Raw genomic sequence first — 144,179 nt, 5'->3', positions numbered from 1 at the left:
CTGACAAGATTTCTGATACTCTTTTAGAGGACTGACATTTGAGTCAAATAGAGAAACCTAGAAAACATTTCTAGGAAAAAAGGGAGTAAAAGACATTAGTTAATTAGAATGTGTACAGCTGAAGACACTCTTAACTACCTAACCTTTTAACCAGTGCTTTTTAAATGATGATTTGGGAAAAATATACTTAAGCAGATGCTGTGACTGAAATCTTCACAAAACTCTTAACAAAACCTGACACTTTCCTACAAGGTTAAAACAAAGTTACATTGCTTGTTGTCCAATGATCTGAAGGAAAATACATTTAATGAAAATTTACTGAACACTAGAAGGCACATAATTGAGATTACCCAGAGAATGTCTTACCATTTTGATTACCGAGCTCGTCAGGTCTGCAGTCAAATAGCAGCAGCAGCAATGTTTTCTCTAGATCAACGGAGCTGTAAAAACTCTACAGTTACTATTTAGGTGCTTTTTGCTCCCTTTCAGCACTTTGCAGCTTTGCAAGAGTTAACTTGGAGCACTTGTGAACATCAGATTTTGGAAATGTTTCAGAAGTAACGCAGCAAGAGTTTTAGTCTGCGGGAACTCTAAAGCAGTGAAGCTCATTGGAAAAGATAGCATTTTTACCATTTATAAGGAACATTTGCCACATTTTTAGGATTGATATTACATCTTGACTTCAACCGGCAATTTAGCGGCTTTTGCAGTAAAAGTCTTCTTTAAGAGTAGATGACAGCATTTTTATTTTTCTAGGTAACAGTAGGGAAATAGTATGTAAGGTGATTGGGCAAGATCTCTTTCCATTATTTTAGTGTTCCATACCTTTCTCCAGGTTCTAGTCATATGGCATAAAGCACATCTGACCATGACTGCAGATAATACTCTTGATTTTATCTTTATCTGTGACCTGTATATTGCAGGTTAACTAAAGTTTACTTTTATTTTCCCGTATTTTTTTTCACAGTTTTCTGGACCTTTAAGGCAGTGCTCATCTAGTTAATATATTCCAAAGGTGTCACTCTGTGCCACTGTCTGTGACATTTCTTTTTCCTGCAGTAGCCTTTTTTTTTTATATTAGTGAGTAAAATGGGATATTTTGACACAGCAACATTGACTGTGAATTATTTTTCTGAGTTCAAATATTGTAATTTGCTGGCAACTTATGTGCAATAAAAGTGATCAGTAAAAAAAGGCAATTCGGTAGAAAATACCTCAACAATAAATTGAAATATGCTTCACAGTCACTGCTATTTAAATTCTCAATATTTTACAAGGTTCAGCAATTTTGTCTTGGCAGAAATTTAATTCTCTAGAATAAAATCATTGTGCACCCAGAAAATTAAAAATATTTAGTCTAAACTCTAAATCAGTTACAATGGACACAAAATCACAATTCCATGTAATGTTACAGTGGGGAAGTTTCAGTGTTACTCAAGCTTCTGACTTTTTAGACGTAGACTAACATTAATATCTAAGTCCATTTAATCTGTGATGTGAAGGAAAATATTTCTCTCTTTTTACTGCCTGTCTTGTCTTTAGAATATCTCCTATTTTCAATGTCTTCTGAAATGTTATATGGTTTATTACTAATTTTCTTCCTGTAGAAATTTTTTATCTCATATTCACATTAAGTTTTTGTTTGTTAGCCTGGAAAATATCCCTTTCAATGAATAGTGGTCCAGCTTATTTTAGCCGGAGTTTATCTGTTTTCTATCAAACCTAATATCCATCATGTGAAACAATTAAAACCACAGAATTTGGACATGGTACTATACCATCTTCATTTAAAATTACCGTAGCTTGTTTTGTTTCTCTCTAGATGTAACCTTCCCATTTGTAACTAACTTGATGTAGTTTTCTAATATTATCTGTCCCACATTATTTGTTAGTACCAATGCCCATTTCTTCTTCTGGTGTCAGAGTATAATTGAGTTAATTGTCTCTGCTGGTGCTGAAAAATTCTTCGGTATTCTATTTGCATTATCTTCTATATTCAAGTTATTCTAAGAGTTAAAAATATCTTATCACTAATACTGTGGAAAGAAATGCGCCACTGCCCACATGCTGTCCGCCTTGTCTTGACAATTTATTCTTGATTTCTTTTCTGGAGCCTGTCTTGCGAGTCCTGGGATTTTTGTAGAGATCTGCCCTACAACAACAGATCAGTAAACAGGACACTACATTTTTTTCCCCAACAATATCTTGAACAGCTTGATTCACTTATTCCTTTTCTGTGACTCCGTGTCTAGGGCTTCATTCCTTCTACATCATTCCTCATGTCTTCACAATCTGAATAATTAGTTGGTTGAAACGTAAAATATTAAAGGAACTTGGGCCTCACCACCACCAATTTGCTGGGCTTCAGTTGTCCTTGAAGGTATCATTGAGCTGGAACCAACCTCTTTGAAATATTCCAATGTGAATGTTTTAAGTTTATATCACTAATCTCAGTGTTCAGAATGTGTTCTTCTTAGCAATATAGATGATTTGCTGACAATCTTGTTCTTGGAGGGATTTTTCAGGTGGTTTATCTTGTGAATGTTGTTGAATTTCTGCAGTATTAAACTTCAGAATTTAGTTTTGCATTTTGAGCTACAGTATTTAAACAATATAATAACAAGCAAGCAGACTGTCCCTATACTTGAAGTTTGAGATTATCTCTCTGGCATTTGTGTGGCATTTCAAAAATGTTTGTTGGTGGTTTGGTTTTTGTCAGTAGCGGGGAAAAATGGGAAAGCATATTTGTTTATTTCTGTTCTTGTTGAAAAATGCTTTTAACAGACTTGAGAGATTTGTCTTGTATGCTACTGAGTTTCATAGGACACTTTGTTACTGATTATATATGTTTCATATTTTGATCGATACCACAATTTTTATTAACTTCAGTTTCTATGATTTTTACTTCCATGGGAAGTGAAAGGAAGAACAAAGGAGAAACACAATAAGATGACTGTTTAAACATCAAAGATTTTTTCAGACCACATGGAAAATTATTCCACTGTCTGAGTTTGCTGCTTAATGTTGCCAAAAATTAAGCTATTTAGTTTTATCTCATAGTATATCAAACACACACCTAGCTTTCAACAGCTCTTTATTCCTATATGCACAACCCTTTTCTTGCACAGCTATTGTATGCTACAAAATGTGTGTATGATATTTTGTGTTTTTCTAATACAGGGGTTGTTTATGTTTTTGTGCATCCTCTTCCACGTGAAAGTGATAGTATCAGACAATTGGAGTTTGGTATGCTCTTGTGACTTTCTTCCCAAAGGAAGTTAATGCATTCCTTTTCCTGGGTAAACTGCAGACACTCACTTAGATATATAACATAGCAAAGCATAAAACCAAGGTTTTGTCTCAACTCATCTTTATTTTTCTCAAATAATTTGTTGTGATAGTAGGGTTTAAAAATTATCTTAATTTTGGCAATGAATAATGGATGGTGTAATTACATAGAAATAGCATTTAATTCAGCTTTTTTTCATTGCACAATATGACCTATCAGCTAGAGTTATTGAGGCTCATTAAACTGCAATAGACAATAGCACTCACAAAGTGTGCCTTGGTCATTCCAGAAACCTTTTTGTATCAGTCTGTACTGGTTGGCCTCGCTTTATTGCGTTTGAGTGACTGCAATGGAATGTGAACTCTATTGTAGCTAAAATTAAATATTCAAAACTAATTAATATTTGAAATAAATCTTACTTCATAATCCTAGTATTTTTCCTGAATGATAGCACTTCATGTACTTTCAATATAACTTTCTAGCATATTGAACAGAAAGGAATAATTATTAATGGAAATTCACATAGAATGTTAAACACATTTAGCTAATTCTATTCATAAGCCTTAAACCACCCTTTGTCTCAAATTCACACAGTAGAAATTGCAAATAGTTACAGAAATCCAAAAATTTGTATATGGAAATGAAGAACTGTACATTCAGAGTGACAGGTAACAAATCTGGAAAATATAAAGAATTTTGGTCTAGAGAGAACCATCATATGAAGTAGAAGAATGGGTAGGGAACCATCTTGTATTGGTAAATAAGAATTCCTTCACTCAGATCAGTTAAAGTGCTGAAGGACTAATAAAAAACCCCAAACCTTCCAGTGAACTGAGGAACTGAAATATAATAAATGGCAAAACTATAGAAAGTCAATGCCAATGAAGTGCTATGAGGAATATTCTTCACTGCTTACCTGAGAAAATCTGTTTTGATTTCTGGATTTGTTCGTTTTCCTTATCAGGCCACCAAGTGACTTCAGGATTCTAGCCAAAACCCCCTTTCACTAAAATAATCCATGTTTTTGGATGTTATCCAGTCTTTGCTGAAAGCATAATGATTGCTTTATTTTTCCATGCAGTTGGTACCCCTTCAGCATTTAAGTCATACTTTGTAAAATACACCTGAGCACTATAAATGTGAAAAGAGCTGTTTAGGAATTAAACTATCCCCATTCAGTTATGGGAAAGGATACTGCAAAAAGTTGTATAATTCCAGGGTATGACTACACAATAAAATTCGCTCCAGGAAATCACAATCTGACTTTAATGAGAGCAGGAAAAGTCAAATAGAGACTCCATAATGAAGATTAATATAGAAAGCAGTGAGGTTCCTTTCAAAAAATTGTGTTTGTACCCTACAGTTGAGCTAGTCTGCCAAGCTTTGCAAGTTTTTATTTACTTGGTACAAAGTAGCTAATCCACAACTACAAGACAAATAAAACTATTCTGGCTATAGCACCTCATCTCTCTGGACCTCTTTAAGGGCCTGATGTTGCAATCCCAGTTCAGACAAACAGCCTTTGTAATTGTGGCAGCAGATGCCAAAGGGGTGAGGAACAATTATTTCCCTAAATAGAGTGCACAAAGGCTTAAACGTCTCATTGAGAAGCAGCTGCTCAAACTGAGCTGAAAAAGCATAGAAATATTTAAATGTGATCATTTAAATATGTAAAACACACACAGAGGTAGAGGAGTCAGTTTAGAGGAAATCTTTGCAAGGTCTTGGAGCCTTATTGAGTAGCTTAACCTACTTTGGGGTGATCTATATACTTGAAGTTAAATTAAACAGTGACTACAAATACACAGGAGTTTTGAGTGTTTCTGTTACAGTGTTCCAGTCCTGTTTTACATATACCAGGCTCTATCTGTTGTGTAGTAACCAAGAATCATCACATTGAACTGTGATTTCATTAGAATATCAGTGAAGTTTTTATCTGATTTCTATTCTAAAGTGTAAAAAAATGTGTAAATATCTTGCAATCTAACTTCAAATTAAACAATGGTAGAATAACGTCTTTCATTTGCCACTTGAATTTGTGTAAAAAAAATTGTTTGGGTAAACCAGACTATTTAGTACAAAATGCTGTTTATGCTACTATGAAACAGTGGCTTAGGGTTGCTGCTTCTTGCACTGCATGCAGATGTCTGGAGAACTACTGCTCCCCTAAGTAATTCTGAGGATATGAAGGCTGAACAATGATAAAAATGTCCTCCATTTCCACAAATTTACAGCCATTGAATCAGATTTTTTTTTATGACTTCAATATGTAATAATGGTTTAAAAGAGTCAGATAGTTGTACTTGCTAGTCAATTTTAGGAAAAAGCACTTTTAAAAGCCTAGGAAAATCTCTCATCTGATTATCTTTTCATTTGAAGAGCAACAAACCAAAGTCACTTGTACAAATATTTGGCAGTGATATCAGTTAAGATCATTAGAAGCTTTAAAGCCCCAATGAATTCTTGAGAACTGGCAAGCTGCCAATGTGACTTTCTGAACTCGCAGGCCTAATGTAGGTTATGTAAGACAAGATACAGACAGAAGTCTAGATAATTCCAGCTGTTTGACACAATTTACCTATTCAGTACTCAGCTATACTGTACAAGACACAGTTACTGTTAGGGTTGCATTTAGTATGCTGCAGGTGCTTTAGTCCTAAACCACAGCCTTCAAGTAATGACAAATATGATGCAATCTGGGACGCAGCAGCTGCTAATGAGTATTAATACTGCATAGGAAAAGCAATTGTTTCTCTTGGCCCATCAGGCTGACTTGGACTACAGAAAAGCAGCAGAAATACTGAATTAAACAGTTCTTTTAGAAAAATGGCCTGTGCCCCTTATTCTTTGAGTATTTTCAGTGTGCAACTGGACCTGTATAATATCCTGTCAGACTTGCCAACTCCTGTTAAGTTTCAGCTTTTCTCCAGCTTGCTTCAAATATTTCTCCTTTTCAGGCTTTTTAACAAACTGAATTAATGTGTCATCGCAATCATTGCTGAGTGAATAGCAGAGCCACGCCACAAGGACCACAGCAGACAGTAAGGAGACTGCACTAGTAGGTACTGCAGGGATCTATGTATTTTCAGTCAAATTAGTTTTGTCTATTTAGTGTGTACTTGTCTGTCAGTTTTGTGTATATTTATGAACAGTGGATTAAATGCCTTGTTTTATTTAAGCTAGGGCAATCATGACATACAAAACTCCAATTCTCTCTTCAAATCTCCACTATATAACCGGATTGCATGTCCTATAAAGTGAGAAGCTCTTTTCTAAGGGTCTGAGACATGACTGACCTTAGGAGCCCAGACTCCTGGTCCAGACACAGCAGCTGCTATCAGGTATGATAAGCAGTCCTTTGCCAGTCCCTGTTTGCCAGCTTATTTGGGAAAATGTTTGAAAGTGTGCGTCCAGAGCAACAACGCTTCATCAATTTCTGTTATTGGGGTTGTGGAACTACTGGGGCTATGAGGAACCTGTCATTTCCTTGGGTTTTTTTCCCACACGTTTAACTTACAGCTCAGTGTTTTGGTTACAGGAATGCTTTGAGTCAGAGACAGAACAAAACTTAGATCCTTCCTCCATTTCCATATAGGTCACACTTAGAAGATTTCTCTTCAAACGTTAATGAGAGATAAAGACAAGGAGTAGCAACCTGAGCTGCATGATCCCTCACTGCAGTTTGGCCCTCCTTTGAAAATGCCCTTATCAGGAGAAACACAGCAAGTAAGCAAAGAACACAGCTGTTCCTCCTTCACCTTGGGGTGAAACCTCTCTAGGCTAGAACTGCATTCATTGACAGGCTGGGACTGAACTTGCCTGCCTGACTTGTAAACCAAAAACATGAGTTTGTAGCACTGCACGCTTGAAATAAGTTGTACAGATAATTGACAGTTTTCTTCCCACTTCTCATCCCTGGAACGATTAACTGGTGTTTGCTCGGGTCAGAGGAAGGAGCACAAGTGTGAGAGTCCATCACTGTGTATTTGCAATGGTTACCACATGTATTTCTTCAACTATTTAATTTCTTTTGTTAGTCTCTGATTTGTTTTTTCCTTAGTATTTACTTTCTCATATCTGTCCTACTTTTAACTGCAATAGTATTTATTTGCAATAATGGAGAAATATGACTTTTATAAGATAATAGATAGAAGCTGTCAAAACGGAAATAGCTTCCATTTTGGTGGCAGTCTGAAAAAACTCCTGTGCCAGTTAGCATGCCTATTCTATCCTGTTTGGAGTCTGAATTTTGTATGATAAGTGTATATATCTTGTTTAAGTCTTAAAATAATATTTTTATCACAATCAGGCAAATTGTGTGGTCATTTAGAAATATTTTGTTCAGCTCTGCTGAGCATTATGGGGTGAAGGATGTTAATTTTAGCAGAGATCAGCTGATGTACACTGTTTGTTATTCCTGGAGAAATTTGGTCACGTGCTTAAGTATTTTGAAAGTGCAAGGCATGATAAGTGACAGTAAAAACTCTTGTTTCCTGTGATACTATGGCAGTAGATCAACTCTTTTGTATCAGCCTGCGCACTCCTGCAAAATATTTTTCTCCTTCCTTTATTTACCCAGTCTTCTCAGTTAATTAAAAAAAAAAATGAACAGTGTTCATATTTGCATTGTGTAAGTCCCCCCATATTCAACTTATATAGAGCACACCTTTGTTCAAAACACTACAGTACATATATTATATACTATTGTGCATATGGGATAGGCAGAACTAACAATTTTCTCATTTGTACTTCTCTTGTAATTCAAGAGTGACAAATAGAACTTAGATTTTTGGAGATAAATTGTTCCTACCCTATTCTAGCCAGTATCAAATAAAAATTGAATAATACTCTTCTTCATTTTTAATTAATGGAAAATTCATCTACCTGTAGGAGAGGAAAGTACTAACTTAGGGTGAATCCCTTAGACAGGAGTGTATCCTAAAGGGCCAAGAAATTTGGAGATTTGATATCTTGCTGTGAAAAGGTGCCAGCATATTTTTGCTGAAAACTTTGTTCAGTACGAATTCCAAATCCTTATATTCAAAAAGAAAAGCTGTCCTTCTTTAAACCTTCTAAATACAGCTGCCTGTCATGAGATTCATTTGCTACTAAAACCAGAATCACTTTGAGCCTGAACAGATAGGATGTTCTGGCAAACGGTCTCTATAGAATCCTTAACTACAGATCAATGTTTCTGAATTTTTATGCGGGTTTTAAAGGAAGTATTGAAAGGAAATACGCTCTTTCCTAGAGCTAGTCATCAGCTGTTACAATTGAAGGGATTTTATAAAGCAATTTCCTTACTGGTTTGTCAGTTTTATTACCTGAAGGACTTGTTGGGCTTAAGTTAATGGACCTCATTCCTTCCCATCTGTCCACACAACTAGACAGGGATAATATCCCTAAATTCTTTGTAAATATGAAGAGAACTTCCAGTGCTAGAAAGAATGCTGGAGAGAGCAAGTGGAGCAGATATAGGTCACCAAAAATGAAGGATTCCATGATAATAAATGAGGAGTGTTATGGAATAGGAGGGAGTATTCTTCATACTCTTTAAGACCATCTTTGAAGGGCTTTCTGGCATCAAGGTTGGTAGGTATTAAAGAGCAGATTTTGATTTAAAGTGTCATCCTCATTTTGCTTCCCTAATAATTTCAGGGAATCAACCTGAACAAAGAGATCTGGACAAAATACTTCTTTCAGATTTTTCGAGAATTCCAAAAGTCTTTGCGCTCCTAATTCTTAGTTCATTCACTATCTCATCAGCCTGAATACTAAGAGATTTATTTTAGCTTCCAATCCCAAGAAATAAACCCTCATTCCTCTCGTTTTCTTTGATGTTCTTTGAATGCTACCATTCCAAAATGCTAATCTAGTAGTACCTTACATCTTTTCTTGTCGGTTCATATAATCGATTCCTGTAAAATATTCATGTAGAAAATCCATAGGGTGTGTACTGGCAGCTTCTGAAATCACACATCTGCCTACAAGCTTCAGTTAGCAGCAGAAAATCACTGAGGAAGTTATATAGAAATACAAGCAAAAGTCTATGCTAACGCAAACTGGAAAGAGGACTCTGGTTCTACACAAGCTAATTCAAAGATTCGTGCTCTCCAACAGCACTATGTAGACCTCTACTACTGCACTCCCTGACTATTAATATTAAATTTTATAAATGAACCTGAATGAAATAGCTACTACAATATCTTGTCTATCATCGATGGTAGCAGGGGTTTTTCATGGTTTTGGAGGGTTTTTTTGGTGGCATTTTTTAATTGATTTTGGTTGAGGTTTTGGGATTGGTTTTTGTGGGTTTTATTTTTTTTTTGTTTCTGTGTTGCTTGGTTTTTGGTTTTTTTTTTTGCCTAAAATACAAGTGCATAGACAGCTTTCTATTTACAGTGTGCTGAACTAGAATTCTATATCTAGAGCCTTCTAAATGTCAATATTTTGCATACTTACAGCTCTGGGTATGATTGCAACTGATCACACTGATTTCCATTTCATGGGAATTTGTGAACAAGCATAAGTATTTGATATATTTTTCTCTTGCATTTTCTTCACACTCCATCTTTTTTTTCGTCCACCTCTCCCAGTGGAAATGGAAAGAAGAAAATGAGGAAAAATAAGAAAATACACTTGTCAGTATGTGGTTTTGATGGGATTTTGTAGGGCTTGGACTTCCAGATGAGGATTGTTCAGAATCCAAAAGAGACATCTATGTAAAAAGGGAATTGCACTGAAATATTACATTACAAAAGGAAGAAATAGGGTAAAATTATTTTCATTTTCATAAGCATGTAGTCTACTTTGTAATGTGATATTCACTACTGATCTCCAGTGAGTTCCATAGGAAAAAATTACTGTATTTCCTCACAACACTCATTATTAACAGAGCAATACGCTAATAATGAAATGGTACTTGATGCTTATTAAGAGAGCAAAACTGGTGTGTCCTGCTATATCATCACAACTGAAATCTTTGTAAAGAATTAAATTTGATCATTAAGAGACATTACCTTTGGGATAAGATCAGAGAAGTACAAGTATTCGAATAGTGCTTTGAACACAAGCAGAAATCAGTCAGTTGCTGTCTACTCATGGGAAGCTTGGTGCTGACAGCTCTGTTCCGCATGACAAACACAACCTTGATTTCCAGAGTTTAACTTCAGTGCTTTTCAGCAAACTAAAATGCAATTAAAGAAAAACAAAATGGAGAAGCATGCATCACAGCTCTCTGTTGAGTTATAGTGACAGATCTGAATAATCACAAGCACTGTTTCATCTTCACTGATTCAGTAAGGTTTCTGGAAGTGCAACACATGTACAAAAATGCACACAAAGAAGAACACATCTATTTGTCTGATTGTTTAAGCCATTAGTTACCTGATAAACTATAGCAAAGACAGAAATCTTATTACTTAAGACAGAAATACAGGTCACATGGGGACAACTAAGAGGGAAATAATTTTTTCTGAGATTTCTGACAATTCTTTTTTTAAAAAAAAATATTTATTTTTCTTCAAAGACAGATACAGAATTTCACTGTGATGTTCCCAAGCTCAAATTTCCACTTTACCTGAGCTGCACACAGAACTTTGTATCTATTCTCCCACATTCCAAATGCTCTAATTTCTACATTTTCATGCTGTTCTGCTTCAATATGTATGAATAATTAGTTGTAACAAATGAGATAGACTCATGTCTCTCAGTCAAAAGTATTCAGTTTAGTGAATCAGCAGTATGCCATTTCCTTGTCAGCTTCCCTTAACTCTGTCCTAGAAATACAATTTATTTTCCTGTTAGCTACCTTGTTGACCTTTGCTAAGTGAGCTCACAAGTTACTCAATATCAACCATGAGAATATTTTTTTTCAGGCTCGATTTACCCTCTAGGTAGATCAGTGATACATTCACATTGGTGAATGCATTTTCACTGAACAATTTCTATTTATAATGTCTGGATAAACGTTGAACCAGGCTCTTGAGAAAGATAATAAACAGTTGTTACTTCATGAACCGTACAGTCTCTTCACAAAGGATATCCAGATATGTTCCAAAGTTACTGTGGATTATCCTTTCAAGTGGATTAATTAAATTACTTTAAAGTTCTATGTGATGATGCTTAATCAGAATTACAGGATTTCTGTTCAGTTCAGTTTACTTTAATGTGTTTTAAAGTAAATTGCACCAAATCAATTATTCCATTTAAATTTTGAATGAGCATGTTCATATGAGCAGTAGATGGGGTTAAGTAATTTACTTTAAACTCACAACTTTAGTTAACTCAATTTACTTTTCTACCATGCCCATGTAACCTCAGTCAATTTCAGCATTTATACAGGCACAACAAAATTGAGTCACCATTCTTTTTCCTTTTCTCTTGACAACATTTTAGAATAACTGGAAAGAATGCAGAATTACCTTTTTTCTGAAAATACTTTTTTTCTCCAACTGTTTCATTAAATGAGATCAAATAGTTACAGTAATCATGTCTTAGGTGCTTGATCTTAGAAAAACTAAAGAAATATGCTTCTTAGGTATGCAACTAGCATACCTAACCAAACCAAAGTTGGTTTACCTAACCATAAGGTATATAAGGTATGCTAGGTTGGTTTACCTAGCATACCTAACCATAACCAAAGTTGATACTCAAGAAAGAAACCACCTTCTTAATACTTACTACTCTCTTTGCAGAAAAATTAAGCAAAACATCTTCTCGTTTAACAGTTCCTTCTTAGCCAAAACCAGTTTTAAATCAAGGATTTTAAATGAATTTTATTCATTCATAATTAGAAAACTTTTCATTATTGGTTCTTGTTTTTAAAACTAAACACAATCAAACAAACACATAGGGAAAACATCTCAACTTCCATTTAGACACATCTCTTCCCCTCTTCCCAGCCTCCAATCCTCTTGATGCAGGTTGCACTCATTCCCTTCAGGGAGGTGAGGGGTGTTTCAGGTGATGAGGGTTAGTGCATTCCTACTCAGCTGCTCCAATGTGTATTCCTCCACCAACTGGAGTGCCTTTGCAGTCATGCCTCCTCCTGGGTCTCATGTCTGTCCCTACTCAGCTGTCTCTTTGCTCCTGTCCTGCCAGAGTGATTAGCTTTGCTTTGATGTGTCTTCTGCCCTATTGCACCTCCTGCTCTGGCATATTTCTTGCTCCTCTCTTGCCCCTGCCTCGGCGTTGTCTCTCGTGTCTCCTTCATTGTCCAGCGTCCCTCCTTCAGTGTTGCTTTCCAAATGTTTACATCGTTACTTAAATGTGTTCACAGAGGCATCATAAACACAACGCATTTCTTCAGTTTTGGCATATAATGCATCTGTGCCATCTGTAGCAGATCTGGCTGAAAGTGGCTGTGCCTGGCACAGGGCAGCCCCTGGACCCCTCCTACACAGATTCCCCTGTGCCGCTCCACTACCAAAAGGGTGAAAGTTGTGTCTAATATAGTAATGGTCTCCTGAACTTCTTGTTTGGTTAGACTCAAACAGTAAACCTGTCAAGATTTCGCCTATGAAAGACCTTTAGAAAGCCAAAAGGTGTACACTGTAAATAACAGCTTTCCTGTTATTATTCTGCACCCTTGCATGCCTGATGCATTCCGCTTCTGTCAGTGACCAGTTTAATAACCCATTGACCATTTTTGTTAGTCTCCATCCAGACAAAACTTTGTTGGCTTCTAGCAGATCCATGTTTCCCAAGTGATACAGAAATGCCTCCTTCACTAAGTTTGAGACATTTCCTTACAAAAATAGTATCTGCTAGGAGAACTCAATCTATTAGGAGTGAGACATTCATTATTTTCAATACAGAAGCCAATTCAATTTTCCAATTTTCAGTTTCACTTAAACCTTGGAAGTCCCTCCCTGAACAAAACAAAAAATTTTTTCCTGAGAGGATTGGAATTGCCCACATCAAACTTTCACCATAAGTTGATAGTCAGCTGATGAACTAAATCAAGAAGAAAGACAAACATTAAAAAATAAAGCCAGGGCAGTTTCTATGGCTGGTTGAGTGTCACACAAAGGCAGAATCAGTTGCTTGGCTGAGGAAAGACAAGGCTTCTTTTCATGGAGAAAGTGATTCTCTATGCTGTCTAAAATTTCCATGAAATTTTGGGCTAAATCTTCCTGTTGCTCCTCTCTGGCAGGTTTAAGTAGGAAATGTATGCCTGCCCTGCCTAGTCATCTGCAAAGCCTGGAATGTTTTCTCATGGGCTAAGAAGTTGGAAACAATCACTTTGCTAATAAAATCTGATCATTAATATAAAGCAAGCTATATGTAAATTAAAGGGAGAGAAAAGATGCATTGGAAAGAAGGAAACCCAGAGGGTTTCAGTGTAGTTCAAGACCTCAGAAGTAGAAATCAGACTGTGCAACCAGAGATGAACCACTTAGTTTTGCACTTCATCCTTAAGTTAAATCATGTGAAATTATATTTTCATATTAAAAAGCATAGGATTACAAAAATAAATTTTGACCCACCAGCCACAGAATATGAGTGAAATTCCAGGGAAAAATGCCTCAGTCATTGCATGTCACTACATAACAAATCTTCTAAAATACGATAGGTCAGTAATTTACTGGGGCTGTTGGTTGATAAAAAACATGCAGGACATCCTAGGTTATTTTTTTCAACTTAAACAATTCCAGTTTATGCAATATTTTTTTCTACACTTATATAACCTAGATATAAACATCTTTCTGACGTTTACTATAATAGTTCACATAACTGTGTAATCATTAATATTTTATTTCAAATGAAGGAAGATACATTCTTAATTAATAATGCAATTTTTACTTCACTGCATGTAAATGAAGAGCTAGATGGATTACACTATGTATTCAGGTTTTTCAAGCTTTTAAAGATTTTTAAAAAATCAGTTTTAAAAAGTTTTCCTGCATTTCTTGGTGAGTGAGTTTGTAGGGCAGCAATCAAAGATGTTTTTGTAATGAAAGCCTTCTACGTGGGAAGGAATCTTGAAGTGTGATTATGCCAATAACCATTTTGCAGCCATTCATACCTGAACAGATGGTGAAATAAATCTGAATGAATATGGAAACATATTTTCAAAACTCACAGAAACCTCTTGAATAATTCTTATAGTCTTAAATAGGACAGAGAAGACTACTGTGATAAAGGTTTTCACTTATAATTGTAATTTTAGACGTCTAAATCCAAAGTTTAGATCCTTAAAATCCTGCCATATCTGCAGAGGTGCCTGAATTTCTGAAGTGCCAAATTTTAATGCCAAAAGGACCCTTATTATCCAATGTTACTGAAATGGCACATCTGACTAAATCTGACCGCTGTTTGAAACTCAGTTTAAACTGAGGGTCCAGTTACATTCACAGCTGAACAATTTAGAAGTTTCCTGTTTCAAAAGGCATGACCTCTCTGCTTTCCCAACCAAAATGCAAAAGGATGCATACTTTTCTTACAAATTACAATCCACCTACAATCGTCCTGGAGAGCTCACCTGGAACATGTGACCCAAGACTTGTCTTGCCCTCTCCTGCACTTCTCTTTCTTGCCTACCTTTTCTCCCCTTCTATGGTGTTCTGAGTTCTGATTTTAAAATCAGTTACGGGCCTTTTATGACTGACTGAAATCATAAAACTGCATTTTTCTTATGATGATAGACTTTAACTGTTGCACTTTCTCATTCTGGAGCACAGCAAGGCCTTGGCCCTGTTAAGAAAATTCACTCACCTTAATCTACCCTTTCCCTGCACCGCTAAATATTTTACTAGGGAAAAGTAATAAAACTTTATTTGCTCATCAGTAGCCCATTCAAATTTCCATATCTCATCTGGCCCCTGAACTATCTAAACACAACCAGCTACTGCTACTTTTCGTAGTTCAGAACAGGAATAGTCTGTGACCTGTAGGATAAGAAATCTGATCAGAACAAAACTGTTGTTTGATACCACTACAGAATACTAACAAAATAAGATGTATGGAATAGATCATCAGTGTGGTAAAGGCCACCACCCTATGCTCATTTCATTTCCAACAGAAATTGGCCACAAAGCAGATGATACTTTTTAGTGAAGGAGGTACATTAGCAATAGAATCTTAGTTTTTTCTCCTTAAAATACTTCTCATCTTGTGCTTCTTTGAGAAAACGGCCATCAATCACAGTCTTTTGAGGCTCTCATCCCATTTTTAAAGAACTGCTCATAATTTTTGCTAGTGCTTCCAACCACCTCATGATTCTTTTTGGTGCAGGCTTTAATATTTTCATGTGCCTTCACACAGCATAAACTAAAACCAAGAACTGGCTTTCTGTCCCACAATTCCACCACATGGTTACTATGAATAAAAAGAGATGGGACACATTTTAGTACTGAATTAAAACAAATTAGTTCTAGTGCCATGATTTTCTTATATACAAATACCATAGGATCAGCTTGACATAAGGTACACTAAAAATCACATTTATTATTGCCAAATACAGCCAGGCTGGAGTTTGATTTAAGGCAGTATGTAATTCCTTTAAGCACTGAATTACCTTCTGTTGTTAGCAGAAAACACAAATCTATGTCTTGTTTTAGACTTGCACCTACCCTGCTTCACTACTATGAAACCACAACTACTACATCACATTAAGAGCTCTGAAGATTCAAACTAATGTTTACAAAGAGAGGTGAAAAGCTTATAGCTTTGATGAAATCTAGTATACAGGTAATGAGACACTGCATTTAGGATATTAATTCCTACAGAATGAGTAACATCCTACAGAATTTTTAATGTCTTCGTATTTTCATTGAGCTTGAATGGCCATTAACTATTTTAAGGAATGGGACAGTTGCTCATATTTAACTAACTCTCTGCATAATGAAAAAAGTTGTGGATCATAGTATTTTTGCTGAGGTCACTTATTATTCTTGAACAGTAAAGCAACAATACGTATTGCAGGTAGTTATCTTGTTACTTGCTGTTGATGAGTTATAACTCTTTTTTTTTTTTTTTTTAACTAATACACCAAGATGTTTGAATTAGAAATTATACCACTTATGGTGTGAATATGAGCTCTTACAGTCTTTAAAGCTTCAAGGCCATTATATGTATATTTTGCCCAGCAAATAAGGAGCCCATTCTCCTTCCCCCTCCCCACTACCTAATCCCAAGCTCCTACTAGAGTGTCTCTGAAAAGAAAGCAAGAACTGATTTTTATATGTATTTCATAAAAGTTACATTAAATCACGCACAATCCTTATGTGTGACATTAACGGTCAGAACAGACAATTTAAGTATCATGAAAATCTTTTTAACTGACTAACTTGTCTTTTCATGTTCTCTACAATTTCAGTCACACCTGAAACATGTCTGCTTAACAGGAGTAAAAAATATCCTCAAACTCATCCTGTCATACTCAACTCCCACTGAACAAAGAGTTGCCATGTCAATTCAGAGAACTGTTTTTCTATTCCATCTGCTTCTTTTTCTTTCTATCCTATAGCTGCAAGTACAGCAATTCAGAAGTTGGCCGTAGAGTTTGCATACGGAAAGACAGTTAAAGACAAAGAAAATCACTTGCAGTTTAGTAATTTTTCCTCTTGGCAGTTGTCTGTGTCTAAAAGCAATTTCCCTTGCAAAAGGAAACCAAACTTTCTGATGTCATTGATAAAATGTGTATTTGCGAAGACACACACACATGAACGCACGTAAATGGACAGTAAGCATAAATCGTAGACTGAAAGAATAATTAAGAATTAATCGTTAACTCTAAATGAGCATTATTTTTGTGGCAAGTTAAACAATTTACTTTAAAAATATATTGTAGAATAGTTGGCTGGAAAGAAAGGTAAAGAGTGAAATCATGTTTTCCCTATTGCTCCAGTATTATTACGATTTTAATTAAGCTATGTAGGTATTTTAATTTTGTTTGCCAAAGTACATATCTACTGAAGTCCTCGCTGTAGACAGAGGAACTTCCGGGGACCTGCTATGTACCACAACAGTAATTATCTGAGGTTAAGAAATCTCTTGATGACATGATCAAGATGATAGAAAAGATTGCAAGGGCTGAAGAATTTTAGGATACTAGAAAAAGAGTAAGTAGTAATAGCGACTTGAGAGAATAAATCAAGATGAACCCATTAATTGTTACTATCTTAGCAATCTTAAAAGATAAACTGAATATACTTTAAAGTACACTTTTCAACTCACCTTTCATGTGATTACACTACCAAAAAATCTGTCTTTGGCATGTGCAACATTCTGACAAGATCATTAACAACATATTATTGTAAAACTAAAGTATAAGCAAATATTTTTTTGTAAATACAAACAAGAGCTATTTAAATTTGGGGTTTATTTGCCTGTAATTATCAAAACACAAAAATGCCACTATAAATTTATATTCATTGTCAAAAGCCTAAATAGAAATATGATCAGCAATAGCTGTGACATTGTCTGCCAGTAAGTTTCTTTGTTAGATTTTTATTTGATTGTTTTAATAAATTCTTTTCCTGAAACCAGGTCACAGCAAGATGTAGTGACGTCTTTGCAGCAAAACGCTAATATTTCACACAGAAATAAGCCTTATAATTTAAAACCCAAAAGATATGGAATCCTTCAAACAGACCCCTCACTTACGGTCAGTATGAACTGAGACACTATGAGACACTGGAAAGATGAATATATTTAGATGGCAAAAGCACGATATAGCAGCTTATGAGCAACAATAATTAAAGGACTTCTGGTGTATTTCATCTTGCCCTTTGCAACATAATGAAATGATTTTTGCAATTACTGCAATGCAGCTGGAAATAAGGTACTGAATTTTTACTGAGTGAAAATCTGCTGAAACCAAATGCGTTGAAAATGCAGTGAAACTAGGCAATAAATTCAATATATATTTGGGTAATTGAACTTAGAATGTGCATGGCAGATGATTTCTCTAAATATTAAAAATGTGTATCACACAGCACTGAGATGCATTTTCACATTCCTCTTTCCAGTAAAGAAGTTTCTGTCTGTCTACAATTTAAGGAATTGACTCATCTGATTTGTCTGCTTAAAAATATTCTTTGGAAAGCCTTAGATTATGATTTTTTCTTTCTAAAATATTTGATGGTTTGTGATTCATTTTTCAGGTGGCCAATCTACAGGGATTTGTTAATGGGAATATACTACTTCTGCTTTTCTAAAGCCATTCAGGGATAAAAGTTGTAAAAATTAGGTTGATGAGATGAAGAAAAGACTTCTTTGTTGGCACATTTTTGTATATTTTTTTGTTTGTGTAAGCACTTCATTCATCTTTCCAGTTGCGCTGTAAAGACTCATTGGTAAGTTCAGAAATCTGCTTTAATCTTCACCTAAAACATTACTGGGCATTGTCTTGACCATAATACACATTCATTCTCCTGGACAGTCATTGGACAGAGAAAGTAAGATGGCTTAATAATTTCTATTAGTGCACTAAGACAAGTACACACAAACTTTCTGCAACTAGCAAAACTGGTATGAAATTTTAACCAATTTCTATGGATGTGTTTCTATAACAGGATAAAAAACATCATTTGCCTTGATTAAATGCTGGGTTTTTCCCCATTAAGACTGCAATCATCCAGCTGCAAACACAGAATGGTCTCCTTAGTTATTCCTTATCTTAAATTTACTGAGATTTATCCAGACTGAGTCTAGAAACTGAAACATGAATGTACTTTGGAAGATTGGAGAGAAGACATCTCTTAATATTTCCACAAGTCATTTCTTAAGAGTGTCTCAAAAAAGAACTGCATCCACGGGTAACAATTCACACATGAGAATAAAATGCAAGTTATGACACATGGAGTAAAGCAAGCGTTGATATTGCTTGGTGACTTGAGTCCCTGAGAAAAACTTTTGAGATCAAATTTTCTTTGCCATCATCTGCATATGCAGGGTATTTTCCAAGTCGTACGCACATATGATCATAAATGTTTCAGAAAGTATTTTGAGTACAAAAAGAAGAGCAGTTCATGTAGCTGTTTCTTAGATCCTAACAAATTTCATTTATGTACTTTGCAATTCAATGTCCTGATTAAATAAAATGGAAATGAATGGAAATATAACCCAGTACTAACAGTAAATATGATCAGTCTTGTTTCTCTCTGGACTATTAAACCGTATGACAGAGAACTTTTTCTTTACTGCATTTGAAAGAAAAAAAGTTCTTGCCAGGAAACACTGCCTGTAACTTTTAGAGGTCTTCTGAAAATGTTCTGATAAAAATAGATCAGAGTGGAGACTCTGAGACAAAACATGTGCTCAGACAGAAGTAATTGTGACCTCATATTGTGTAAGAACATTTTTTTGTTGTATTGCATTGTTTTCCTGTGTTGGTGAAAATATTATCTCACACTGATTGCTCAAGGTCTTGACCTGCAGTTAGGATATTTTCAGTGAGATTTTTCATAAAATGTTTTGAATCTTAACATCCAAGTGAATGCCTTAACCTTTACACTTAAAAGACACACACCTCAAGTATTCAAATATTTCTATTTCATTTTGAATCAAAGAAATGAAAATAAGTCCTAAGAAACATGCAATCATCATCTGCTGTGTTAGATTCAAAGATCTTGCAGCTTAAGGCAATGATCTATATCAGCTTTACAGAGGATTACATCAGTCACTTGGTAGTTCATAAGACACTGGAAATTCAAGTGGTCACTTATTTTCAACTTGTAATAAAAAAAGGCCCAAGGACCTCCTATTAATATTACTTTATCAGTCATGTCACCATTATTAGACTGACATTCTAAGTGGTAGTTACTCACAAACTGGTACTTGAACAGCTTGTATAATACGTGCTTCACTCTAAAATAAATCACTATCAAAATTTCATATCACCAAACATGTGACTATATGCCATTAGCAACGTCTGTTTTCCTGCATGAGATTTTTCAATATATTCAGAACTGTCTTATTAGTTTTGACAACACCAGCATATGACACCATGTGAAAGATTACACAAGCGTCTGCAGGTGTAATTGCTAAATGAAATCTTGTCTGACTTTCCATTATCTCCTGGAAGAGCAACATTCTCTTTTTGCAATGGCTATCCTGTAGAAATAGTAGAATATATTGCTCAAGGGTATTTTGCAGATAGAAAGGCATTTTTGCACGGAATGTTTCTACATTATGGAATACTGTCATGATTTTGAAATTCTAACATTATGTTAATATATCTGACAATGTAAGACAGACTTGCAACCACATAAACATTAGTTGCAAACCTAGATTTGTCTTATCATCTAATTTTTAAAATTAATAAAGAATGCAGAGATAAATTGCCACACATTGCTTGCCCAAAGGACAGTGAACTGTAGGTTTCAAAGCAGAGAAGACTAATTAGCCATCTTTCACTACCTCAAGGTCAGAGGAACAGGTTTTCTGTAGCTTGCATAAAATGATCATCTGCACTCTTTTATGGTCAAAATGTCCCTCTCCTTTTCTCCCCTCAGTACCATCAGTATCGTATCAGCAGCCACGAGGCAAAGACTGTGATATCGAAGTCCTATTTTTGCAAAGTGCATCAAATCTTTGCATAAGAGTTTATTTTCTTCATGGAGTCAATTGATCTAGCAATCATCCTGGCTGTACTTTGGTATGTGGGTGGTCAGCCGTTGAAGTCTGTTTAACTTCACAGGCATTGTCATGTGTTTTGTCTCTTTTTGACGCATGCCAGTATTCTGCAACTTTGAAGGCTAAAGTTTTGAACGTTTAGTGGGCATGTGTGGTAAATGACTGTCCATCCCCATTCAAGGTTTCCTCTTACAATGCCTTTGAAATAGCTCAATGCTACACTAATGCTGAAAATAAGTTTTTCATCATTTGTAATGCACTGTGTGATGTCTGTTCATTCACACCTGTTTAAAATTTCAGTCAGTGTAAGCTTTTTCCCAGTCAAAATTTTCTTTAAAGCATCCTCTAACTGTCACATTTTGCACCATTCAGTAGTTATCTAGCCACAACTATTGCTCAAGTAAAAATGTCACAGTTTAAGAATTTAAAAAAGCCCTCACTGTACTCCTGCAGTTGATGATGCACAACTAAAATGCAGAGGCACATATTCTTTCTTAAATTAGTTTATTTTAAGTCTGAAAGTATAACAGATCTTCAAGTTCGGTCATGTGATTCAAATCAGATGGTCCACAACCATATTACACTTAAGAAGGGTAAGTAGGATGGGTATGTTAGATTTTCAAAAAAGAAGGAACTGCTTCTTGTACTGAAGGAGAATGAAAAGCAAAGTTGTGACAAATGCTCCAAAGAGAGATCTACTTATTCTGGTATATGGCCAAACCTTATTAAAGCAGTTCTCAGAAATGTCAGACTCACCATAAAGCAAACACTCCCTTTCATCTATGACATCTGTAAGTCACATAAAAAAAAATAAACCTACTAGCTGTCCTCTTCATCAATCTTTTATTTTTGTTTCTATTCTATTTTCTCTTCATTTAGTCAGTCATACAAAGAGCAAATTTGCTCCTATCCAAACTGCAGCGTCCAAAGCTAAAGTAGTTTAAAAGAAAAATCCAGTAAGTCTGTAATTTAGCACAGAGGATAATGGTAATATCAGTTATTGGTCCATGTTAAATAAAGAAATCAAAGGAAATTCACATTGTAAATAAGGATGAGAGACTGCTTTTCATGCCAAGAATATTTTTTTCTAATATAAGACTATTACACCACATATTGTGGTTGTAGCAAGATTTTTGGAATATAATTGATTCAGTGCATTCAAAGCACCCATAAATGCAGAGTTCATCGTGGACTAAGTAACAGCAAAATTTCTGAATGGATTGCATTTCTTTCCTTTTGCATCTTGAATCAAACAATGCAAGTGAATTACACTCTTTGAGATATGGTCTTTTAATGTGGCATTATGAAAACAGACAAAAATTAAACAAGCTCTAATTCTTTCAGGACTGTGAAACAGAGAAAAGACTCAAAATGCAGCTTTTTTATCGCCAAACTTCTAACTTTTCTGTAAAGTTCTGTAAAAAGTGAATATTCATGTGTTATTTTGAGGGGATTTTGTTTAGTTGGGTAAGGTTTCTCTGCACTCTTCACAGTAGTCTGTAACAGACCTGAGTTACAGAATTAACAGTTTGATCCCTATATAGATTAAATTAAAGTTGTGATTTTGTCTCCGGGAATGTAAATGAATCAGACCTGGCCTTGTTAAAGCTTATGATTTACTTTGGCCCATCAACCCAGCCTATCCAAATCCTACTGCAGAGCCTTCCTACCTTCAAGCAAATCAGAGCTCCTGCACAATTTGGTGTCATATGCAAACTTAGGGAGGAAACACTCCATCCCCTCATCCAGATCATCAATAAATATATTAAACAAGACCGGCCCCAACACTGAGCCCTGGGGAACACCACTTGTGACTAATTACCAACTGGATTTAGCTCTGTTTACAGCTGTCTGGGCTCAGTCATCCAGCCACTTTTTTACCCAGCGAAAAGTACACCTGACTATGTCACGAGCTGCCAGCTGCTCTAGAAGCATGCTGCGGGAGGCAGTGTAAAAGGCATTACTAAAGCTGAAGTAAATAACACCCACAGCCTTTCCCTCATCCACTAGACAGGTCACCTGGTCATAGAAGATCAGGTTGGTCAAATAGGACCTGCCTTTCATGAACCCACACTGGCTAAGCCTGATCTCCTGGCTGTTCTGCACATGCCTGGTTAGCACACTCAAGATGAACCGCTCCGTAATTTTCCCTGGTACCAAGGTCAGGCTGACATATCTGTAGCTCCTCAGATCCTCCTACTGACCCTTGTTTTAGATGGGTGTCGCATTGTCAAACCTCCAGTCATCTGGGACCTCAGCTGTTAACCAGGACTGCTGATAAATGATGGAGAATGGCTTGGCAATCTTTGCTAGCTCCCTCAGTACTCCTGGGTGGATCCCATCCTGTCCCATAGAGTTGTGAGTGTCGAGGTGGCATAGCAATTCATTAACTGCTTCCTCCTGGATTATGAGTGGTTTATTCTGCTCTCCATCCCTGTCTTCCAGCTGAATAGGCTGAATATCCTTGGGATAACTGGACTGACTATTGAAGACTGAAGCAAAGAAAGCATTAAGCACCACAGCCTTTTCCTTGCTCTTGCTGGCAAAATTCCTTCTCCTCCTCCCCACAGCATCCAATAAAAGACGGAGATTCTCCTTGACTCTCTTTTTATTGTTAATATATTTGTAAAAACATTTTTTTTTCTCTTACAGCAGTGGCCAGATTGAGTTCTAGATGGGGTTTTGCCTTTCTAATTTTTTCTCAAGTTTTTTTAATCCAGTTTCCTTTCACAAAGTGGCATTGCTACTGTCACCCTTTATTCCTCTAGCACCAATTCCATTTTAAGCAGTACTTTAAACTCACTGATAAAGAGCAGTTCCATATAGGGAACATCCTTACCTCCTCTGTGATGAAAAAAAAATACGTAGATCTATTTCTTTTTCTGATAAAACTTTGGTTTTCTTGCATATTCTCTAGACGTCATCTATATCTGCATTACATATCTTTCCTGTCAGGTTTTCATTACACTATGAAGCAATGGAAACCAAAGGAACACATTACCTTTTCCACTACATCATGCATTTCAGATTCTGAAAGTAGTATGTAATCTAATGCTAATCCTATTAAAATTTTCATCTTATAACTCAGAATGTGAATGTGTCTTGAGGTGGACTTTTTGGCAAATACAGCATTTCATTAAATAGATTCACGGAATCAAAGAAATTAAACGATTGATGTTTATTTGGTTCAGATCTACTCTGGAAGTTAAACATGATCAATAGGATTGCTTTTTATTGACATTTGCAAGGGTACAGATAACTTAGTGATTCATTTTCTTCGACTTTTTAAAATACATTTCAAAGAAAAGTTAAGGACAGTGTAGATTTTGTAACACTAGTCATACTACTACAGGATGAACAGACATTCTGAAATTTACTTTTGAATGATCTCAGAAATGTTACTGCCTGTAATTTCTCCCTTTCTGTACAGTGAGTGAGTTTCTGAATATTTTGAAAGTGAACTCGTATGATTTATGAGGATTATTGCTTTATTATTTTGACAAATGCCATTCTCTGATGATTCCTGAGATTTATTAGAAAATTTAGGCATTATCTGGAAATTATTTAGATTCCAGCAAGCATGCTTTGATCACAAGTCCTTGTGCTGACTATACCTTAATATAATATGCTGTGGATAAAGCACAAAGAACTTTGTGTTTACTTTGTAATTTACCTTTTTTTCTTGCATATTAAAGCTTTATGCAGAAGAGAGCTATGAGAACCAAACTGTGATTAGAAGCAGCAACCAAAATGGGCAAATTGGGGAATACTGAGGGGCTTTGTCTCATCTGCTTCACTACACAGCCATGAAGGAAATAAGGAAGGAATATTTAGCACCCCAAATATCTCAGTTATGTAATGTCATATTATAACCTATACCACAAGCAGCATAACCGGTGTAACAACTAAAATTGCAATACTTTTCTAAACCAGTGAGAAAACACTTAAAGTATCCCATATATAAGCTTGTAGAGGCAGTAGTTCAGCAAAGAGTTCCGCTGCAGTTATTATGGAGGGACGAACTAGGAGTGCTAAACCCACAGTTTGTGTTTTGGGATACCTCTTTTATGTACTCTTCTTTTGTGGTCTCTCTTTTGAGCCAAAGACTAGATTGATACTATTAAACTAAGTTCAAAATCTAGTTCCCTTAATGGGGGAGAAATCTTCAACTGAGCAGCATCACTGCATCCAGAGCAGCATAAGTCCAGAATCTCGTGATGCTCAGCTGGCCTGTGGCATTTTGGAGGTACATAGCGCATTTGCATCCAGAAAGATTCAGGTAGGGTATTAACATAAATGTTTATAACAATAGGGTTACTGAAGCATGGAAAGAAATCTCCCATTTATTTCCTTCATTAGAGATATTTAAGGACTGGCTACACAAACATATATGAAGATATAGTTTGTCCTGCCTTGTACCAGAGAACCCAGTGACATCTTAAGTCCTTCTCAGCTTTATTTTCCTGTGATTTTATGAAAATTTGAAAATACATACAATAAAAGCATTGCAATGCTCACAGACTGCAGTAATGGAGCCATACAGTCTTTTGAATAGATGACACCAATGTTGTCTTCCTGGGACTTTAGCCAGGTCTGTGATTTTGAACTACTGCTTTTCTGTACACTTATGCTGCTGAATTCATCAATTTATTTCCAGTGAGGTCCTTATTCTTACATCAACATAAATAAATTAGGCATCTGAATACAAGGGAATATATTCTGATTGTTAGGAATTTATTAGTATGCTATAGATGCTAACAAACATATAAAGAATATTTCTCTGACCTAGACCATTTTCTTTTTAACCTTCAGAGACCTCTTTCAATTCTGACCACTGTGCAGGTGCAGATATCAGAAGGTGGTATGAGTCTTTTCTAGCTTTGAAGCCTTTTAATATGGTCAATGGAAAAAGGTGAGTTTTCTGCGGTCAAAGGCTCATTTTGGTATAAATTTTAAAGATGAAATTAAATCAATAGTGTTAATTACTGCAATGTAATTTAGTTACAGCAATACATATAAAAATTAAAATTACCTTAAAAGTACCTGAAAACACAAATATATTGTACACTTGGAATTTAAGTTATGTATATACATATGTTATATGTGAGATCAGTTGATAACCTAATAACAACCCTTCTTTGTGTAACAATAATATAGAACCTAATTAATATATCACAATCTATTTTTCTATAAAAAGATCTTTTTTTCCACAAGAGCGAAGCAATAGCACCATCTAGAAGAAGTATACTTTCAGTTATGTATTAGCCTTTTCATAACTAGCTCCCTCTTTCCTTCCTACAGGGTGGAAGATGGCCCTAATGTACTTCTCAGTAGCTTAATTTGGTCAAATTTGAGTAGACTTTTTTAAATTTTATTAGTAGTATAAGGCATTAGAAATGAAACTTAAAATTCACCTTCCTCTAGTTAAAATAAGGTCTCAATAAAAATTTTCAGCAAAATTATCACAAGGAAGAAATAATTAATTAGCAGGTCTTTTTTTCCTTTACATCAGAGTGAGAAATGTCTGAACCATTCTTGCCATTTTTCCGAAGTATGAAAATAGGCTCAGATACTTGGCAGAAAAAGTCTATGCAAACAGACACAGCTTAGAAAAGTATAAGAAACTGAGAATGGACCTTGAATTTGAAAATGCTCAAAAAATTGAGTCAAGCCTAGATACATCATCCAGGATGTGTAATCATACCAGTAATGCTGGGCCAATGCTAACCTTTCACATGACACCAGGACAACTTCCAAAAAAATTGTGTCTTATATAATGCCATGGTAATCCTGATAAAATTTTCTCCCATAAAAAAAAGATGATGACGTAAAATTTATCTACAGGCAAAGAACATTTATTCAAGCATGCAGTACATCAAAAGCAAGTTTCACTGATCCTGGATCAGTGAATGGCCAACTCATTTAATGGTTAAACTCATTCTCTGAGTAGAGAATGAATGCTTGCACATCCCTCTCTGGTTATCTCTGATGGTAACATAAATTCATGAGCCAAATTCAATAGTGTTCTTGGCATGGATATTTATGCTTTAAATTTGGAGCTTCAGTCTCTAATTCTGCAGCTGATACTGCCTGGCACCTGACCTAAGGAAGCCTCATGGACTGTTCAACGCAGTTTTTTGTGTTGCACTGATCAGTGTGATTGGCCTCATTTGAGTATTTGATATCTCATTGTCTTGAGTATGCAGTGGAATATTTAGTTTTGTTTTTTCTAGCGTGTGAACATATCTTATATTTTGGAAGGTCTAGGATATTTTCAGTCCAGCAGTTTGACAAAAGAGGGTTGTTTGGTCTTTTTGTTATTATTAAATCATGGCTTACTAAAGTGAAAATTATTGTGGACATGAGTTAGTTTCAAGAAAACATCTTTTGGGAAAAGTTTTTTTTGTCCAGCATTGGGTTTTTCAGGGAAAGCAAATAAGTGAAAAATAAAACAGGCCACAGTCAATGCCTTGGTAATTACTTAGGACGCAGTACCTCAGATTAAATATGTAGCCTGAATCAGGAGAAAAAAAATATTTTAACCAAGATTTCTCAGATTCCAGGTGCAGGTTTCCTGTCCAGCTTTTTAAAGGTGCATTAAGACATGACAAGGTCGAAGAGACAAACCTAGCAGGGAAGGAAGGGAAGTGTTTTTCTGTCTTTTGTTTCACAGTGATGATAAAACCTTACATCAGTTTCTTAAACTTTGTCTAATATTCTTATAGGCTAGACTTGTAATCTACAACAAGCTTTTGATTATTTTTTTTTTTTTTTTTACTAGAAGTGTAAGCCTGTTGTCTGTGTCCAAAATTTGAATTGATCTTTTAGCTACCCTGGCTCCTGGCCATAAAGTAGCAATTGAATTAGAAATTATGGGGAAAGACGAGTAGGGAGAAGAGAGGACAAACCTAGTCTGTTGCTCTTTTAAAAAATACGTGCCTTTTAAATCTTCTTGTACAAGCTGGAATTTTCTCTATATAAGCATTTTTGTGGTGATACTTATGTTATTACTGCAGTTCAACTACAAGGGAGATACGCATGACAGACATAAGGCAGATCTACGCGGTGCAGAGAAGCTTCATACATAGATACCTGAGCTCACCCGAAGCAGTGCTGACACAATCATGTGGCACACAGCTTCCTGTTCTAGAAAACAAACCATGTTTCCCATGGGTGCCTTACAAGCTTCTTCAGGCAATGGTGATTATCCTGTTGGAGTTTCCTGTTTGGTAGCAAGTCAGATCAGTGCTGGCTTGGGAGTAGTTATGCTATGCTCCATGGCACACTATAGGCATATCTTCTGAGACTTTCACTGCTCCACAAAGAGACACAATTGCCAAATGGGAGACTGCAAAATTGCAGTAGAAACCAAACTGCCTGAAACTCGTGTTTCTTCGCATGTAGAGTGCCTTCCTTGTGTATAGTATAACCTCGGTTTTGGAAAACATGGGGAAGCTGTAAACTTACAAAGCAAAGAAAGCACTATTCCACAGCTTCAAGTGAGAGTGCTTTGGACCTTTCATCTTCTATAGACCTACAGGTGGCAATTGTCATAACTACACAACTGAGGTCTGGCATTTCTGCAATGTGAATATAACGAAAAGACCTATTATATAGCAGTTGATTTTCCTACTCGATACAAGTTGTAAGAGAATCAGTAAGGAAAATAATATGGCATAACCAGTAAATATGGTTTATGATCTCATTTGAGCAACTTTTGAGTCAGTTTATAAATAACTGGAGCAGAGCATGTGCCTTTAATATATTTCAATTTACATTTAAAATGTATTAAATGTAACTGATTTAGACTTTTTTTATTTCACGTTCTAAGTACAAAGAAGCAGGACATTAGTATTTAGTGTTCTTTTAATTAAAATAGCAGTTTACTCTAAGCCCTGGAATTAATTACTTTTTGAACTGCTTCTCTGCTTTACTAATAATGTTTGGCAGGTTTAAAATAGAATAGCTAAACTTGAGGCTATTCATTTCAGAAAGCCATTGCAGAATACACTGAGGTAGTGGAACTGAAATTTAAAAAACTGTCATGTGCAAGTGTAAACAATTCGTTTAACCATGAAGACCTCTGAAAATTTGCATGTATGCACTGTGAATGAAAGGTCATTAAAAGATGGAAATCAAAGGTAATTTTAACACTGTTGACCTAATGATACTAAATTTTGCCCTTGCTAGGACATTAAAGACAGCTGATTATTTTTCCATGAGTCTTGCCCTTGGAAAGAAATAGTTTGCAATTTATAGGAACTGTGCACTAAAAATGCTGGGGCTTAACATATTTGTCTTAACTATTAAAAAGTGTTATAGGACTTACATGACAGGACATGCATTTTAAACTAGAAATCAAGAAAATTTTTCACCTAGCACCATCTTACTGATGTAAATAACAGTCAAGGAAGGATTCCATATTTATAGTTATCTTCTTTGAGAAACTACAACCTAATATCTACTAACACTTTGTTCCAAAGTGCAATATAATCATCTTGCCTCATTTAGAATATTTTCATGCCAGTCTCCTAAAACTCCTAAAATCCCCATCTGTGCAGAACAAGAAAAACAACACAGTTGACTTCAGGTGTTAATAAAGGGGCAGCTGACTTCTGGAAGAAATAAAAAGACCCAAGTAAGGACAGACACATCATCAGTGCATTACAGGCAAGGACTGGCTGTGTGAACCAATACTGTTGTAGTGGTCTGACCTCAGCAGGCAGCTCAGCCCCACACGGCTGCTTGCTCTTCCCCCACAGCAGAACAGGGCAGAGTATCAGAAGAGTAAAAGTGAGAAAACCCATGGGCAGAAAAAAAAGGTGCTGTAATAGGTAAAGCAAAAGCTGCTCATGAAAGCAAAGCACAACAAAGAATTTGTTCACTATTACCCACTGGCAGGCAGGTGTTCATCTCCAGGAAAACACGGCTATTATCACTTCCAATAGTTATGTGGGAAGACAAACCGAGTAACTCTGAACATCCCTCCCTTCCTCTTTCTTCTCACCAACAGCTTTATTACAAAGCAGGATGTCATACGATACAGAATATCCCTTTGGTTAGTTGGGGTCAGCTATGTCCTCTCCCAATATCTTGTACAATCCTGGCCGGCCCACTGACAGGATGGTGGGAGGAGCAGAAAAGGCTGTGATGTTGTGTAACCACTGCACAGCAGTAACAAAAACATCCCTGTGTTATCAACACTGTTTTAGTCACAAATCCAAAACACAGTCTCATACCAGCTAATTATGAAGCTAATAACTCTATTTTACCAGAGTCCTGTACAAATACACAGGCAACAGTCTCTTCCGGACATCTGGGGTGCTAATGAACACTTCCTGCGGCAGCAGTTTCCATCCCCACTTGTGTAAGTGCTGCTAGGATAGTCACCGTTTGGAGTACTGTTTGTGTTCTGCCCAGGTTAACTGCCCCATTTTGGGGATGCTGCTACTTGAATTTGCTTGGATTGCTGAAAACCTCAGTGTGATTCTCTGTTCACTTGTGGTCACTGTGTTTAAAACTATAAACATCTCTTGGAGGGTGTAAGATGGTTAGTATGGTCCCGAATGATTCCTATCCAGGTGGAGGGTGTCTTGTGTCATGGGGATTCAGGTCCTCAGAAGTATTTAGAATTCCACTGCCAGCTGCTGATCTGATACTAAACAGTGGAGCTTCGTGGATTTTTAAGTATTTGTAATGAACCAGCTTTACCCTAGAAGAGTTAAGTCTGTAATATTATCCATTAATATCCAAGTATCTCCATTAGGAGCCACACTTGCCTTCATATATATCTACTCTTTCTGTCCCCTGCAAACCCTCCCTTTTCTTCCCACGTCAAGATAAAGAACAGAACAATATAATGGAATTCTAAACTATGTGCTAATCTAGAAGCTAGTAATTAAAATAGGACTTCATTTGGACTTATAAATGAGCATCCAGCAACTTCAACGAAATGTTGTTGATTTATACCTGCTGACCAAGCTAAGCTTCTGCTTCTAATTCAGTGTTCCCATATTACTCTTCCTTTTTTACTGTCATCTCAATCTAGTTTTCAGTACATCATTTATTTGCTTGTAGCTTTAATGTATATGCTACATATATAACTCCTGTGCTTGATATAGCAAAGATGCTGACTTGGCAGTTAGTAAATTGCATGCGGCATTCAAATTCCTTTTCTCTAAGAGATTATAAATAAGTGCCCTTTTTGAACCAGGTCTACAGTAATGGATATTTTCATGGTATCTAACAATAACTAATTTGAGTCCAAAATGCGTGACCTGCCACTATTGCTCTTACTTGTTCACAAGGATGTAAAGTTTGATGAGACAACATGATTCATGCTCTTCTTTCCAAGGCATGAGAGGGACTGTCCCACGGGGAGGGACAATTTACTAAGGCTTATAGTAATAGGACATGGGGCAATGGGCATAAACTGGAGAGGGGCAGATTTAGACTAGACATAAGGAGGAACTTCTTCACCATGAGAGTGGTGAGGCACAAGCACAGGTTGCCCAGGGAGGCTGTGGCTGCCCCATCCCTGGAGGTGTTCAAGGCCAGTTAGGATGGGGCCTTGGGCAGCCCGATCTAGTGGGAGGTGTCCCTCCCCATGGCAGGGGGGGTTGGAACTAGGTGATCTTTAAGGTCCCTTCCAACCCAAACTATTCTATGATTCTATGATTACAAACATTACATTTAAATAATGAAGACAACATACCCTGCCTCCCTAGTGTATAAAAGAATATTTGTCTTAAAATGTAAATTGAGTACTATTAACAATCCCCTGGAAAAATGTGTTTGATCATAGTGTTCCACAGGAACACTAAAAAAATAAAAATTAGTTGAAATTTCCAACTACTTCTTTTAAGATTCCACACTATTAGGTAAGAGAAACGATGTTATTTTGTCTTAATAAGGAAGTAATTTCTTTTGTCAGTGCCAAAGAGAATATTTAATGAGTTTCAGGAAAACATGCAAGTATCTTTATAACTAAATCCAACCTTGCCCTAAGATGCAATGAAGAACAAATTCATATGGTCTCTACATATAACGCATTAAATACAGTTTTCATGTGGGACCCTCACTTGGTATTTGGATATATCTACCCTAAATACAGTGATAAGAAAAAGAAGCTAATAGTTCATGTCACCAGAACGTGTCTATTGAGTCTATTTCATATGCATATTGTAGTGAGGTCCCAATGGTATCCATCATTAGGCTACAATTTATTACTATAATAGTTATCTGTCTTACTTCCAGACTTTTTCTATTCACACATAGCAGACTAATAGGCAAATGAATACTCTGTTATTGTATTTTCACGTAACTAGTTAACAATGGTACAGGAGAAATTTTCTATAGCACTGTGACTCAAAAGGGGAAGTTCTACTTCAGAAGAGCAACGGGAGTGAAGCCCAGAACTGACATACTTGCATAAACATAAAGTTCCGGCAGTTCATCAGCAGTTTCTGTTGGCTATCTATGGGCACTGGAGTTGTCCTACGGAGTATGCAGCCATTTGATTTTATTGAGAAATCCTTCCTACAACTTACATTTCATTCCCCCATTTTGGACTCTTTCAGTTTTGTCAGATACTTTCATTTTGGATTAACATTTTATACAGCTAGCATCATATAGGAAGGATTCAGTTTCCCCTTCCCACCCCCCCCCATTTTTTTAGGATCAAGAAAAATCTCATCAAGGACTCATTTTAATTCCAGTAAATGTGGAAAGGAATGTTGTCACTCAAGTATGAGTATTCATACTTAACTTGGCATACTTAAAAAAATAAGACAAAGTAAGAAAGCTCCAAGTTGGCTTATTTCTAGTCTTCATTACACAAAATAACACAGTACTACTATGAATACTTAGTTCCAAAATTCTGTATATGCACTTTTATGCATATATGCAGCATTTGAATTTAGGAAGTTTTAAACGTGTGAAATACGTTTTGGGATATAAAACTGAAAGATGGCCTACATATTTTAGAGGTTTGAAAAACTCACAAGACTTTTATGTGTATACATATAAGTCACAGAGGAGCATATTTTCCCATCCAAGAGATTACTTTCAGGGTTTAAAAGCAGATAGGTATATCAGCATTTAGATTGATTCTTAATAATTTTTTTACTCTTTTTATATCATATTGTTCTTGAATCTAACATAGTCTTTCTTAGTATCAAACAGCAGGCTTCATAATAAGGTAATTACGGAAGGACTGTTAAAGTATTTACCATTAATATATAGTGATATACTTATAATTTATTACATCATCATAAAAATCAGATAGTTTTAATTGTTTAATGCATTTTACGAACATAACATTCTACTGAAAAAGTGTTGCATCTGATTTTGTAAGAGATCTTAATTCATTTTATCAATTACTCACTACACGGCGATTATCATGTTTAAAGTGTCACTGGATATAAAGATTCGACTCTTCCGTCTTAAACATGGGCCAGTCAATGTAATGCTGTATCCAAATTTAGTGGAACCTTCCTACTGTAATATTAGTGATATATATTACTAGGCTGATCTATGTAGAAGAGATTTTGACTTTTACACAACACGCCCATTTTGTGGAAACTAGCTGGAAGTTATTCATGTACTCTTATACCTTTCTTTGAAAACTGTTTTATTTTCTTCCTGTTCCTTTTTTTTTTTTTTCAGCATTAGTTATTTTGGCCAGAGAGTAGTAATCACAAAATTCCTGTTGAATGAGTTGGAAAGGAAAAAATATTTTCAAATATTTCTGTTAAACAGCTTTCTTCCAGATTTTGCAAATAAGAAACTCAAGAGTTTCTTGAGCTCTTTCAGGTTGCAACAAGTCTATGTTTAATTCAAAAACCAACTCACCAAAAATGTGAATTACAAAAAAAATGAAATTCCATTAGGGATGACCTTTATTTTTAAATGGTAAAATCAAAGTTTCTCGAAATCCTTTATTTAAGTAGCAAATATATCTCAGCCTATAAATTGGAACCCTGGCTATCACTTTTGTAACTATTCTTTGCTCCAGAGAGGATAGTTGGCAATGGTTTTCTAGGTCAGCGGTCTTCAAATATTTTTGATCATGAATCTTTTACATGAAATCAGTAAAAGATTTTTGAGCATGCGCCACCAAAATATGTATACTTATTTATTTATAAATAATATACTTGTACTAATGTACTAATGCATTCTTTACATAATAAAACATACAAAAATAGAAACTAAAAAGGATGAAATAAAAATGAAATAAACATGACTGTAAAAATATTTTTATTTTATTAATGGTGCAAAAAAATATTTTTGTCCAGCACCCTAATGGGTTGTATTGTGTGCACAATCTTCCCCCATGTCAGAGAACAGTATTGTAGGTAAAGCAAAGAAAAAATAGTACAGCAGGCAGCAATTCCTGTATCGCACAACAAATACTTCAAATAATTCACTTCATTTTGGAGTGACATTAATGAAATGGGAAAAGGAGGGAAGTATCCTGTAGAAGAAAAGTCTATTATCTTGTGGGCTATTGTGTAAAACCAAATTGCACTTAGTAAATCCTAGGCTAATTATAAGTAACCGCAGATAAAAAGTATCAGATTTTCTTCCTTCCTTGTTTAAACCGCTTTCTTCTCATATTTAAGTATTGTCACGATTTAGCCCTGACCCAGCTAATTTTGTCAGATAAAACTGTGCAGCTGAACTCCCAAATCCCTTCCCCTCAAACTCACAGGGAAAAGGAAAAGGAAAATAAGAGTGAAAAGACTTTCAGATTGGAAACTAAAACTGTAGTTTTAATTAAATAATAACATTAGTAATGATGATGATGAAAATTATTAGAAAGTAATAAAATATATACAAATATTTGAGATCACACTCCCACCACACCCCTCGATAACTATTAAGTCACCACAAATGCTGTAGAGCAGACACAAGGGAATGGGTCCATGGCTAGGAGGGAGCTGAACTTAGGAAACGGATTCAGGAACACACGGATCGGGGATCAGAAACAATCAGAGTCCTCACTGGATGTCAGACATCGCAGAAGAGGGCAGCCCTTCGTGATCTCTCAATTTTATACTGAGAGTAATGTATATGGGATGGAATACTCTATTGGTCAGTTTAGGGTCACCTGTCCTGTCTGCCCCTCTGTGCAGGTGCAGCCTTTTTCTGCCAGTTCCAGGATGGCCTTGGTTCCTGTAGGTATAAGCATTGGCCCTTTTTGCATACCAATGCCCTGTGTTATTGCTTCTATCGAGGAATACTGTCTCAAAAACATGCAGTCAGATTTCAGAGAGTGAAGTTACTTAGAGCAACTGAGTTAGAGACAGAAAACTGACTCTAATTTAGCTCAAATCACAAGAAGTAGTATCACCCAGACTGCCTGCAGAAGGGAAACACTTCTATTTACAAGAAAAGTTTGTGAGAAGAGGTGTTCAAACCCCATTGTATGCAGAAAAGCCTTTGTCAGAAGGATGCAGACCCAGAGTCTTCCTGCACTTACAGGAGAGAGGTCTAATAATGACCAGAAAATGGAAAATGAGAGAACAGATTTCATTTTAAGGGACCAAAAGGTGCCATTATCCTGACATCAAACAGGACTACGTATATTATGCTTCTCAACAGGTGTTTCATCACAAAAAGAGCAGGGCATATTTCAGTTTTTCTTGTTTCAGCTTCTATCCCAGTTGAAAAAAATATTGGATAAGTCCACATTAATAAGTAACTCAGTGCAAAATGAGCTGTTCTGAAAGGTGAACTTGTTCTTACTGAGATCTCCATGCCTTCTCTGTATCTTTTTAAGAGGTATTTATTTAACATTAGTTTTACTCTGTTCCTGTGGATTGCATGCCCTTTAGAAGCTGGAAAACAGCCTCTGCTCCTGGAACACATCTCTCAGCCTAGTTTCATCCGTAAGTAGTTTAGCTCACATACTCAACAACTGCTCCCATTTGCAATCCAAAATGCAGCAAGTGGGGGCTCACATTCATTTGATTCACTTCTCCACACTCCTAATCTGAACTAACACACAAATGTAGATGCACTGACTGACTTGGTGATTCATTCTAACATTTCCAAATGTCACACTGTGCATAGCAGTATTATTCCGAGCCTGTATTTTGGATTTTGCTACATTTGAGCAACAAAAAACATTCACAAAAAGATCGTGAGAAAAAGCGGATCTGTGATTACATAAGTTAGCACAGAATTCACACTACTTTTAACAAAAGTGTAGAGAAGTGAAATATCACTCTCTCATTTCTTCTTTTCCACCATCAGGTGGATAGCTTTCTCTCTATAAAACAGGAAGCCAATGTCTCCTCCATTTCACAACTGCTGTTTCTTACAGTTCAAGAAGTCTTTCAGTAGAAATGTGACTACGTTGAATACTTTGAGTTTTTTGTCTACACAAAGCGGAATAAATTCACTTAGCTTTTACAGGATGTAGTTAGAACATGTAGTCAATGGCAGAGCAGGGGTAGGACAAGACTGTCTGAAACAGACAGTAAAAGGAATAAATGCTGGACAGATTCTGTTTTCACAAGAAAGACTAGGATGCCACCATGTTATGAAATTTTTAACTGAAAAATTTTCCATTTTAACCGAGCTGAGTAATCTCCTCTTGTTCAAGGAGAGAATAATTCAGATATATTGTCTAATTCTATCATGTTACAAATAAAAGCAAGCTAATTCCATCTTGAATATTAAGGAGTTTCTTTTTATCACTAACCATAAAACTCATTCTGTTCCCCTCCTTTATGCTCCACTATCCCCCAGTGCTCCATTGTTCCCCAGGAAGGGAGCTTTGGAGGTCATGTGTCCAACACCCCTGCTCAAGCAAGGTCACCAACAGCCAACTGCCCAGGACTTACTTCTGCTATTTGTCATATAAACACAGAGATTAACCACAGAGGGCAGAAAGCAAGGTAGAGTTATTTTTTTTTAATCTTTTCTTGTGATTGGAAAACATCATAACACAGTTCAGAAGCAAAAGCTTTTCTTCTGTCCATCAAATTGTCTAGTCCTTCACTTAGCTTGCAATAGAAGACTGTACACTACCATTCGACAAAACTATTCAAAATATTTTCTTGCTTGTTTGTCTTTTTTCATTCTGTATTCTCAATTTGAAGATGTTCCGTAGTGCTTAAACTGATCTCCAAATAATTGATCTTTCTGCCATCCTCAGGCTGATCAGTGTTTTAGATTAGCCTAAAGATGTTAGGCCACAGGAAGGAAGTGCTTTATATCTTGCTGAATAAAGTATTCTAGATTCAAACAAATTCCCATAAAAATCAACAGAAAAACTCAGCTGTAGAAGTGAGAGAGGCTGACAGACTTTGTTATATGAAGAGATTACCATCTAATGGATGGTTTAAAACTACTAAGAATAATATTGTATGTACTGAATCAAGGAGCATAATTGTGTTTGGTTGTCTTGCTCATTTTTTTAAAATAAGTTTTGAGATGACATTCAACAAAGAACTAATAAAAGTACATTTCTAATCTAAAAGTCTAGCTGCCGTTCCATGTAATACGGGAACGTTCTTACTGTAAGGAAAATGCAAAACTTAAAACTTAAGAAAACCTTAAACCCATTTAAAACTCAATGGAACTCTTACCAAGTAAAATCCAAAGTATTCTAAATACTACTAAGATGTCATTAGAGACAGCTGTCTATGGTCACTAGTCTATATGAATCCCTTTCTCCCTTTTTTAGTTTACTGCCTAAGAGAACAGTGAGGGTATGGTTATTGGCTAATTAAGGATGCAAAAAATGCAGATTAAGTACATAAATATTCATCTATACAAAACAAGCGTAGTGAAAGGTGCATGCTGGCTGGTGAACCTTTTTAGAAAGAGGATATACCAAAACTCACACAAACTGATTTTGCAACAAAATGAGACATAAAGCATAGGCAGTGGTGGTGAAGACTTCAGTAATCGTATGAAGTTCAAAATTTCAAATTCCCTACAGGAGGTAGATTTACTGAGTTAGAAAGTGATTTTGACCAGTCTCTAATTTACAAGCCCTGTGTGCTTGCTTATAGCAAGCTCTTGCTTATAGCTGATCAAGCTCTTAGCATCTAGTTATGTAGATCCTGAGACATCCCTTTACAGTTTTATTAGCAGAATGTGCAGTGGTCACTGTGATCATTCCTCAGCTCTTTTGTGGATATTTAATTCCATAATGATGGCGACTAATTACATTTTGGCACATTTTAAACACACCTAGTATATAACACATGCTATCTGTCAATACTATTGCAATGCTGTCCTTAAAAGAAAAGGCGCTAATCAAAAGAGATCTAAGATCTTCAAAAATGGAAACATTCTATTTCAGAAAAGGAAAAATTCTGAGGCTCACTTCTATATGACGTGACACAGCACATTTTCCAAGAACAGCAAAATCAGCTGTTTTGTGCCTACTTGTTCTCTAACCTTTTTTTTAAGTAACCATAACTTGAAACTTAGCCATATGGATGTCTGCATCATCCTGCAGAAAAAACATCTGACTGTCTATAAACACTCCTATGACTGTTTTCCACACTATCCTTTTTCAGTTACTCTACTGTTGCTTGACTAAGGCAGTCTACACATCTGTATTGTAGAAGTTTATCCTACTGATAAATCAGGTGATTTTCAATTACCGCACAAATAAACTTCTTTAACTTGAAGTGGGAGAGCACAGAGAAGGTCAGAGAAAGTGCTGAGAGGGTTAGGAAGCAGAATAGGACAGTTTATTAAGACTAACAGCTGCAGACCTGACATTGCTAATGGCAAAACAGATTACACAAAACACAGGTGAATCTTTTCATGGAATACTATATCTTCTGTATTCCTTGTTATAGGGAGCTTACTGCAGAGCCGTGTAGCTGAATCCTGTGCCCTTCTCACCCAGCAGGATTTTTAAATGCTTAAAGCCAGGCTGGCTGAGGTGATGGCTGGCTGGTTGAATGGACACATTCTGCTAGCCAAGATCGCCCCAGACTTGCAGCTACTGCTGTCTGCATTTGTAAGCATCGATGGCAGATATGTTATTGACTTCTGAGTATAAAGCAGACAATCCACAGGCTGAAAAAAATGAAAAGCCCTGAGGTTCTTTGTTAAAACACAGAAACGAAAACAAACCCAAACCTGAGGCTTCCTCATCATTCACCTTCAGGAAGAGCAGTTATGCTTTTCAGTGCTGTCCCAGAGGGGGAAAAGGAACCAGCTCATTAAAAGGCTGCCCTACAGACAGCAGGTCCCCGCAGGCAGCGCCCAGGATAGGGACCCCGCGGGTGCGCACCGCCTGCCAGCAGCCTCTGACCCGCGCTCGCCTCCCCTTTGCCTTTCCTCGTTCCACTGTATTTTATTTCTAATTGATTTACAGCCTTCTAGGCTACATCCCCCCTTCCCTTGTTACTCTTCACCCCCTCCCCCCAACCGGCTACGCGCTTGCAGACACGCGTTTCTCGTTGCAGACAGCGTGCGCATCAGGTGCGGGCGAGGAGAAGCGGGGGAGTACCTAACTCCGAGGTGCTGGGTGCGGCGTGGGGAGCCAGGGAAGGGCCTGGGGGTGCCCCGGCACCCAGATCCCTCTGCTCTGTCCCCATCCCAGCGGGAGCGACTCTCCCACGCCCGTTCTGCCGCAGCAGCGGTGGAGGAGGACCGGGGGACCCTATCCTGCTCCCCCCCACGCCGCACTTCTGTGGCACAAATCTTCCTTCCTCTTCGCCCCCTGCCTTATCCCCGCCGCCCTAGGGGATGCTGCCTTTTCTCTCCATCGACTCCTCCTCTCTTTTTTCCGCCGAGATCATTTAAGGTCCTCTTAAGTATTCTTATTATTAATATCTTTTCCCTACTGTCCTTCCTCCCTTCCCTCCCTGGGCACTAGCCCTCCACAACCTCGCCAAAGAGATGAGCCTTTAGGGTGGGATGTAGCTAGGGTGGAGGATAAGCCTTGAGAAAGGGAAGGGGGAGAGAAAGGGAGAGATTTTGCTGTCGTCTCTGGGCTGATTGGAAGAGGCAATCATTCTGTCTGCGGCCGGAGGATTAGCAGCTAAACTTTTATTGCTTCCTTTTGTGCGTGTGTATATGTGCGTGTGCGCTCCCGTGTGGGTGTGCGCGCGTGTATGGGTGGGTGTGTAAATGGAGAGCTCGCCTTTGAATTGGGAAAAGCTTTTCCATTTCCCTTTGGCAGGTGCCGTTCAAGGAGGAGAGGAACTCACGAGCGGTTTGTCTGATCCATGAACTGATTAGGGGAGGGGAAATTATCCCTCTCCTCTTACTCTTCCTTTCCCAGTTTTGAAATCATTCTTTCCCCACCACCACCACCCCCTGCCCGTCCTTCCTCCCCGCTTCCCTCTCCCCTGAATGAATGGAAGAGTCTCCAGGGTTTTCTTCTGCTTCTCGCCCTGGACTGGAGCAGTGAGTGGGACATCTCTCTATCCTCATCCATCTCAATCTCGCTCCATCCATTCCCGAGAGGATCTCAGACGGTTGCAATGTGTTTTCATCCTCTTGCCGCTGCTACCACTTGATACTATGCTACGCGCAGGGAAAGGGTTTCGCAAAAATGGATTTGTTCGATTTTAAGGGATTTCTTCTCTAATAAGGATCACATTGCACACAAATATGACTAAATCCCCTATTTGGTAAATCTTTCTTCCCCTCACCCCTCCTCTCTGGGTTCCCTCCTGCCCGCCCCCACCCCTTCAGAGGAGCAAGCACAGGGAGCTGATGACGGACCCATTAATCCCTTCTTCAATGCATCAAAAGAAGCCGAAGGGCTGGAAGTCGCTGGGCTCGGAGTCCTGCAGGAAATGCTTCGATCTTCTTTTGGTTCTGTATGAAACTGGTGACTAGGGGGCTCGGCTCGCCCCGCCGGCACCTGGATGCTCGGGCCGCCGCGATGCAGCGCTGACGGTCGTGCCGGTGAGAGCCCGGCTGCGATGGGATTGAGCAGGCTGTGATTAGTTGAAGGCAAAGCGAGCCAGAGGAAGGGCTGCTCCGCTCTGCTGTGTGTGGGCTTCGGGTTTTTGGGTTTTTTTCCTTTCTTTTTTTTTTTTTTTTCTTTCTTCTTTCCTACTTCCATCCTCTCCCCGCCACTGGAAGTCCTCCCGTATCTAAATGGAATTAGTGGAGACCGAAGCCCCTTGTGTAAGGAACAGACATGACCCATGGGCGCAGCTTCTTTCACAGTGAGTATCGCCCCCTCCCCGCGGCTGAGCGCGGGCTCCTACTCTCCGCTGCCCCCGGAGCAAGGGGACGCGCGGAGCTCCGCGGCGCCAACTCGCCCCACGCACAGCACCGCATCCCCTTCCCCAACGCTCTGCGGTGGAACAGAGGGGAGCCGGCGCCTGCCAGAGCTGCGCGGCGGGAGGGAAGGGAGGCACGCTTCTAAGGGCTGCGAGCTTTCACCTGGCCGCGACGGGTGTTTTCAGAGTGATGGGGGAGAAAAGGGATGCGGTGCAGCCCCAGCCGGGGCTCGAACCCGCGACCCTGAGTCGAGGGGGCGCGGATCCCGGCGGGGGCGGCCCCGAGAAATCCCCCAGGAGCAGCAGGAATTCACCGAAAGGCGACAATTATTAGTCGGAGACACCCCCCACCCCCCGGGGGGTTCAGTCTGCGTGGATGGGACCCCGTCTCCTGCCCCAGTTTTGCAGAGGGTCCTCTCTACTGACCCCAGTCCTCCCAGCGCCTCTCTCTACACCCGCACCTATAAAAAAGAAGCGCTGTGGCCAGGTATTGTTTGTCCAACAACTCTTTGCTAGGCTAAGCCATGTCCGTGCCAAATCACAGCATCCAAAAAAGCTGCCTGGCCAAGAGAGAAATCTCTTAATGTGCAGCTTGTAATGGAAAAATGCACAGATCCAAAAAGAAGCAAAGATGCGTAATCAGAGTGGCACGAGAAAGCACAATTATAATTACACTTGCGATTAGGAGGGAAAGGGGGAGGAGGAAGACAGAGAGAACACATATGAAATTTGGTGGAAACTTCTTTAAAATAATCTGCAAACACAGATAATCACAATATATTTGTACCATGAAAGCTTCCCGAGTGATGGCTTTGAATAAGTGAAGACTGCGTGATTAGTCTCTTTGGGGTCTTTTTTTTTTTTCTCTTTTTGTTTCAGTGAGAAGCACTGGTCTTTTCCTGTGGTTTGAGAAAGAAGAAGAAAAAGGCAACGAATCATAGAACAAAATGGACTGTCTTAACTGCCTAGTGAAAAATATTGTGTTACCTTTTCCCATAAAGCCCATCATTTCAATTGCTTTCTGGCAATATACAGATTTTGGTGATGCTGGTGTTACAGTCACTATATCAAAAAGCTTCCTTTTTTTTTTTTTTTTTTGTGGAAATATGAGACAAGTCTTTGATTTCACCCAAACGTTAGAGGTGATATGTCAAAAAAAACCAAAAAACCCCCAAAACTTAGTCTCTTAATCTCTTCTGTTCTATTATATTTTATTATCAAGGTTGTTTTGACTACTTATTAATAATAAGTACTGACAAGATGATATGTAGGTAGCTCCCTTCTTTGGCATAACATGGCTCTGCAACTTGGAAGCGTTCTTTTTAGTCGTTACGGCTGGAATTGAAAAGACAGGGGGTTTCTGTCATTTTTGTAATAATCCCTCTGTGGCTTGCACTCTTCACTTCTCTGAACTTCAATTGTTTCCATTTAGAAAAGGAAAGGATCTTGAAGTGAACCTGTAAGACTCAGGCATGAATTGCTACTGGTTGCCTAAGAAGAAACATTTCTTACATGGGGTTTTGTTTAGCTGCCATACCTCCTATTCTAGCTTCCATAAATTCGTAGGCAGAAAGAACACTGGCAGCTGGCTCCATATTCTAACACCAATCCACCTTACACTATAGATAAATTAAGTTTTGACTGGTGAGGATTCCAGGCATAGACGCAGTACATCCACTGCATGAAAGACAGCTAAAGTAAATGAGCAACTTAGTAAGTGGGCGAATCCTGCATTGCCTTCAGATTCTGACACAGCTGGCAGGCAGAGTCCCAGCTAGTATGTGTTTCCAGAATCCATCCCTGAGGAGAGTAAGGGCATGGGTTGTTGGGTAGCATTCAGATCAGAGCAGAATATCTAATGTTCTCACTGAATGCCCATGATACAGAAGAGTTTTTAACTACCAGCTCTGCCAACATCCGTCTCTGTTAGCTGGGGGATTCAAAAAGACACAGTGGCTGTGAGTCTGACCAAAAAACAGTGAATATGCTGCCAAGCCTCATTTTCCCAGCACCTCAGCCTTTCCTTGTTTTATAAGTTAGCTATCATCCATGCATCAAACTCTCTGTCACATGGAAAGGGTCAAAAGCATAGAAATTGACATTTGAATACTGGAAATACGGTGAGACTGGTTTCCATTGGGGTAAAAACTGCACATAAGTTGCAGTAGAAAAGCTGAAAACGAAGCAAGCACCATTTCAGAGAAAAATAATTTAGGTAGCCAGTTACAAGCCCACATCCAGTGTCTCTTAGTGTAAGAAAAGGAAAGCATGCCATTCAATTACATTTGTTAAAGACCACAGGTCCATCAGTTCTTCATCATAGTCAACAAAACAAATGGCAGCTGATCGATCTAGAATACTCAGAATCAATACAAAACTTCATGGCCACTTTAACTTTAGCCCAGTCTGGGCACTGTGTCTGGGCTTTATGCCAGACTAGCTGGTGTCAAAACCTCGGGCACTCCAGGAACTGGTGGATCTGTTCTCTTTTTCCCCTGCTATCCTACCTTCTCCGAAAACCAAAGAAGATACAGGTGATGACAAGAAAATGCTATCAACAATGCATGGTTTCTTCATCAGGTAGCTAGCTAGTCACTTTGATCTTCCAAAGTGCTCTCATTACAACTGGCCTAAATGTTTGCCCTTTAGCCTTTTCTAATTAAAATGCTATTTTAACAAACTCTCAGAAACTCATAGATTGGCTCCAGGTTGAAGACCATCTAAGAAAGGCCACATTTGTTCCCAAGCAACATGACCGTCCTATCATAGTGGGAGACAGGAGATTTCTGTTTGTAAAATGGGCTGCAGATTCACTGCAGCACAAAGCAACATCCCCTTGACAAGTCAAACAAACTAGATTAATAAGACTGTTAAGCACACACAATAATTTACTTCACTGGGGATTTGCAAATGCTTTGATGGATGCGAAGAACACAACCCCTCACTTCTTTCGTAGTCCCAGTCCTCATTTTCAAATTTTGTTATGACATAGTGAGAGACGTAAGTGAGACCGGGGCACTGAATCTTGGCAGGACTTTTCCCCCCTCTGTTAAAAGCAGCCAGTTTTTTATTACCAGCCCAAACTAAGGTTATATAAATTAATATTGGTAAAATGTTTTCCTATAATATTGAGAAAAAAACAAAACAAAAGTAGGAGGGAAGCATCAGTGCCTGGGGATTTTGTTTTAAATTCAAAATATCTCCTCTTTATTTAGATATATGTACAAGGATAAGACGGATCATATAGAAAGTTTTTTATGCAAAATGTGCAATTTATAGATGCAAGTAAACATGACTTTTTTATATACTAATTCTATTTAATTTGTAATCTTCTAAGATAGATTTTTATAATTCATTTTATTGCAAGCACTGTCACTCTGTGATATCTTATGCATATTTCTTTTTCAGTTGTAGCAAGTCTAATCATCCTACATTTTTCTGGGGCAACCAAAAAAGGAACAGGTATGTAAACTTCAGACGTTTTTCAGATATCATATTGGAGTCCAAAGTATAGATTTGAGTGGTTAGTTTAGTTCTTAAAATTTTTAGTAGTTCACCTACTTCCAGTGTCTGTTCATTTGTTTTGAGTATTAATGTTCCTGTTCACACAAAAACAGTGGTACTATTCTTGACAAGTTAGTAGCTTGACCCACAGCTACCTCTTACTAAAGACTGAGCTTGACTCTAACTAAAGGCTGAAAGTAACCCCACTTTCAAATCAGAATGTCCAGTTTGGGCACTGAGCTATCTACTTTTAGATCTTTTTGCCCGGTGAAACTGAATTTAAAATCTGAAGTTGGTGGGGGTACGAAGAAATTGTTAAAAGTTTTGGATGCTAAGTGTGGTGAGAGCCAGGAGGGGAGAATTGCTAAGCACTGTGTATGTCTGAATGGTCAGTCACCGCAGGCCTGGATTAATTTCAGGAAATTAGGATACGTGTCATACTCTGCTTGGATACTGGCCAGGAAGAAAAAGAAGGGCTTGCAGAAGATAAGACAGATCTGAAGTGGTCAAAATCATCCTTGGAAGGTGCCTGTCTCCAACCATTTATCATAAGAGGGAGCCTCAAACAACTTGCCTCTACACATTAGAGGCTTAAGTTAGATGGGAACTCTTTGGACACAGATACCATTTGGAGGAAACACAGAGGAGTGCTCTTTGGGCACCTGTGTGAGGTCTAGAACCTACTATTCTCCTTTTAATACAAGCCTAGGTATTTTCCCCTCTGAAGAATCTGTCTTATTTTAGCCTATTTTTTAAAGCATGGTGCCCAGGAAGTGATTCTTCATCTTCTTTAGCCTGAACAGACTCGAACCTTTGCCTCCAGGCTCTCTGCCAGGGTGCCGAAGGGAGTGCAAGTGTTTCAGGGCTACGAAGAAAGCAAACAAGAATGTCTGACTCTGCTCTCTGATGATTCACGTAGGAGAAGGAAAGTTCTGGGCTATGATTCTTGGCCTCAATGTTATTTATTAGTTTTACAGCAAACAGCAAGATAAAAATAATCTATGAATCAGAATTCAGGAATTCCCCTGTCTCTCTCTGCAGAGTGAATATACGAATGGTAAACTCATGTCTCCCATTTCTTGACCTGTTCCTATAAGGTTTGTATTTAAAAAGCAATAAAAATGTCTTACCCTAGACCTCCAAATGTCTTCTCTGCTTTGAAAAGAATGTTTTGAGTAAAAATTGTATATTTGTATGCTTAAAGAACAGTCTCATTTTCCCCCAGAGCAATGATCATACTCTTAGTCTCAACAGAAAAAAAGCTGAGGCCACTGACAGAAAGGGCTGTATTATTCTGTGAGAGAGTTCTAAGTGTCATAGGGACATAATAACTTGTGAGCTAATTATATGATGCTTAATATGATCATTTCACAGAAAAGCAAACTGCTTCCGAAGGACAGAAACCAGTGCAATGTGGAACTTGGACAAAATATGCAGAAGGAGGCTTCTTCACTTCTCCCAATTATCCCAACAAGTACCCTCCTGACAGAGAGTGTGTCTACATTATAGAAGGTGACCAGACGACGAATCTTTATATTCTGTCATCAACAGTATTAAGAAAAAAAAGAAAAGTGTTTCATTTCAGTATATGTGATGAGTAGGTAAAGCCTATACAATCATGATAAATCTTTTCAGGACACAAGATTTAGAGAAGCTCTATCTCTACACTTTTAGTCTTTTTTTTTTTTTTTTTTTTCCTGAAAAGTTTAAAAGAATTGCAGAGCATACCAAAAAATACTGGAAAACACTAGATTTATTTCCTGACATCACTCATAAATTAGTTCAGGTACTAAGTATGAATGAGTCACTTAATAATAAACACTATAATAATTTATTTCAGGATATTCAGAAAATTGATAGATTGTAAAATACTGTAACATGCAGAAGAAAGAATATTTTAAAATGATTAAAAAAAGTGAATACAGGAAATGAAAAGGCTTTTGACTTGCATGTAGTTATTTTAAATTTACCACAACTGAATCAGGGTTGTCAAACATAGCTGAGGCAAAGCACAGTAAAGAAAGTTATATAGAAAACATCCATACAGTGAGTGTAAAAATTATTTTCCCTACAAGTCTTCACAAGAAATGAAAATAAGTAAAAAAAACCCAAAAGTAAAACAGAAAAGAATAAACATTAGCACCAAACACTGTTAAGACAAAGGTTTTAAAGAGTAGACAGTCACAGGAATGGAAGTGATGTAAGAAAGTCTAGAGGTGTATTAGAAGTGAGCAAAACAGTTTCTTTTCATCAGTCTTGGCAGAAGAGATCTTGAAGGACTTATTGTAAAAATGAATCTATGAAAAGTAATGGAGAGTAGATACTGTCAGAGTTTTGTAGTAGAAAAGACAAATCAGGTAGAGAAAGTCACTGGAACCAAGAAGATTCATTTGTGTGTTGTGAATACATTTAAAATGCAACACCAACTATTGTTTTATTAAGGGTTGGGGAGAATTATTAACTACAAATGATGAAACCAGGAACTATAGAAATATTTATTTTACTAAAGATGGAGGTAGTTCCAAGAGAGATTTTCAAAGGCAGTAACTAATTTGACTTGTTACAGCTGCTTTGGAACTGCCCACTAGGAACTTCCAGAAATCAATCTGTCCTTTCCAAATCTAGTGCTCTTTTACTAAAAGAAATACATTTCATAAAACTCTTCCAGGGAAATGGTGGATAGTAAATGTATGTATAGGTTAGGGTAAAAAAAAAACCCCAACAACAACACAGAAAAATGACTGAAATCTTTGAATTTAACTTGAGTGATAGGGAATCTGACTGAAGTTGGAAGTAAAGAGATGATTATAAATCCTAAAGTCAAACAAGCCCTTTAAAAAAAGTTATGCTTTTCCAGTCGTCTCTCTTGAGTCCAGAACTTAACCAGACTTACAGTAAATATTTAGGTTCTTTTATGGTTTAGTTATTGATTTGAAATAAAAATACAATGCAAAAAAAAACCCCAAACAAACTACTTAGTGTTGTTAGATTGTTGTCTTTTTGCGTACATTAATCAAATGATCTTTCTAACATTCCTGCGAGACTGGGAAGAAGTAAGACTGCTTTATCTTCAATGAACATATGTGTATTAATATATAATTTGATGAAAAACATGCAGGCTGCACAATTTTATAGCTCTGATCTGTTTCTATTTTCTAAAAAGATCATTAATAGTCATATCTGAAAAATGTCACAAAAATGAACAGCGATATAGTAAGATATCTGAGCAATGTTATTTTCTAACTTAGCAGTTTTTAAAAATGTTGCAAGGAGAAACACTGAACAATTACAAAACATTTTATAGTCAATTAGTTGTCTACATTTATTCTTTTTACAACATGTAAAAATGGCAGAAAATGATAAAGAAGGCTAGCAAGTGGAAAATTTTCACCATATCTTTTATATTCTGTGGAATGCATTGGCATAAGATCCTGAAGTTAAAGAACTGCAAATAGCAAGGATTAATTATTTTATTAATAACAATATCATCGATGCCAGATAACAATCGAAGGAGTGGAAAATCCTTGCTAATCCAGGACATAAACATTCATTCAATTTTAGAGTAAGCCAGAAACATCTTTATATACCTCTTACTCCTTTCTTTTTATTAAGATACCAGCAGGCTTCAAACAGCTTTCAGATGATCTTGAATATGAAGTACCAAGCTAGGGGAACTGTCAATATGTCCATAATAGTATTCCTACAACACTATCTCTCCTTCGCATGTCTTAGAGAGTTCAGCTTACTAGGACTGCATATGCCATACTGACAGTTGTGTGATGTGAATTTAAATATGTATATGCATCACCAGGTTCCTTCTTGCCTGCTTGATTTCATTCCTTCATTTTTTGCTATCAAACACTATTTAGGGCGAATTCTGATGGCTTCCCTCAAACACAATTCCTACTGACTTTAGGTGACTTCAGTAAGGACTCCAGCGCGTAGTGTGTTATAATATAATTGAATTTCATCTCATGATACAATTTTTTCCCCCCACATTGTAGCTCTTCTTAAATGTATGCAAGCCTTTTATCATATCAAAATTACTCTGGTGTAGTAAAGAAGCTGGCAAAAATTGCTGTGATCATAGACTGTGGGTTTCTGAAAGAGAAGAGGGTTTCTGACTGCAGAGGCTTCTCTCCTGGCAGTCAAAGGCATACATAGATCAAACAGCTAGAAGTTTCTTGTTCTTTTCCTTTTTTTTTCTTCTTTTCTTCTGTTTTAGTAGTAATGATAATTAACTATTGGAACAACTAGTAATTTTCAAGTCCAGATTGGATAGCTTTATAAAAGAAATTCTACGGAAGTAATGAACTCAGTACAAAAATTACTATGCTATAGAGCAGCTTCTGGTGAATCCCGTCTGCCTTTCAAAAATGCATTGAGAATTTGTTCATTTATTCTTTCAGTCTTATTGGGTATGTATAAAATGTAGGAAATCACAGGGTGAACACATTAAATTCCTTCTTGGGCCTCATTTCACCCTTGTTTCACATCTTCATGACACTAACCTGGCAAAATTCACAGCTGCCCAGAAAAATCGCAGCAGCAGCAGCATTGGCCTTTGCCAGACTGCAGAAAATTTGGCACGTGTGCCCCAAAGAGAAGTTTGCACAGGAGATTCTGTAGAAGGAAAGGCTTTTTTTGTGTGTTAAAAATATTTGGGGAGTAGGATAGTCATTCTTTACACAGTATATCTTGGTTTGTAAATCCTGTAAGTGAAATTCTTCTAGGCTTTTATCCATTCTTCAGGTTTTAAATATTCAATGCTTACATATAAATATAGGTATAGACTAGTATTGCTAGTCTTCCACTTTATGTGTTTGTGGACATTACAGTTAGCTGTCTTGAAGGTCTTCCATATTTTCACTAAAGGTCGTTAAACTCTTCAATCCTAGATATTTCACTTCAATATTTCTAACACCTATGTATAGGTGTTAGAAAATGGTCACATATCACTGTACAAAAAAATCTCTGCTCAAGGTCCTTTTGTATTTCACAGTGATTTTTGTGTTCAAAACATTTTCATCAAAGCAAGGAATCCACTTTCAAAAAGAGGTTATAGGTGGCTTGCTTATCAATGATAGCTTTACAACCCAAAAGACCAAGGATGATTGACAACTATTAGTACTGTAGCAGCTCAGATAGATGGACATAGATGTTGAGTTCAGTGTCTCATTTCCATGGAGTCTGGTATATTGAATCAGATTTTTTGCTTAACTTCAGCTGTCAATTGCACAGATTTAGAGGTTGATCAGAATTAAAACCTTGTGGTTTTTTGCTGCAACTGTTCTACTGCAAGTTGGAATCCAGTGCCTTTTAATGAGTTGAATGTAAAATCTCAGGGCAGCACTTGTGTAAGATAATTAGATGAAAAATATGACAAGACATGCAAGCATTAAGTAGTCATTGCATGGTATTAAACATTTTTGAAGAAAGATAATTTGAAACTAAATATGGAAGATTTTTAACATTTAGAGTTAATTTTATGAAACAGCTTCAATGTATTTCATTTGGACTTTACAACAACTTTTCTGACATTGTGGCCACAGGAACAGTTTTGACGATGTGAATAAGAATACGAGAAATGATCACTCCAACCCTTCTTTTCTAATTAGATAGCCACATGCTAATCAAGTCTGGAAGAAATGAATATTGTGGGCTTTTTATTTGTTTAGTTTGGGGTTATTTTGTATGTACCTATATGTACATTATTATTAATCATTATTCTGGAACTGCTCTCACTGTATTTCTGTAAGTTTTACTGTGATTACTTTTGCACACACTTTGTTGCAAAAGCTTTAGCACAAGATATGTATTTATACAATAGTTGCTTGGTTTAGCCTGTGTTTAGCAAAGAAACCCTTTGCTAAAAACAGAGTATAACTCCGAAATGATACCTTTTTCACTAAAAAGATGTTAAAGTTTGGAGTTTGAATTATGTGGTGACATCATTTATGGTCATTTCCAGGAAGATATTAATTCTTTTATTTCTTTGGTAGATTATTGTGAACAAAACATTTAACTTTTAACTCTGAGTATTGCGCAAGATGAATCATGGAGGTGCATTCAAAAGCACACAATGAAAAGGTGCATGAATGCTTGTATTGTACCCCTTCTTCACTTTCCCCAATCTTTTGTGACTACCACAGTCAAAAAAACAGTAACCAAAGTATTGTCTTCCTCAGAAGAGTTTGGAGAGAGGACCTTGGTCTTTTTGGACTAGCTTGCAAAGTGGGCTGGGACATAGGCAGTACCTATACTAATACCTAAAACAGGTCAGGAAATATCCACTGGCATTAAGGCTGATGGGGACAATCACGCACTTGTACAGGTTAACTCCTTTCACCCTCCCAGTCAAGGGTAAAGATATAAAATGCTTCCTGTGAATGGTCCTTGACTGATGTGAACCACCACATCGTGCAGAAGAAGAGGTTTTGGCAGTTCTGGTGGGCATGGGCCAAAATGGTGCCAGAGGGTGATTATATTTAAAGGATGTGAATGATCAGTGGTGCAGTGCCCAAACTCATTCCCCAGCCTTGTTTTGTTTAGCAGTAGAGAAACAGTGCTAATAAATAGTCAATGTTCCGTTCTTAAAGTGTAGCAGCCTCTATGCATGGAAGCTTCAGGGAAAAATAGAAACTGTTTCTCAAGCTCTCCTTGAGCTCATGTGATTCTAATCCTTTAGCATGAATGGGGGTTCAGTAGGAAAAGCTTTGTCTTGACTTTGTTGAAAAAAAAAAAGAAGTAGAGAAGATTAAACTACAGCAATATACTACTCGTGAAACAATGTGAGCTTCAGGCAGCTGTATTCAGGAGGCTGTGAAAATTATGCAGTATTTTCTCAGTCCATAATTTCACTGAGTCAAGCAATATCATAGAATCATGGAATGGTTTGGATTGTGAGGGACCTTAAAGATCATCTAGTTCCAGCCTGTCACTGGACCGGGCTGCCCAAGGCACCATCCAACCTGGCCTTAAACACTTTCAGGGATGTGGCATCCACAGCTTCCCTGGGCAACCTGTGCCAGTGGCTCACCACTCTCATCATGAAGAATTTCCTCCTAATGTCTAAACTAAATCTTCCTCCTTCCAATTTAAAGCCATTCCCCCTCATCCTATCACTACATGCCCTTGTAAAAGGTCCCTCTCCAGCTTTGTTGTAGGCCCCCTTCAGGTTCTGAAAGGCAAATATAAGGTCTCCCCGTAGCCTTCTCTTCTCCAGGCTGAACCCCAACTCTCTCAGCATAGGAACAGTGCACCCAGGGATGCTGCATCTGTTAAGATTTGTAGAGAAACCATGATTATTTCCCCTCCTTTTAAGAAAATACTATCAATTAACTACTAACTATTTTGCTTTATGTATGAGATGCCAGGGAATATTTGTTCATAGAGATCATTCTGACTTCCACTAGTCTTAAAATATTTTTTGTGTCTAATTAAATGGCCAATATAACATTTCTTCAAGGCTCTCAGTAGAACATAGTTTGCTCTTTAGTTAGGCATTAATTTTGCTTCATCCTTGTCTAGTTTCTTAAGTGAGAATTCACTGCAGTTGTCCTTATGTTTCAAATGAGATGATAAGTAATTCTGAGTATAAGCAATTAAGGCTCAAACTGACTGGAGTACACATAGGAACAGAATTTGCCCTTATTATTGTAGCGCAGTTATGATCATTCTTCTTTTCTTCATCTTTGTGAACATTTGGTAAAAAAGTAATCTGATTAACATTCCCCTCCCTCCCCCAATGTAAGAAAACACTGTTTTCCAGGTGCAAAAATTTCTTGGAAAGATTTTTAAATTAATTGTTCCTAAACTATTTTGCTTTACATCGTAGATATTTCTCTAAGTTTTTCAAGAACTGCTATCATGAGCACTTTTTAAAAGAAGAATGAACAAGTAATGTCATGGTGTAAATTTTTAAAAAATGTAAATGTACTTTTTTCAAACAAGTTTTTAAACAAAATGTTAAGATGCATTAAAAACTGATATATTTGTTTTTCTTGAGTTTTGTTATAGGTTTGAAAGGTCTTGCTTAGAAAATAATAAGATCATTCTCTTTTTCATCTCTAGCTGCCCCTAGACAATGCATTGAACTACACTTTGATGAAAAATATTCCATAGAACCTTCTTGGGAGTGTAAATTTGACCATATTGAAGTACGAGATGGACCTTTTGGCTTTTCCCCAATCATTGGACGTTTCTGTGGACAGCAAAATCCACCTATGATAAAATCCAGTGGCAGATTCCTATGGATTAAATTTTTTGCTGATGGTGAGCTGGAATCTATTGGGTTTTCTGCTCGGTATAATTTTACACCTGGTGAGTACAAACCATCACACTTTTTTAATAGAAAAAGCTTGGCGTAGTACTTTGATAATGATGTATAATTGTGCTGTTGAAAAATGACTTTGACTAGAACTATGTTTATTATAAAGGAAAATATTAACAGATAGGAAGATGATACAAGATAGATATATCTTTTGCATAACAACTCAGACTTATTCAGGGAAGAAATTTTCCATACAGTTTTGTCCAATATGTGTTTGTACAGCTTCTGCAGCATTTAGCAGAATTGTTTTCAATCAAATTCTATTACAGAAAATTATTCAAAATTTTTAATGGGAAGTTATGTGCTTTATGCTTGATTGTTACACTCTGTGGCTTTTCTTTCAAAATTATCATTGATAAAGTATGCTAATAAAAAAGTGTACTTATCTCAGAAAATTCCATCATTGCTTTTCCACTTCACCAATCATTTCCCCAACTGAGAAGTGGGATAGTTCTCCTTTTTCAATAAAGAAAACTATTACAAATATTGCTAGAGGAAGTGTGGGGTTCAAACAATAAATGTATAAAATATTTTTTAAAACAATTATAGATCTTACTTGTAATTTTACAAGTATTCCTTGTCACTTTTTACATTTAATTCATTAAAGTAAAACAAAATTCATAGTCATACTTTCAATTAATTTCTTTCCTCTGCCCATTTATTAACAAAAGATTGCTAATTCTAAATTTCATTTTTGGCTGCAGCTCCACTGTACTGCACTGCACTGCTGGATTTGACGTAGTTCTGTACCTTTTTATGTATTGAGTGATGAGTCATACCTTAATATAGCTTACTCTAAAGTACTGTAATTATTATGTAATTTTGTCAATTATGTCACTATTGTTTCAGCTAACTTGTTTCAGGTGGAACAATATTCTTTAAAATATATGCTAAAATTAACAGGCCACAAATTCTGCTTGCTTAATTGTTCCGGTAGTGTCATAGAAGACAGCAGGATTACTTCAATTTTCCTGTATGTGATTTTCTTTCCCTAATGCAAGGAAAATAGCTATAAAATTACCCAGCATAGTTCAATTTCCTTTTAAATCAAAGACACTGTCTTCCAGAGGGTAAACATCACAGGTTCCAACAGCAACAGAACACAGAATTTCTGTGGCAAATAAATAAAATGATAGCCAGATACATGTATCTATTGTAAATGCAAAGGCAATGGATGAATTTTTACTGAAATCCACATGTACACGCTTGTCTCTTAAAAGTGAGTTAAATTTGTATCTCTCATTTAGCATGGCTCTATAGGCTTTTGCCATTTTCCTCCCCACCTCCACCAAAAGTTCTCTGCTTTAGATATCATGTCTTTCTTGTTTCAAAAGGTTACATATTATGGTTGAAAAGATGCTCATAGCACAATCTGCAGCTTATTCTGTCAAGTGAAAAACAATTTCGTGGAACATGTTTTATCCTTCTTCCTTTTCTATGATGTAAGGTGGATTTCTACAAAGAGATCAATGCTAGTAAATTGCTAAAGCAGCATAAATTATTCTAGACTTCAGATGGAATAGATATGTCTTCCTTTTTTTTTTTTCCTTTTTTCTCCTCTCCATAGATTTCAATAGGAAGTTCTGCAAATGTTATTTGCAGATATTCAATATTTCCTGATATATAGGAAGCAGTTCTCATTCTAAATGATTACTTGACCGGTCCTTTATCATGTAGGCAAAGATAGGGCTTGACCTTTTGAGTTCTGTTGTCCAAATGTGTGCAGTGGGAGGCGTCACTGACAACACATCAAAAAGACACTTTCAAGACTGTATGAAAGAGCAACATAGTGAGAAGTTACCTCCAGAAATTATCATCTAAAAAAGTAGATCCATCTTGGGTAATGCCAACTTATGAAATTAAATTATGAACAAAGGAGATACTAGAAGAAAAATTTCTGTTAACCTCTCTTTAAAGAACGTCAAGAAAATTATTCAAAGGAAAGAATCATTTTGAAACTATTGGTGCCTATAGCAGCTGAACACGCTGGCAAAGTGGGGGGTTTTGCATCCATCTCACTGGGCGCAAGCAGCATGTGCTGCCTAACTGCAGCCTGTATAGGGGAGGCTTTCTCTGTTCTATTGACATGCACAAGATAGCTGTTTCTTTAGTACCAGCTATGTTTCCCACCTGTGTGGTCCCCATCCAGCCCTGAAACGTTCCTGCCATTTGTGCTTTTGGTGTCCTGATGCAGGCTCAGGTTTCTTGATAAAGATGAGAAATATGATGTTGAATGTGTGAGTGTGTGGCAAGATTTAAAGAAAAAAAAAAAAAGTAAATTTGACTAAACTGAAGCAGCAATCATTTATTATTATTTGAATGGTACTTGGAGAAGCAGGGATAGAAATTATTTACTGTGTCTCCAGGGTGTACAAAACCAGATAACTGGGTGAAGGTGAAAAAAATATCAATTAGGGTATCAGGAAAACTGTTCCCGTGAAGATCTATTAATCTGTACAATTGGAAAGAGCCTTGCCACCTGAGGCCTTTTAGAAGTAGTTTGGACTAAATCCTAAAAAAGGAAATTATATAGAGCTATCCTAAGGCATAAACTAATATTTTGCAATTACTAGCACTTCTCTGTTTAATAGTTTCTTTGACTTGAAATAGTTGGAACTCCATTCACCGATGCAAAAGTCCAGTGGAGTTTCAGTAGACTCTCGACAGGCTGGGGTTTCAGGCATCTTGAAACAAATGTAATTTGCCATAAATTCTGTATTCTAAAAGCTGAGCTGTAGCAGAATAAACAATTCTAATGACAAATACAGAGCTACAAACAAAACCAATACAAACACATTCAGCGAGTCGTAAAATTACTGAAAATTTTGTAAAACAAAAGTTCTTTCTTAAGAGAATAATTTAGGCTTTCATTTGTATGATTTTATAAATTATAGGGCTAAGAAAGATATGGCTGAATGAAGCAGTATGTATGGCATAAGGATTGACTATTTTGAATGTCAAAACTCTAAATTAAGGGAAGAAGCTGTCATTATATATATTATTACGGCTAAATACCAGTAAATTACCAGATGCAATCTGTATGTAAAGGAAATTTTCAACATTTTTGTATACATGGAAGTTTTTGAGCAAAAAAACCCCATATTTACTCTTCATGTACTATTTTATTTTTTTTATTGTTAAATGCTGACTAACTGTGATAATTTCTAAGTGGAACTATCCGAACCTGTGACACATCTATAAATGTATGCAAACATTTTGTTGTTTGTTTGAAAATCTCACGTATAAAAGAAATAATGTAACAGGCTACAATACTTTCAGGTTGCTCTGGTTCATTTTGAATGGATATATGATTTGCTAGAGAAAGACACATGAGACAAGTCATGTGTTAATATTTTTTGCTCTTGTTTTGTCATTCTTTGGGTCATATAAAGGCCTACACTTGAAATTTCACTTCACATTTCTGGGTCCTTGGGCTCAATCTGTTTCCCTCAATTTTGTTTTAAAGTTATGTTTCAAGAGCATTTTCTGAAAAGGTGCTAAATCACCATTTTGTGTAGAAAAATTCAAGTGTTACTTCAAGGGGACTTGTACTTGAAAACCACTCTTTAAAATGAGTATTTTTTTCGTGTAGACAAGTATTGAGACAGAGAGAGGATATGTTTATTTGAGCTTTCTTACTCAGCTGGAATAATCAGATTTCTGTTTATCCTGGACCCTGATTTTGCAGGACAGTGGCTTAAGATAGCACATCATTACTTTCAGTTCCTTCACTTAATAGAAGCCATCTGTGTTTTTATTTAGCCTCATTAATATAAAGGTCAGTCAGTAATGTTTTCTGTTCAACTGCCTGATAATGGAAAAAAAAAAACAAACAAACAAACAAACCAGCTTTATAATCTTATGTCCCCAAAATTGGAGTGTAAAACGCTGTCTAATCAGAATAAGAGGACTTTTGCATCCTCGTTGTAGTGATACAAGTAGCTGTAGAATGTCAGAGAAATAGAATAAGGACATCATTTATCCTGAGGAAAAGAAAAACAACCAATTTTTTTCCTGATTGAAGAATTTCCATGTTTTAGGACTGATGAAAACTTTAGTGTGAATTTATTAAATTCAGTCACAGTTCTAAAGAATTTAGATAAGATACTGGCAGAACATTTTGCCATCTAATGTCCATGTACTGTCTTGTCCCTCTATATAAGGAAAGGGCACTTCACAAGCATATGGGACAGCTGAATGCTTGTGGGTGCTTGCTTACTTGCTTTTACTTATTCTTTTATTTATGTTTCTGTTCTCTTCTGAACTTTGTCTGACTGCTTCTAAGATAACATTAGGAGTTATAATAGCTTTTCATAAAATCATAGACTCATAGAATAGTTTATTTGGAAGGGACCTGTAAAGAACACCTAGTCCAGCCTCCCCCTGCAGTAAGCACGGGCATCTTCAGCTAGATCAGGTTGCTCAGGATGCCGTCCAACCTGTCCTTGAGTGTTTCCAGGGATGGTATGTCTAACACCTCTCTGGGCTACCTCTTCCAGTATTTCACCATCCTCATAGTAAAAGATTTCTTCCTTATATCTAGTCTAAATCTAACCACTTTTAGCTTAAAATCCTTGTATTATCACAACAGGGCCTACTAAAACGCTTGTCTCCATCTTTCTTATAAGCTCCCTTTAAGTATTGAAAGGCCACAATGTGGTCTCCCTGGAGCTTTCTCCAGGCTGAACAACTATAACTCTCTCAGTCTGTCCTTATACAAGAGGTGTTCTATCCTTCTGATCATTTTTGTGGCCCTCCTCATGGACTTCAGCGGGTCCATGTCTTTCCTGTGCTGAGGACTCCTGAGTTGAATGCACACCCCATATGGAGTCTCACTACAGCAGAGGGGTAGAGTCACCTCACCTGACCTGCTGGCCACAGTTCTATTGATGCAACCCAGGATACAGTTGGTTTTCTCGTCTGCGAGCACACATTGCTTGTTCACGTTCAGCTTCTCATCCACCAGTACCCTCAAGTCCTTCTTCACAGGGCTGCTTTCAATCCCTTCATCCCCTAGCATGTATTGACACCAGTACTTGCCCTAGTCCATGTGCAGGACCTTGCAGCTGGCTTTGTTGAACCTCATGAGATTTACATGGCCCCACTTCTCCAGCTTGTCCAGGTTCCTCTGGATGGCATTCCATCCCTCAAGCCTGTCAACTGCGCCACTCATCTTGGTGTCATCTACAAACTTGTTGAGGGTACATTTGATCCTGCTGTGTATGTCATTGATGAAGATATAAAACAGCACTTGTCTCAGTATGGACCCGAAGGATACCACTTGTCATTGATCTGCATCTGAACATTGAGCTGTTGACCCTCTTGATGTGACCATCCAACCAATTCCTCATGCACCAAACAGTCCATCCATCAAATCCCTCTCTCTCCAATTCTGCAAGAAGGATGTTGTGGGCTACTATGTCAGAGGTCTTACAGAAGTCCAGACAGATGTCATCCATAGCTCTTCCCTTGTCCACAGATATAGTCACTCCATCATAGTAGGCCACTGGGCTGGTCAAGCAACCACTTTATAATCCAATAAAGTTTTCTGAGAAACAATAAATAATCTCAGAGCCCTCCAACTTTGAATGAGTCAACACTTTTTCTTTGTAATCAGAGTCAGGTTTGAAATTATAAGAAATTACTCATTAAAACTGTTCCTTTAAACTTTTTACCCAGAACCTTCTAATCTTTAAAAAAACATTGTGAATTTGTTTGATTTATTGAGTTTTGTAACTAATTCAAATTCTTATAAGCATCTTCCTTGAATTATGAACTTGTAGTGTGCTCATATGAGTGTGCAACCATCAGCTACTTCATTGCTGTTTACAACGTATTAAGGTATCTGATCCTTGAATCAATGAGAAGGAATTTCACTGTAACCTCTAAGATGACACATTTGCATGTTACATTGAAAGTCATGATCAGCTACATATATATTGTCTTTTCAAGAGAATTTGATTTGCATTGTGCTATTCTATATATTACATTAATTTACATGAACTGTAGGCCCAGAGTATTTCATTACCATAAATATGAGAATGCAATGGGATAATATGTTTATTTTAAATTTTGAGTGAAATATAATTCCTTCTGTGGAGCAAATGAGTATCTAGAAGAGCTCTTGTTATCATATATTTATATTTTTCATTCTACAATACCCAAAAGTCAGCTAAAAAACTTCCTGTTTTAGAAAAACTTGCATGCTGGGAGTATCATATTACCAAGAGAAAGAAGCTGAGTACTTAAGTTCCTACTGTGTTGAGCTTTGCTGTACAAATAACAGCAACAGAAATTAAGATGTAGTTTTAAGTATTCTAACATTAGAAGAAAGAAACTTGTTGCATGGATTAATAAGCTGCATTAACTAGGCATATCAAAAGTGCATTTTTATTAGCTGTGTATGAACACGAGAGTGAAGGGGCTTTCCAGTTCGTGCAGTGTTGTCTCACACACTGAGACTGCAAGCGGCAAGTTTCCAACTCTTGTCATAAATGCTTAAATTTATAACCATCTATTGATAGATCTTAAAAGAATTTCAGAGTTGATATTATTTGAGTATTTTCTGCTTCACCTAGTGTTATGGAAGACTGTTCCAGGATCCATATCATTAGGAATATTAATTCTAATTTATTATCTAAAATTATTCACATTTAGTTTATGTCTTTGCCTTCTTATACCGATGTAACTTGTTACCTTTGAAACCTTTTTTCTTGACAGAACTATAGGCCCTAGTAGTGCCCTGAGCTTAGAGATTGCAGCAATATATTTTTAAGGTGTCAGTTTCCTTGCTTACAGAAGCCAAATTCTTTTTATGCCATAGGCTCTTTGTCCTCTTGTCATCGGTGCCACCACACTTCCCTCCAAAAATTTCTTCTCTGTTTCAGTTCCACAACAAGCTGAATATAGACTTCTAGAGAAAGTTTACTAGGAAATTGTACTGTAGTACAGGTATAAAAAATGCTTTTTTACCTGTACAGGAAATACCTCTCTTGATACGTAGATGATCTCACCAATAAAATTGATTAGGTTGTTGCATTTCTAAATATTATTTATCTGGGAGGATCCTTTAACAAGCTTAGGTGTACATTCAAAAATAATACTAGAAAAGCAAAATTTTTTGATTAAGCTGTTTTTTTACTCCCCCATTGTCATAACTTTCAAAATAGTTTTTGCTATTATTACAGAACAATTAAAACAAAATATTAGAAGAAGGAGGATTTTCCTAAAATAGGGTCCTTTTTTATGTTGTTTCCCATAAGTATACACTTTTGGCTTTATGCAAATACTATACAAAATTAGCTTAACCTTAAATCTGTTATAGAGTGATTATCCTTTCCTTTAAACACTTGCAAAATATGGAAATAATCAGTAAGCCCTAGGAATTTGTTTTTCCTATTAATTCTTGATTTCTCTGTGATGTTTATGAAACACTTTGAAGTGGCAAAGCAGGGAAAATAATATGGAATTTGTACTGAACAGAAAGCCTGGGTAGTTGTCTTCCATAAGTGTTTGGAAACAATTTGTTTACAATGAGAATTAGCACTACTAATACACATATTCAAAACAGCACCTCCAAACCCTGTTGTTAAACAACTTACTTGGTGGTTCTCCTTCAAACATTTTAGCACTTGTTTCTTCAGGGAAAAAATGAGAAACTTCATACCTCATATGTAATGAGTAAAAAGTTTTTGAATCCTCCTCAAAGTTGTTCCATTTCTTCTGACTTCTTTTTTTGGCAGATTTTCTAATAGCTTTTACTGGGATGGGCTTCTGGCAGATTGTGTTATGGCCTCATCCTGGCAACATTTTTGTCTCTTAGTAGTTTCTTTTAGTGACCTTGGCTATATGTATGTGTGCAGAGATTCTGCTGACATTCAAGCAATTCTTTTCCTTTACATATCTACTCCTTAAGCCGTTGACTTTTCATCTTTATGTATTGTATCTACAGGTTTCTGAGGTGTTAACAGGTATAGCCAATAAATCTTGACAATCACCTCAGTGCTTTTGTCTAATCAGCACGTCTATGGCTCTTCTGTTAGGCAGAGAAACTATTTTTTATTCTAGCCACAGAACTGCAAGAAGCCTGATTCTTTAGCTGCCTGTATAGAAAATGATGCTTTTATGTTAGATACAAACCCACATTTATATCACTTGTTTTCAGTCACCCATATTTGTTAATTTGATATTTGCATAAGTTAAAGTAACTGTGATGATTTTGCTGTTATTGTCTGTTCATTTAATGAAGTATTTCTCAATTCTGACAGCAATAATTAAGGATCTTTATTGTCATATGTAGCTTTCCTCAGCAGATTTTTTTACTCTTTGAATACTGCTTCTAGCTAATTCTCCTTAAAAAATGCACACAAACCTCTGTTAGAAAGCTTCCAGTCTTCTCTAACCAGTATAAAGAGTTCTTACCCAGTAATTAGTAGCTTTGTCATCTTGGGAAAAGCCAGTTGTGTTTCTGTTTCTAGGACTGAATATTTTTGCACTATGCAATGCTTAGTAAATGAGCAAGCATGTCAAATTCAAAATATATCTTCTCTTAGGCTTTGTTGTGTATACTCATCAACTGTTGAGCATTGGTTCTTTTTCTTAGAGTAGTAGTTACAATTTTTGTTAAGAGGTGATATTGATGCCTATGACCAATGCTGATTTGTTTACTGTCTGTTGAGAAATGCAGAATATGTAATTCTTTCATCTCAGGTATCACATATGAGCTTCTTTCGTGCTCAGGTTCAAAAGTAAGAGTGTGCTTCTTTCAATTCAGATAGAAATTTTATCTTTTTTGTAAAGAAACTTTAGCTGGCCCATTAGAGTACCTTTGATCTGTCTTCTCTTTCTGTCTTATTATGTGATATCAAAGACCCCTACTTTAATGGGGAAGAGAAATGCTGTCATGCATAGACCTTACCATGTGAGGAACAGAGATACAAGGATTTCTGTGAGAGTCAGATATCATCTCTGTGCCTAATTCTAGGCAATGTGTGCATTGCTAGACATAAACCTGGTGGAAAATCAAGAGCTTCAATCAAGTCTCAGAACACCCGGACTTATTCGTATCTGTTTTTACATTTTCTTTCACTCTCCCTCTCTGTACAGTTATAACCTACCTCAAGCTACCGACAAGCTCTTTTTACTGTATATATCTTTACCTTATACGTAGACTAAGAAGCTATGAACAAACCTCATCTCAGCAGTGTTAACTGATGTTGTCTATACAATAAAGGCAGGTATGTTATTCTAAAAATTATGACAAATTGAGGAAGTGAGAAGGTGAATTTTTCAAGTCCAATCTTAAAAGAATCCAAGCTTTCAAATATGAAAATCTATATGGAGGGGTTTATAATGGCAGATATGAATCATAGAATCATATAATGATCTGGGTTGGAAGGGATCTTAAAGGTCATCCAGTTCCAGCCCCCCCTACCATGGGCAGGGACACCTCCCACTAGACCAGGCTGCTCAAGGCCCCATCCAACCTGGCCTTGAACACTTCCAGGGATGGGACATGCACAACTTCCCTGGGCAACCTGTGCCAGTGGCCCACCACCCTCATTGTGAAGAACTTCATCTTAATGCCCAATCTAAATTTTCTTCCTTCCAATTTAAAGCCTTTCCCCCTCATCCTATCACTGCACGCCCTTGTAAAAATCCCTCCCCAGCTTTGTTGTAGGCCCCCTTCAGGTACTGGAAGGAGACTATAATGTCTCCCCAGAGCCTTCTCTTCTCCAGGCTGAACAACCCCAACTCTCTCAGCCTGTTCTTATATGGGAAGTTCCTCTGCTCTCTGATCACCTTTGTAGCCCTCCTCTGGACCCGATCCAACAGTTCATATCCTTCTTATGTTGGGGATTCCAGAACTGGATGCAATAATGCAGATAGGGTCTCACAGGAGCGGAGTAGAGGGGTAGAATCACCTTCCTCAACCTGCTGGCCACACTCCTTTTGATGCAGCACAGGATACAGTTGGCCTTCTGGGCTGTGAGTGCACATTGTCAGCTCATGTTGAGCTTCTCATCAATTAGAGTCCCCAAATCTTTCTCTGCAAGGCTGCTCTCAGTCACGTAGCCCCCATCCTGTATTTAAATCGCATGTTGCCCCTGTCTAGGTATAGGACCTTGCACTTGGCCTTGTTGAACCTCACGAAATTCACACAGGCCCACTTCTCCAGTTTGTCCAGGTCCTTCAGGATGACATCCTGTCCTTCTGGTGTGGCAACTGCACCTCTCAGCTTGGTGTCATCTGCAAACTTGCTGAGCGTGCACTCGATCTCACTGTCTATATCATCAATTAAAGCATTAAACAGCACTGGTTCATCCAAGAGTCACCTTTGTATTGTGAGTGGTGGTTAGTGTTTGTGAATGCTAAGTAGATTAAAGAGGGTGTTTTCTTTATAATATTAATTCACATTATGGACAGATATTCCTTTAGAATCTCATAATATTTTTGTGGTCAACGTAGTAAAGTTGAAAAATGTTCAGCCACCAAATACAGAATGGTACAAGTGTCTGACACCCCTATTTAAAGGTCCAGAATTTGCTAGCGTCCTATGGTCTGTTTCTGTTTTGTCTAATAATGTCATTTACACAGTGGAAAAAAAAAAAAGTCACATAATTTTCATTCCTGCAGATCTTTGAAATCATCTTTTAATGCAGAATGCCACTAGGACAGGTAATGTTTTCTTTTATTTGGGAAAGCCAATATGGTTTTTTTTTTCAATTTATCATGAATGTGTAAGTATTTCCAAGTTGCACATTATTTTTTTGTGACAACTCTAAATGCTAGTTGTCTCGCTGCAAAACCTATTCAGTTCACTAAGGCCCCTGATGTAAGAATATCAGGTACTACAGTTTAACAATGTAATCTATCAGAAATCTCTGAAAGTACTTTCTGATATGCCCAAGATAATTCCAAAAAACAGTTGCTTAAGTTTGCTATGCTCAAATGCAGCACTGACAACCCACTAAATCTAGTCCCAATTTAGCAGAGAACTTCAAGCAGTCTATATTTTAGCATATACATAAATCTGGGTAATCTCTAGATTTGGTTACTTCTTAAAGATAAATACATTTTTAAATACTGTCGTCCACTTTTTTTGTCTATTGAGCTAAGTCAAAATAAAATATTTATTTATTTTGGAGAACTGAACTACTTTTTCTTCAACTCTTTTCATGAATTAAAATCTATTTTTCTCCCTTCTCATAAATTGTGTGATATCTATATATTAATTCAGTGTTTTCCTGTTTCATCAAAATCACACTAATAAAGCCTGAAGTAGGCTCAGCTTATTCACTAACTTCCAGTTACCACTTGTTTTCATATTCTGTTTCAGCGAGTTGAGTTTTTGTTGGAGACAGAACATCATGATTAGTGATTTTTCTGTGTTCCTGTTCTTCTTCTAGATACCCTTGTCCCTAAAAAAATCACCTGTCAATTCTCTGAAATGAAATTATTCTCTGTATGTAAAAATGTATGATGTTCTTCAACCATGCTTAGAACTGAATTCATTCAGATGAGTTTTTTGGTCCAACTCAGTTTGTCATTCAGGTTTACAAGTTGTAAAATGAAGTGATAACAGTTCTGCAACAATTTGCAATGAGTGCCGGTTCCAATCCTTGGATTTCAAATTTCAAACATAAATTAAATTTTCTTGTAGATTTTTACTACATTCCCACAACTTAAGCTTGTGGTAGTGCATCCATTGCCACATGGTTTTTTTAAAATAAAAATGGAGCAGTACTTAAGGATAATTTTTTGAAAAAGACAATTATATTTTCATAGAAAAGAGGCCTGTGATTTTTTTTTGTGTTATTGTGTGCTCTTTTCTCTGAAATTTGGATTTAAGTCCCCAGACAATATCTCTGCAAACAAGTAGTACCTAGGGAAAGCCAAGATGATGTTTAGTGTCTTGCTCTTTCTGCAAATTCTCATCTCCTTGCTCTACTGATTTTGGAACTCGGTTGAAGCCAGGAATGAGAAGCTATTGCTTTTACCTCATCCCTTTGCAATAATGAAAAAACTCAGATCTCTTGAGCTTGAGCTATCTCAGCTGCAGATCTCCCAGAGAATGGTGTCTGTCTTACATGCTATATGTTGTGGGCAGCTATAACTATTTATTACTAGTTTATTTACTCATTTGTTTATTCAGCAATCTGCAGACATTTAAGCACCTACATTCTCTGTTCATTTATTTTCTCAATTCATTTAGGACCAAGCATAAAGACATGTAGGTGGGTGAGACATCTGTTGAAATAAACAATAGTTTAAGCAAAAGAACTAGATTTAGGAGATTTCAAATTTAAATTGATTTTTCTTTTTTGACCTAGTGATTTGTTATCTTTCAATTACATTTTCCATATTTGTTTTGTCTGCCTTTTCTTTCCCCTCTAGCTAAAAACAAATCCTTCCAAAACTTGACTGCTGGCTAGAAATTACATCTTATTAATAAAAATGAGATATTTTTATTTTATTACTATAAGAAAATATTTAAAACCGACTTCAAAACTTGCATTCATAATTATTGAATGATTGCTACAGGGTTCCTTAACACCTCTTTTGCTCCTAAAGGTTTTTTGCTTTTTCCCCTAAAGTGGTTTCACTGCATTCCATTGTTTATTTAACTAGTATAGTCTGATGCATAAAAGCATTTTCTACAACTTCATACAATACAGAAAAGATTTCATCTAAACAGACCAAATTCTTCTTTAGTTTAAGAATGAGACATCTATTTATGCTAATGAAGTTGGATGTATGGTCAGGCACATTGGGTTTAGTCTTGTATTCTTGTCTGCCATATTTCCAAACTGTTTTGAGAGTGCTTTGTGATTATATGGACATACAGTCTCACTGAGAACCTTTCATTAAAAATATGCCAATCATTCATAATCAAATTGGATAACATTATTGTTAACAAAACTACATCTGCCCTTACAAAAGCAATTCCCAAGTCAGACATTGTGTGTTTCTTATTAAAAATTCATGATATAATCAATACTACAAATATTCAAGTACACAAATATCTTTTGAAAGAAAAATTCAGTGCCCTCATATTGTTCTTGCTCTGAAGGCCCTTGCTGGTCTTGTCAAATGCACTTGGTTTACATGTCCACAGCACAGTCTGAAATTTTCTAGGTAAACGAGTACTTGACATCAGCATTTACTCAAATAGATTTGTAGAACATAATTTATCTTCAGTGAGACAAAATGTTTTGGTCTGTGCTACACAGACTGAAATACACTTTTGATTATTTTCTTTTTTTTTTTATATTTAGGGTGATGAAATCTACCAAACAACTGAGAAAGTCACTGAAAGGAATAAATTAATTGCAAAATAGTAAAAATAAGTAAACAAATGTTTTTGATCAACATTTGATAAATATTGCTTCAGAGATCATTACACATTAGAGATATGGAGAGGTTATTTAGATACTTTGATGTCAAAAGACTAATAACTAATATCTAGCAATTTGTTTTAAGAAAGATCACTTGAGTCATGAGCAAGATGATGAGAATAGAATTGACAAATATTTTCTGAGAATTCAGATTCAAATAAACTGGTGTCTGTGGTACATCCATTATTAAAGATTTGTACTAGCATGACAGAAGCAGGCAGCATGAAATGTTATTCTAGTCACATATCAGTCCCCTAGATGACACTGAGAAGCCAGAAGATGTTGTGTAACAGGACTTACAAACATCATTTGCCAGATGTTATCTGATAGCTGAAGCTCAAGAGACAATGTTATCAAATCTGCTGGTTGCAGTATGTGAGTTAATAAAAGATGTATGATACCACTTCTTGTTTTCTCTTGATTTTTTCCTTTTTTTTTCCCTACACTAGCACATTTCTCACCTCCATGTGAAAATTAATATTAAAAGAGCATATAGAAAATTATTATTAGAATTATTTTGTTCTTAAATGTCAATTTCATTAAGTGGATTAGACAGTTGGCTATTAGCTGATACCATCTACAAGGTCCGTACAGAAATTATATACAACAAGTTTATGGGTTGTTTGGGGATTTTTTGGGGTTTTTTTTGTTTGTATGTTTTTAATGTATACTGGCTAAGTAGTTTAAAAATCAGACTTGGGTAATTTGAATCTATGTCATTGTGCATACCTGCCATATAAAAATAATTTGAAGCATTGATATAGTTATTTGTATTCCAGAATATTGCATATCAGTGATATTCCAACATGCATACAGATTGGTGATTTACCAAGTGTTTTTAAATGAAAAGTTTTACTTATATTTGAGATTTTCTTTTTTTTTTTTTACCACTGCATCTTTAAATGAGTCTTTTAAATCAAGCTAGGAAGAACCCATCTGTTTGGGAGTCGAAAAGTTTATCTGGTCAAACGAAATTTAATTATTGCCTGCTTGTTGGATTTTAAGTACGGCTGACCCATACTTAGAAATACCACGTACCGTGACTGACAGTCATGTTTGACTTGCTGCTGCCAAAAGTGAAAACTATCCTGGTACCTCATTTCTTCTAATATTACCACATTCATAGAATAACAGGACAGTCTCTAATCAGTACCCACTTTGCTGTTCTTTTCCCAGTCCCTTCAGCCAGTTAATGGCAATATTGGGTGTTGTATAAAGTAGGCATAAGGACTTATGAACACTGCCTTTCCAAAATGTGATTCAGTGAATTGCAGTGAGTTTTTCATGGTCAATGTGATGCAAAAGACTGGTTTTGATTCCCTATATGAGTGAGGCTGAGCCAGTCAATCAGTGTAGCACTCAGTAAATCAATTGCTAAATTCAGGTCAGATTTCAGGCCTAAACCTGCTTCTGTTAGTAGCAATGTTGAAACAGTGAGTAAGTCTAGTGGAAATCAAATTGTTGCTTCAAAACGGTAATTTTTGAATAGAGGAGAAAAACAGCAAATATGTTAAATACCAAGTAAACGGTAATTTTTTTCAATCTAAATTGTCAAGTTATGACAATAGAATTAAAACATTTCTAATCTATACTGAAAATAATCACTGTGCAGGGATAGCTGGATCTGGAGGACTTGGGGTGTGAAAATGTTAGCACTTACTCAGTTTTTATGTAGACAAAAATCTAAATCTATTCAGACGCTAGATTACAGACCTTCAGTTATCCACAGACCCAATTATTTGCTGATGTTCATGGCAAACCAGATTGAGATTTGATTAGTGAACACAGAGCATGTGGCATAAATTATACTTGGAGAGGTCTGAGGATCCACTAGAAGGATCTTATCATTTAAATAAAAACTTTAAAAGGCTGATGACAAGACCCTTTGATTTAGAATTCATCCTGTTGCTGACTTTTTTTTCATGTGAGCATATAGGGAAATACATCTTAGTGATGAGCAACAATATTTATTAATTAAAATGGAAGCCATTTGGGGCTAGTGTTGGTACAAATTATGTTTTGTTTAGTCAAATATATAGTAAAGCATACAGGAGGGCTTTCCTCATCAAAATAATAAAATTCCCAGCTGACCTAGTGTCTTGTTTCTAGCAGATTATATCTATGCTTGGTCAGTATTAGCAATTAATCGTGGTTTGGGCTGTTCTTTGACACTCTTAATTGCATGAAATTGGAGAAAAAGTATCTATTTGAACAAAAGGGAATGTGACTTCCATGAAGTTGTAGCCAACTGGAAGGAGATGAACTTTAAGGCAAAAAAACTCAAACTGTAAAACCATATTTAACCAAAAATTTATAAAAATATTTTTCTCCCATAATCTCAGAAGGAGCTGAATTTCATAATACTGGAAGGAGTGGAAGGGTTATTGCTCCCTTCCCATATATTATTTATATCCCTTAAATATCTGAATGTTATCTTGTATAACAAAATGTAAAAGTCATAAGTTTATGGGTAATTTAAGTAGGACTTCATAGTTTAACACAGTTATCTTCTTTCTGACAACTGAACTATACAGAATTTCTTCCTCAGAGAAAACAAACTACTCTATGCTGCTAAAAAAGATGAAGAAATGAAAGTGTAAGAATATCTCCAAGGCAGATCCACTGTCTATTTAAACTGACAAAAACCCATCTGGAAACTAGAGAAGTTGTCTGAGTTTCTCATGTGCAATACAGTTTTCTTCATGAAGATGACAATAGCATAGATGCCATAGGTGGCATGGCCATCTACAGCAGGGGAATATTAATAGGTGTAAGCACTGCTGATGCTTGGAAATGCATCTCAATGTGAGGTCAACTACAGCTTTTTCAGTACTATTTGGAGTGGAACATGTAATACATTCTGTTGAATATAATAGCTGAAAAAGACAGTTCTTCAATAGAATTGGGAACATCGCAGTGAATGTGTTCATTCTTTTGAATTTTCTGATGTAAGATTTGGAGAAAACACTTCTATGACAAAATAACAAAGTTTACTTTATATCACCAAGTTATTCTAACAAGTTCCCTCTGTCCTCAGAAATCCGCTCTGTGGACTGATACAGCACAAATAACCTCTCTGATAAAGATATGCAGATTTAGCACTCAATTGTAGCAAGGAATAATTATGTATAAATTGATTCAATCTGAAGAAATAATGCCTAGCAACCTCTGGATCATTTTTTGCTGTAGTTCTGCCATGAACTTACAGTGTTATTTCCTTGGGCTGGGAGTCATCTCTGACAAAGCAATGACATAAATCCCAAGCCTTAGTAGTATCGCAATGAAATTGCACAACTAGGCCATACTTAGTATTCAACATCATTCAGGAAAAGCTCCATAGCACTTTTATGTTACACATCTTTCTTCCTAGTCAAGTTCAGAGACCATTAGTCAATCACAGGAAGCCACCAGGACACTATCTTGGGGAGACTAATACGAGGTGCTGCCCTTGACTGATAATCAATCCTGGCAGTCAAGTCAGCTGCACCGTTGCAGCAAGGCTGTATTGCTTAGATAAGTGGGCTCCTGAGCTCACTCGGTCTTGTTTCTGGGCAACTGGCAGATAAAGGTGTATGTAGCCCCTGAAATATTTTTCATAGGATCATTTTTCCCAGTGTTTTCACACACAGAGTGATGCATAAGGGGGATATGATGCCAAATAGGAGCACTCAGATGCTAGTGTGACTATTTAACATAATAAAAATCATCTGCCAAATAATCCCACACATATCAAGGCTTGCAGACTTCCTGTTTCTTCTCAACAGCGCAAGTACGACATTGTTGCCCATTCTTGCTCTTTCTCACTAGGTGATTTCCAAGAAGCACTTCTCACTTCTAGGACTTAGGTGAACATATGAAATTGTCCAAACACCATTTTAGGATAAGACACAGGCTCTCTGGAGTCCTCTTACCTTCTCACATGGTTCCCACCCATACAAAATTTACACTGGAGAGAGAACCTACTGTAAACAGTTTGTAGAGCGGACAAGGGAGGCAAGATCTCAAAGCCTGCGTGAAAACAGAAAACCAGATGCAACTTCGATATTGTATGGGCTGTTCTCCTGGAGTTTTTTCAGGCACTTCTTTTCTGCTAAGTTTAACTATCTTAGCCAGAAGTTAAGCAAAGACAAGGATTTTCTTTTTCTGATATACTGCCTTTTTACAAATAGATGCTAAAGAAACAAGTATTAACTTTTGGTATACAAATTACAGGCTATTGCTAGCACTTGCAGTATATGTCATCTTAATTAGACCACCATAGCTGTGCAGTTTGTAAATCATATAATATATTGATGAACTATAAAGATACTTTACTCGTGAATATGAGCTGAGAGTAGTAAATGTGATAAAAGAAAAAAACTAATAAAAAAAAAGTATTTTGGAAATCAAACTTCTGAGTGGGACTTTGTATTGCTTCAACAATATAACGAATCTGGTTAAAGTAACTAGAGCAGACTGACTGTATTTTTCTAACTATGGTTTTACTTCACCTACTGCTTGCAACAATCATTTATGAAATTTCTTCCTAAGACAAATAGAAGCTCTAATGTACTTTACTGTGAGTCAGATCATCAAAAGCAAGAAAAAGTAGTGTCTCCTCATGGATCTACATCCTCAAAAAGTAGTATCTCCTTATGGATCTACGTCCTCAAAACCAGAAGTTCTCGAACTTCTCCAGAGCACAAAACTTTTTTCAACATATTTTTCATCATATGACTTTTTGCTGATCTAATAGCAGGTAGAACTTCAAGGTGAAATATGAAGAGTTGTATTCACGTCTACATTTGACTTACCATCTTTGAGATTTTTCATGACAGTGCTAAGGAGTGAAAAATTTGAGAAACAGTGTTGTAGATTATAAATATGTAGCCTCTATGATAGCTGTCCTCACAATATTGTTCTTAAAAGAAAGAACTTGGAAAATAAAAAGCAAATACAGCACATACTATTGCCAGGTATAATTATTATAGAAGTGTTTTTCAGGTTGTTTAGGAACCTTTACCTTTTTTATGAAGATCCTTTTGTATCTTTAATACAGATATAGACATATATATTGAAGTTTCAACAGCAGAACTGAAAAGATTTGTCAGAACATATTTCACTTTCAGCTAATAAGACAATAATTTGTCTGGTTTTGCATATCTATTTTACTTAATATTTTTTTTAACTCAGCATTTTTTCCTTTACCCTCCACAGCAGAACTGCTAAGTCCCCTTGTTTGTACAACTCACAAAAAAAAGTGTTTACTAATAGAAATTTTTTTTTGATTTTGAACTGCTTTAGTGATTCTATGAGCAGATTTTTATGCTTTTAAAATCTTTATTCATCATCTTCCAGTATTTTCACTGTATTATCAAATACTAGGAAGCAACCGCATTAAAAACCTTATAATAATCCTGGTGTTCTGTATTGAGTTCTGCAAGTACTACTTTTACAAAGAACTGTATTTCACCCCTCAAGAGGACAGGACTGATTCAGATTCCCAGAAATCATTGTAAAAGAACCTGACTTCATAACCTTGAAAATAAATAACCAATGGCTTGCTGAATAGTGCAATTCTCTTTACTTTTCTGTGAGCGTTTACTTACAAAATCAGGTCTCTAATAAGTTCTGTGTTAGAGAACCACACGCATGCATTAAAATTTCTTAAACTTTGATAGATATAAGTTAAATACCTATTTCTAATCATTCAAAGACAGAAAAATGAAAAATTGTTACTACAGCTGTCTGTTCAATCAGTAAAAATGAACATTTTCCCTATTTATCATTGGAAAATAGGTTTACTGTATTTGGACCATTTTGTGCAAATATCCCTAAACCCAAGCAGCGGTTTGAGTTCACAAAGAGCAGAGTCTTGATTTCAGTCTCAAATATCAGTCCTTTGTAGTGTATAGTTTGAGCAGATAATTCCTTCATTTCTCATTTATAGAAGAAAAGAAAACTAAATACATCAAAAGATAATACGAACATGTCTCATATATGCATCACGATTTTGTGGTCCACATTTCCTTCATCTTGACATCTGACTGACCATACAGTAATTATTTCTATTCTTCACTGTATATCTTGTACTTCAGATATAAAAAAATCTGTGTACTTAAGTATGTCTAGTCCAAATATGTTAAGGAATATATTTGCTCAAGCTTGTAGTTAAGAGATACCAAAACATCTGTTGACTTCACAAATTTGTGCATTTGTAAGAAAGAAGACAGGATGATTTTCCTTTATGACTTAAAATTATTTTTAAAAGCCTTGCAGAATCTGTCCTTGAAGAAAAGTTGAACAGTTTTGATAAATGTTAAATTTTTGTTCAAAATTTGATCTTTTGAAATAGATTTGTAATAATACTTGCCAGCAGAATATCTCATTGCAGGTATTTAGTTTGAACTTTATGTATTTTCACTGTTTCTGTTAGATGCTATCTACCTGTTTCTTACGGAAATCACTCAAGTAATACAATTTTAAAGAATTTCACTTTCTGTTATGACTGTAGATTAGAAAAAAGTACTGGCTCATGTCATGACATAATAATTTTGCTTTATGATCATCATTTATGATCACCAGCCTGATTTTTTTTCCCCATATAGCTCTCTTTTTACTTATATTTCAAATTTTACATCTCTTTAAAAAGTTTGCTACACATCCTTCTTCCTTAGTGATAAGATAATGATACACTGATTCCACAATATTCTGTAACACGTTCCACTTTAAATGTTGAAAATAACCCCTCAACACATACTCCAAATATATTACTCACTGACATAGTGCATGTGTGTTAGGATTTATCACACCTAATTCTAACATGTAGGCATTTGTTCAAATGAATCTTTAGCTGTTTTTATAGTCATTAGAACAAGTGACTCAGAAAGCAATTTATTTTGCCTTAGATAAGTCAAAAATTGAGATGCATTTTTTTCCAAATGTGTCCATTTACTATGGTTATTGAATGTACAGAGAACCTGGGAAGCTAACCCAGACTGAACCTCTGATATTGGATGAGATTTTTCCTATGCAGATGGACACAGGTTCTGCAACCAAATAAAATATTAAAGTTCCTGAGGTTTGTGCTCTCTGATAACATGAATTTACTTTTCAAATTTGCATGCAGCGTTGTGGTAATGAATATTGCCTGTGTCATGGACAACTTTCTGTATGTCTTATATTAGATGCAAAAGAAAAATATAGATAATTAGGTATCAAGGTATCTGCATGTGTGTGGTCTCTGAAAAATATATGTTGGCATATCTTGTGCAATCATTTTTTTTGTCTGGAGTATCATGCTATTGATGAACAAAGATTAGGATTAATTATTGTGCTTCAGAAACTTTTTTTGCTCATCTGTTTTCAAAGTGAAGTTAATTGCATTTTTGTTAGACTTTTTGCTATGTGTGAACAGAAACAATATCTAATTAAACTGTTTTCTGCCATAACATCTCTGCTTAAACTGTACATATTTGTGAATTTGTTATGCATACTTGAGAGTTGTGTGTTTACTTGGTATTTACTGAGGTCTGAGACTGATAAAGGCAGTGGTATTCAGTGAGACTTTTGATATTTTGTGTTCATAAGGAGAAAAAGAATGTCAGGTACTATTTTATAGGAGAACAAAATAAAATGTTAGCCAGGGAGATCAGATAACTGACTAGTCTGAAGTGAATGTTAGCGTCTTAAGAGTGAGAGACTGCATGCAAGCATACATAGGCAGATAAACATGTTTCAGTGTGGATGTGCGATAGCTGGGCAGGCACATAAGATGCTGTAGTTTACTTGTGAACAAAGTCTTTCACACACCTTTTTTGTATGGAGCCTGGAACTGGACTCAGCACTCCGAATGTGGCCTTACCAGTGCTGACTAGAGGGAAGGGTCACGTCCTTCATCCTCTTTCCAGCACTGCACCTAGCAGCCCAGGATACTGGCCGCCTTATTTACCACAACAATATATTATGGACTCATATCCAACTTGGTGAGCACCATGACCTCCAGGGTCCTTTTCTACAAAGCTGCTTTCCAGCTGGTCAGTCCCCAGCATATGGGCTTTTTCCTCCCTAGTTGTTCCTCTCCATGTGCAGGACTTTACACTTTCCCTTGTTGAATTTTGTCAGGTTCCTGTCAGCCCGTTTCTCCACCCTCTTGAGGCCCCTCTAGCTGGCAACTTGAACCTCCGGTGTATCAGCCACTCTTCCCAGCTTTGTGTCATCAGCAGACGTGCTGAGAATTCATTCTGCCTCATCATCCAGATCATTAAAGAGCAACATTGAGACCTTGGACGCACTGCTTATTGCTGACCTCCAACTAGACTTAGTGCTGCTGATTCCCACCTTCATGAGCCTGATCGTTCTACCAGTTTTCAGTCCACCTCACTGTCTCCTAACCCACCCCATTTTTTTACTAGTTAAGGAAATCTACAGATTATCACCATTTTCTGCTTGTGACACTATAAAATTTTTCATTCTACTTGTTTACCACTAACTCTAAATAACCTGGCACAGATTTTTGCATCTCATAAGCAGTTTCAGATGTAATTCTGTGCTTCACTGAGATTTTACAGAAAAGCTTATAGTAACTAAACACTGCAGGAATCTATTATTTGTGCAATAGGTTGTAATATAGCACCAAAGGAAATTTTTGGCTAACCTTTATTTTGTTGAATTTGGCTGGTTGTAAAAGAGGCTTCAGAAAAGAACCACGGAAATTCTTTTGACTGCAAGGTCTTCCATTTACATATGCTTTGCACATTTTCACATTTCTTATGAAAATTCTTGGTCTAATCTTTGCATACTTAATTTCCCCGTTAAGGAGATCCCTGCAAAAGAATTTACATGTATTGCATTTCCCTCAAGGCTTATTACCACCTATTTTTCTCTCTCATTGTATGTGGTCAATCTTATTTTTCACAGCAAAATTTTCCTGTCTTAGGAGGCTTTCCTAATGGGAACATAATTTTCATCAGGACTATCTGTCTGTTGGAAGATGTAGCCACTCAGTGTTTAGATACCATTAAAAGCGTTCTGACTCAGCCAGACTGATAATAACAATTTGATTGAATTACATGCAGAAGAGCTGCTAAAGTATAATCTGTTTAATGGTAGACTATTTAAAAAACAATGTTTTCTGGGTAAGTATGCTTAAACATGGTTGAATTTTCAGCATCTCTGACAAGAGCTTATTGTTGTTTTTATAATAATAGTATAGTTATACTATTAATATTTAATTAAATGTATCACTTCAGGTGTCAATTTATTTAAATACTGAAATATTTTATTTCACTATCACTCTTGAGAAGCTGAAAGGCTGAAAAAAAGATTATTTTTCAAAACTGAGCAGGATCTACCATATTTTTAGAATTTTAACAGCGTACTTCTATGTGGTTTTGTTTTAACTGTATTTAACAGATGAAAACATACTCTCAGAACTGTTTTTTGGCACAAGTTGCATGGTCTAGCTTACATTTCAGCCTGGATTCTTGTTACTAGCACTCCTTCGTATAGGAGAAATCCTGTCAGGACCTTTTTCTCCTTTCCTCCTCTATACTTCACTAATATGTTGGAGTGTTTTCAGTAAATAAGAGCAAACTCAGCAAGAGAAAGTAATATAGTGGTTATACTAGACATGTTTTGGACATTAATTTGGACCAGTTGTCAAAGTAGGTTTCCATCTCTCTTGCTTTCAGCATTAAATATCCACGAGTTCTTTAACCACACTTTTTAATTACGTTAATTGTTGTTGATTATCCTATCCATTTATGTATCTATAAAACTGCTTAACAATCCATTCTAATTGCCTGCTCATTTATTTTTGCAGTTCCTTAAGTTTGGGAGTGTTTACTCACGACGTTGTGGCTGCCTCATTCCTGGAAGTGTTCAAGGCCATGTTGGATGTGGCCTTGGGCAGCCCGGTCTAGTGGGAGATGTCTCCTTCCCATGCCAGGGGGTTAGAATTAGATAATTTTAAGGTCCCTTCCAATTCAAACCATTCTATGATTCTATTGAGCAACTGTAAGAGATAACTGGGAAGAACCACAGCAGCCTGCTTGTAGAGGAACAGTTTAAAAAAGCAATTTTACAGCTGCAATTTTTTAAGTCAATACATTCTCAGTGTGCAGCTTAAAATTGCTGACTTTGCTTTTACAGCACTAGACTTTTCCAGGATATTAGTTGATTATGATTCTTACTGTCCTGACTTGACCAAGGCTAGAGGGAAACAACAGTTCTGATGGTAGGTTGTGTATTTTTTCATTTGATACATTTCCTAGTTCCAACCTTCATTGTTTTATTTGTATCTTTTTCTATACCGACTCAATCCTGAAACAGTAAAATCACTTCCATGAGTAGATTACGTGGTTCAAGCTCTACTTTGATTTTCCTCTTGTGCAAACCTTTTGAGGCCTGGGCAGTATGTATGTTGCTCACAGGAAGCTTAATGTGGAGTGTTTGTATATAAGGGTTCATCATTGATATATAAATATCAAATATAAATATCATAAATATAAAGATCATTGAAATACTTCAGCCTCTTTCACATTACTGGCTTTAGCCAGCATCTTCAAACTTGACCAAGTTTTGTGAAATGGTGATTTGTTTGTGGATAGTTGTCATTTGAATCACAGAATCATAGAATGGTCTGGGTTGGAAAGGACCTGGGTTGGAAGATCATCTAGTTCCAAGTCCCGTGCCATGGGCAGGGACATCTTCCACTAGATCAGGTCGCTCAAAGCCTCATCTGATGTGGCCTTGAACACTTCCAGGGATGGGGCATCCACAACCTCTCTGGGCAACTTGTTCCAATGCCTCACCATCCTCATAGTAAAAAATTTTCTTCCTATTATCTCATCTAAATCTCAGTTCCTTCAGCTTAAAACTGTTACCCCTTGTACTATCATCACACTCCCTGACAAAGAGCCCCTCAATTTCTTAGCATAGATCTAAGACCAAACACATTTCATCTGTGTATTATACTTGGCTATAAAAGCATGATATAAAGCATCTTAGACAGAAAATGCTATCAAGTTTATCTGATCAAAAATAGCACGTGTATTAGACTTACTACCTTCTTAGCACAATGAATTCCATGATAAATCCTTGTGGTATTCATTCCGGGAAGACCAAATGAATGCTTCTGACTAGGGAAGATTCTCCTTTTTCTCAATAGGCATGGCAGAGAACTCATAAACACTGAATGAAGTTTAGAATTCTCTAGTTAAGTGAAGTGTTATAATCATACTGCAAAATGTAAAACAGACAAAAGGATTCTGGATGGATCTGTAAATATATCCTCTTTCATTGGACTGATGTATATCCTGTGTTTAGATGTGTGATGTTCTTGCTAGTGTATGCAGAAGTATTTTTTAACTCACTCTTCTAAAAGAGATAGAAAGTGGGATTTTATAACAACAAAAAAAGAGCTTGATATGATATTATTAATAATTTCTGTATTAATAGTATGTTGTCAAAATTTTGAAATATTTCTTATTTCATATAGATGCACTGAAGAAATATATATGCACTGAAGAAATATATATGCACTGAAGTGCATAGTCAAATTTTAGCACATTGACATTATAACCAAGATGTTGAACATTAATTTTTTCTTTCTCAATTTTTAAGATCCAGATTTTAAGGACCTTGGCGCTTTGAAACCATTGCCAGGTTGGTACGTTGTTTGTTTTGTTGGTTGGTTTCTTTTAAGTTGAAGGCCTTTGCAATCTGCTGTAGAAAATATTTTTGTTTGCTGTTCAGGTTTCATTTTTTTCTGGTATTTTGTTATTCAGTTTGTGAGTTTGAAATGGGAGGACCTGAAGGAATTGTGGAATCTATACAAATTGTCAAAGAAGGAAAAGCTTCTGAAACTGAAGCAGTAGACTGTAAATGGTACATCCGAGCACCACCCCGATCCAAGGTCAGTTCTTCATCCACTTGCTGATTTGCCATTTAATTTAAGAAATTGACTTTTCTAATATGTTATGAATTTCTTGGTGCAGTCAGGTCTTGTTTAATAACTTTACAGCTTGAACTTGTAAACTATTTTTTTCCTTCTACTGTGGAAGAGTAATTTGTCACTTCGGCCAAAATAACCTTCTTTCTCTATAAATAATATTGTGGGCAACGTTAATGTGCTTTTTGTGCCATAAGTAATTTTTTTAAATTTATCATTGATTTTTCTCATATTTTTAAAGAATCAATGTGTTTTCTTTTCGATGTATTTCAAATACTTTATATAGACACTACTAAGGGAACAGTGCTGGCTTACAAAGGTCATTACGGTTTCTCACCCGGGAACGGTGAAAATGAAGCCAAGGTAAATTCACATTCCTCTGTATAAAATCTTTAGTTCCTTTGGTTTAGAGCCACAGAAAAAAAGAGTGTTCTCATTTCTCTCCCACCACAGTCAGCAATCCATGCCTTTGTAATTAAAATGAGAAGGCTTCAATGAATTTAATAATTCTTTTTGTGGATTCTGTTTGAGTTCCTCTCTTATCCATGGCTTATCAATTATTACATGGATTAATTGTACTGGTTACACTACCATTTCTCCCCTTGTTGCAATTGAAACAGCTTTCGCCTCCCACCTACTTTCATTCACTTTGTTAAACACAACTCCATATTATATTTTTTCAAGGTGTCTTTATTGGACAGGAAAGGTTTTTCAAGGTAGAATTTATAGATCCACTAATCTCTGCCATCTTTAAACAGACAAGGCTTTTGTTGTGTAATCTCAGAGCAGTCTGTACAGAATATATCTATCTGTTCCAGCATTTGGTATTGAATAAACAGGAGGAAGGCTTTCCAAAAGAGAAAAAGTCATTAGTATCAGTATTTTATTCTTGTGCAAGTTTAGAAGAAGAGTTGAATAGTCAGCTCATAAAGACTACAGAAAAGTTATTTCCAATATACTTTAATCTCCGGCATTTTTCTATTAAAACTTTTGGACAAATTCCATATTTATAGAGTTTTTCAATTAAGTAGGTAAGCTTCCTATTTTGTTACATTAAATAGCTATAGATGTGAAATGACTGGACTGAACGGCGATTATTGTGTATGTTATATACTTAGGTATTAGTAGACAGAAACCAAATAAACATATAATTAGAATTGTTTTTATTAGAATCCACATGACAAAATGAGCTAATAAGGTAGTCTTGGAATCTTAATGTCAGTTCATGCTTAGTTGGTGAGATGATGTCATTGTGATATTCTTGCTTGATCTAACTCTGAAGTTCTGTATGTCTCAAAGTCCTGCTAGAAATCCTCTATTTAACTCACTGTAGGATTCATCCACACTTCAGTCTTGATGTGAGAATACAAGTAGTGTAGTTAGGTATCCATAACCACAGTGTTTAAGAGAAGAATTCCACACTGCCACTGTTAAGAGAGGATTAGATATTGTTTATTTCTTGTACTTCTTTACCTGCATTTAGTTGTGTTGCATTTCAAAAAGTGCAGACTTGGTGAAGAGCATTTGGAAGGGAGAGCAATGAAACAGTTCTATCAAATCAGAGGAAAGACTGGAAGTTATTTAATGTCATCTAAAAGATTTTGTGAAGGAGATGATACCAGATAATAAAAGGCTTCCAAAGAGGAAAGAAAGCTCTGATGTCTGTGTTTATAGGATAAACTGTGGTCCTGCACTCCAAAAGAAAGATAGACATTAGGGAAGAAAATTTTGAGCAGCAGGGAGGTCATTATGGTTTGACTCAATGATCTAAGAGGTCTTTTCCAACCTAACGGTTCTATGATTCTATGACTATGAATGATTGGTTAAGGAAGTTTGTTCAGCCAGCATTGCTAGCAATCTTAAAGTGCAGATTGGGTAAAAAACTTTGAAAAATGAGAGAAATACTAATACTGCTTTCAAGCAGGGGGGAGTGGAGGAGGGTGGGTCATCTCTTGAAAAATTCTGCTGGTCCCATCTCACAGAATTTTCTAGGTAGAGAGATAGGGCACCATAAAAGCATATAAATCAATATATCCTAACTTGAATTTGAAAGCTTTCTCAGCAAGCTAGATAAAAAAACCACTTTTCAAGCCTAGATGTATCTTAGAAGGGTAAATCCGATTTAGCACTTGAACTTCTTTGGTGTGGTTTTCACATATAGACATAGAATCATAGAATCATAGAATCATAGAATCATAGAATCATAGAATCATAGAATCATAGAATAGTTTGGGTTGGAAGGGACCTTAAAGATCTTCTAGTTCCAACCCCCCTGCCATGGGCAGGGACATCCCACTAAATCAGGCTACCCAAGGCCCCATCCAGCCTGGCCTTGGACACATCCATGGATGGGGCATCCACAATCTCCTTGGGCAACCTGTGCCAGTGTCTCACCACTCTCATAGTGAAGAAATTCTTCCTTATGTCTAGTCTAAATCTGCCCCTCTCCAATTTGTACCCATTCCCCCATGTCCTATCCCCATAAGTCTTTATAAACAGCCCCTCTCCAGTTTTCCTGTAGCCCCCTTCAGGTACTGAAATGTCGCTATAAGTTCTCCTCTGAGCCTTCTCTTCTCCAGGCTGAACAACCCCAACTCTCTCAGCCTGTCCTCATAGGGAAGGTGCTCCATCCCTCTGATCATCTTTGTAGCCCTGATGTGTAGACACACACATTCAAAAAAATATGAGTATGTACAGACATACACACACACATATGCTTATGGTATCGCCATACTGAGAAAGGTTGAAAATACTTAAGACATCAAGGAAAGAATTAGTGGGTAAAATTTTAGTAGATCTTATCTGATGCAAGATTTATGATAAGATTGTTTATGGCTGTGATTCTATTAAACTGGATTCTATTGTCAATTTTTTACAGTCAGCTTTCTTTGTGCTTATTTAACCTTGAACTAACAACATGCTCAATATATAATAATTCAATGACATCATTTTAATTTATGGCAGCTTGCACCTATGAAAACAGCCTCTCCTGCTAAGAACAGTATGAACTCAGTAGACATCTTTAAATCCACATGTTCCTGTACTCTGGGCTGCACAGTTTGTTGCTGGGAACCATGCCTAAAAGTCCAGAGTTTTTCAGATGGTGTTAGAATTGGATCTCTACACCTTTAGTTTCTTAATTAAACTGTGCCAGAATGTGGGCTGCTTGCAATTTCATTTGGCTTAAACTCATCCTATCTAAACTCTGCAGAAGCAAGATGCAAGTCCTTTCCTTGGTTTGCAATTCCAGATCCAAGCCAAGTCTGAGCTCAACATATGAGCAATGAGATCAGTCAAGGAGTATGAATTTGAGATCTCTAAGCCTTAGCTTCAAACTGACAGTCTGAGTGCAACATTGCTGCTTTCCTCAGCAAGCTGGAGTGGGATAGAGAACAGCAAATTTCCTTTACACAAAATACAGCCATCACAGGTTAATTTATAAAATCAAAGTAAAATGCTGAAAATGCATGCAGAACTGAAACTTTCTGGGAGAGCAGAAAACAGCAGAAGACAGTTTAAAGACAACTTCAATCTATATGCAGACCTTGCTCCTTATACTTGACAGTGACTGGTAGCAAAATGTGAGGTTTTTGTGGTCATTCTAAGTCAGCTCCTGCTGAGTAAGAGGAATATGTATCTGGAGTTCAGGAGTACTGAGGGTTCTGGACTTTTTATAGAAGCAGACTTCAATCAGCAGAGAGTGAGAATGGAAAATGAAGAAGAGAGCCACTGACCAAATATGCCAACCTAACCAAAACTGTAAAGAGTTCCTCATACCAAAATACTTCACTGAGGAACAAAGCCCAAACGAGAAAGTGGATAAACTTATTGCAATGGGATTTGAAAAAATTCAGAGATACCATTGGCTATAGTGGTGGATAAGCAAAGAATCCCCGATTTTTTAATAGAAAATAAGAAATTGAAACAAATTATAGATTTTTCTCACTTTCTGTTAAGAGTAAAATTTTAGAGGATAGTATCAATGACAAGTGTTTTTCTATTTCGGATAGGTCAGCAGACTCTGACAAGGTCCCCCCAGGAAGACAGAATGCATGTTTGTGCTCAAGTAAAACTCCCTTTGATATCTTTCCCAGCAAGGTACCATTGTATTGTTCTTGTTCCTTGAGAGGTTTTGTAGGAAAAAAAAAGACAGCAGAATTTGGTGGTAAAAGTACTAAAACCTTTACAAAGATGATGCTCTGATGCTGGAAAAAAACCCAGTAAGAAGTGCTTACAGTCAGAAGCTCTGGTCAGCTTGGGAAGAAGCACCCAAATGGCAGATCATAGAATCATAGAACGCCCTGAGTTGGAAGCGGTCATTGAGACCAACTCCCAGCATTCACACCATGTGTCTGAGGGCATTGTCCAGTTGTGTCAGGAATGTTGTCAGGCTTGGTGCCATTACTGCTTCCCTGGGGAAGCAGTGTACCATTGCCCTCTGGGTGAAGAACCTTTTCCTAATATCTAATCCAAACCTCTCCTGGCACATCTTCCTGCTATTCCCCTGAGTCCTGTCATTGGTCGCCAGAGAGAAGAGATCGGTGCCTCTTTTGAGGAAGCAGTAAACTGCTATGAGGTCCTGTCTCAGTCTCCTTTTCTCCAGGCTGAACAGATCAAGTGACTTCAGCTGCTTCTCATATGACTTCCCCTCTGAATCCTTCACCAATTTTGTGGCCTCTCCTCTGGACGCTCTCCAGTAGCTTGATATCCTTTTTATACTATGGTGCCCAAAACTGCACACAGTCCTCAATGTGGGACCTCACCAGTGCAGAGTAGAGAGGACAATCACCTCCCCTGATCAGCTAGCAATGCCATGCTTGATGCACCCCAGGACACAGTCAGCCCTCTTATCTGCCAGGACACACTGTTGGCTCATGTTCAACTTGCCATCAACTAGATAAAGAAACATTAATTTGAAACTTGTCCTGTGGAAATTATCTATTCAAGATAAATGAGCAAGAAGTACATTTAGACTGGGCAAATAGTCTAGACACACTGCAAGAAATAAAATTGAGTTGTAGGCTAGTTTAGTCAAAGTGGTCCCTAGTTCTTCCACCCCACCTGAGCACACTACTGGGCAAAGTACATATCTTTACAGGTTATAGGTATCCTATAAACCTGAGCTGTCTAGGAGTAGTGACATTTGTTTGAAGCAGAGCTGTTCAGGAGCAGTGGGAGAGGGATGCACAGCACACAGTGGGAGAGAGGGCTAGGTTCCCACAGGGCCAGCTAACAAGGAGAACCAGACAGGGCCAACCATGGTAGTGGGGGTGCAGTGGTGGCTGGACTGCTCATGGCAACGGGGTCAGCCATAGCTTAAGCTGGGGAGGGAGTTCGGTGAAACAAGGCTGAGGCAGTGAGGCTCAAGGCTGGGTGCGGGCCAAAAGTCCAAGTGGGACCAAGACACTTGCATGTTTTCAAAGGATAGATACTGCTGCCTGGTAGAAGCTCCAAATCCCTTGTCACTGTTTTTATGGTGGACCTTGCAACCACATACCAGGTCAGAAAGATGATGCTTTTGGTTCCAGGTACTTGACTTCCATATCGATAGTAGTCTGGAGAGAGAATGGGCTGTTGTGCACGCATTTTCTAGACAGTTAGGAAGAAACATGTGATGAAGCAAATTGCAGAGTTGTAGGTCTGTATAAACCAAACCATTTTCTGTTCTCACGTGTGAAGTGGAAACTTGTGCTCTCAGATGAGACTGCAAGAAAAACAGTTTAAGCTGTCAGCACTAGCAGACTAGTACATGTCTAATTTTTGGAGGCTTCTTAATCATACACAGAGAGAAGTTTTAAGTAGTACACTAAAATTTAAAAGGAGGAATCTGGATGGCGATTCCCGAAATGTTATAAAAAGATGAAATTTAGAGACTGAAAAACTTGTTAGTCAGAGACACTTTTACAGGCTCCAGATGATGTCCATCTCTGAAGAAGCTCTGAAGCTTGCTAATGTATAAATAATGCAAATAATATTATGAATGAAAAATAAACCAACAGATTGACATCCCTAGAACAAGGTGAACAAAATATGTTTAAACAAGTAGAAAATATTGTTTATCTATGTTGGACTGTCTAAATCACTTCCTTGAAACAGCTTTTTAGCTGAAGATGCAAGACAAGCACGTGTGTAGAATTGTGTATGTAGTCTCTTCTATCAGATGTGGTAATACATCTGCCAGAGTAGCACAAAATAAACCATTTTCAAATTAATATGAATCTGTTCCATTCAGATATAGAAACTTAACCAGCCTCATCCTCAAACCAAATAATTGCTAAGCAATGCAATTTAAAAAAGCTATTGATGAACACAGCAGAATCAGGATGTGTTAAAAAGCAGAACAGCACCAAGCAGAAGAAAAGTTTGTCACTTACAAGCATTTTTCCACTGTAAGAGCGAAATGAGGATGACTTGACAGTTAGGACAAATGTCAGTTACTGGGGACTCACAGGAGTCTGAAGAAGCAAATAGGAGAAAGCAAAGAAATCTGAGGAGTTTCACTTGTCTAACAAAATGGAATTTTGATGTCTGAGCCTAGCTGTGAATCACAAGGTGTTAGAAGAAGTACTACATAAAGTTGTCACCTTCAAGAGATAGTATTCTCCAAACCCCAGCAGAGAGGAAAATATGGAGTTCTCTGTTTGCACAGCATAGTCCTGAACTGGTAACAGCAGGCTCTAAAATGTCAAAAAAAACCCCAACCAAACAAAAAGTCAAGCAGAACATGTACTATTAACTGTTTAGTGCTGAAGTTATGTTGATTTTCATAGAACAAGTTTAGGATCCAAGCAACAGGACAAACTACTTGAGAAGAAAAATCGGGCATTGTTAGTAATATGCTTTTGAGGCTCATATGCTTGCAATCTTTTTGCCTTGAAGGAGATTAGTTAGTGTTGCACAATCTACTTTAAAAAAAAATGAGCTTCCCAGGCCTGAATACCGGGTGTATCATCTTGAAACTGCTTTGTTAATTACATAGAGCTGAAGAAGATGCAGAACAAAGTCAACACCGTAACTAATCACTGAGCATTAAAGAAGGACATAGGACCATTATAGCCCAGTCCAGTGCTTACAAGAGAAATGACTGAGCCTAGAAGTCGAATATGCAAAGTCTAGATGTTAGACCCTGATAAAGAGGAGATTGTTGTCTTACATCTAAATTACTTTTGGCAGTTGAACTTTTTGTTTCTTTGGTTTGGTTTGTTATGATGTTTTATAAAGGACTGAATGTCTGTGCACAGTATATTAAGTCTGATATGCTGAGATGTGGTTTGAAGCTTTTCCTGACCAGCCTGATCAATCATGTTGTCAGCCCTAACCTTCAGTGACTGATTAAAAAGCAGAACTCATCAAAAGTGTTTCACTATGAAGAGATTATAATCTGACCATTTTGCCGAAGTAATATATTATTCATAGTTTACAATTGTTATTTCTTTTTCCTAATATATGCAGTCAGAGGTTTCTGTTGTTTTCAAATATAAATAGAAAAATAGTAAACCTTATCCAGTATTTCCTTTTTCATTATTATAATACAAACCTTAAGGGTGACAATACAATTACTTAAAATGTTGTGTGACCAAGTGTAAATTATATATGCCAGAGTTGCAGTGAGGCTTTATCAGTTTTGTTACTAATAGCATTGGCATTTGCAGTGACACCTCAAAGCTCAGTAAAAGCTAATACTTGTGCACTAACAGCCTGTTCTTCTACGTAGTGTGGAACTGTTGATTTGAGGAAAGTGTCTTATTAAAACTTTACAACAAAAATGTGAACAAAGAAGATAGGGTAGTTATGCTGCTTCTTTCAAATAAGGTGTTCTCTTCAACAAGAATGTCCCGATTACACTAATATAATGTGTCAGTACCTACTGAAATGTTATTCTAAAAGCTGCCATTGGCATCAATGAAAAAAGCCTTAATGAAGGTAGATGGTGACATTTGAGTTTGTGGCCTCTCTTTTATTTGTATGTTTTCTTTTGGCAAAGCAAAGTTTCTTATCCACTGCTGGCAGAAGTAATAACTAAGATCTCAGTAAATTAAATAATTAGAAATATAGATATTTTTTCTTTCCCTTTCTGCTTAATTTCTTTTAGTGAAATCCACATACCACTAAAAGTAATGAGAATTTGCTACTGATTTCAGAAAACTATGTACCGTTCTGCATTAGATAACAGTTTGTCATATAATCAGTTTTCTTCTTCCCCTGGGGAACCCAATTTATTAGTCATTTTCTTCTGCCAGTGTGGATCTTACAGCCAGTGACAGGAACAATGGCAGATATATAGTAATAAAACCATAAAAATTGGCAGAGGCATGCAGATGTAATTAAATTATTCCAGCTCTTTAAAATAAAATCTGATCCAATATCGGGTTGTCAGTTTGTGTAATCAGTTTCCAGTTTTTCAAAATGCACTGCAGTCTTAATGCATAGGTCTGATCCAAATAAGCTTAAGTAAATGGAATGATACTGACTGATTTCAGTGAGCTTTGGATCAAGTCCTCATTACTTTTATATAAAGTTCTGGGAATAGCCATCTCCAAATAAAACTATAAGGATGAAACTCCGACTTATGTCGGCATATCAGATATTTATTTTCTCTATGAAACTTCATGCCATTGGAGAAAGTGCCACCTTTCTTCTGAAGGATGGACATAGATTTTAAAGCCAAATATTTCTTTTGAGTGGTTCCAGTACCTATGAAGTCTATATATATTATGATCTTCGCTGAATTTATTACACAGAGAAATTAACCAGTATGACCAACAGCAGAATTCAAGCTTGGGAAGAACTGAAAGTGTTGGCTTCTTCACTGAAAGACTTGAAGTGAAATGCTAATTTATTGTTCTCTTGATCCATTATCAGCATTTATAACTGCTACTCTAAGAAATATTTTATTATTTTATAAGGCTAGCAAGCCACCAGAAACTAGAGAATGTCAAATGATAAGCCCATAGAAATAAGACTTTATTATATGAACAATCTTTTTGAACGGATCAGGAATAATTGATGAATGCTGGAAATTGCTGCAAGAGCTGATATTTTATAACCACAGTGAGGATTAGCACACATTTCTTGTAAGAGTGAAAACTGATATAAATTACTTCTCAACACTGAAATGAGATATCCTACACAAGATATATGTGTGCTTATATATGAATACACACATACACACATATATGTACACATAAATGTCATATATAAGACAGAAGGACAGAGATTAAAAAAAGTGAACAAACATAAAAGGTCTTTCCTTTACAGGTGAAGAACAGCTTTGCTGTTGTTCTGCAGTCAGAACAAGGTATTTTTTTCTGAAGTAAGACCTTTTCTGAGGAATGTACTAAGATAAAAGTATGATATATGTACATTGCATTATATCGTTACGGTATATTATATCTGTGCAGGGTGTATTAGAACATATATATGTTGCACATATGGTGGGAATATATGACATAAAAGTAAATATTCATGACAATAATGTGTCGGAAGCCTTATGTGCACTCCTATGAGACATTTATCTGACATGCTTCGCTTCCTGTAAAGCAGTCTTGTAAATACAGTATTATATATATTCAGCTGCAGAAGGTTCTTATTGCATTATCTGTGATGAAGGTGGCAAGCACTGGAGCACACATCTGAAGCTGGTGGAGAAAAGGAAAATAAGGTGCACATTTAACCCCTTGTTCTAAGTGAAATGTTAGGCAGAGATGGGCTATAGACTGTCTCAGCAGCTTAACAGAAAAGACTGGCTGACAAGGTTTCACAGTGCCCGTTATGCTCTTGTTTGATCAGGAGTGGTGGTATCTAGGACACAGAAGCATCTCTCCTGTATGTCCCAGCTGTAGCCAGTTGCTGGGTGTGAGTAGCATAGCCCTGGCTCTTCCCATACACCCTGTTCTCACGCAAAATCTTGCTCTATCAGGACTCTGCCACAGCTGTAGCAGACGGATCCCAGGAGCCACTAATACTTCTTATAAAATCATGGGAGTGAGGAATAAGAGCCCATCCCACATTGCCCAGCTCAGTTATGCATGGCTGTGTTTGAGTCACAGACTGGTCCAAAGTTCTCATCTACAGTTCTCTCACCAGCCTTTTTCTCCACATTTTTGCTTAGTTCCAATTAATTTCTGGACATTTTCATAAACTTCCTATCAGAAGTATGACAGTTTCTAGGAAGCAGCTGCCAGCAAAGGTCAACCATCGACCATGGAAATGGCTGAGGCTGTATAAACAGAAAAGAGCAGGAGCCACACTTAAGACTAGGAAGACCTGAGAGACTAAGCCGGTCAGGCACCATTAAGACAGAAATGCTCTGCATAGTTGGAGAACACACAAGAACAAAGATTTGGAGCACAAGGAGGAGTAAAAGGTCAGATGCCTGAGCATCTGGGGCAGGGAGAAAGAGAGTAGAGAATGAAAGAGAGACTTGTAAAGGGGGATAGCCAGTGCAGAGGAACTCCAGAAATGCATTTTCTCCTCTCAATAAATTTTCAGAATTCAAAAGAAGCCTTTAAGTATGACTTCACTGAGGAAGTAGGTGACCTTTTTTAACAGGAATGGTAACTGCATGTCTCTCTGTAGGAGAGGAAATGCCAAGAGATTTCAAGACAACACATTTATAAGAAGTGATGGGTACTGTGAGAAAATATCAGCAACGCTGGGTGACCAAACTCTAGTGATTTTTCATTCCACTAGAGGGCTGGAACAACAGTAAATGAAATTTAAAACACTATAAAAACTATTCTTTGATATGAGATACTGCATATGACTTTGTGTATTGCTGTTAACTGTTCTATTTTGTAGACATCAATAGAAGAAGCTTCCTTAATTTATAGTATTTAAATAACAAGGTAGTAAGAGTAGAATTTACTTATCTGCAATTTAATTGAAATATATTCCTCTCAGTTCTTCTGGAGGATGGGAATGTAAGTAAGGATTATTGTAAGAAATAACATGCTAGAAAAGGATTAGGCAAGCAAAATGAAACTTAGTATACCAAATTTCATACGCTAGTAAAAATTGTTTTCCAAATATTCTTTTCAGAGAGACCAGTTGCAAAGCATAACAAGGAATGGAAATGTACCATTATACACTACCTGCAGAGGCTCATTTAAAAATCTGAGCTATCATTAAACAGTAGCAGATTACTTAATAACACATAATTCTCAAACCATAAGAGCTTTAAAATATTAATTAGATGAAGTGGTGAGTCCCGTTGCTACTAGGATATGCTGTGTTTGTGCACTTGATGCAAATCCAGAGAAGATTTTTAAGCAATTGTTCTGTTTATGTAAAAAAGCTACCTAAAGTTAATAAGATTGTTTGTAAAGAAGTATATCTAATGTCTAATACAGTGTTTATTTTTGGTTATTTTTTCAAACAAAGATGCATATGGTTAGATCCTGGGTATGTTTAGTGGCTTATTATGTGATTTCTACTCTACTTCACCTTTCTGTATCATTCTCCTGAGGTCTCCGGGGCACACTTGGCAGTTTGATTATTTATCATGTGTCTGTTGAAACTATTACTCAGCTTCTCTGTTGCTGGAATATTTGATGTTGCTTGTATTAGCAATTGCTTTTAAATGAGCAGTCTTCCTATTGAAGTCCATATAGAGTCAAATGTAAAATAATAGCATTTTCTCCTCTCACTTGCTTTTCTGGGGGTAGATTGAAATAATTGTTTGCAAAGGCAAGACATCATTACTTTATGAAGGAAATTAGCTTGCATGCAAGAGACATTTCCTAAAAAACTTTCTAGGTTTATAGCAATTTCCACAAAATATGTTTGATTTCAACCCTGTTAAATCGTGAAGATATATATACCATAAGGCTTTGTTTAGAAAAGCTGAGATGGTGGCCAAATTGCTTGAGGAAAAGAAAAAAAAAGATTAATGGTTGAGTTCTGCCTGGCTCCCAGATTCTCACTTCCTGAATCAGTGTAGCTGAGACATATCACAAAGATGACACATATTGACTCTGGGGAGGGAGCAGCAATTATTTGCCTTATTATTTTCCTTGTCAGGCAAGTAATAGAGTAATATTGTGCCAGCCAGCAAAAGAAGACATTTTTAGCTTGTCTGTCCTTCATCTTCAAGGACTGTTGTATATACTTCTCAAAGACGATTATGTATTTGGAAATAAGGACCTTTCTGTATAGAAGAACACTTCCACTGTATTCTATGTTGAAGTCGTAATACAAGGAAATATAAACAGTGCTCAGTTTCCATATTAATGCCTTTCCAGGGAGGTGGCCTATGGGTCGTCAGATCCAGAAAAAATTATTTTAATTTGTCTTTCTCCCACAAAGTAGAGCAGAAGTGTTTAATGTTTCTTTAGTCATTCTCAAATGTCTGTACGTGTTGCTTTTGTCATTTGTTTGTTTCGTAGATTTATTTGCGATTCTTGGACTATGAAATGCAGAATTCCAATGAATGCAAAAGGAATTTTGTAGCTGTCTATGATGGAAGCAGCTCTGTGGAGGACTTGAAAGCAAAGTTTTGCAGCACTGTTGCTAATGATGTAATGCTGCGGACAGGTCTTGGTGTAATCCGCATGTGGGCAGATGAAGGCAGTCGAAACAGCCGATTCCAGATGCTCTTCACATCTTTCCAAGAACGTAAGACCTTAACCAATGTGTCTGTCTTTGAGTTTGTTAAGTAATACAAGTCACAAAAACTGTTAATATTTTCTTCATTCAGAGTAGTCACTGAGGAATGTTCCCAAACAAGCTGTATAAATATTCAGAACAGTCTTTATTCCAAGCATTTATATTCTGCAATAATTTCTATATTGTGCAATAATGCAGTGAATAGACCACGAGAATCATGAAGACAGGTATGAGTAGCCACGACCTACCTAGTTGTATGACCGCAACTTTTATCTGATCCCCAAGCTTCTGAGCTGCCATGTCTCAGTTTTGCCTTATACAATGTGCAAAATATTACAGCTCTGAAGGTTTTTATGAAGCCTGATCCTTTTCTATGAATTTGATTTTTCAAATCTCATTATGACAGGCATTTGAAAAACAACTTACGATTACTTTATCACAGATGTTGGATATATTTGTGCATATTCAAGAATGCATATATCAATAAATATATGTCATATATTGTTAAGCAAATAATTTAGTTAATTTTTTGTAGTAACAGGTTTTCTAAAAGCTTTACATATTTTGGTTAATACTCTTTCAGTGTGCCTTGCTTGCATTCATTTGTTTATATGATTTCTGAACTCAGATAATAAGAAAAACAGCCTTTAAAAGGAACAGACAGGACTTCCAGCTACTTAAAAAGCAAAAAAACAAACCACAAAAAACCCTCAACAAAACCCAATAACCCCGTTCACAGAAAATTATTGACTCAAGTAATCACCTGTGAAAGACATTGATTTGTTTTCTTTGATTTGTTTTCTTTGATGGAAATAATGCATATTTGTTCCCTTGGTGAAGGATTTTGCACATTTTTTTTTACATGCTGATTCCTGTCTATTTTTAAGGGTTTTTTTTCCTTATGCATCACATGTCTGATAGGAAGATTGCTGTGTGGCTATCAGTGGTTCGAATGAAGGCACAACCCATCTGTATTCTCTGTGTGTGTGCCCTGCAATGAAGCAATGAGCCTCTGTTGAGAACAGCCTCCGTAATCCCTTAATTATGGCTCTGATTGAAAATTTCTGACAGTCTACATGCCGAAAACTGCATATGTCACTATAGTCTCATACTGAAGCCTTAGGGTGGATTATATTTTTCTTGTCTGTAAGTCAGGATAGAGTCTAAAAGATATTGAGAACTCTCGGTTGAGATGATAGTGCCTTTTTCTTATTCCTGTAACTGGGGATGTGCTGAATATTCAAGACCCAATTCATTTTTTTCACAAGACATCCCGATCTGTTACCTTAGAAACAACTGCATAAACGCTGGAGGTTCAAAGCATATAAAGAATTGGAGAGCGAAGCATTAAGGTGACCAACTTAAAATTGAGGTCTGAACGAATGTGTGTTTGCAAGGCTTTCATATTTTAAAGGAAAATAAGGAAAAATGTGCTTTTTTCTCTTATGGCATGCCTAATATGTTTTTCTGATGTATTACATCTTATGAGCTACTCCATTCTTGTAAACAGATGATAGTTTATACGGCATGGTATTCTGACTGCAAGTTGAAAATATTAACATGATGTGTTTTCTGTATACGTACTCTGAACAGTCATTGTGTGCTAAAAGCTGAAAATTTATTAAGGACTAAATTGTGCTTTGAGATATGTACACACAGACTGCTCATAAATATTAGAAGAAACTGCACTTGTGCTTTTAGTGCTGAAAGTTAACTTTAAAGGTTTAAAGACAATGCCGATTGTACTTCCTTTGCTATGTCAGTTGTCCCAAAGTGTTGCCCAGTGTCGCAGACTGGTGCTGGCTGTCAGAGTCTGCTAGAGCAAATGTCTGGTGTGCACACTGCAGGACACAGTTCATAGCACGTAAACTGCAACATCTTTCAGCAGCATGTGGGAATAATTAGATCATCTGCCTGGAAGAGAAGGGACGTCAGACCTCATTCAGGGAGATGTGCATCAGGGAACAGACACCTGTGTCTCTGCTTGGGGACAAAGAGGAAGAAAAAGCTACTTTGTTCACTTAGAGCTGAGAAAGAAACAACATATAATATGACATCTGTGTTGTTGTTGTGTGCATGGGAAAGAGTGACAAAGTAAAATTCCAGTATTTACTGTTGCTATGCGAATGGCCAGGAGGTGTTGTGAACTGTAGCTCCCGAAGTTCCTCTCCTTAGCGTGGAATTAAGTTGTTAAGATTGTGAATCTTCCCTTACACAAGGTTCTGTGAATTGGAAGTGGGTTTTGGTGGAAACAGGCTACTTAGTCTGAGGAATATTTTCTTTCTTTATAAGTCTGTTCAGTGTTAATTCTTGTTATAGACCCATTTCCTGGGGACTTGGCATTTCTTTAGAACAGTGAAATCTTAGAGAGATTTCTTTTATGTTTATTTTCAGATGGTTTGAGCAGTGTGCACCAATCACTTTGAAATATGTGTTTTTTTTGTTGGTGTCTAAAAAGTAGTCTTACAAGTTTCCAAACCTCTAGCAGTGATGCTTTGCAGAGTAGCAGTGCTATAAATATATCTGAAGGAAAGGCATGCAGTGCAAGATGTTGTTAAATTTCCTATGCCAGAAAATCAGGAATGATTATTTCATCATCAGAATAGTATTAGACCTCTAAGTAACACTTAATAACCAATTAATTCTTGATAGCTGATAATTTAGAGTGATGAACTGACACTCAGTGATGAGCATTATTAGCTATTACAACTATCATTATGGCGTTTGTCTGCTTATGTCCGTACCTTTTTAATCTTCAATAACTCTTCTAAGCATTTATATCAAATTGTACTTTTGGGTATGGTGTTCACTCTCTACAATAGATTTCAAATGTCCAATAAATTAATTTAAGAATCATAAAAAAGAAAACAAGAAAGATGATATCATCATAAGGTATCTGTTGTCTGATAAGAATACTTGAAAAATTAATCCGTTTTCTTCACCCACTCGCTAACTGTTCATTTCATTTTCCATGACTATGAGAGTGATCTTTAGCCTGATTAATGAGAGGTATACTACACTTACCACTTCTTCAAAGAGCTGTTACCGAGCAGGGACACCTATGCTTTAACTTAAAAGCTGACTCATAGGGCCAGGGCATATGGTATAATACAAAAATCCTTCTGTATGCACAGCAAAGATTTTGGTTCTCTCCCCTCTCACTGCTATTTGGTAGCACTGCTTCTTTCTCCATCCTTAACCCTGCACCAAGAAAACCCAGACCAGAGAAATATCATTCCTTCTCTTCTTTTGTTGCCACTTTGAGCTCTAAGCTTGTTTCTAAAGCACTGTCACACACAGTTTTTATAAAGGAGCACAAGTTCTATCGTTCTTATTTTCTTTTTATTAACAATCTCATAATTGGATAGAAATCTAGGGCCATGTTCAGAAGAGTAGTTCAGAGCTTTATTAAGTAAGAGTACTCAAGTCCTTCTTTGCAACCAGAATCCCTGGAGGTGATAACGCCAGCATGGGCAATTCTCTAGTGGGGAAAAGGCACTGCAGGTATGCAGAATTAGTGACTGTGTCTGTTACAGTAATGCAAAGGGAACTACTGAGAAAGAGAATAGCAATGTGATAAGTGAAACACACGTGAAGAGGTGGTTTCCCTTTACAAGGACATGGGAGTGTAAATAGATGGCAGCTTTGCTGGTTTTACTCCCTGCTTCTACAGTGATATATAAAAAAGAAAACATTGGTGTTGCCTCCTTATCAGCAACTAGTCCTCTGTGATTTTTGTACCTCTATGCTGTTTACAGCTACCTCTAGTGAAAACCCCTCAGTGGCTAAGCATCCCGGTGCCTCTCTGCCCCTAAACTAAACAACTGATTTTGGTGTCTGGAGTGAACAGACTGGAGCTCCAAGCATGTGCTGCTGAGCTGCCATTCTCTGGTGACTTGGTATTCCAAAAAAAATGCCATGAAATCACATGTAAGTGTTTTTTAAAGACTAGATTATTGATGTGTATTTGATATAACTACCTATAAAAGTTACATTTAACTTGAACAGAGCTGTCTGATGGTGGCTGGAAAAGAAAATTCAGCATTAAGCACATTTAATTTTCAGGTTTCGGATAGACGTATTTTAATAAGATTTTTCTTTTTCATTAGTAGCAAATGAAAAGATAAGTAATTTTAATTTAGGTAATATATTTGTAGTGTACAGTACTAAAACCATTTTAATAATTTTATAATTTTAATAAAGTAAGTGAAGCAGTCTCTCAGCATGACTGATGAACTCCTCCTTAGAAAGGCTGAGAGAAAATTTATTCCTCTGTTTCAAGAATAGTTCAAGAAACATCTGAAGAATTCCGTTTTTCTTTCCTTCCTGAAGGAAGAAAGCTCTGTTTTTTTTCGGTAAGGTAATGCATGTGCAGAGCATGATGCAATTAGCTGTCTTGAGGACATGAGAAGTAGGTGTGAAATATCTAACTGGTTTAGCGTATAACATATCTCACAGCAAACCTTTATTAAGATTTCAGAATTTTCCCATTCACCCTCAGGAGAAAGCAAGACCTCTCAAAAAATGTTGTGACAAGAAGGGAAGGTGAGGAAAGAGAGAAGCCTAAAAATAGGAAGTAGGGTATTCATCTAAGATTAAGGAGTCCTAGACTGAAATCCCTGTCTTGAAACAGGCTCAAAGAGTAAATCCACATGGTTCAGTGAAGTAAGATGTAGACACCCCAGCTAGCTTGCTCAGAGCTAGTTCACAACCTAGAAGCAAAGGAGTTACAGAAACTCTGCATGATGCTGACAAGATGTGTAAATACACCAGGGAGAGCGTTGCATCGAAGTGGAACAGTCAGGCTTCACACCAGGCCCATATCAAGTCAGCTTTTGACTTCATCTCGTAACAACGTTTTGACCTGGTCATATTTGTATTTTATATCCAAAGTAACCTGTAATGACCAACAAAATGGTGCTCAACACACACAGATAATATATTTTATTATTAATGTAGTAATATCTCAATAGTATAGTAAGTATCAATAACACACAGAATATTTAATTGTTATTATGCCTTGTATCGTTATTTTATAGCATAAATTTACATGTATTACTTGTGATTATTTATCGCCTCATGAAAACAGTATTTTTTTTAAATGTAAAATACGACCGCATTTATTAACATGGCATGTGAAAGACCTATTAATGCGCTTTATGTTTCTTTGCCTTAGGGCTATTCGGGATTAAAAGAGTTTATGATCATTTTTCATTAATAAATTAAAAAGTATAGATTATTGGCTCCATGTACATTCCCAAAATCTTCCATTAATATGAAAATATAAAGGACTCCATTGCCTCAATTTTTATGAATTTTGAAAGCTGTAACCTTCAAATACTCAACTCTAGCTTTTTTTAATACTGTGATGGTAACTTTCTGGAAATATCTTCTAAATTGTGCTAGTAACAAAATGTTTATGTGCAAGATGACAGAAAAAGGGTTGTTATTACAGGATTTTTTTAAAGCATGGGTTTCCTAAACCTGAAAAAGACTCTGGGATGTCATGTCTGTTCCTGTTAATGCACTTGCTTATGTATGTTCTAGGATAAGTGCACCCTCTTGTGTTCATTATAAACACTCGCTGCAAAGGAGAAGACTTACATTATAATTAATTCAAAACTATAAAATCTTTTTGTATATTAAGAGGCCAGATACATACAACACATATTTTAAAAGGAAACTATTATAATTAAAAATAATGTACAATGAAAGTGTCTGAAGTTTTTTGGTTCGTGTATATTATTTTATATGAACTATAGTTTTACATAGAAATAATTATTGGTTCAAATTCAAACTCAGAAAGAGCCTTTATTAATATTTTTCTTTAATTGGTGATTTAATTATAGCTCTTTCATGCTATAAAAACTGAACAATTTTTAAAACTTAAAGTTATTAAAATGCATATGGTTGATTTATGTGTGGTTCTAATTTGCTTGCTTTTGTTATAATCATAATCATAATCATTTATTGTGCTAAATACACTATCTGACTTATTTCTAGAACAGTACCTTAGCAGGGCTTGAGTCAAGGCAGCTTTGGGATACAGGAGAAATAATATAATTGTGTGTTCCCAGCTGTTACTTTTAATCTAATTATCAAGTCATCTTTTTAGAGAGTTACAGAAGGGTTGGAGTTGGAAGGGGCTCCAGGATATGGTTTAGTCCAACCCACCTCCTCTAACCAGGGTCAGCTACAGCAGGTTGCTCAGGACTGTGTCCAGTTGGGTTGTGAATATCTTCAGTGACAAAGACTCCACAATCTCTCTGGAAAACCAGCTCCTGCACAGTGTTTGACCAGCCCCAATTTAAAAGTTTGTTCTTTCATTTAAGGGGAATTTTCTGTCTTTCATTTACTGCTCATTGTTTCGTGTCTTGTCACCAGGCACTGTTGAGAAAAGCCTAGCTCTGTCTTCTTTGGTCCCTCCCATAATGCGTTTGTACACATTGATGAGATTCCGTCGTCACAGCTCTCAGCCTCTCCTTGTATGTCAGGTGACCCAAGGCTTTAATGGTCTTTGTGGCCCTTGTGTTCATGTCTATCCTGTTCTGTGGAGCCCAGAACTGGACACAGTAATGCAGATGTGGCCTCAACCAGTGCTCAGTGCAGAGGAAGTATCATATCTCTCAGTCTGATGACAGTGCTCTTACTAATGTTGCACAGGATACTGGTGGACTTTGCCAGAAGGGCATATTGCAGGCTCATGGTCAGCTTGTTGCAAACCAGTATCTTTTCTGCAAACTTGCTTTTCAGTTGGTCAGTCCCCAGCATGTACTGGTGCATGAAGTTATTCTTCCTTAGGTACAGGTCTTTGCAATTCCTTTTGTTCAGCTTCTTGAAATTCCTGTTTCTCCAGCCTATTGACGACCAACTGCATAGCCACCCAACCATTTGTTTTATCAACTGTTCTTCCAAGTTTTGCACTGACTTCGAACTTGCTGTGGATACACTCTGTCCCATCATCCAGGATGTTAAAGAAGAGATTAAATAGTATTGGCCTCAGTACTGATCCCTGCGGTACATTATCAGTGACTGGCCTCCAGCTGGACTTCTTGCTACTGATCTCAACTTTTTGAGCTTGGCAGTTCAACCAGTCTCAGTTCAACTCCCTGTCCATTCATCTAGCCTATATACATCAGTTTGTCTGTAAGGATGTTATGGGAAATAAGGTTGAAAGCTTTTCTTAAGTAGAGATACACAACATCCACTGTTCTCCCCTCACTCATCAAGCCAGTCATCCAGTTGTGGAAACCTCTCATGTTGGTCAAGCATAATTTCCTGTTCGTAAGTCCATGCAGACTACATTCTTCTTGTCCTTCATGTGTTTGGAAATGTTTTTTAATATTATTTGCTCTATCACGGTCCCAGGGATCTAGATAAAGTCGACCTGTAGCTCTTATCTTACTCAAAGACAGGAGGACATTTGCTTTCCTCCAGTCCTCAGAAAACTCTTTCAGTCACCATGACCTTTCAGAGATAATCAAGATTGGCCTTGCAGTGGCATTATCCAACTGCTGGGGACATCCCATCAGGGCCCATGGGCTTGTCTGTCCATTTTGTATATCTTTTTTCTTCCTTTGTCTTACATTTCATTTCCAGATCCCCATGCCATCACTTTGAATAATTATCCCTTCTTAAGTCTACCATATATCTTTTGTACTGCTGTTTATTTTTTCTCTCGTTTCTGAAATATTTCCTAAAATTTTTCGTTTGATATAAAATCTGCTGTGCATTTCTCTTCTTATTCCTTTCACTTCCTTTACTACCTTCTTCTAGTTCCTCCTTTTCTTCTTACCACCACTATACTTCTAAATTGCTTTATTTCTACCTTGCACAACTGCCCTTCCTTCCCTTAAATTTTTCTCTGTTCTTTTGGGAGTTTGGGGGTTGTTTTTCCACTATTAATCTTTTCTTTGCTGTTGCATTCAGGGTTAAATCAGACTGCTTTTAAAGTAGCAAGAGCAAGTTCTAGACATCTAAGAGGATCTTCCTGCTCAGACACAGCACTGTCATCATCACTTAGCTTCTAAGGCTATTCATGCCACTCTGCCTGGGAGTTTTTTTTGGTGTTTTGGTGTGGGTTTTTTTTTTTCCCCCTTTATGGTTTTATTAGCATAAACTTTCCTAATCTTGCGCTATTATTTTTTTTTCCTTGTTCCCCTGTGACTCCTAGTGTTTTCTCCATTTGCCATTTGGTTCTTCTTTTCTTGTGTACTTCATACTTATTACCATGTATTTTGAACAGGTGACCATTCTTAGGTTTCTTTTTCATAAATTCTTTCTCTCCCTCTCTTTTTCACTTTTTTGTTTAGAGCAGGCAGTAAGATTCTGTGTGTTGAAAAGAACTGGTCCCAAAATGTCCTTGCCTTGCCCAGAAACAGGAATTGCAGTTGAAGTGTGAAAGGATGTTAGCGCTTCTGATGGGTTCCCTAATATGTATGCATGCTATTCTGCTCTTTCTGTCCACTATAAAGTAAAATCCTTCCTGTACCAAACGTAACACCTGACCAAGGTCACTGCAGCTTAGGAGATGGTATACTCCATTTTTCCAAGAACTGAACAGTGGGCAGAACCTGTCTGGCTGATCTGTATTCTGCATTGCCTAAGAGATGTCGTATATGTATGCTGTTATATTTGATTGGATGGTTGCATATTTGGGGGTGTGTACAAATTTTGATGGCATTTACTATTTGTTTAACAGACCATAACTGCTCTGAAGAAGCCTTTGTAGTCAGTTATGGATATCTGAAGTTAAGCATTTATTTAAAAGTGGATTTCTTGACATGATATATAGAGTCATTAAGTTCTACAATATAAATCCTTTGTATTGTGCTTAGCTGGCAAATGACTGAAGCAGTTTTCTGCTCTAAGCCAGCTTGTGCTATGCATATATGTTGTCATAGGAACTACTTTTAAAAATGCAGAGGAGAAAAATTGCCATGAAGCATCAAATTATAAGTATCAATAATAACTCCTTTCTGATTAGTTATGAGTCTTAGGTTATTCTTCAGCTTTCCCTTAAAAGTAATTTTAATAATGCTTTGTTGTTGTTTGAGCTGATAAAATGCATAAACAGTTAATTTTTTTCTGATTTAACACTGATAAAGTTTGTGGCTCTTTTTCTAAATAGAGGAAGATCTGGTTTGATTTTAATAAAAAATGAAGTTTAATTTATTTTTGCTATATTATTTAATTTTGGAGTAGTATCTTTACAACCCTAACACCTAAGGATCTGCCAACACTTGAGTAAGTAGCTAAGTATAGCAGCGCGTACTCTTTCCCCTGATGGCCTCCAGGCTGCTTTTTCACAGTGATAGTATATGGCCTTCAGTAAAGCCTTCGTCCTGCAGCTTTAATCTGCATGATTCTCCTAGAACATAGGCTTCAGGGACACTGAACACTATTGCTTTTTTAAATCTTCACACTTGTGATCAAAGGGGTAATTTTTTTGCTGTAGCCTTTCTTTTGACCAAAAGTTTTTAGAAGTCATTTTATTTTCCCTGTGAATAATTGTTTAGGCACCATTACTATGGGCACTGGAGCACAGGAGCTTCTGGAGTTTCATCAATAAATTTTTGAACAAATTATTTCCCATACAGTGGATCAGGCTGGAATGCAGTTAACTTTTTTCATAACAGCCTATAGGATTCTGTATTTTGTATCTGTGGCTAAAACTGTTGATAAATATCAGTGACTCCCCACCACTGTAGGGATGGGAGAAAACCCACTACAGCCATGAAAGTCAGACTATGGGAAAATCCATCTGCCTTAGACAGAACTGAAAATCTCTTGCCATAGAATAATAAATACTGTGTGACCTGATTGCTCTCACATCTGTATGTTGAATATTAAATATGCTCAAGGAACACGTGTTGTATAGCTTTCTACTATTACAGATTACTTTATCACTCCTGGTTGTGTTGCAGAGAGCTCTATTATTTGCTACTTAATATCAGCTTTTTCTTTCTTGTTTTTAGCCCCTTGTGAAGCCAACACATTCTTTTGCCACAGTAATATGTGTATTAATAATACATTGGTCTGCAATGGACTGCAGAATTGTGTGTATCCTTGGGATGAAAACCACTGCAAAGGTAATGTGTAAAATTTGAAATGTCAAGTCATTTAAGCTGCGTGGAATGTAGGATATTATCCTTAGTTTCTTGTTGAGTATGTGCCAGATGGGTCAAAGCTCAGGAAGAGTAATTCAGGTAGATCTTACATCAAGCAAGAGAGAAAACGAAGAGGTAAAAATACCAATGGATTTTACTTGTGTTAGCATTTGTTTTGCTTGGTGTTGATTTATATTGGTTATGTCCTTTTGGCTGGCTCTGTCCTTCTGGGAGGCTTTCCGATCTCTCGATCTCTGTTTCCCATACAATCAAAAATGTAATTGAAAGTCATATTTCGGTTCCTGTGTCATAGTTCCATTTGTGGTGGAGTAACATATGGGTAGCAGGTGTCTTTTAGTTGCATGCCATACCCATAATAGCCCACGTGGCCTAAAAAGCCAAGATGAAATGGAATTAATACTGTAAGAAAGCAACCAAATCTACCTATAATCAAGTGAAATTTAAGAGCAAGGAACATACACAGCAAATCAGGCATGATGTATATTTCATAGGTAGGGACTGATGTTCCTAACCATTTATTTGCAATAGTTTCTAAATATTGCTTTGTGTTTCTGGGGGAAAAAAATCAGCATCTTTGTTGTCTTCAGGGAAAAGAGCTTTACTAACTTACATTGGAAGCTAGGGAGGCAATTCACTTCCCTCCCACCTCCCTACACCACTGCAGATTTGTTCCTGGAAACATGGGATATGCCAAATTTAGGAACCAATGAGGAGAAAATTCAGAATGAGGTGGATTAGCAGTCAGCCCATAAGCCTGCTGAAGCCTGTAAAATCCTGACAGGAAATGCAATAGGGTAAAACATGAAAACATACTTCAAAAGAACACAAGAAAACTGTGGCACGTAATGATATTCTTCAGAGAAAGTAAATATACAATTGGGAAATAATTATCTGTTTCTCTGTTTCTCTCCTTTACAGAGGAAAACAGAAAACTTTCCCCACTCTTTTAATTTTCAGAATTATTTTCATCTTTCAATTGCCAATATCTTTTCATTTGGTCTCATGTCTCTGACTGGAAAAAGGAGGTTTGCTGATTGCAGCAAAAAGGTTGTTTGCTGCTGTGTTGCTTTTTTCTAACTCTGCTATTTCCCCAGAGTTCGTGTCAGTGAGAGAAACCACAGTTGAATCTACAAGAGTAGGAAACGGGGAGTGCTGAAATGTTCAGTTTTGGTATCTAGGATATTATGTTGAGATGGATGTTCATTTTGGTGCCAATAACTTCAATTCCAAAGACTTTTTATTAAGTCCTTTGATATTTTTTAGGTTGCCATGAAAAATTACACTAAACTGGGTCCTGAAACTTAATCACAGTTGTCAAGTCTTACTATGCCTGTGAGAGACTGATGAGAATGCTTTCAGCTTGGATTTCTGCAACGCTAGTCACCATGTCTGCAACCATTTGAAAACAAATCACAGAGAAATATACATGATAGTAGGGTGGAACTGTTTTTCTTTTATTATTTGACTGCATATTTTCTGTTTTTCTTCACTCACAAAACTGAATTTGCTGCCTAACTTCCTAGTGTCCCCCGGGTTAAAGATAGTAGGTAGGATTGGCTATTGGATGTTTATGGATGTTTAGAAAAGTTGAGGTAATTAATGGGTCAGGAACAAAAGAAATAGCTTGCACATTTGGGGGTTTGTTGTTTGCTTTTTTTTTTTCCTATCTGAAATTTGAGAAACTTCTCAGAGATTAACTTTTTCATTGAATACGAGTAACAGTCCCAGTCAGCTCCGACATATAAAGACTTCACCCAAGTTCTCAATGAAAAGAAGACTTTCTTTTTAAATCCTGTAAATCTTGATCTTTCATTGGTCCTAATGTTCTAGTTGCATGTATTTACTGGAAAACGAAAATAATGAAGAGAACATCTGTAACAGTCTTGCGGCCTTTAGCAGGCAAATGATACTCAGAGGTGACACTAAAGTCATCTGCTTGTTATGATGTGTGCTTGTTATAAAAAAAACTAAATATTTTTTTCTTCTAATTAAGCTTGTAATATACTCTGAGTAAATCACTTCCGAACATACGTGTCATTTATTTGGCTTGCATAGATGCCTGATGTCGTCCTTTTTTATTTTTGTCAGTGAGATTGATAAAGTGAACTCAGACATAGGCTCAGCTTTGCAGTAATCTGTGAACCTGTCATGGTTGTATTTATTCTTGAACTCCCATTAATGCTGTGCTTTTTTCTTTTTTTTTTCTTCTATCACACAGAAAAGAGAAAAGCGAACCTATTGGACCAACTTACCAATACCAGCGGGACTATAATTGGGGTGACTTCTTGCATTGTGATCATCCTCATTGTTGTCTCTGTTATAGTACAGATCAAGCAGCCTCGTAAAAAATTTGTCCAAAGGAAAACAGACTTTGATCAAACAGTGTTCCAGGAGGTGTTTGAGCCTCCTCATTATGAGTTATGCACCCTCAGAGGGACAGGGCCTACAGCTGACCTTGCTGATGTTGCAGATGACTTTGAAAATTATCATAAACTGCGGAGATCATCTTCAAAATGCATTCATGACCATCACTGTGGATCACAAGTGTCTAGCATTAAGGGCAGCCGTAGTAACCTCAGCACAAGAGATGCTTCTGTCTTGACAGAAATACAACCCCAGCCTGTAAAACCACTCATCCAGCCCATGAACAGGAGAAATATCCTTGTCATGAAACATAGCTACTCACAAGATGCTGCAGATGCGTGTGAGATAGACGAAATTGAAGAGGTACCAACCACAAGTCACAGGCTGTCCAGACATGATAAAGCTGTTCAGCGGTCAGTATCAATAGATTTTTGATGAAGACATTTGTGTAAAGACTTGATTGCCCAAACATGTTCACTCTTTATTCAGTAAAGACATATTTTCTTTATTGTTTAAATTTCTGTTCCCTGATAGCACATACCATTATATTATCTCTCTCTTCCTGTCTCTCTCATCTCTGCTCCTGTTTCCTGAAGGATCCTGTATCTCTGTTTTACCTTTCTACTTTACATATTTCTTTTTCTTTTACTATTTCACACATACCCACGTGCATACAAACAGGTTAGCAGAGAACAGGTACAATTTTTAAATACCAAAGATTTTGTGTGAATCTAGTTTTTGAAAGAGCCACATACATGTAATTTCTTTGTAACTAAGGTGGCCTTGAGCATCATCCACTGTTAGTCAAACATCTCTAAATTAGTACATCAATAAATAAAAACTACATGTACCCATTTTGATGCATGGCACAATAATGAGAAACAATCTTGGGGGAAGGAAACCCCTTTTCTAGTGAAAAATTGTCTTTTATGAATGGCAATATTTGCAAAACTTTACTATATCTGTTCCATCATTAATCATCGTATCTTCATTTGTCATGTTAACACATTTAGATGAGAACATGAGACATACATAAAGTAGTTAATAGAAAATATTCGTATATTTACATACAAGAATGTAGTTAAAAGGAATCTTCCTAATAAACAAAAAAGCATGGTATTTTTAATAACAGCTATTTCTACTGTATATTGCACTTTGAATTACTGTAAATATGAATGTTTGAAAGTTTACAAGTAAAAGAAAAAGAATCAGAGAAATATTTATGAGCCATTTATTTGAAAAACAGAAAATTTTTATATATATATTTGTGTTTTCTCTTGCATGCATTATTTATGCACTTCTTGTGACTGTTTACATGTCCTTCATTTTTTCTTTGCACATTAAGGCATTTCTGTCTCTTAAAAAAGAAATAAGTTATTTGATTATTTTTATCTAATCGCATGTCAATGTAAATTACTTCGTGAGTATTGATCAGATAATCAAGGTGTACTGTTTATTAAGTATCTATATGCATATATTTCTTTTTTTCTATGCAAACATTATTATTTTGAATGAAATAGCCATAACATTCCAGGTTCTGCCTCATTGGGTCTCTAAGCAAACATGAGTCTGAGTACAACACAACTAGGGTCTAAGAGACAAACTCGAGGTAAGTAAACATACCCATACAACAACTGAACCATTTGTTGGTTTCTATTTTATTTGTTGTATTACTAAAATGTATGTTAGTCCCCAAGTTATATGTCACCTTGTGTGGTGAAAGACAGGATTGAATACTGAGAAAACTGAAAGACAGATGACCACTTTAGCATTGTAAACTAAGCAAAATCCATTAATTCATTGTTCCTGACAGCTCTATAATCACCCCCTAGCTAAGTATAATTTTCATTCCAAGCACGTTTCATTAACTTTGTTATTTATGAAAATAAAATTTGGAGTCCCAGGATGTGAAATAGTACCTAAAACTTGGCAATCTAACTCAAGACAGGAAAATGTGGAACTGTGTATTTTCAGTTCATTTTATTCATTCAACCTTGTGAAGTGTTGGAGTAAGAGTATGTGGTAGTATTGATAAATTTAGAGATTTTGTAGCACTGTTATTAATGTTTGCAAATGAAACTTCCTGTTTTGAGTCTTTACCTAGGCTTTTCATTATATATAATTTATTATCAATACTTAATCTCAATAAATATAATCTCAGATGTTTATAATGAAGCTATAGATAGCTGCTAGTCTGTCAAATTATGTATATGTGTATATATATATAAACATAGTTATATGTATATACATGTTTATATGTGTATATATGTATACAGCAATTTTACTGAGAAATAATCCATTACTGTTTTTATTTCTTCTAGAGAGTTTAGGTAAATATTTGTTCGTATTTTTCCTCATAGAGAGAACGTACGTTAACATTGTTTTGCTTTCAGATAACTATTCATAGAATCATGCAGACTCTGAATGAAAAATCTATAGTAAATTATTTCAACTGTCTGAAAGATAGAATAGACATGTTTCATTGCCTCTATCCAAACCTAAGAAGTACAGACATATCTCACTTACTTAGCAAGATATTCCCATTACACACTATGATGTTTTTGTAATTTCATTGCTGGCCACTGAGTGCTCCTTAGCTTTTAAATACATTTGGAGATTTGCTGCAAACTTGAAGAAGAAACTAGCTCCTGAGATTGTTCCTTTGTTCCCTTTGTTTTTTTAATCGTAGTTTTATTTCACTTGATATGTTGGATGTCTGTTATTTACTTGTTTGTTGTTTGATATGTGGAAGAAGATTTACATTGAACTTTTGTTATATGTACATTGTTTTCATTATATAGACTGCTTGAGAATAGTGCACTCCTGGGTGATTTTGAACATGCTACAATGAAATATGAAAATATCGTCCTTGGAAACACCAGCTAGAGGTTTTATGGACTCTCTGACCAGCTATTCTCATATCATGACAAAATTCAGCAGTGTTGAGTAAAATTACTAGAAGGCAATAAGACTTTGGTTATTATGCTTATCGGTCATTTCTCTTTTCTTTTTCTCTCTTCTTTTGTTTGCAAGTTAAATTCCCAGTTTCAGGAACAATTTATTAAAATCAGGTATTTAGCCATTCATAATCACTTCAATAGAAATGTTTGTTGGATAAGCATCTAGCAATATGACTGAATTTGACATTGAGAAAATAATCTGCATGTATGTTACTGAATATTTGAGTTGGCAAATATCCCTTGATTAGATACATTGTAAAAAGCATGCATCCACAATTATTGCTGTTACTGTTCCATTTCTGTGTCATATGCTTGCTACTTGTAACTTTTTATATAAAGGTACATAAAAAAATGTATAATAATTTCTTACCTTGAGTTTAATGGCAATGTTTTCTTTTACCAAATTTACAAATCTCATGTAATTTGAGAGATTAAGCTCAAAATGTAGCTTCCAGGAACTCAAAACCCAGATATATCAAAGAATCAGCTCTCATCCCCCACTTATTGAAAAGCAAAATACATTAATTTCTTAAGATTTAAATGAATTCCTAATACATATAGTTGATCATCTAATTGCAATTAAAAGGTTTGTGATAACCTTTGTGTTCAGCTCTGTGCTCTTAATTTATTTCCATGGCAATTACTAGGCAGTTTCCTTCAGTGTAGCAGAACAGTAGATTTTCATTAGTTTTACAAATGATATGGCTGGGCTCCAATTTTAGAGGTAGAGATTTAAACCACTTCCTTTAGTACGGTTAAATTATATTCGTAATTCAAGATACAAACATTAGTAACCAACACCAAAATCAAACCTGAGAGATTTAAGTTATTAAGGAACCGAGTTATTAAGGAATTAAGGCTGAAAAGCTACAGAAAAGCTGAAAATCTTCTCATTTAAGAACTCAATAATCATGTATGAAATCATAGTTTCATCACCTATATAAAGTGTAATATTTCAAATTCTCTTTCAAAGAAAATCCCAGTTCCTTCTTAAACTTATTGTGTCATCATGGTTGTTAGGTTTTTCAGTATACAATTTTTTTCTAGTTTTATTGAAAAAATGGGAAGAATTCCAAGGATACTCCCAAAGTATAAATAGACGAGATAAAACAAAACCTGAAAGACTGACATAAAAAATAAGGAGTTCTATATCAGCTATTTAAATATACAGTACATAAGTTATGTAACTACAAATACAGGAAATCTGTTTTCTACAAAATAATTTCTACAAATGTGATTTAGGAATGACATGAGAACAAGAAGGTTGTCAGGTATTTTGCCTCCTTTTCTGTATACTATGTTTGCAAAGTATTTTATATAATTTTATTGTAGCTTGATTAATTTGTTTGCTATTACATATTGGCTGCAAAAAACAGTCTTCCATCCTCCTCGGTCATCAAGTGTCTTTGAGTCATCTCTCAGCTATATGGATTTTTAGCATGCAGTAATAGTTCATTTCTAGATCAGTATCACTTTCCAAGTTCATATACTTTGTCACTATTTTTTTCCGTAATCATTCAAAGTCTTGTCTCATGATCCTGTCTCATGGTCCCTTCTTAAGTATATTATGTTAAGATATTTGCCATTTCCATGCTTAAAATGGATGCATCCGTGCTTCCATTATAAAATCAAGGAACAATGAAAGACTTGCTGAAATAAATGCTTATACATGCACACACATTTATGTATGTAAATATTTCCTATTGGAGATAGTGCATAAATAAATATATAAGGAGAAATCTTAACATGTGAATTTAGCTTTGAATGAATTATATTGGTCACCTAGAAAAATGCTGAAGCCTTGGCTTTCAAAGTTGCTAATATATAAGTGCCTAAATCCCATTGAAACATAATGTTGGTCTAGTCTCTCCTAGACAGGCACACAATGAAATCCACTTTATGGCATTTTCAGAAAAGTGTTGACTGAGAAAACTTAACCGGAGAAGACAAGGGTGTTAGTATTTATGTTGCATGCACCTCCTTGCTTTCGTAAAAGTTCTATATCATCAGGGAAAAAGAGTGAAAAATGAAACCCTGTATAAATAAAGCAGGTCATACAATGTGAGAATAGTAAAGCTTACTTGATGTTGGAAACTCCTTTAGAAATGTCATCTAATAGCTAGATATACCCTTCAAGACACAATTATAACTGAAAGATTATGTGTATACTGGAGGAATAGGGTCAAATTCTAAAATTGTCTATTAAAAAATAAATAATGATAAATTCAAACCATATTAAAGTATTATAATTGAACTGTTTAATTTTAAGTAATTATATTCTGTATTTACTCAGTGGAAATAATAGCCTAGTCCACTGTACTGCAAACAGTAAAGAAGACTTTTGCTTGGTATCACACAATTGTAGGATATCTTAACGTCATCTATAAAACTCAAAATATTAAAATAAAAGGGGTTGATGCTGAAAGTAAACAATTTGCCTTCCCTATGAGTATTTTTCAATTATTATGAAGCCACTTTTTAAAAAACAGGATGCAGTTCAAGCAAGCTAGTTCAAACAGACAAGCTAGTTCAAGTAACTTCAAGTTCACACAAGTTCATTTATCTGTAAAGAGAATATTCAAAACTGGAATTTGACCACACACTATAAGTTAAATTGATCTTATTCTATTACATCTTTTCCATTTTATGGGAAGAAGATTCGGCTTGTTAAATTAACACAGCTACATGTAGTCTGAATAGCATTTTAGTAAATTACCGTGTATTAGCTGAGCTGGTAGTGTTAGTTTCATGCATTTTACCTCATGTTTGTCTTAAGCTAAAACTAAGAAAGGTAGTTACTGACCGTTTTGGTTTGACTGGTGCAATGTGTGTGATGTATAGCCATGTTGACAATGTGTTTATTTCTGATATATTTTTAAAGATGAGGTTTTGCTATCACAGTGCATTGCCATATTGTTCGCAGTTTTGATTTCTTTTAGTCTTTCTCCCATGGGTGTACTGTTATGTATATTCTTTTTTTTTTTTCTGGATGATAGTGTGAACAACCACTCCCAACCATTTTTCTCTGTTCCACGAAATATGTTCTTTCAGTTTGTGATGTCTTCTCTGCAGCACCATTTACAAATCTCAGGAAGTCCATTTTGTAAACTATCCCAGTGTAAAACCTTTTCCATCTTGAAGGAAAGAAAACACTCTAAGAAATGTTAGTACCATATCCTTCTCTTTCTCTTTATTTTTATGCTGGCAATAGTCTCTTGAATCTAAAAATGATGTAACCAATGGGAGATGTCTTAAAAAAAAAAAAAAAGAAAAGAAATAGAGAAAGGTATGAAGAAGAATTAGAAGAATTAATTACAATAACAAGAATAAAGTATTAGAATAATTAGAAAAAGAGTAGGAAGAATTGTTGCTTATACACATTCACAGATGTACAGACACATTCAGGACAGATAAATGCCTTAGTCACCGAATAAAAATGTACTGTCCATGTTAAAATCCAAAAGATAGCTGTAATACCTGGGCTTTATAGAACATTATGCTACGAACAAGAAATTGGCCTTTTTGTGTTTTCTTCTCTTCTACTTTATGTGCAATCTCCCTGCTATCACAAAGACATTCCAGCTGAGGGAGCACAGCTGAAGAGCTAAGTAACACGAAGGACAAAACCTGCACCATTCAAAACTCTTCCTAACACAGAAACCTGTATCTGATCAGGAAGTCTCTTATCTCCTCATTCTTGACTCAACGTTTGATGTGAAATCCTGGACTTCTGTCTCCATTGCTCATCATTACCTCAGCATCATCTCTCTTTACTCTTTGATGATGATATTACATCTTTATCACTGCTGCCTTTCATTTCTGTCCACAGTGGGTTTAGTTTTGTTCCCTTCTCTCCTCCAAATTCATTGAAAATGCTGAAATCCTATCAATTCACTGACCTTGTGTTACCCTTGCATCCACGTGGCTCTTTCCCGTCTATCACTTCAGAGCTGTATTAACCTTATGTTGCCTATAAACATTAAGATTAAAACATATGGTCACAACATATCTTAATTAGCTTTAATTTATGCAACACAACAAAAGCTATAAAGATGTATTGAGATGGACTGGAGTACAGGCTTACTAGGGATTTTTGATTTGTATTTTAATGACTGTGCACCAGTGTTCTCTGGACCACCTACCTCTGTATTGTCATGCCTGCTCCTGCTATAGTCATACCCCAATGTGCCATAAACAGAAACTCGCCTCCACTCCTTTTCTTCTCCTAGTGATACCTGAATCATTGTCAAACTAAGTCTTGCTTCAGGCACTCCTGTGTTTTATCCTATGCTGTATTTGTATTAGCATGTTCCTCCATAAAACATAAATTGCTGTTGTAGCCTCCTTTACATGACTATTTAAACACGTTGAGCTCCATAGTCTAGCAAACACCTGCCAATGATGTGGCAGAGCTATCATCAGAAAGGTAAGAGAATCAGCTACCAGGAGAAGCAGGAGTTGCTGCTTCCCTCCATTTTCTTTCCCAGGAAACGGAATTGTGCTGATATGGAATCTCCCAACAAAGTCACTATAGGAAAAAAAGGGAAGCTGCCATGACCTTCAAGCAACAAATTGTAACTATGAGAGACGATCTAAAGAGCCCATGATAAAAAATGGAAGGAACAAGATTGCTCAGATTTCATTCCAAAGTAACAGGCCTGACCAACACCGTGCAGCAGCATTGCATCTCTTCATTCTCAGATAAGGGAAGGCTCGACTTCAATCCTTCTTCATTCCATGAAGCATGATACCACAACTGTGAGTACTGATTCTATTCAGGATTCTGGAAGGATTTAATATCTGCTTGCATAGATGTAGGCAAAGAAGGACTTACTGGCTCTATAGGGGCAGTCTTGTGCTGCCACGTGCGGTGGGCAGCTCTGCAATATCTAATTGATTAGACCTTCTAACTTTGCCATTCTTCAGTTTGTCGTTCTCAACTCCAGTGAGAGGCATAGTAAGCACACTCAGATACGTCTAAAATGGTGGCTTCGTTAGAAAGTGATTAGTTGGCACTTAACTGAATTGGATGTGAAAGATTTGCATGGCAATAGCTGCAGCTATTGAAAAAAAAGAAATAAAAACAACTTAAAAAATGGAGAATTTTGCACAGATCCCAGATACGTGTGTCTGGTTAAGTGAACCATTCAGCTGCACTAACTGTATTAGTAAATGAAATTTCCTTCCATCTTAGGTTTTACTAGTAAAAATGCAGTACCTAATTCATGCTCTGTTCATGACATCCCTCTAAACCCTGCTTTTTTTTGTAGTTCAGTTAAAATTTTAATTTGGAAAAATTGGTGGGCTGAAAGCAAATGTTTTTCACCATTTTTAGTACAGCACAGAATACAATTTACACTGGGGAAGGAGAAATTAATTCCTCATTTTTTGGTTAGTGTTAGGGGAGTTTTCAGCATCAGTGAAAATATAGGTGAGCTATGTTTTCCCTTTGTTTGACAAATCAGTAATTCAAAAGAAACTCAATGCTCTATACTCAGTGGACCCATGCAAGTTACAAAAGGAAGTAAAACAATGAAAGAGAATGCCAGAAATCTAAAGCAAGCAAATTTTCCCAATGATCAATGCAGCAATATCTTTGACAGTTACAAGACTAACAGCTGAACACCTGGTTACTATATAAAGCCAACCCTAACCACCATTTTTGTAGCAAATTTCTTATTATCATAAAATGAGGTTCAGCTGAGAAATATGAATGATTTTATATTTGTATTCCAGTTTAAAATGATAAATGTAGTATTTACAAATTTGTAGCAAAGAGCCCATCTCCTTTATTTTGAGACACATTTTAAATATAACACATTTTGCAGACCAGAAAGAATTTTCTTCATTTTTTTCAGAAGAAAGTCCCTGCATTTTGTTTTTTCCTTGCCAGTTAGAAGAAATTTTTAATTCCTTTAATACTTTTTTCACTCCCACATTCTACTGATTGTTTTGGTGTAGAAAACACCCATGGGGTGGTTTTGTTTGACATTCTGAGCACATCTGGCAGCTCTTTAGCAATGAGATAGTGCATTACAGTGTTGCCTGCAGGAAGCATTTCTTCAACTGTTATATAAGTTGCATTGAAAAGATATAGACCCAGAGACTTATGCTGTCATTTGAGCGTAACTTTAGTGACATCAAGGATTGTGTTAGCTTTTCGTGTTTGGGTGGAAAATCTACACCAATCTAGGCAAATACTGAGCATCATTTAGCTAGTTATAACTTAAATTATTAGAAATAATATGAATATGACATCACCATTTGTTAATATCTCCATCACACTGGTGATTGAAAAAAAAAAGAGTGATATTAATGTCGAAAAAGTTCAGTTCTTGAAAGGGAGAAAAGATAACGTGACATTATTATTATTTTATATGCTAATGTTTTCAGGTCGATGATTCTTCTTACAGTCTGCAAGAATTCTCAGTTTTACTCCTCCTTCCCCTTTTGTAATACAAACTTTGCATAGGTCTGCTGAAGGAGCATCTCTTTTGGAATTCAATGGCTTATCTTTGTGGGGTCTCAAAAGGAAAAAAAGATTGATGTGATAATATATAATGTTTTCTTTAAAAAGGCTATCAGATGTCATTAGAGTCTAGCTGAATCACTTAATGTACTGCTGGAAGAAGATTAGATTCAAGATGCATAAAAATAAAAACATGCAATTACTCTGGAAGCTCTGCATGATTTTAGTTTTCTAAGATGTTATTATGCAACTGGCTTTGATCAAAAGACAGGAATTTCAACAGGCATAAACTTTTTTGGACATCTTAACGGGGACATAAACTTTATACAGCATAAAGTTTTAAACACACATCTGCTTGAAGTAGTTTCAGAAGAGAAAGGGAACACATAGGAACTTCTTTAATGGTATGTGATTATTCTGTCTCTGAATTAGTCAAAAAGACTGCACAGGCTCCATTCTGTGGAATCGGTGCATCATGCTAAATGAAACATTTAAATAGGAGGTATAAAATGCAATCTTTAAGAAGCAATGGAAGTAGATCATAGTAGTGAAAACTTTCAGAAGTATGGTGTGTGTTTCTGAACCTGGATCCTACCCTGAAAAATTGCAAAACTTAACATCACCCTTTGGTTCCCTTACAATAAAGCGTATGGTTTGAAGCTGCTGCATACCAAGGAGTAATACCTAATGAAGTCACTAAGAAACTCCTTTTCTTATTGAGATTCTTGTCTAGTTCCTGAATCAAGATCGTATCATCCAATTTGTGAAGGTGGGCTCAGCCCCTCTGCTGCTGATGACAAGAAATGGGCTGATTATTCAGAGACAATGCTCTTCATGACAGACGTGTTATCATTTTTGAAAATCCCACCTTCAGTTATGATGGTAATAAGAGAGTTTAGTATATGATGGAGAACTTGGTCTGGTTAAGACCTAACAATGTATCTGTGTTGTCTGTATCAGTCTCAGAAATAACAGAGTAGTTAATTTAATTTAAAATAAGTTCTATCCCTCCATTTGAATTTTCTTCAGCATTCTTGAGCCATGTTCATTGATAAACACCTATCTGAAGTATTTCTTGTTGAATGGCATGGCTCAAATGATATTTAGATTGAACATGAAGCTCTGAAGAACTAAATTATTGTACCCTTCACCACTCCCACCACGCCAATATTAATTAATATTTTAAAGCTCCTCAAGCCTCTCAGGGACTGTTATCCAGCTTGGACCTGACTTGTCAGTGATGAATACCAGCTGAGTCAGAAAATAAAAACTTTGCACCTGAATATTGCTAAAATATTTTCTCAGTGTGAAGAACAACCTGAGTCTATAGCCACATGGATCATTCTACTGCTAGAGGAGATAAAACTCTAAAATTCCAGCTAGCCAGGTTTATGGCATACTTGTATTTTCACTATGTGAGAACATGCCTTATTATCCTCAATAGCAAAGTACATAGAAGAGAAAGTGAAAAGCAAAGGAGGCTGTAAAAGGAGAAAAAAAAAAACCATCCAAAACCCCAACAGTGGTAAGTAAATAGGCTATTCTACACTTATGCATAAAATTAATGTACAGTATACCACAGAGTGGAGCCACTTTTGTTCCTTTTGATCAATTTGCAGATCCTCTAATGAGTTTATGGGGTTTGTTTTTATATATGGATCAGGCATTGTCTGCTAACATTTTAGTTATGCTTGCATCATCTAGTTCTAAGAACTATGAATTCTCTACATTCCTAAATACTTTTGAAAGCTGTTAGCCAGACAGTTCCAACAGTTTCCTCTGCATTTTATAGATCATTTAGAAATGGGAACTATGCTATGGAGCTACTGTTTAGTCTAGCAAAACCTTTCATAGCTGTGGCATCTAGCCAGTATTGCAATCATAGTGCATTGTTTGAAGGGGAAAAATGCAATGATGTAATATATGGCCACGTTCAAGGACCCAATCCACAGACGTCTGGAAAAGGACCTTTTAGTGGAAAAGCAGCCCAGAGTTATTTCTGAGGAGCTTGAAGTTGTCCTTTTTTTCTATGCCGATGTCTAAAATAATAACAAGCATTGTGAAGGACAAAGAAAGAACAAAAGCATAAGCCAGATTTTTTTCTTTCATGATAACAGTAATGCTTACCTCTACATCTACTGCTTGAATGATATATTGTTTGGGGAGAATACTGTGCTGATACAGGCTTTTCATCATAACATGTAATGCTGATGCTTATGCAAGCTTCCCCCAAGTCTGTTATTGAAGTTTCATAAAATTCATAAATCCAATAAACACGATAAGAGAATATTACAGCATTTTCCCTTTGCTGTTTTCAACAGGAAATACATTCTAAATTAAAAATGTGCAGGAAGCTCAAATTTGAACAAAAGTCATGAATCCCTCTGCTCTCCCCAGTCATGCATATAGTGGAGTTTAATGCAGACAAATTTGCAGACTAATTTGCAAAAATGTGCATATGCTGACATATGCAATCAATTTTATAATATGGCATTCTTTCCATCACTTAATATGCATATGTATATCTCACAGGTACTTGGATACTCATGAAGATAGGAGCTAATATGTCCCCAGAGAGCAATAATCAATCGTCAGATTGCTGAAAACTGCAAATGTGCCCAAGGTAATATTGCAAGTATTTGGACTGATATTGCACAAAGAAGATGGACAGAGAAATACAAAGGAAGGTTTTCATCCATTTCTGGAACATTTTATGCTTGGCATTACAAAATGTATTTCCATTGCTATGATGATGAACATAAATTAAAAAGATATATCAGTTTGCTTTCTAAGGATGCTGGTAGTGTTTTATTCTGGGGGAAAAAAAGATGTGACTGAAACTTTGTGATACTTAGAAAACAACTGTTCAACCAAATCATGGCTAAAGAAACTCTTCGCTTGCTCTATTTGTGTTTCACTATTGAGTTTTATGTCTTTCAATCACTCATAATAAATGTTAAAACCTGTTAGTCAAAGGTATGTAGTGTCTCAAAGCCAAATGTTGCTTCAAGATCATCGTGGACGGGTTGGACCCTTACTGGGATAAATATAGCAGAAGCCAAAGGGAATGATGGGTACTTGGCATTTTCCCAAGTCAGTGCCACTGCAGGAAAGTAGGGAAGGGAACAGCCTTGTCTGAGAAACTACAAGAGTGTTGGACTCATTAATCCTATTTTACATCAGAAACCAAAGCACTGTAAATAAAGTCCTTCTTCTGAAAAAGTACTTTTGCTGCCATCAAAAAGATTTTGAGTGGTAGAGTCAAGCTATTTGACATTCTTCTGATTTATTAATAGGTGATTGTTCATCTGTATTGGTTTTCATGAAATGGAATTGGTCTTTCCTTTGGAATCCAGGAGGTTGCATGTTTAGTCTCCCACCCAGAAGAAAGTTGCCTTTAACCACTGGGCCAAGTAGTTGGATTCTTAGTGACTCCTCTCCCTTCAGTTTCCCTCTTGTTCTAATGAATGGCTGTCTTTAACATAGAAGAAATAGCTCTTAGGAGAGTAATTTAACAGAAAACTATGCAAGAACAGCTACAGTGTTGCACTTGCAGGTGATTAGTTTTAGAATAATTAACTATTTCCATTAAGTTACTTGAATTCACAGCTTTAGGTAACACTACCTGAAACCTTCCAGTTAAAGAGTGAGACTCAGTACTGCACTTGGCTTTCCATATTTCAGTTCTGCTATTTCAATAGAAATTGGAAGTTTCTGCTTCTGAAGGCTGGAAGAAAATCCCTACAGAAAAGGAGCTGCTCCCCAGTATATGCCTTAGATAGCTGAGTCTCCCTTCCTCCCAGCTCAGTCACTCTCATAGATGACCAAGATCAAAGGAGGTGGCAGCAAACAGAAGCAGCTGGAGGAATAAGAGCATGAGGCAGTGTGGTTAACAGAGGGAAATGGAAGTACTTTCCTGTCCTATTATTACTGCTCTTTCACCAGTAATGACCAGTGACCAGTAAACCGCCCTGCATCCAGTGAAGGAAGTGAAGGCTTCTTTGGGCAGTTCCTTCTTAGACGTCTCAGGTTTTAGTGTAGGACAGGTTTTAGACACTTCAATAGGACAGTAAGCTTTTATTGGAAACATAACTATCCAGCATTGTTATTTCAATGAATTCATAGTCAAAGTTATTTTCCTTGTGAGTACTTATTTCTTTTGGTCCAAGTCAAATCAAACTCAATTACCTTCCTCTGTGACAGATTTCAATAAATCTTTCTTATTTCTTTCTGCTAGAATGGGAAGATGAAGGGAAGAATATAACATATTTTATCTGAAATCCATTTCTAATTCAATTAGAGCTTCATCCTGGCCCCATTGAACTCACTGGGCTTTTTGCCACTGACTTTAATAAGGTTAGAATCAGACTCATAACACTCAGTTTCTGATTTCTTCCAGATAATGAATTAAAATATTAAATATCTTTGGGTGAATGCTTCCTTCTTGTCTACCTGCCCCTTGATATTGTGTTCTTGCTTTTTCTTCAGTCCTTTATTAAGTTTTAATTAAGAGTTCCTTTGTGTGTAGATAAGGGAGGTGTGTTTTATTCTAATACTTTTCAAGATATGCATCAGTGTTGATGTTTTCTAAAGAAAGAAAAAAAATGAATGTAATTTTTTTTCCGGTAGAGGCCTAAATGTATTTTCTGAGGATTAATTGGGAAATGAGATGACAAATAAGGGATATGAGGGCAAATATGCACTCTTTCTCCTATTTTAGTTTCTTTTTAAAAAGAATGCATTTGATTAATAAGAGTATTGGTTGTCATCAAGGCACTTCAGAGAAAATACACTTCCTTTCTATTTCACAGAACGTCCATTGTGAAAACAAGATTAATATTACTGACAGTTTGTTTCATTTCTGAAGCCTCGTTACATTCTTATCAATTCATTCTTCTGTTTAAACCTGTCAGATCACTGCTTATTATTTTACATCACTGACAAATAAAAGTAATGACATTTGATCCAATTTGTAGCTTTCGTTGCTAGAACTGACAATACAGGTGAAAAGAATGTGTTACCAGTGATAAGAACACAAAGGAAGAGATGTGGGCAAAGCAACACCTCTAAAACCATACTTAAATGCTGGTATGTTCTTTTATGAAGATATTTACTTCAGTGATGAAAAGAAGAAGAGAAGGAGAATTATTTGGCTTGATTTTGATTCAGATTTTTTTCTAGTAACCCTGTAATTTTTGGGTGCGGCATATGTACCGGTAATACCACCTGGCTAATTCTTGAATGAACGTATATTGCCCTTCTTTTAGATATGCCTTTGAAAATAATAACTTTGGTCTGAGTGAAGACTTTGCACTGCCCCTATTGACTTAGGCCTGATGTACAAGGTCAAAAAAACACATTAGTTGTCTCTCTGCTGTGCAGACACAGCATATTGGTATAAGCAAGATGATAGTTGAAGACCTTTCTGGGCATCTAAAAATTAATGAAAAAAATCCCAAATTTTTAGTTGGATTTAATAACTGGAGGGGGACAGAAGAGGAGAAAGTAAAATCCCATCCCATCTACTACTTGCCAAGTCAGTTATGTTATTTCTAATGGTGTGTAATTAAGTCTAATAACTTTTTTTATTCTAAAAAAAAATAAATTACACAGTGTAGGATGTCAGATGCATGACAGCAATTCTCACTACTTGTATGAATTAAACTGTCAGCTGCATAGAAGGTTTCTAATGATAAAACTGTCTTGTGAATTCATTATGGCCTTGTTTATCGATTTCTGTGGGTCTCTAAGGAACACTACAGACTGATCTGAAATTTCTGTCTGAGATGTATATAGAAACTGAAAACTTCAGAACTACTGAAAACAATCTATTTAAAATACAAATACCGTTATCAAAGTGTTGAGTTTAGAACTAGCTTAAAGAATGCATAGAATGTATCATTACATTAATGTTTTCCTCTGCTAAGGGTGTTGGAGCACCCTCTTGCACGTTTTAAGTTCTTTGCTGTAGATATAGCAAGGGCAAAAAAGAGTTTTTCTCAATACAGCATTGTGCTGTGAAATCCTCTTCAGCAATGTATTGTATCCTGACTAATACTTTTCCCTTCTATCTCAAAATAAATAGCAGGGGATGTTATCTATGCACTGTACCTCCTGGACAACTTCCAGGGTTTGAATTTTGGCCAGTGTCACTGTGAGACTCTAGGGGCAGGAATTTAGCATTTGTTTAGTTAAATGAAATGGGAGCCATAGATCAAGATGTTATTTATAACCCAATGACCCAGGGTAATTCTAGTAGCTAAGCCATATATGCCTTAAGCAAGCAGTCGTTAAACCTTTCTCAAAGAGCTTTGATGTCTATTGATCTTGCTGATTATAGCCATGTCTTTCATCTGGAAAGCAGTAAATGGAAATCCTTGGACAAATTGAAAATCACATTAAAGCAAATTAACGTCTTTTATTTAAACAAATAGATGTGAAGCTTTATATTGCCTGTATCGGCTTCAACCAACAGCACGTAAAATGCATGAATTCTCTTTTTTCACCTTGACCAGGTGGTGGAAAGCTTTCATTTTCTCCATCAAGTTTAAGAGACTAAAGTTTGAATGAAACAGTACTGACTAGATATCAGTTTAAACAAGAATGAAATATGGAGTATTGAGATATTGAGTAAAACTGAAAACAGGCTTTGTACTTCATTTGTTCAACAAGCATGCAATTAGGTTAGCTTTGGTGTTAGTAAATACTAGATTCTAAGCTGAAGTAATCTGTGTGGCCAGAACTGATTAGATGAAGAAGGAAAATAAATCCAAGTCCCGGACATTTATCTCAAATGAGGTGTTCCTTGAAGTCACTCATGACTATGTGAGTTTTGGATATGATTAAAGTTATGCTCTACAGCAAAGCAGATTTTCTTTTGCCAGAAACCACAAAGATTTGTAAAATTATATGTTTATTTTATAGCAAACAATAATGTGATTATTATTTTTTAATTCAACAAGGAAAAAACAGATCTAAACTACATCATTCTATTATAATATTCAGGTGTTTCTAAGAGAAAGTCTGAGATGATTCATACTATTGATTCAAACCTGAGTTCTTTTCCATATTTTGAGAGAATCCTTGGATGAGCAAGTTTGAACTTTCACATATGCAACGTAAATCTGTTCCTCTGGAAAAGTGTAATATTTTGATGTAGATGTTTAAGATCTGCTTCCTTTAACTCTAAAATTAATTGGTATGATTGTTATAAGCAGTTGCTTAAAGCTAAACCTGAGTGGTCAAACAGTATTGCAGTAATGGCTCTGGTAAAATATCTGAAGTAAAAGTGAAGGTAAACCCACTTCTTCTTCAGCTCAAAACTTAGCTTAAATTAGTCTGTTTCACTAGCTTGTGAGAGGATGGTGACATGCTTGCAAGCATTTAGAGATCAGTGAACGAACTGATCTGTTAATAGGAAATTCTATAGAAATAATGGTAAACTTACATTGATTTTTTTTTTTTAAGAGCTAGAATATAACTTTTCAAAGATCTTTATTATAAAGTACGTGGCAGCCTGGATGATATTTTTTAGTGGAACAAGTAATAATTAATTGCAAAAGAAAATGCTTCAGGTTTTGAACTGTTCTTGTCCATATGAATAAACAAAGTAAAATATAAAGTACTGCTAATGGTAATTTCATAAAATGTGAGTGATGGATAATGCTAGAGATATTGTAGAAGGCTGATCTGTGCAGTGTTTTATCAGAGATACAAATCTTAAAAAATAAAAGTAGAAAATGTCTGTTCAGATTTTTATTTTATATAAAACTGATCATACTACAGATATATTTTTATGCGTAATTTAATAACACTATAGTAATTCTATTTATTTACTATCTGCCTGACAAAGTTTGTACTGACATAATGTTCACATTTCACATCTGCAAGATCTGAGAACTTAAGACTATTACTATTTATGCTAACATCTTTCTACTGCTTTTCACTGTTTATGAACTGATTGTACTTTCTTATGCAAACTGTGAAAACTGTTTAAAAAGAAAGAAAACCACAAATCTGTGCTATAGTCTTTTAACTTGGCCTGTGCAGTCAGACTCCATGCTCATCTCTCCAAAAGCATCAAAGTGTGTCTTTTCATTGATCAAATCAGAGCCTACACTGTGTTTCTGAAATATGCACTGAACAGCATATATTTCTGTGGCTTCACTTGTTCTTGCTGTTTTTTTTCATTAGGATTTTGACTGAACTGGTGGGACTGAATATAACTAGGAACTGAAATGCCCTCAGTTAAGGTTATTTTGTCACTCAAAAAGACCTTGAGTTCACCTTTCAAATTCCAGTGAATGGCAATCTAAGGTGAAATTTTTCAGCTGAAAATGCCAGGACCTTAGCTACTCCAGGCTACTGGAAAGACATCTTATAATTAATCCTGCACTAATGAAGAGATTGGACATAGGGCATGATCCAGAGCCCATTGTAGTCAATGGGAGTCTTTTTCCATTGACTTCAGCGGGGTTTGGATCAGGCCTTTACTTCCTAAAATGAACAAACTCCCAGCAAAATCTGCTGTTAACAAGTGGCATCCTTTCCTGAGATCTTAGAAGATGATGAAGACGCATTCTTTGCTCATGAGTATGTCTACGCGTGGGGCTTACTTCTTATGTTGAACACCCAGTGTAAAGAAAACTCAAAGTTTAAGCGTTGCTGGCCACAATCAGAACTTGCTGGAAAGCAGCAATTTATGATCACCAATTGGTAAATTATGAGAAACGATGCAGATAAATTATATAAAGTATTTTTTAGTTCCCAAGGGAAAGGGGAGCGTTTAAGTTTAAAACTCCCAGAACTGTAGTATGTGAATCCTTAACACTGAGAAATAAAGAACAGTTCTATCACTAGAGACTTCATTTCTGTAACAATAAGTATAATAAAAACTAACAGTAACAATGTAAAGTCACAGCTTTTTCTGTAAGAAGTGACCATTTTCAGAATTCTATTTCTGTAAAAGGGATATAAATATGTTACAAAATGGAAGAAAACTGAAGGGCTTCTTTAAAAAGAAAAAGTAGTGGGGATTTTCAAAATTCCTGTTTAAATTAATTAATTTTAAATTACTTCTCTATTTTATTTCCTTTTCTAAATCTTAAAGAATTATCCTAAATGGAAGAGCAAGTAGAAAAAATTTAAATCCTCCCCTACCTCTTGAACTTATGTGCTTTCCAAGGAAAAAAATTCTGTTTCAAGGCATGCAAATGTCAGAAATTCTGAATGTCTGAGAGCACAGACTGAGCAATGGTTTCAAGGCTTTTTTCTCCTTAGTTTTGATTAGTTATGTGTTGTCTGACTTAGACATCTACAGGACTATCTCTACATCTGAGCTTCTTTCTCAAGATTTCCTTTACAGATTGCACTTCTATTATGCCCATAGAGTTGTTCAAAGTTGGTCCAATAAACCATGCCCTCAAAATGCCTCTTCTTCTCCAATGATTATGAAAGGAAAAAAATATAACAACTCAGAAATACATGTATATATCTGAGCATAATTGGGTTTTGCCTCCCTCTTCAGCCAATACAAACAGTACCTTAAACCTTGTGATCAGGACCAACAAAAAGTTTATAATTAAGGCTAGAGGTTCAGAAGTGAAGCGGCTGAGGAAGCCGTTGGACTTCCTGTAATCCTTATTGCACACTGCCAAATGCAATTTCCATAGCTCGAAAACAAGTGATTTTAAAGGGAAGAAGAGGAAGCCTGAACAATTTCTGCTGGATGTTTAGAGACACCTCATATCCAGACACTTCTGATACCTTCTTCTCTTCTTCCTCCTTCCATGGAAGGGTGCTCACGTCTTCCTTTTCTGGCCAGCAACCTAAAGCAATTCCTTTCTGGTACTTTGTAGAAAATTCAGTGAAAAACTGTCAGATTTTAACAGAGAGTTTCACCCTACTTTCCTAGGCATAACAATATGCATATAAAGAAATAAAATGCCTCTGAAATTTTTGTTCTATCTGGCATCTCTGAAGAGTTATCCATTTGTCTAATTAGCATAACAATTGACAAAACTAGTAATTTCTACTGAACAAATAGTATGGGGGATTATTGATGCTTCTAAGGCGGTTCTGTCCTCTACAATAACCACATAAATGCAGAATCATTTGACTGACTGCAACAGGACTTAAATGGAAATGGAACTGCTTGAAAAATCTGTTTTGGAAACAGAATGATATAGTGGAACTCCTCAAGAATTCTTATTTTTTATCTAACCCAACTTTCTTTTCCCATTACAAATTCAGTGCTTTAATCTTGTCAGCTAATGCAGATTTTACACAAAACTTATAGTCGAAGTATGTATGGTACTGGGATCACTATTTCACCTGAAAATTTTCTTTCTTTAAAAAAGTTGCATTTCTTACTAGGTGATTCTTGTGACAGTTCATATCTCCCTTGATTGGTATGAACCTAATTGGGCCTGTTTGTGCATTTTACGATGTTGTATAGGTCAAAAATTCTCTGAACATTGACAAGTTGCACTATAAAGTTTTACAAAGTTATATTCAGTTGGGCAGATTGGCATCACTGGAGTTTATAACACAACTATACTGTAAATCTGTATATGTAAATTGTAAATACAGTCTTGAGGTTGACTTTGGGCTACTAATTTTTGGAGGTCGCTCTTATATTTTATAGTTTCCTAATAAATGTCACATTTGTTTGTTCTTTCATTTGATTTAGTCTCTTCAGTTTATAATTTTCTTATTGCCAGTTCTTAAATTTCATGCAAGAACATTAATTAAAAATGTTAATATAATGTCTGCAATAATTAATCTTTTCTTCCTAACTTACAAAAGAAAGTTGCTGGTATGCTGCTTTATATACTTGAAAAAAATACTATGATAAAATTGCCAAACAGTTTTGGAATTGTTTTCATTTAAACTGTGTAAATTGTTTCTGTCATCTATGTTATTAGATTTTAATTCAGTAAAGTTGAGCTAACAAACTATGAAGGGCATAGACTATAAACCTTTCAATGCTTTGGCAAGAAAAGTCATGGAAGGGAAATACATGTACAAGTATGAATGGGGATTTTGAGGATCAGCTGTATGAGTGAAGGATGCTTTTTACAAAAGGACTGTATTTAGTATTACGTATGATGATTTACATCTTCAGGTTGAAAAAGAATCTGCATATGTTTTACAGAGTGTGATAATTCAAAGTGACCAAATTACAGGCATGTCAATAAACATCCTTTTCTGGTGTCTACCTAAAACAAATAACTTTTTTTCCTTTTCTTCCTTTTTTTTTTTTTCTTTTTTCAGATAACACAGTAATATGAAATGCACAAATTTATTCAAGCATGCCATTGAAGTGTGGTAGTTTGCCTATCATCCCAGTTCAGACAGTGTGTTCTTCAGGAACTGCACACGTTATCTTGAGAACTTTATGTTATCTACAGACCACCTAAGAGTTGCTGTAGTCTTATTTCTAAGAATCTTTGAAGAGATATTAGCTGTGTAGCTCCCTATGAAACTAGCACTGTTTCAAATACATCAGGAATATCTTACTGATAGTTGTTTTGAACTAATTAATGTGTGTGCATTAGCTGAGAATAGAAGTGAAATAGCTAGACATTAGAAAAGCATTCTGATGGAAAATTAACAAAAAAAATCCATGGGAAATTCAGTGAGGTTTGTTTTCTCATTGATTAAATTTTATTTAGGACAATAACTCAAAAGTATACAGAAAAATAATTAATCTTCTCATATATAAACAAAGGATAAATAGGCACTGATGTGAAAATTAGTTACTTAAATAGCTATTGCACACTGGGATATTGAATGAAATATTGCTGGTAAACAGTACTGATTTTTTATACTTTATGTAATGCTTGAAATTAGGCCATAAAACATCCTGTTAATGTAGAGAGAAATATTTTATGAGTACTACACATAATAATGTTGATTTTGTACAGAAGGGATTCATGTTAGAAGAGAAACCACATCAAGCCTGAGAGGTTACACTCAGAAAGCAGAATAATTGTTTTGATTCACAGTTGATAGTCTCAAATAGGTTTATGTAATTGGAAATGAGTTTCATTGTTCAGTGCTGGGATATCCCAAATACTAGTAAGTACTGAATCCTGAGACTTGAGACCTTGAATGAAGGTGTCAGTTGCCATGCTAACTTGCCCAAGAAAAAAATATTCTTCCTTAACTTGCTGTGGAAATGTACTGCACACACACAGACACACAGACACACAGACACACAGACACACAGACACAAAGACAGTCAGGCACCCTCCCCTACACAGTTGATACATTTGCTATTCAATATTTTAACGACTCAGTTTCAGTACTTCTGGTGTATTTTATTTTTGATAGAAGTTTTTGAAAGAAAACCTTGCATGAATTAGATGAACCACAAATAAGTATATGATTCTGGCATATCCAAGAATAAGGTGTAGGAATAGCTTCAGTTTATGTAGTGTATCATCCCAGAAACACAGCTGTGTGATGGTACAGGCTCTAAACATGATCTGCAGAAGATGTTTTTTCAACCTGGTAACCTGAATTGTTGGCTCTGTAAAATCTTTTCCATACAAGCTGATCAGATCTACTGTAGATCAACTAACCCCTCTTTATTTTGACAGACACCCAGACCTGGATGTTTGAGTAGTTTCATTGTGTATAGAAAATGCAACCTTTGCATGACTACTAGGTCATCTCCTGTTACTAAGCACTGAAACTCTCAAAATTAAATATCTTAGCATTACTCTCTTCCTTATCCTTTATAAATGGTTACCACTAAGACAATCTGAGGCTGAAGTTCTGTATTGTTGTCAACTGTTACAAACTACTAAATGAAGTTGAAAATTGTAGCTGTTATGTGAATATGATGTTAAAGAAGAGAACTACTGCAACTATTATCAATTTCAAACTATGTTATCAGTGTTCAACTATCACTTAATCTCCCAGACTAGCCCTGAAGGTATCATGCTTCAGTCTTTTTAATAGAAAATATCTTGCCTGTTTATTATCTAGGATATATTAGCTTGGAAACAAAGATGATGAATGTTAGTTTAGGTTTAGACTGACAGACTAGAATATTAACTTCAGTCTTTGCAGCATTAAAATACTAAACCCTGAGCTTTAAGGGCCAGAGAAGAGAGAGTTTTTAGATAAACTATTTTGAATCCACTTCTACATACCACACCTGAAAATACAGAACGTAATTTTCTAAGGAGATCTGACAGGTGAGCTATCAAACTTATCAAACTTATTGCTATATGTAAAAAGAAGGTAAAGGTTTCAATAAGGGTCCTTCATTTTGTCAGGTACTCATGTGTTTGTGTGTGCACTTAAATTTCTTTTTTGTAGTTAATGGTACACTCTCTTCCATGGTTCTCATTTATTTCTTTTTCAGGAGTGACCCAGAGGAAAAATAGCAAGCAGGATGTGATTTTGTATATTCATTGTCAGAGCTCTAACACATAAGCATAGGAGTTTCTATTGTTGTAAGACATAAAATGCATCCTTTTGGCCTGTGAATACATTGAGAATACTGTGTCTTTTCATGGTACCGGATGGTTTCTAATTATTAAAGTCACTACCTGGAAGACTGTTTTTAGTCACTGACAAACTCTCATCCTATTTACATCTAAATGGCTCTCAGATGTACCTAATAAGGTCACAAAACTCTGTCAGAGGGGACACAACTGTACACTCCAATTCTATACGGTAGCTACACTGAACTACACTGAAGGAACTTCTAGCCTGCTGCCTGTCTAGAAAATGAATATTTTAGATTAGGATAAATATCGGTGGCTCTAGTATCATGACTAGTTATCAACTAGTTGCTGATAAACAAACATCTATCTTTAACACTACAACCTCTTACATCTATATTATTCTAATTTTCCCAAAGCTAATATAGTCAGTCATCCCTAATGAAATGAATTACTTCCAAGTACTACAGGTATTGTGCTTAAAAAACTTCAGCCTACTTAGAACAAAGAAAATAAAATCAATTTGTTTATGTAAAGCTTTCATCATACCACTGCCAATGCAGAATTGTTATTGTATTTATTCTTATAAAGTTGACTGAACTTTGGTTCAAAAGTAAATTCTATTCAGTGCAGATTATAGAACAGATTGTACAAAAAATGCACTTTACTTCAAAGGCAATAACTTTTCTCTGTTGCTTATGAACACTGTGTTGGAAAAATTTGTTTGCAGAATGTGTAACATAAAAATATAGATATGAAAGGTTAGGCAAAAGCTGTGTTATCCCCGAACATGTATACTGCTGATCATTGACATATAAAAACTTTTCTTGAAATATTGTTTCAAAGATTATACTCCTGAAATTGACTATTCTAAGTCCAAATGGTCAGAAACAATTGTTTTCTGATTTCTGTGATTTAATGAAGGTGATACAGTGTCTGTTAAGTGTTTACATGACTAAGTCTCGATGATATACATTAAAAGCAATCCTTAGAATTTTTGCATATTAAGTAATTTCATTTGTTTACAAATTTACCATCAGATTTTTTAAAGTAGCTAATTTTATTATTAGAATCTATGAAGATGATTAAAACACTAACTTCTTATGGTTGTATTATCCCAGCTAATGGTGCATACTATTAATTTTTGCAAGCTCCTTTCTTTTTAATGTCTGTTTCAGTGATAGCCCAATGTATCTATTTGCATTGCTATAGAAGGCTAAACATCTTGTTGCTGTTGAACAACTGCAACGTCAGCAAACTACAGTGTCAGGCTATCATCATCTCAAACCTAACGGAAAGACACGTATTACGGAGAGGTTTTGTGAACTGTCAGATGGGGTGAGCCTACATTGATGTTAAAGGAATCGTAGGATGGGCAGTTAATTGTTTTCACATAATATATTGTTACTCTATGCATTTTCTGTCGTTTAGAAGTTTAGCCCACAAAAAAGATGGGCTTTTCTGGGACAAAACCTCAGTCTCATTGAAGTCAATATTAAAAGACTCACTGAGCCCGGCAGGCCAGATTTCACTCTGGTATTTACATTCACTGTGGACCAAGGTAAATGTTAGTGATAACTCTTACATAGTACTCTGTTTGTTCTGGAGTAGGGGGGTGAAATTAGCCAGATATGAATGCAGACAATCAGGACTGGATTTTTTTTATGAGTGAATGAGCATGAATCATACTTTGGATTAGGAAAACCAGCTGCTAGAAATCCCACCACCCACAACTTTAAAATAAATGCATGCTTTGCTGAGGCACATTATTATTGTATAACTGGTGGCAGGAGTCCCACAGCTGGCAGTTCACACGACAGAGGGTAAAGGCTTGGTAACAACTGACAGTGATAGGATTTTTTCTTTGACTTCAATATGATTCTGGAATGAAGTGCTGGCCCTACCTACAGTTTACATACATCTTGTTTTTCTTGATTCCCCTTGCCGTAAGTGGGATGGCATAGGCCTCTCTAGAGAGTGAATCATTACTTCCAAAGACAAGTGTAAGAAAGTATGTGGAGGGTGATTCACCTGAATTATTTCCTTCTATCCACTTGGAGGGGAATGAAAAACATGAGCAATGTAGGCAAGTCAAATATCCAGATCTCTAATGAATATTCTAAATGGGATCTTCAAAATATGTTGAAAATCTTGACATGACTAAATATAACAGACAAAAATAAATTTTAAATTAATTTCAAGACCCACAGTTAAATTGTGCTCAAGTTTTCTAGCTGAACAGGAGAGAAGGATGAGAATAGTTTTATTTGTTAAGTCTTGTCTTCTATATAAAGTGCTTCCTAAGGTGCAGGCTATTTTCTCTTCCAGCAGGATTTTTAGAACCATCTGTATATACAGGAACTGTCAAGGGCAAAACTCCATTGGTGTTTGCCAGCAAAACCGGGCAGGCATATGCTATGTATTGCCTAGGGGATATAAAAGTAGGCATGATTCCTCCCTGCTGTCTGGGAAGTGAACAGACCTAAGAACCTACATAAAATGTTGTTTACCCAATGTGTTGGTATGACTTGCTTGGTTCTAATAAAAAAACAATTTTCAAATCAGAATTGTGATGGCTGCCTTTAGGGACGTATACTTCTGTAGCAGTGCTGTGACAGAAAACACTTGAAATTAATCCTGACTTGAATAAATAATGTAAGAGTCTGTAAATGCTACATCTAGTTTCTGGCACTACCACTGTTGCAAAGTCACTTGCCCAGGGAAAGAAGAGATTCTGGTAGGTACTAAATATGTTATATCAAATAAATGGAGAAAAAGAAGGGAACTGTAAACCCCGGATACAGGTCCCACGTTAAGAAAGCGTCTCTATCAAGCAATGCAAGTGTAGTGTATGCCTTTCATCTGTAGGCACCCTTGGCAGGACTGGGTGTTTAGGAGGCATTCAGATGAGTGGAGCACCTTGTCTCTTGGGAAACTGCAGCGAAGAAGAGCACTCAGTGGGGTCGTTGTGCTGAAAAAGAATCAGAATGAAGCAATCCCTTCCACACACTAGACTTGCTTCCTGCTGAGGGCAATGGAAGTATTATCTGAAAATTTGTAGAGAAACATTTGCCTCTATATTGTTCAGCCGTATAACACCTATTAATTTCTTCTAGATTATTATTGACCACATCAGACAAAATAGAAGTTATCTAAATGCAGAGTCCTGAGGCAATACCCCAGGTTAGGTGTTTATGCTTTAAATTTTGAACGATGTAAGGCATATCTAGTCAAAAAAACCTCAAATTTCTCCGGAAAATTCTCAACCAAAACTAAGTCTTGAACTATGTAAGCCTGAGTTGCAGAGACAAAAACAGACAATTACCATTTCAGGAGGTTTGTTTGTTTAATTTTTTTCAGGATTTTCGGGGGTTGTGTTTCTTAATTTTTTTGTTCTTTTCCCCCAGATGATTAGTTCATCCATACTACCTAAGCTATTAATTTAATATTTATACCTTTTAGAGTTTTGAGAGCTAAAGAGTCGGGAGCAGCAACATACAGTGTTAACAGAACCTCCGTGGAACTGTTAGCTTAATAATAATTAGCTGAAGCCAAGTAGTATAAAAAGTAATTCTATCTTTGAAGATTAAAAGAAATCATAAATTAGTAGAAGAGAATGGTTGTTATCTCAAATTTAATTACAACTTTCATTAATGACAGATAAAATCAAAGCTAAGGCTCACATATTCCTCATTATGGTCTACAAAAAACTACTCTTTGATATCTTTGTATAGATTTATCTCTCATACAGAAAAAGATATTAAAGAATATTATTGTAAATTGTGATTAAACAGAATTGATACATACCAAATATTTTTGAGCTATCAAATGTATTTCAAATAATGTGACTGTAACTGGTAGAGATTTATACATCCCTAAGACAGTTTTTGGTAATATTTTGCCTCTGATCCACAGCAAGCAACATAAGGATCTGAAAATCCTGATAAACTAACTTGGCAGAGAGCTGCTTGACTTGCAGTTTAAAAACAGTCAATAAAGGCATCCTTGGCACTACTTGGCATTGATATACAATTAAATCAATGAAAGGTAGTACACTTAGTACTCCAGAATATCACCCTGGAAGAAGTGATACAATCACAATGTCTTGAATTCGAACCCACAAAATTCTAAAACTGGACTAAAATTAATGTGTTTGAATTTTTTTTTTTTTTTTTTGGCTAGTCTTATGCTTTAGTCAGTGTACACAGAAGGGATCAGTAAGTACTTTGAAAACATAAAGCCCAAGTATGGTACTTGAAGAATTAAACATAACAAATTTTCTGATACCCTTGGCAAAGTGGGAATAAACAGAGAAAGATATTTCCCAAACAAAGACCTGCAAATGACATGAATTACATCCAAGGAAGGAAAATATATGTCTTTGGTACAAAACTGTAGCCATGAAAGAAGTTAATGACTACTGGGCCTGTGGCCCTGTTGCCTGGGTCACAGCACTATACAGCAAAGCAACTGCTTTGTTGAAGCGAGAAATACCAGCAACTGAGCAGTTACTGCTGGACTTGAGAGCAGCAGCAGTAGCTCCTGAGTTTTGTCCTATATCCTTATGAGCAGAAAGGTTGGATCTATGGGGCTTTTGCTCCTTTCGTCTTCATCCTCTTTCATGTTCAGTCTCTCAATTTTAGGGCAGGAAAATACAGTTCTGCTTCTATAATCTTCATTGCTACCATCTTCCCTAGAAAGGGGCAGAAGTAAATTGTGAGAGCAATCAAGGAACTTTGGGATATCCAGATTCATAAAGCATTTGCAAAAATTTACTAAGTGACAGAGGTCAGTGTTGGGACTGCTGTTAACATCTTTGTCGCAGACATGGACAATGGGATTAAGGGTAGCCTCAGCAAGTTTGCCAGTGTGGGAAGCTGTGTGGGAAGCGATGCCATCCAGAGGGACCTGGACAGGCTTGAGAGACAGCCCTGTGTGAACCTCATGAAGTTCAACAAGGCCAAGTGCAAGGTCCTGCACCTGAGTCAGGGCAATCCCAAGCACAATTACAGGCTGGGCAGAAATGGGTTGAGGCTGCCCTGAAGAGAAAGACTTGGGGGCACTGGTGGATGAGAAGCCCAACATGAGCCAGCAATATGCACTTGTAGCCCAGAAAGTCAAACATATCCTAGGCTGCATTGAAGGAACTGTGACCAGCAGGTTGAGGGAGGTGATTCTGCCCTTCTACTCTGCTCTTGTGAGACCTCATCTGGAGTACTGTGTTCAGTTCTGGAATCCTCAGCACAGGAAGGACCTGGATTTGTTAGAGCAAATCCAGAGGGGGAACATGAAGATGATCGGAGGGCTGGAGAACCACCTACATGAGGACCAGCTGAGAGAATTGGAGTTGTTTGGCCTAGAAAAGAGAAGGCTTGGGGAGACCTCCTAGCAGCCTTCCAGTACTTAAAAGAGGCCTACAAGAAAGATGGAAAAAGGCTTTGTATGAGGGCATACATAGTGATAGGTAATGGCTTTAAACTGAAAGTGGGTAAATTTAGATTAGACATTAGGAAGAAATTTCTTACTGTGTGGGTGATGAGACATTGGAACAGGTTGCCCAGAGAAGTCATGGATGTCCTGTCCCTGAAGGTGTTCAAAGCCAGGCTGGAAAAGGCTTTGAGCAATGTGATCTAGTGGGATGTGTCCTTGCCCATGGCAGGGGTGTTGGAACTAGATGATCTTTAAGGTCCTTTCTGACCTAAACTATTCTATACTTTTATGATTATTTGACAAAACTTCTGCCATGTCTGCTATTCATAAATCAGATATTTTTTAAAATGTATTTGCCTGTATGGCCTTATTCTACATTTCTTCAGTAACAGAATGGCTGCCATTCCTTAATCCTCTAATCTCAAGCAGTCTGGTGTAAAAAAAAAATGTACCTACTAGAAGTATGTTGCTATTTTAAATCAATCTCATAGCACAGTGTTATCAGCTGAATATATTAATTTATTTTTATTGTGTCTGCCTACTCAAACTCATTTATTCATTATAATTTTTCCTACTCATCCATCAAACCTTTTTAAGTTTGGCCAATTTCTGCTAACCAGTGGAACAATACAACATTTTTTTTCCTATAGTTAAGAAAGAATTGTGTCTCTGTATGAAGCATAAAAGGGTGTGGGCAGTGCATAAACTAACTGACAAGCAGACCACAGGCTAGCCCATTTATTCATTCAAGTACCATTTATTTCTGAACTTGCTTTGCATCAAAAGGAATTGTTGCTTTCTTATACAATTAAAAAAAACTAATCCTTTTGCTTTATAGCATTGTTGACTAAATTCAAAGTCTCTTTCAAAGCTGAAGGATGATTTCACTTGCTTTGAGGAGTCACTGCCCAGCAGAATTTAATGTGTACATATATGCATACTTATTTAAGCTACCCTAGTTACAGAATTTCTCTGTTGCTTTTGCCATAGCTACTGCTCTAGTGAGATACATGTCTGGGTACAGCACTGTGGCCTAGGAAGAAGACCAAGAAAACCTTGTGCATATCTGGTAATGGACTTTATGGGAAATTTTTCCAGCATGAATTTTAAAAGCTTGTTGAACACAATGAACATAGCAAAATTACTATTTCTAATTGACTTGCACACAATACACTGTATCTTTGTAAAACAGAATTTAAATATCATCCTCAGTTACTAGCTAAAGAAATTAAGTTAGATCTGAAATGATGTCAGAATTTTTGAGAAGACATTTATGCATCAATAGCCCGCCCACTGTTAATTGTTTCAACTTGTTGTCTCCATGACTGCCTGACCATGGATATGGAACTGTAACAGGCAGTACTGAGCAATGTTATTAAAAATCATTCTATTATTTGTCTTGTTATGCCTCCCACTGAGGATTTTAAGTTACCCCTTGCCGTCTGAAAATAAACAATTTTATTAGTGGCGTAAGTGCCAAGAACATTACAAGGACCTCCAGAATTATTTCAAGAAATATTGATTTAATCAATATTCATGGAGGTCCGAGCTATATGGAAATAAGGCAAAGCAGGACAGAGAACACATCGCATGAAACAGATAAAACTGAAGTTGCAAGAACAGTTCTCTCAAAATATAGATCTTCATATGTGTAAATTCACAGTTCAGATTCAGGAGGCTAAATGCGAGGGGTGTGTAAGATAGACAAAATAAGATAATTTTATGTACACTTAGACTTACATAAACCTCCTAACTCCCAGATGAGGAAATTCAAGTGCCACATGTCGATCTACTACTACCACCACTGACCTAGTTTATCAGTTTTCACCTACACCTTCAAACAAGTTCAAAAAGCCAATAACAGACAAACCAAGGCAAACATTATAAAAGGGAATTGAAGGGACCAGGTTACACTACACACATTCTGGATTACTAACACTCTGTGAGACAATCTTACCATTCCTTTCTGACCCTTTTGATAGTAATTTTGATCTAAATTGTCTTGGGCAGGTGGTTTATGCCTATTAGTGACCAATGTTCGATGTAGGTACTGAGAAATAACTGGACCAGAATTTAGGACAGCTCTATTTAACTAGAATATAATTCATCACGGGTGAGAAATATAACAGGACACTGGATTAAGACCTGTGATGATTCATAACTTGCATGTTTTCAATTCAACCTAAAGAGTCTTTGAAAAATTACTGATTTTATTAAGTGTTCTTTTCTGTGTTTTATTATTTCAAATTAGTGGGAAAAAAGCACCTAGCTTGTGTTTTAGACAGATCACAGAGACTAGCAAACGTTCCTCACCCAATAGGCCAAACATTAATAGACAATAATAAAAATATTTCAGCAACTTGTTCTCTGTGAAGAAACACTTTTGTCTGTTTTCTTAAACCATTTAAGGCACGAAAGAACATTTCACGTAAAATAAAGGCAATGAAATACCATCTTGCAGAAGGGAAAAAGAGAATTATTAATGACAATAGGTTACACAAACTTCTTAAATCACAGCCTTGATCATTCAAAGATTTGAAAATGTGTATTATTCAGAGGGTGTATAATATTAAAATTTAAAATGGGGGAGAAGTAATACAGTTTCACTCCCTTGTAATTCAGCATTAAGCTTGTCAAAGGGAGCTGTAATATATATTGGCTGAGCTCTTATCCATGTGTCATGTCCCAGTAGATGAGTATTTACAGGAGCAAGACTTAAGTTATAACTAATCTCATTGTAGCATTATATGTTGAACAAAATATGAAGAAGTATTATTTGGATTTTTCTGGACACCTCTGTGAAAAAAATCTTTAATTTGTCATAGGAGTCTCTTCCAAACATAGATACATAGATATATAGTTACTCACAATGACATTTTCACACCACCTGTTAGGTTCTGAAAAGTGTGACAATTCTGCACAAGACATAATAATTTCCCTCAAGATTGGAGGGGTTTAATGGAATGAATATGTCACCCTGTGCATAGTTCAGATAGGAAGTGCCTCTCCCATCATCTCATGGGCCGTTGAAGTGAGCTTGTATTTGTCTGGCACATGATTTGTTAAAACCCTGGTGTTGCCTTATCTTTTGAGAACAGTTGACTGGTAAAAGTTGCATATTGAATTGCTTGAGCTCATTCATATTTGAAAACATGTTTATATCTGTCATTGAGCATTTTTTTTAACATCCGTCTTTTATTTTACATCAACAGTATTAGTTACGACTCATGTCGTTCATTTGCTATTAAAAGTAACAGATGGTACACTAAGCTGCATTTTCTTCAACGTAAAGGATGTACTTAGGTGACATTAAAATGTATTTCTGCTCTGGAAAGTGTTTTGAGTAAAATATATTTTATGGGTTCCACATTTATTCTTTATCAATGATTCTTGATTGAAATAATCTCTTCTTTATAAGTTATAAACTGAGTTTTCCAACTGTTTTCAAGCTTAGGTCATTTGTGAAAATAAAGCTTTGTTTATTGATACCAGAATCCACAAAGGGGAAAAGCTTTGCAAGGAGGATTTAGGTATGAATTTGGTTCATGTCATAGTCAGGCACAGATTCTACCTCAGTCCCCAGATCTGTACTATTCTATACCAAAAAAAGAGGACTACAATAAAAATATGTTAAATAGAATACAGCTAATTCTTCTTGTAGACCTGTCAGCTAAACTCTTGAAGTATTTCTTTCAGTTTAATGGAGTCCACATCAACCTACAGCTGAAATTGCTGTCACACTATCACACCTCAGAAAGTACCATAGGCCACCGGTGTTTGATTAGGAGATATTAAAGACTTAAGAAGATCACATGTTTTTGGCTCATCTGGAAGAAGAAGTTTCTTTGCTTCCCAGATAACACAGATTATTATGAAACACTCTGGTCTCTTGTTGCTACTTATGTCAGGGCTAGTTTCTAAGGTTTCTGTTTCGATTGTGATTTAAAATAAGAAGAGTCACTGAGAGATGTTATCTTGCAGCTCTCTCTGCTGCTTCATTTATTTTCCTAACTCTCTTTCTCTGGTAGCATGGTGGAATGGAGGCATGTATGGACCTGACATGGCATGGGTTAAATGGCTCAAAGCAAGTGATTGCCCTCAGCCCCAGTGGCAAGGCTGGAAGTGCTGGAAAGCGTGTCTGGACTTGTCTAGGGAGGAGGGACATTCCTGAGCTCACCTGTCCTTCCCTCACCTGATCCAGCGAGGGGCAGGGACAGAGTTTTAAAATTCCAGGTAGCTTTAGGGCTCTCTATGCTGTTTTCGCAGTTCAGTTTGGTTAAGCGGATTATAAGAATGTTGTCAAGGATTGCGGACTGTTCAGGTAACTTTCACAGCTGCAGCTTTTCGTGTCTGTTGTCTGTCCTGTACGAGTTGTTTGATCATTTGAACCCAGTGTTTTAAGGGCATCTTGTTTAGTAAAAAGTACGCACCTCTACCCTGAGTGATTTTGAATTGCTCTGGCACTGTGCCTGGATAAAGAGCTCACTTTCTTGTAAAGTGGGCCGTGACAAGGCATATGGCATAAAGTTAGCTGAATGGTTTGCACTATAGAAAAACTTAGAAACTTTGGAAAGTTATAACATAAAGAAAATTAAAAGTTGGTGCATTTTGATTACAAGCCCAGTCAATAACTAAATTACAGTATGTGGAATGTGAGGGCATAAAGATTCAAGAGACAATGGTTACCTCATCATTATAAGATACTGTCTCCCTGTATTGCTGCAGTTGAGAAAGGTGTGTTGAGGTCAGACATAGAAAATTACTAGAAAAATACTTTTTCATAGGCTTTTCTATTGATGCTTTAATAAAATTGTAGCCTGACAAACCTGTGTTAAAGAACTCTTTTCTCTGCTGAGATGAAATACTGCAGAATTTTTCCTTGTTAGTTGTGCTGTGTAAACTTTAAAGATGTAAGGAGAGGTGCATTCTATCATCTTTAAAACAACTAATATACACGTTCTCACTCCCAAATAAAAGTGTAAGAAAGAGGGATAAAGAGACTGCTATAAGCACAGTTCAGGAAACACCGGAAAAAATCGTACAGCATTTGGTGTTTTACAAAGGATAACAGAGACACCTAATGGCAAAGAAAGGGAACTGGTTTAATATTAATCCCGAGCACAGCATTCGTCTCGGAGAAATTCGAGGAAATGTGATATATGCTACAAAGGAAAATTTCCTTTCGATACTCTAGTTTGGCTGTACAATAGATGGATGCAGAAAGGATATGAATTTACCCACCTGTAAAATAGTTGGTGATAACTGTGACTTGTTCTTTTCTTTGGCTCAAAGTTTCACCTCCAAATAACTGATTCTAATATTAAAATTCTTTTCTTGCCTTCTGTATAAATGTCACTGCAAAAATGGTTGGTTAGTGGTGGGAGAAATATATTTATTTCAAAAAAACATTGAATCAAAATGTGGTGTAGTTTATTAAAAGTGTAGTTTATAAAATCTTCAACTTCATTGAATGGGATTTTTTGATACAAGCACAGTTAGGAAGACATGAAGGAACATGTTCTGAGGATTTTTTAAAAAAAGAATAGCAAACAGTTGAAAATTAAACGCCCCTCTCCTCAGTCTTCTTCCTAAAACTGTGGTGGAAGTGGAAATCAAGTAACAACTGAAAATCAGGTTCCACCTGTTCATTACCAGGCAAAGATCAAATTCAAACAAGTGCATTAGATTAACATATAAATCCAATAAAGACAGTACCTGAAACTGGGTGCATTTGGAACAGCTGTCTTGCTAAGCAAATGCTACTCTGTTGGTATGAACACATAGATCATCAAAATCTCAGAGATACATGGAGGTGAAATGTTGAAATACATTGAATTAATGTTCCTGAGTACATTAGAGAAAATGGAAATGGGCAAAGACTAGCAGTCTACAACCTTTATAAAAATCCCATGGAGTTATAAACTTGCATAAAAAATGCTGTACTCTCACATTACAAAAGAAAGAAGTGCATAGACAGTCTTCAGTATGTTTAAGATATAAGGTTACACAAGAGAAAAAAAAATTGTTGGCTGCTGCTGCTTCTCCTATTAATCAACAAATTAACAAAGATAAATGCGAGGTTTCCTCCTCCATGCTCAAGCATCAACAAAAGCAAAGGGTCAGAAATTAGCAAACAGATTATTGCAAAGTATTCCTGCCAGCAGCAAGAGAAAAGTGGGACTTTAGTTCTGGTTACTTCTTTACCCCAGGTAATACCTGTCTGTTCTTTAAATAGGCTAGATTGTAGGGCTACCATACAGCCAGAAGTGGAAGTGCTAACCTCAGTTACAAAGTAGTCAAATACATCAGTAACACTGCACAGTTATACTATGATTTTCTTCTCATTTATCTATTTTTAATTGCTGTAGTACAGTACTGACTTTATACCTACTAGATTGGTTTGAAAAGTGAACAGTTTTCGTGCCTCATATAAGGAAGTGTTTAGAAGACGGTTCTTCTAAGGCTTCTGAATCTTTTTTTGTTTTCTTTTAATCACCTTTCTATAGACAATCTTCAACTGTAAACATATTCAGTGTTATCTGGCTATGTTTTCCTACTCTAAACCCACATAAACAGAGAAAAGAGGAAGTCTGAGGAAAAGTAAAGGATTGAATTTCACTTTTCCTCACTCTCAATTGTAAAAGTAAAAAAAAATCTCAGTTCTACAATATATCAAAAGCATGTGTAGAAATTGAAAATTGTTTTTCTTCTACGATAAACAACTTCTGTTCAAAAATGGTATTTCTAACCTTTTCGTAGAATCATAGAATCATTTGGGTTGGAAGAGACTTTAAAGATCATCCAGTCCCACCACCCCTGCCATGGGCAGGGACATCCCACTAGATCAGGCTGCCCAAGGCCCCACCCAGCCTGGCCTTGGACAGCTCCAGGGATGGGGCAGCCACAACTTCCCTGGGCAACCTGTGCCAGTGTCTCACCACTCTCATGGTGAAGAAATTCTTCCTAATTTCCAGTCTACATCTTCCCCTCTCCAGTTCATATGCACTCCCCCTAGTCCTATCCCCACAAGACTTTATGAATAGCCCCTCTCCAGCTTCCCTGTAGGCCCCCTTCAGGTACTGGAAGGTAGAAGATCTCCTCTGAGCCTTCTCTTCTCCAGGCTGAACAAGTCCAACTCTCTCAGCCTATCCTCGCAGAGAAGATGCTCCAGAGCTCTGATCATCTTTGTAGCTATCCTCTGGACCTGCTCCAACAGCTCCATATCCTCCTTATGTTGAGGATTCCAGAACTGGACACTGTATTCCAGATGAGATCTCACAAGAGAGGAATAGAGGGGCAGAATCACTTCCCTTGACCTGTTGGCCACGCTTCTTTTGATGCAGCCCAGGATACGGTTGGCCTTCTGGACTGTGAGAGCGCATTGCTAGCTCGTGTTGAGCTTCTCATCGACCAGCACCCCCAAGTCCTTCTCTGCAGGGCTGCTCTCAAGCTCGTTATCCCTCATTGTGTACTGAAATCGGGGATTGCCCTGACCCAGGAGCAGGACCTTACACTTCGCCTTGTTGAACCTCATGAGGTTCTCAGAGGCTCACTTCTCCAGTCTGTCTGGGTCTCTGTGGATGACATCCCATCCTTCCGTTTTGGAAACTACGCCACTCAGCTTGGTGTCATCTGCAAACTTGCTGAGGGTACACTCAATCTCACTGTCAATATAATTGATAAAGATATTAAACAGCACTGGTCCCAGTATGGACCCCTGAGGGACACCACTCGTCACAGATCTCCATCTGGACTTTGAGCCATTGACCACTACTCTTTGAATATGACCATCCAACCAGTTTCTTATTCACCTTACTGTCCACCCATCAAATCCATACCTCTCCAATTTACAGAGAAGGATTTTGTGGGGGACCGTGTCAAAGGCTTTACAGAAGTCTAGATAGATCACATCCATTAGTTTACCCATGTCCACTGCTGCAGTTACCCCATCACAGAAAGCCACCAAGTTGGTCAGGCAGGACTTGCCCCTGGTGACATCATGCTGGCTGCCATTAATCACCTGCCTGCCCTCCATGTGCTTTAGCATAGCTTCTAGGAGGATCTCTTCCATGATCTTCCCAGGCACAGGGATGAGGCTGACAGGTTTGTAGTTCTCAGGGTCGTCTTGTCTACCCTTTTTAAAAATGGGCACAATGCTACCCTTCTTCCAATCACCAGGGACTTCTCCTGACTGCCATGACTTGTCAAATGTCATGGAGAGTGGCTTGGCAACCACATCTGCCAATTCCCTCAGGACACTGGGATGCATCTCATCAGGTCCCATGGACTTATATATGTTCAGGTTCCTCAGGTGTTCACAAACCTTATCCTCCTCTCCTGCGGGAGGGGGTTTACCCCCTGGTCACCATCTTGCTGTCCCATGACCCAGGAGGGGCGTTAAGATGGAGGCAAAAAAGTTGTTAAGTACCTCAGCCTTTTCATCTTTTGATACATGATCCCCATTTCCAATCATCAGTTGGGGTACATTCCCTTTGATCTTCCTCTTTTGATTTATGTACCTGTAAAAGCCCTTCTTGTTAGTCTTTAGTTCCCTTGCCAATTTCAGCTCCAGCTATGCCTTGGCCTTCCTGACTTCATCCCTACACAACTGGGCAGCATCCAGCATACACATCCCAGGTTCCCTGTCCCTGCTTGCACTGCCTGTGCAGTTCCTTATTCTTTTTTCGTTTGGCCAGCAGGTCCTGACTCAGCCAAGCCGGTCTCTTCCCTCTCCTGCCTGATTTTCTACATACGGGGACTGAGCGCTCTTGTACCTTGTGGAAAGCTTCCTTGAATATTTTCCAGCTCTGTTCCTCTCCCTTGTCTTGGAGGACCGTGTCCCAGGGGGCCCTACTGAGTAATTCCTTGAAGAGCCGGAAGTCTGCTTTCCTGAAATTTAGTGTCCTGACTATAATCTTCACCTGTCCCATATGCCTCTGGACCTTGAACTCCACCAGTGCATGATCACTGCAGCCCAGGCTGCCACCAATCCTAACATCACTGATGAGTTCACTTGTACTGGTGATCATAAGGTCCAGTATTGCTTCTCCTCAGGTGGGGTCTCTATCAGCTGGACTAAGAAATTATCTTCAACGCACTCCAGGAGTCCCCTGGGTTGCCTACAGCTTGCCGTGCTACTTCTCCAGCATATGTCTGGGTGGTTGAAGCCATCAAGTAGGATGAGAGTTTGTGAGCAGAAAGCCTCCTGTAGCTGGAGGAAGAAAGCTTCTTCAGTTGTCTCTCCTTGATCGGGTGGCCTGTAGTATACACCAAGCACAAGGTTCCCGTTGGTTCTTCCATCTTTAACTTTTACCCACCAGGTTTCAACTCTTCACATCCTATCACTTTCCTGAGACACAGGACAATGCCTCCACCCCTCTTTCATGGTCTGTCTCTCCTGAACAGCCTGTAGCCATCTATAGCCACATTCCAGTCATGGGACTCGTCCCACCATGTTTCCGTGATGGCAACCAGATCATAGCTTTCAAGTAGCACAGTAGCTTCCAGCTCCTCCTGCTTGTTACCCAAGCTTCGTGCATTAGTGTAAAGGCACTTCAGCTGGGCTGCCGGTTGCATCACCTTCAAAGTGGACCTTCTATTACCTATAAGGTGTTTTCTCATCCATACTATATAAGTCAATAGTATATAGTGAAACTATGTAAGTGCCATATAAGGTTTTTACCTCCTTTTTAGTTTCAGTATCAGCAAATGCAAACCTCAGGAAATAGTTTTGTCTAACAGAGAAAACTGAGATCTTCAACAAACACGTATTTATAAATACAGAGGAGCTTAACATAGACAACGTTTCCATTTTTAAATGTCATAGTCCTTAAAGATAATTTTCTTTCTCATGAAATTTACTAATATTTTTGTAGAGAGGCAACAGATATAAACTTGTGCATTGTTCTTTTTACCCCTCTCTCCTTAGAAAATATTTAACTATAGAGAAATCTATCCTAGTCTGAAGCTCTGTGCTTGGTCTGACTGGTGTGGGAGTGAAGCTAAATGTGGGGAGAAATAGGACGGAATAAGTCTCCCCCTGGCCCCTGATTGACTGAGTAAAAGGCTTTAAAAGCAAAGTTAGTGGAGATGCAGCACACACAGGGGCAGCATACTGTTCATCAGAAAGGAATGCAGCAAGGACAAGGTGCCCTAGGAAGTGGGAGATAGGACATCTGGAGACAGGTGTAATCAGCTCCTGCTATCAGCAAGGAGCATGATTCCCCCGCGTGGAGCCTAGTACTAATGTCCAATTATTTTCAGAGAAGATGAATTGCAGCTGCTGCTCTGACAATCCAGCCCTCCAGTTGACCTGTACTCATAACATCATTGTAAACTTATTATAATACTAAAACACACCTCCACACATAAGGCTGCCTGCCTCCGCTTCACTTCTGAGGCAAACCACTCCCATAACCACTCCCACTGGGCTTGCACAGGTAAGTTTTCCAAGCAAAGTGAGAACTTTTTCTCCAGCAGTCAGCAGGGTTTGAAGTAATGACTTCAATCACTCAAGCTCCACCTGAAATTCCACAAATTATTATAAAAATCAAATACAATAGGCGTACAATGACGTACAAAATGTGTACGTCATTGGGGAAAAACCTACCATCAACATTTTCCTAGGATCAATTGACAAATTGATCTCTGTTTTCCTATCCGATCAGGAATGCCCCTAATATGTATTTGCATGCTAACTTCTCATATCATGGTAGCTATCAGTATCTTTCTGTACTTTCATCTTAGCTATATATTTTCTACCTACATGTTACATTTACTTATGTCTGGATGTTATTGCCACACATATATCATTGCTTGTTGCGTTCTTGTACACTTTTGGGTGTTGGGTCATATATAAGGTTATTTGATGTTTTTTTGCAAATAGTATCTTATCCACAGTCATCATTGAACCCTTATTTAGCCATGAATTATTTTTAATAAAATTGACTTGGTTTTACATATACAAGTCTCAGGAATTTTACTAACTGTTAAAAGAGATTGAAAGAGAGTTTAAACTCAGCAAGCTAGACAAGATTGATTGTCTTTGCAAGATTGCTGACAAGGATGTAAGTGAAACAGTGAAGAGCAAACTGGAGAAGATTAATTGCCCTCATGTGATTGCTTAGTTTTTACTGTGACCTGACAAGCTGGATGGTATATTTTCGTTCTTGCAAGATTGTCAGATAAAGGGTTAAACAAATTGGTAAACTCTCCTTTCTGAAGTCTCTTGTATTTTCAAATTTACTTAATGACAACTAGAAACTTTCCCTAGGCTTACAGCACCTTCTCCTTACAATGAGCTTCAGCTGTCCAGTTTGCCAAGATAAATTATAAATCTAATTTGTGCAAACCAGCATCAAGTTCTGTGGTGTCATTATGTAGGAAAACACGTGCCAAGAGACAAAGAGTGTTTCACATAAAAATTTGAACACAGAAGCTTGCCTGCACAAATCGTAACAAATTTTTGACTCAATAATCTGTATGCAGTAAATCCACCCGAGCCCAGAGGTGTCTATTGACCTAATCCGAACCTCAGCACTAGCTTTAATCACAGACATGCAGCCCCTGCCACAAAGCTGGCTGGCCCTGCAGGAGCCTGAATTCAGTTTATATTAATGCCCACCCTACAAACATCTACAACTGTAAATTATCAAATCTCTGTAACGGTCTGCCTTTACCCAGTGACAATTCCAGAAAAGAGAAATAAACCAAACCAAACCAGGTTTTCCCAATAGCCTGTTTTATTTATCTTGGGCATAGCAGACAAAGTTGTAGGTCACCGGGGTCTGACAATCCAAGGACCCAAACCATCCTTGGCAGAATCAGAACAAAATGAGAAAGGCCACAACTGTGGGACTCTATTCAAATATAGCTATCGTTGATAGGCCCAGACACCACCACTAGACCAGGCTTTCCAACACTTGCTGGTTGTAGCACTAATACTGAATTAACCAGTCACTCTATACATGGCCCTTACCTGAGTTTACAGTTCTTTGCTGGCCTGAACAATGCTTCAAACCCTAATCTTAGCTTTAATTACACTCAGAAGTCACTAGCAGTTCCAAAGCAAGCATATGCATTATTACTATAATGGTGACTTTTAAAGGATGTAAATATGCCCTTATGCAATATGAACCAAAATCTGCCCTGGTGATCTCTGCTGAACACAGACTCCATTTTAGGCTTTTCCTATTAAGTACCACTATCACAATAAATAAAGCTAAACAGCTTTTTCTGGCCTAGCCATAACCCAGTTTATTGGCTTTTTTCATCTGAACCCAACATTCATCCCTGGCTGCAGGTTTAACATAGGTCTAAGATCTAGCCTTGACAATCTCCAAAACCTCTTCTCCCTATGAAACATTTGAAGAAAAATTGACCCAGACTAGGCTTCTGTCTTGTCATGGAGCTAAAATGCGAGGGTTTCATAGGCTTCTGAGGACTAGGTAAAATAGGCGGACTGTGAATCCTGTAGGATCTTCCAGGAAATGGCTTTTGCATCTC

At 36.7% G+C, this 144,179-nt stretch overlaps 1 protein-coding gene across 20 annotated transcripts; it reads left to right on the top strand.

The window, feature by feature from the left end:
- The first annotated feature begins 39,853 nt into the window (after window positions 1-39,853).
- NETO1 (neuropilin and tolloid like 1) lies at window positions 39,854-120,975 on the top strand. 20 transcript variants are annotated; one of them, XR_008448592.1, is made up of 13 exons: window positions 39,873-41,034; window positions 44,500-44,553; window positions 45,970-46,107; window positions 52,669-52,917; window positions 77,929-77,970; window positions 78,093-78,220; window positions 90,643-90,871; window positions 100,840-100,953; window positions 103,211-103,769; window positions 104,915-104,965; window positions 106,390-106,427; window positions 109,313-111,074; window positions 113,507-120,975. XR_008448592.1 is itself a non-coding variant. In XM_054059059.1 (10 exons), the coding sequence occupies exons 1-10, from the start codon at window positions 41,007-41,009 to the stop codon at window positions 104,911-104,913; spliced, it is 1,578 nt and encodes a 525-aa protein (XP_053915034.1). In that variant the 5' UTR covers window positions 39,873-41,006; the 3' UTR covers window positions 104,914-105,830. The 20 variants fall into 20 exon arrangements, 3 of the variants coding, with proteins under 3 accessions (XP_053915035.1, XP_053915034.1, XP_053915033.1); XR_008448593.1 differs by having other exon boundaries at window positions 104,877-104,965; window positions 110,804-111,074; XR_008448586.1 differs by having other exon boundaries at window positions 39,874-41,034; window positions 104,891-104,965; window positions 110,804-111,074.
- Window positions 120,976-144,179: the final 23,204 nt, after the last annotated feature.

Source organism: Cuculus canorus, chromosome 2, assembly GCF_017976375.1.
Source record: "Cuculus canorus isolate bCucCan1 chromosome 2, bCucCan1.pri, whole genome shotgun sequence".
NCBI classification, from domain to species: domain Eukaryota; kingdom Metazoa; phylum Chordata; class Aves; order Cuculiformes; family Cuculidae; genus Cuculus; species Cuculus canorus.
Note: the sequence above shows the minus strand (reverse complement) of the source record. Positions and strands in the feature narration are given on the sequence as shown.

Coding starts and splice junctions, on each gene's coding strand:
- NETO1 (XM_054059058.1), top strand. CDS start 41,007: ATGACCCATGGGCGCAGCTTCTTTCACA. Junction 46,108..52,668: donor GTGTGTCTACATTATAGAAG/GTGACCAGACGA, acceptor TTTCATCTCTAG/CTGCCCCTAGACAATGCATT. Junction 90,872..100,839: donor CTTCACATCTTTCCAAGAAC/GTAAGACCTTAA, acceptor TCTTGTTTTTAG/CCCCTTGTGAAGCCAACACA.